The sequence below is a fragment of the Oncorhynchus mykiss genome, chromosome 1 (genome assembly GCF_013265735.2).
Source record: "Oncorhynchus mykiss isolate Arlee chromosome 1, USDA_OmykA_1.1, whole genome shotgun sequence".
NCBI classification, from domain to species: domain Eukaryota; kingdom Metazoa; phylum Chordata; class Actinopteri; order Salmoniformes; family Salmonidae; genus Oncorhynchus; species Oncorhynchus mykiss.
In genome coordinates, this window is record NC_048565.1 from 15,397,604 (window position 1) to 15,529,237 (window position 131,634).

The following is a 131,634-nucleotide window of genomic DNA, read 5'->3' on the forward strand; positions in this document are numbered from 1 at the left end:
AAAGACGGAATCCGCAGTAGGGAAACAGCGTCACTGGCCACCCCTCCGATGTTGTTTTTGTTTTGTTGACGAAGCAGAGCTGAGGAGCGTCGCAAAATGCGCACATTTTTTTTGTTGCTGCGTCGGGAATGATGTTCAAGGGAGAAAAAAAGTGCTCATTGTATACAGTAACTTCTTTGTAATGTCACAAACGGACGTGGCAGTTTCACTATCTGTGATAGCATGCCTTGATGATAGTAGCTGTTTGTTTCATTTTCATTCAATCACAGGATTGCAATAAAGACCGTGCCTGTTTTCGGTGGAGCTTAGAAGAGACCACATAAAACAAACCCCAATCCCAGATATAATACTCATTGATCCTAGTAAAGATTGATGCCTCTGGCAGCAGTTAGGGAGAGTGTGGTTTTCCATGGATCTAGCTCACCTGCTATGAGAGAGATCCAGACCCGCTGGGGGGCTGATGCTGCGGCTGCAGGCTGGCTCCAGTCACAGTGCTCCTGGGTCCTCCAGGAAGCAACGTCTGACATGCCTTCATTGGGGTGCAGCAAAACGGGAGGTTTGAGGGCCACCCGGGACCTTCAGCGACAACTCTGTGGATCACTGTGCCGCTCCAACCCCAGAATATAAACAAGTCGATGTTTACCAAACGATAGAAAGAGGGGCTTTGTGAGTGCTGTACCCCTGAGCATGCCAGAGGAACACAAAGCTAGCAAGGTGGGATCAGGTAACCACCTCAGGTTACTGCAATGTGATCGGCCCTCACATGGGGCTCCTGTTCCTGTTACACAGCAGGCAAGGTGGGAATTTCAATCTTCCTTGAGTTCCCTCTCCGATTGATCAACCACTAATGTGCCATTTACTCTATGTAGATAGAAATCCATCTGCCCTATAAATGCTGCTCACTTGTCATCTGATTGCCGTGCTTTGTATTACAGTATTTCACACACACCATTCATTGAGGAGTTGTTTGTATTTGATGTTGAGGCAACTTAATACTCTCCATGTCTGACATCATGGAAAAGAAGGACAAGCAAACCTGTACCTGTAAAGCAGTGGACGGCTCATAAGAATGGCTAGAACGGAGCAAATGGAATGGCATCAAACCATGTGTTTGATACCATTCCACTGATTCCGGTCCAGTCATTACCCCAAGCCCGTCCTCTCCAATTAAAGTGACACCAACCTCTGTGCTGTGAAGAGATGGCTTACCTGCACTGTGCAACAAGGAAAGCAATTTCAGACAAGAGAATGTTTGGATGTGCATAGTTTCCTCTCATCAGTTTATTCTAAAGAACCACCAGACAATAGGAGTATTAGATCAAGAGAGTTGTCTTGACAGGGTGTTTTGCGAATTTAAAACAGTGGCGTGATGCAATTTCCCCAACCTCTCAGTGTTGGGTAGTTGAAATAGCACTGGTTTTGAAACATAGGCTTTTATGGCTCTGCCAACTCTGAGTAAATCTTTTCACTTCAGAAGTGTGTTGACAATAATCCCTTATGCAACCATTGTAAGGGCAGTTCAGAAAGGTTAAGCAATGGTTGACGAGGAACAACATAAGTGTGTATATTTGACAAATACAGGTTACAGTATATTGTTTACACTGTACATTTTCAGGCCTGTTCCTACACTATGAACCTGATAAGATTACTATAGTTTGTTTCTCTTGCTTTATTTGCAGTAAAAATGCTTCAACGGCCCTAAAGTAATGTGGTGTTGACATACTGTATCTATCAGCACCGCCACGGTTTGTGAACTCAGAGATAACTGATTGTAGGCCTGCTGTACTGTAGCAAACAAATCTTTCTCATTATCATACTTTCAAGTCCGACATCAGCTCCCTAAATGGTCTTTAAGGTTTGGAACCTTTTATTGCATCTGAGAACAGACAAACAGGATGGGTGGAGAAAAACGATGAAAAGATGGAAGGAAACAGGCCAAGATGATAACTGATAAGATTACACAATATCCCCTGCCGTGAGTACATAACCAGGACCTGGGGTGTCCCTGAAATAGACAAAGCAGACTAAAGTTTAATATAGTGGTGCTATTATGGGTGTAGTACTTTGGGATTATTTTTTTATTGAGAATGTAGTTTTATGTATGTACTGTAAAATTGGTATACAATTCAGTGACTGAGCTACCAATAAAAACTATTTTGTTTCAATCTAAAACAATAGCTTAAAATTAGGAAGTTTGTGACTATCAGCAACACACGTAGATTGCGGTTGTGAATAACTGGAGATTGAGAAAAAGCTCAATGTTCACAACAACCTCACCAATGAGATGTCCACACATTTGGTGGTGAGTGAAGAGAATTGAATTAGGCCACAAAAATAGCTAAGCAACAAGCCTTGCAGTCAACCCTCAAGCCCTCACACATTAACCACTTTCATAACCACTCAACAAGCAAAGCTAAAACATACCATAGTTGACCTTCTCATTACTTGCGAGAGCTTGTCGAAAAAGTTGTTAAGTAGTTGCAGACGGGAGGAAAAAAAGTCAGCTTTGCTGAGAGAAGTTGCATAAGGTTTTTCACAGGTCTACACTTCACTCCTGAAGACTTAGTTGTCACATGCACAATGAAATGCTCAAGGTGTCTGACTGCATGCTTTCCAGTCAGACAACCCTGCAGCTATTTCTGCTAATGATCTGGAATAAGAACACCAAGCACCTCAACAGTTGCAATGGCAATAAGCAAAGGTTCTTGCTGGTGAATCATTAGTTGGCAAGTATAACATGACCATGCTATCAAGCTGGGTCAGCTAGATAGCTAATAACTATCAGACAAGCAACTCCATGCTATGGCTATGTACTCTTCAGCACATTAAGATTCCTGGAACGAGTCATTCACTGGAATTAAATAGTCTCCTGTACTAAAACAGTTTGAATCACTACCATGATATGTAAAGACATGGATTTAGTTTTTTAATGCAATGAAGGGGTTATGAGTGATGACAGACATCCAGCTACGCATTTCTGGGGGTGAGAAGATATCTGAATCAATCCATGATATGTCACAAATCCTTTACTCAAGATCATCTTCTGTTCAGAGAAGGCAAAAATAAGGTATTTTATTCATATTTTCTCAAATCAATGTGGAAAACAAATCTCCACATTGTCTTTTAAACATTATCTGACTAATACAGTAGTCAACACAACTCTGCAGTCTAATCTGCATTACCTGAGTGACAAACAATGCACCAAAAAAAATTCTAATAAGTGAAACAATTGACATAAAGGAAAACTCCACCCAAAAACAATATATTGGTATTTGTTTCATTAGTCCATTGTTGTCATAACCCCTAAATGTTTTGCTTTTCAGCAATCACTTTTTCAAGACATATCTTTCAAAATACAGAAATCCTCCCCGTATGAAGCAAAATGGAACTAGAATGATCAACTAGGGACAGAGAACATGAACAATGGGTTTTTTTTTGCCATAAAAGCCTGTATGCACTGAGACTGCTGAAACGTACACCCCTTCTACACAGAAATCTAATGTTTTTATTATAACAGTGTAAGGCATTAATACCCTGAGTTATACAAGCTACGAGGGTAATGACAGTTAATGCAATAGGGGGAAAGGACAACGATGACCAACTGTCATGTGGCTGTGCGTTTGTAAACCAATAATTCATTTGCTTGAATATCGTGCCACGAGGGCCATGATAAATTGTAATATAAATAGAAGCAGCATCCGACCGTTAGGTGACATCACAGTAGTGTCTCCAGTGCCTCTTCTATCCACGGCTGCAGGTGGAGACAACATAAAAGGGGCGGTTAGACACATGGGTGTGGCTAGAAATGGGGGTTGGTGACACCCACTCCTTGGCACTCGATGATGTAGGTGTCATTGCTGGCATTCTCGTCATCTGCCTTGGTCACTGTAAACTTGGCCTGAGAATAAGGAAAGAATTTGATATAAAAAAGTTGACTTTATAAAACCATGCACTGAGTGCTCATTTTCCCATCAATTGAGTCTTTGGAAATCAATTAAAATGTGTTTTGGACCCACCTGGGTGAGCTGTTCTGCCACATGGATTGCAGTCTTTGTGTGTAGGGTGACTGGGCCAGTGCGGATTCTGGAGATGCCGTTTGCTAAGGCCATGAAAAGGATGAGCTGCCAGAGAGTGAAAGAAGAAGAGGTCAGCAGCTGATTCCAAATAGAGTAGGTTCAAGTGGCTGCTGTGAGATGGACAGTGAGGCAAGGAGAGGTATGGTGTCCAGCACCCATTCTTAACTTGAATTTGGAAGTATACGTTAATTACAATGATTCTAGTTTACTTACAGGAGGACACCCAAGCTTGCTTTGTGAAATACCCCTGTGTGTGCGTGGTTCATTGCTAACCTGGTCCTGCAGAAACTCGTCCACACAGCCGTTGTGCCTTATATTCCTGAGCAGCATCTCTGCAGCCTCAAAGCCCACTTTGTCTGGGTACACACCTGAGACATTGGGGGACCAGCGTTAGACAGCCAATCTGCTCAGCACGTGTTATATTTTTTGCCCCAATTATTTTATCTGGGCCCATATTTGTAGCGTCTAAGAGCAGAAGTGCTGATCTAGGATCAGGCCTCCCTAGAATAATCCAATCATATTATGATCTAAAAAGCAAAACTGACTCCAAATCAACAGATATTTTACTCTTAGAAGATTTGAGAATACTGGCCCAGAGGTTATCGGTGTGCGAGGGTGTGCCAGAGAGTCACAGGGGAGGTACAAACCAGGTCATTGGATAGAGCTGGGTTGGATATTTAAATTATTCAGATACATACACTTCCTAACTCTGCCCCCAATAGAACAAACTTTTGTTCATGTAACGGTCACAACATTAAAAAAACAACCTACAGATGCATATGATAGCAATTGAAAAATGTTAGCCAACAACATTTTCCTTTTTCTCAATATTTCCCTATTCTCTGCTGTTGACCGCTTACCTTGTATGGCTTTAGCAATGCTTATGTTGAAGCACAACTTTACTCACCATCCAAGCTTATATACAGTTTCTCATCATAACATTGTCAAGCATGTCTTTCTTTGTAGAACGTTGCCCACTAGTGGTACATATTGGTCTGTACACTTCACTTCAAAGACCAAACAAGCATAAGAACAATGGATTTCTCACCTTTCTTGCCAAGAGCTGACCCTGCAAATATACAGCCTGTGGAAGACTCTGCGATGATTCTGGGGAGAATAGAGACCCCATATCAAAAATGTGGTAGAGGTGGATAGCATTTAAGATGACAGACAACCCATGGCAGTTCTGTTGAAAGTAACCTTCTCTATTGTCTATCCACCAAACTAGGGACACAAAACATTATGCAAGCCATCAGTCTACCGTCATGACTTTCCCTCCTGGGTGAGGATCAAAGATAAGCCCTCCCACCCCCTCCTCTCTCTCGCCCACCATGAACATACTATTCTCCTCCTTAAATTGTATCATTTATTTACATATTAGGGTACCTGAGGATTGATTAGAAACATTGTTTGACTTGTTTGGACAACGTTTATTGGTAACTTTTGGGATTCATTTGTATGCATTTTGAACAAGGGAAACCGGTGGATTACTGAATCAAGTGCACCAACTAAACTGACTTTTTTGGGATATAAAGGACTTTATCGAACAAAACAAACAGTTGTTATGTAGCGGAGACCCTTGGGATTGCAAACAGAGGATGATCTTCAAAGGTAAGGGATCTATTTCCGACTTTTGTGACACCTCTGCTTGTTTGGAAAATGTTTGTAATGCTTTTTTACACGGGGCGCTGTCCTCAGATAATCGCATGATATGCTTTCACTGTAAAGCCTTTTTGAAATCTGAAAGCGCCTGGATTAACAAGAGGTTAAGCTTTTAAACGATGTAAGACACTTGTATTTTCATGAATGGTGAATTTTACATTTTGAATTTCTCGCTCTGCAATTTCACCGGATGTTGGCTAGCGTCCCACTGATCCGCAAGAATTAAGGACGGTAAAACTAAATAACTATCTCTGAAAGTGTACGCATTCACAGGGTCAGGTTTACATCTAAATGTTGTACAACAGATGATTAAATATGAAACAATTTGTGAGAAGATGAAATGTGATTTTAACCTTCTAAATTAGATAATTTTTTATATAAAAACCTTTTGCCAAGTCAGTAACCACGCCCTTCAAGGTGAGTGCATAAAAGGATTCCTAATGAAATTTACAGTAGACCAGCAACACATTAAAATGGTTGCAATTTAAATATACACCAGTACATTGCCGCGTAGCTACTGGCGTTTTAACTTCTTGACGCTACCCATCCCTGTAGCGGGATAATTGTCATCAACAACCGCTGAATTGCATAGCGCCACATTCAAATAATATTACTAAAAATATTTATATTCATGATATCACAAGTGCAATATTGCAAAACACAGTTAGTTACCTGTCGTTTCAGATTTAGAAAATATGCTTTACAAGCGAAAGCAATCCAAGCGTTTGTGTAAGTTTATCGATTGCTCGACTAAACATTATGTACACTTAGCATCAAGTAGCTTGGTCACGAAAATCAGAAAAGCAATAAAATTGATCGTTTACCTTTGACGATCTTAGAATGTTTTCACTCACGAGACTCCCAGTTACACAATAAATGTTCCTTTTGTTCCATAAAGATTATTTTATATCCAAAATACCGTTTAGAAATCCACAGGAAAGAGCGGTCACAACAACGCAGACAAATTCCAAATAGTATCCGTAATGTCCACAGAAACATGTCAAACATTTTTATAATCAATCCTCAGGTTGTTTTAAAAATATATAATCGATAATATATCAACTGCAACTGTCTTTATCAGTAGGAGGGAGAGGCAATGGCTGCCCAATCTCTGTTGCGCGAGCAAAACTCATGCGAACACCTGACGCGATGTTATCTTTCTCGCTCATTTATCAAAATAAAAGCCTGAAACTATGTCTAACGACTTGACACCTTGAGGAAGCGATAGGAAAGGAATCTGGTTGATATCCCTTTAAATGGAGCTTAGGCAGGCTATGGAACATGGAGCTTTCAAAATAGAAGCCACTTCCTGGTTTGATTTTCCTCAGGTTGCCCCTGCAATATCAGTTCTGTTATACTCAGACAATATTTTGTGTTTTCTATCCTAATCTGTCAATTATATGCATATTCTAGCATATGGGCCTGAGAAATAGGCCGTTTACATTGGGAACATTATTTTTCCAAACATAAAAATAGTGCCCCCTAGCTTCAAGATGTTAAACTACTAGCCCAGTATACGTGCAGCGCGAGCTGAATACATGACAAATGGTCTAAAACTACACGACCCACTACAAGACCCTCCAATCTAACGAACACTTCCAAAACAAAGAAAGACGACAACAAATACAAAGGACACTGTGACCTCTGGTGGACAAACCAGAGACTTCTGTTGAATGACTCCCAATAGATGGACCGGGCGATTTCAACAGAGAAAGACATACAAGCGTAAATATATATACACATTGCAATTATTTTCGAATGAGCGGTCGTTCATGTGCAAAGTATTCATATTCCCATGAGCATAGCTTCACACGTATGTATAATAAATTAATATGCCCCTCCCTTTTCATTGTGTACCAAGCTGTCATATCAGGTTAGTCCACTAGGGACTTTTCATTGCATTATGCTAGTATTCAACATATAATCTATCGTGTGTGTGTTTATGTAATTCTGTGTGATTATTTAGTTACACAAATTGTCTTAATTATTTACTATCACTGAAACATTTAGACTAGGGTTCATGCAGATTTGAAGTCAACGACATTCAGAAAGACTGATATGAGGTAATAATAATACTAATAATTAATGGATGACTAATTTTACAATATATTCTGATATTCTTTAGTTAATTCGGGAAACGGTAACTCATGAAACAAACTTCGTGGTGCCCCAAGATTGCTAATGAGTTAATTGTTACATGATTAATTTAATCACGTAATAATTAAACAGTTAACTGATTTGATAAAATAACCATCACGATAGTCACATCACTACCTATGAAGCATGTTCAGATGACACCCAATGTCCTCCACTAGTGCAACTGTTTTGACAAAGATCTTCACAGAAAACATTACCATTGATTGTGATTGATCCAGGTTTACTGAGGTCATACAGGTATAGACAACTTTTAACAGTGTTTACAGGTTTATCTGGTGTCCCTCTAATTCTCCCATCGCTCTCCCCTCCCGGAGGACCATCTGGACTGATGACTCCTGGGTGTCCCTAGTCCACCTGGTTGTGCCTCTGATCCAGTTTCTGTGGCGATGGAAAACCTGACCTGTTCCCCAGAGGTGCTACTTTGTCCCGGACCTGTGGTTAGACCCTCCCTCTCCCTACCCCATCTGCTGTCTCGACCTCAAAGCCAACAGACATTTACTCCTGAGGTACTGAACTGTTGCACCCTCTACAACCACTGATTATTATTTGACCCTGCTGGTCATCTATGAACGTTTAAACTTCTTGAAGAACGATCTGGCCTTAATGGCCATGAACTCTTATAACCTCCACCCGGCACAGACAAAAGAAGACCCCTCAGAGCCTGGTTCCTCTCTAGGTTTCTTCCTAGGTTCCTGCCTTTCTAAGAAGTTTTTCCTAGCTACCATGCTTCTACATCTGCATTGCTTGCGGTTTGGAGTTGAGGCTAGATTTCTGTGTAAGCACATTGTGACATCTGCCAATGTAAAAAGGGCTTTATAAATACATTTGAGTGATAATGCAATGGTTAATGTCATGTAAATACGCTCACATGATGCCGTTGCCGCTTCCACAGGCCATGTCCTTCTCCTGCAGTGTTTGAATGTTGATGTAAAGGTCCTTTATCTCTCGCCTGATAACTCTTGTTGCAGTCGTGGCCATGTCCTTGGCAAGCTGGAGGAAAAGGAGTATTTGAGCTCACTCAAATCTGATCTCAGAAACTACTTCATTTTATCATGTGCATTTAAGTCCAGAGGGGTAGCAGACGGACAGGAAACTGCTCCATCACATGCATTTCACCTGTCCAGAAAGGTCTAATCCGTTGTTTGTAAGTACACAAGTGGAATAAGGACCAAACCGCAAAATTTCAATTTTACTTTGTCACATGCGCCGTATACAACAAGTGTAGACTTCACCGTGAAAAGATTATACAAGGAGTACCGGTACCGAGTAAATGTGCTGGGGTACAAGGTAGTTGAGGTAATATGTACATGTAGGTAGGGCTAAAAGTAATCACTACAGTACTACATTTAATACACGCTCCGGTATTTTGGTGACTACCTCCCTATTTGGGCTGGATGTGTCAATGTGTAGCTCATACATGAAGATTTTTTATTTAACCCTTATATTCCCAAGTACGTTGACGGAGAACACATTCTCATTTACAGCAACAACCTCGGAAATAGTTACAGGGGAGAGGGGTGAATGAGCCAATTGTAAGCATAATGTCTTACCTCAATTAGCCACGAAATCACTAGTTTGAAAGAAACGTTCTCTTGAAGCCGCGCCATTTCCCCTAAATTTCCACCCCATGTGGGCCAGCCCCGTAGGAATTTGAGTTCTACGCAAAGAGCTTCAGCCCCTCGCATTTGAGTGACAGCTACCAAAAGGTCTGCCCAGCGTTAACCAATAAGGTTGCAGGGCAGGGCCAACAGATCAGTGGACACAGCAGAGAGAGAGCAATGACTTGTGCACATGACATAGTACACAGAATCTCTTTCATACATAGCCACAGATTGTGTATTTTTTGTTTGTTTCTTTGCATTGTTTGGAACTTATATTTTTTACTTATTTTGTGCATAATGTTGCTGCAACCGTCTCTTATGACCAAAAAAAACTTCTGGACATCAGAACTGCGATTACTCAACACGAACTGGCAGGATCCTTTTTTCCCTTTAACGAGTCTGACAGGAATGACATACTGCTTTCCCGGGAACAGGCCCAGATCCCCGTCATTTGCATGAAGAGAAGGTGGAGAAAAACAGGCTGGAGGGCAGGCTGCATTCTGAGAATTCGTAGGCCAACGAATAAACCCCCACTGCCTTCCATTCGGCTAGCAAACGTGCAATCTTTGGAAAGTAAAATCGATGACCTACACGGAAGACCAACGGGACATTCAAAACTGTAAAATCTTATGCTTCACAGAGTTGTGGCTGAATGACAACATTATAAGCGTATAAGTTATACGCTGTACTGGCAGGATAGAACAGCGGCGTCTGTTAAGACAAGGGGAGGCGGACTATGTATTTTTGTAAACAAGAGCTGGTGCACGATATCTAAGGAAGTCTCAAGATTTTGCTCGCCTGAGTATCTCTTGATAAGCTGTAGACAACACTATCTACCAAGAGTTTCTGTATTTTTCATAGCTGTCTACATACCACCACAGACTGATGCTGGCACTAAGACCGCACTCAATGAGCTGCATTCCATCATAAGCAAACATGGAAAACACTCCCCCAGAGGCGGCGCCACTCTTGGCTGTGGACTTTAATACAGGGAAACTTAAAATCACCCTCCATTTGGCAAATCTGACCATAATTATATCCTCCTGAAACCTGCATACAAGCAAAAATTAAAGCAGGAAGCACCAGTGACTAGATTACCACATCAGTCATTGGCTTCATCAATAAGAGCATCAATGACGTCGTCCCCACAGTGACCGTACGTACATACCCCAACCAGAAGCCATGGATTACAGGCAACATCCTCACTGAACTAAAGAGTAGAACTGCCGCTTTCAAGGAGTGGGACTCTAACCCGGAATCTTATAAGAAATCCCGCTATGGCCTCCGACAAACCATCAAACAGGCAAAGCGCCAATACAGGACTAAGATCGAATCGTACTACACCGGCTCTGATGCTCGTCGGATGTGGCAGGGCTTGCAAACCATTACAGATGATAAAGGGAAGCACAGCCGAGAGCTGCCCAGTGACACAAGCCTACCAGATGAGCTAAACTACTTCTATGCGCGCTTCGAAGCAAATAACACTGAAAGATGCATGAGGGCACCAGCTGTTCCGGAAGACTGTGTGATTACGCTCTCTGCAGCCAATGTAAGTAGGACCTTTAAAACAGGTTAACATTCACATGGCCGCAGGTCCAGACGGATAACCAGGACGTGTACTGCGAGCCTGCGCTGACCAACTGACAAGTGTCTTCACTGACATTTTCAACTTCTCCCTGTCTGAGTCTAATACCAACATGTTTTAAGCAGACCACCATAGTCGCTGTGCCCAAGAACACTAAGGTAACCTGCCTAAATGACGACCAACACAAAGCACTCACATCATTTGCATACTGCGCTGACAGATCCACAGATGATGCAATCTATTGCACTCCACACTGCCCATTCCCACCTGGACAAAAGTAACACCTATGTAAGAATGCTATTCATTGACTACAGCTCAGCGTTCAACACCATAGTGCCCTCCATCAAAGCTCATCAATAAGCTAAGAACCTGGGACTAAACACCTCCCTCTGCAACTGGATCAGGAACTTCCTGATGGGCTTCCCCCAGGTAGTAAGGGTAGGTAACAACACATCCGCCACGCTGATCCTCAACACAGGGGCCCCTCAGGGGTGCGTGCTCAGTCCCCTCCTGTACTCCCTGTTCACTCATGACTGCATGGCCAGGCACGACTCCAATCGTTAAGTTCGCCGATGTCAGAGACCTGGCCATGTGGTGCCAGAACGACATCCTCTCCCTCACCATGATCAAGACAAAAGGAGAGGATTGTGGATTACAGGGAAAAAAGGACTGAGCATGCCCCCATTCTCATCGAAGGGGCTGTAGTGGAAAAGGTTGAGAGCTTCCAAGTTCCTTGGTGTCCACATCAACAATCTAACAAGGTCCAAGCACACCAAGACAGTCGTGAAGAGGGCATGACAAAACCTATTCCCCCTCAGGAGACTGAACAGATTTGGCATGAGTCCTCAAAAGGTTCTACAGCTGCACCATCAAGAGCATCTGGACTGGTTGCATCACTGCCTGCCTGGTATGGCAACTGCTCAGCCGCCGACTGCAAGGCACTAGAGGGTAGTGCGTACGGCCCAGTACATCACTGGGGCCAAGCTTCCTGCCATCCAGGACCTATATACCAGGCAGTGTCAGAGGAAGGCCCTAAAAAAATTGTCAAAGACTCCAGCCACCCTAGTCATAGACTTTCTCTCTGCTACCGCACGGCAAGCGGTACCGGAGCACCAAGTCTAGGCTTCCAAACAGCTTCTACCCCCCAAGCCATAAGACTCCTGAACAGCTAATCACATGCCTACCCAGACTTATTGCATTACCCCCCCCCCCTTACACCACTGCTACTCTCTGTTATTGAAGTGACTATGCATAGATAATAACTCAACCTACATGTACATCTTACCTCAATTACCTCGACTATCCGGTGCCCCCGCACATCGACTCTGTACCGGTACCCCCCTGTATAGTCTCGCCATTGTTATTTTACTGTTGCTCTTTAATTACTTGTTACTTTTATTTCTTATTCTTATTATTGGTTAGGGGCTCATAAGTAAGCATTTCACTGTAAGCTCTACACCTGTTATATTCTGGCGCATGTGACTAATACAATTTTATTTGAAGTCTACGGCCCGTTTACTTTTTACACATCTTGTTGCATTACAAAGTGGGATTAAAAGGGATTTTCATATTAAAAAATGTGTTAACGATCCACACATTGTAATCTGTAATGTCAAAGTGGAAGATTTTGTAAAACATTTAACGATTAATGAAAAAAATATATATACTTTGATTAGATATGTATTCACCCCCTTGAGTCAATACATGTTGAAAAAAAAACTTTGGCAGCGACTACAGATGGGAGTCTTCTTGGGTAAGTCTCATAAGAGCTTTGCACACCTGTATTGTGGAATGAGTTTGACACCTTGATAAGCTAATTTCCTGACAATGCCTCCAGACTTCTGTCTTCGATTAATTTCTTTCCAACTCTCTCTTTTCCCTTGACCGCAACATTTCCCAATCCCCTCCAACTCACAAGGCAGGCAATATGCTTGAACTCATCTTTACTAGAGGCTGTTCACCTACTAATCTCACTACAACCGCCCTCCGGGTCTCTGATCACTACTTTGCTTCCTTTTCGGTCTCCCTTTCCTCAAACCCTAGCTACTCAGCCCCTACCCAGACGGTCATGCACCGTCGCAATTGTCGCTCTCCCACTCCCTCTATCCTATCATCTCTCCCTTCTATTAAATCCTTCTTCGGGCCTCCCGGGTGGCACTGTGGTCTAAGGCACTATCTCAGTGCTAGCTGTGTCACCAGAGATTCTGGTGATTCTGGAGGTCCATGGAGCGACGCACAATTGGCCCAGCGTCGTCCGGGTTTGGTAGGGTTTGGCCGGCAGGGATATCTTTGTCTCATCGCGCACTAGCGGCTCCTGTGGCGGGCCGGGTGCAGTGCACACTGACCAGGTCACCAGGTGTACGGTGTTTCCTCGACACATTGGTGCGGCTGGCTTCCGGGTTGGATGTGCATTGTGTCAAGAAGCAGTGCGGCTAGGTTGGGATGTGTTTCAAGAGGACGCATGGCTCTCGACGGGAGTTGCAGCGATGAGACAAGACTAACTACTATCAATTGGTTCCCACGAAATTGGGGAGGGAAAAAAAGGGGTAAAAAAATATATATTAAATCCTGTCTCCTGATTCTGCCTCGTCGACCCTACTCTCCCCTCCCTTTCCACATCCTATGACTCGCACTGTCCCTTATCCTTCTGGCCGGCTCAGCCCCCCCACTACGTGGCTGAGTGACTCATTGCGAGCTTACAGAACAGGGTTGCGGGCAGCTGAGTGAAAATGGAGGGAAACTAAACTTCCGCAGGACCTATCATACTTTCACTCCCTCCTCTGAGGGAAAGGGTGATACCTTGTCAGTTGTACAATTGAATGCCTTCAACTGAAATGTGTCTTACGCATTTAACCCAAACCCTCAGAATCAGAGAGGTGCGGGGGGCTGCCTTAATCGACATTCACGTCTTCGGCGCCCTAGGAACAGCGGGTTAACTGTATTGCTCAGGGGCCGAACGACAGATTTTTACCTCCTCTTCTGTATCTGCCAATAAAGCCACTTTCTATCACTATAAATCTCAAGCTTCTGCCTCTAACCCTAGTTAACTCTTTTCAACCTTCTCCTCGCTCCTTAATTCTCCACCCCCTCCCCGGACAACTTTGTCAGCCACTTTGAAAAGAAGGTTGAAGACATCCGCTAGTCATTCACTCAGCCTATTGATTCAACTGGTCCACTCACACAGAACTTCCCTACACCGTGAAACTAGGGAGGTCTGACTGCCCAACAACCTGCCCGCTTGAACCCCTCCCCTCCTCCAGAACATCTCTGGAGACCTTCTCCCTGTCCTCACTTCCCTCGTCAATTAATCCCTGACCTTGACCTCAAAACGTCTGGAGACGCTCCCCTCCTCAAAAATACAACACTTAAATCTTTCCAAAACACTTTGTTTGATCAACTCCGATAACCAGTCAGACTTCAAGACTGGTCACTCAACCAAGACTGCTCTTCTGTGTCACAGAGGCTCTCCACACTGCCAAAGCTTACTTTCTCTCTCCTCTGTTCTCATCCTCTAATCTAGCCACTGCCTTTGACACCGTGAACCATCAGATCCTTTTTTTAACACCTTTATTTAACTAGGCAAGTCAGTTAAGAACAAATTCTTATTTTCAATGACGGACTACGGTTAACTGCCTTGTTCAGGGGCAGAACAACAGAGTTTTACCTTGTCAGCTCGGGGATTCGATCTTGCAACCTTCTGGTTGCAAGATCATCCCACTTTGCTGCAATCTCCACTGGCATCCAGTCGAAGCTCGCATCCACTACAAGACCATGGGGCTTGCATACAGAGCAGCACGAGGACCTGCCCTTCCCTACCTTCAGGTTATGCTCAAACCCTACACCCCAACTCCGTACAGCCACCTCTGGTCTCTTGGCCCAACCACCCCTACAGGAGGGCAGCTTCCGCTCAGCCTGGTCCAAGCTCTTCTCCTGACACCCCAATGGTAGAAGAAGCTTCCCCCTGAAGCTAGGAAAGCAGAGTCCCTGCACATCTTCCAAAAGCACCTGGAACCCTACTTCTTCAAGGACTATCTTAAATAACCCCTCTCCTTTTTACGTGTGCCTTTTTAAAAATGTATTTCTGTCCTTGAGCTGTTCTTGTCTAATGATGTTCTGTATAATGTCATTCTGTATTGTTTCATGTTTTGTGTGGACCCCAGGAAGAGTAGCTGCTGCTTTTGCAACAGCTAATGGGGATCCTAATAAATACCAAATACCTTGTTTTTAATAATACAATAACTTTCCTGAACCAGCACTTCACAAAAGTCTTGCCATAGATTTTCAAGCAGATTTAAGTCAAAACTGTAACTTGGCCACTCAGGAACATTGTCTTTTTGGTAAGCAACTCCAGTGTACATTTGGCTTTATGTTGTAGGTTATTGTCCCACTGAAAGATTAATTCCTTTCCCAATGTCTGGTGTAAAGCAGACTGAAGCAGGTTATCTTTGATTGTGCCTGTGCTTAGCTCAGGATTTTCCAAACTCTGTCCTCTGGACCCCAAAAGGTGCACGTTTTGGTTTTTGCCCAAGCACTACACAGCTGATTCAAACAATCAACTAATCATCAAGCTTTGATCACTTAAATCAGCTGTGCAGTGTTGGGGCAAAAACCAAAATGTGTACCCGTTTGGGTCCTGAGGACTGAGTGTGGGAAACACTGGCTTAGCTCAATCCTGTTTGATGCAGTCACCACCATGCTTGAAAATAAAGGAGGTAGTTACTCAGTGATGTATTGGATTTGCCCCCAAACATAAGGCTTTGCATTTAGGCCAAAAATAATAATTCCTTTGCCGTGTTTTTTTCTTCCTCGGTTGTTTTCGCCCATCATAGCCATTGAACTCTGCAGCAGTTTTAAAATCCCTAATGGCCTCATGGTGAGTCCATATAACTTGCGATTTGTTAAGCCAGTTAGCCTAACAAAAAAAATTGTAATTTGTAAAATGAGTAGAATTCTCTTTTCACTTTGACATTATGGAGTATTTTGTGTAGATCAATTACAAAAAAAAATACAATTAAATCTTCTTAAATCCCACTTTGTAACGCAACAAGACGTGAAAAAAAAGTTCAAGCTGGTGTGGAGTTTCTATAGGCACTGTATAACAGTAACTTAAAGTAAAATGCATAGGCAACTCTAACCCAAAGCCATTGCTTGGTATGGTACCTTATAGGGTAAAACCCCAGCAACAAAGGACCTTCCATAGATCTTGGAGATGGTTCCTCGTTCGGTCATGTTGACAGGGCTCAGCTCGCTCACTGGGCTAACCTTAGCCACCACCTCACCTCCGCCTTTGGGGTAGTAGCCCCTATTCAAGACAAGAACATGCACGCATGGTTATATTTTGGGGACCAGGCAGTATTTTTTACACCAACACTAATCTAACAGGGAGGACGATACTAACCTCATTCTCAAGTCACAGTTGAAATGTACACCAAACTTCTCCACAATGGGCTTGAATACCTGGGGGGGGGGGGGGGGGAAATGTAAAACTGACTTTAGGAGTACATATAACGGTAACACAAAGAAACTAACTTAAAAATAAGTAGATGGCAAATAAGAGGATGTTTAGTGACAGTCATAAACCAAGCAGTCCATATTTGTGCCTGTCTATAGACAAGGTATTTAAGAATTTGTGAGAACTAAAATTCATGATTTCCCATGAACACAACCCACATTACGGCAGGGTAGCCTAGTGGTTAGAGCGTTGGACTAGTAACCGAAAGGTTGCAAGATCAAATCCCCGAGCTGATGAGGTAAAAATCTGTCGTTCTGCCCCTGAACAAGGCAGTTAACCCACTGTTCTAGGCCGTCATTGAAAATAAGAATTTGTTCTTAACTGGCTTGTCTAGTTAAATAAAGGTCAAATAAATGTTAAAAATTACAGCCACTGGTACCTCTCCCAACACAGGTTAAGGTTAGCCATACCTTGATGGTGTAGTCAATCTGCGGGGCCATATCCGCGTTGGTGCCCCCCTTCAGACAGAGCTCAGAGGGGCCATCAGCGTATAGGGCACAGGGTAGAGAGACCTGCAGCAGCAGCCCCACACTCCTGGAACAAAGCAAGATAGAAGTATGAGATAGATTGACTAGGTTTCCCCTTTACCTTCCCTGTTGTACAACTAAATGCATTCTCTGAATCAGAGAGCTGCCTTAAAAATCGACATCATAGGTGCCCAGGGAGGGGGTTAACTGGTAAAAATCTGGGGGGGTTAACAAGGTAAAAATCTGTCATTCCGCCCCTGAACGAGGCTGTTCACCCACTGTTCCTTCATTGTAAATAAGAATGTGTTCTTAACTGACTTGCCTAGTTAAATAAATTATTGTCTGAGATTAGGAACCAAAAACTGTCTGTCCCATACTCCCATTGAATGTGTGCCGTCAGGAATAACGGTGGTGCAGCCTAACATGATTTACCCTGCCGTTTGTGGGTCTGCGGTGTGATTCCCAGCTTTTATTTTCCCAGGGGTGAGTGTGACTTCTGTAGATCCCACAGAGCCTCCCTCAAGATTTCCACAACAAATGTCCCTCACCAACTCCAACCCCGACAGATGCTGTGGTCTAGTAGTGAAAAGGGGAAGGGGGGCAAGGGGTTAACAATGAAAGGGAAAAAAACGTAGCCATTTCAATTGAATAATGACAATATGTAGGCTATGATATCATCTGCACTGAATGACACAAGGAAATGAGGGAAAAGTTTTCTAGTTCAGTTGTTGATAGAAATAAGTCAATGTGCCATGTGCTTGCACATTACCAACAAAGGATCACATGAAAAATATAGCTATGAGGGTGGGCATCTGCCATTAAATATGAAACAAAAGATAAGATATAGACCATGGGCTGTAAAACAGTTAATTGTCAGATTAAAGTTGACGCTCTATCTGCTTGGAAAATAAAGGTCCTTTAAACCAACTTTGCTTTGTTTTCTGATTGACTAAACTTCTGTCTGGAGACGCCGGCGATTGCCCCAGGGCTATAGACTGCAACTCGAATGAAGCTTTCTTATATTAGTAGGATGACATGTGGCTTTTGTTGTCGTCTAGCCAGCTACATACTCTACAAATTCATGACATGGATTTAGGAAATGAATACCTTAATCCTGGTGTACCTCTACCTGCGCGAATTTTGTTTATTCTGATGGAAGCGCCGTTGATGCAACTCAGTGCGGCAGATACTCTCAAAATTTGCCCGCCCTGAAAGAGGACAAAACATAATATACATAGTAAAAAACATCATGTTGATAAAATATGTAGTATAAAGTGTATTTTAATCGTCTGAAATACTCACACCCTCCATTATACTTCCGTCCATTTCCACCATTGCTGCGGCCATTTTTGAAACAAGAAGAAAAATATTTATGTTTTTCAATGACTTCTCCACTATAAGAAATGTATGATGTCTGTCCCTAAAGATATGAAAACACGCAAATGCGGATGCTCTGCTCTCAAGTAGCTTTTTACAGCGTTTGATGTAACAGACACTCCGCCGGCGTCTGGGGTAGCTACTCCAATTGTGAACTTCCCCCAACCGTCACTGCGCAGTGCGGTAGTTATCAATGAAAGCAATTTCTTATTACTTGGGAGAGAAAAAAGGAAAATCCCACAACGATACGAAAAAACGGGTTATATTTGAACTGCGATGTTCACGTGTTATTCACATTTTTCCATGAAATGTTGCTCAGCATTAAGGCTGCTACTCTTGATCGTGTTGACTGTTAGCACATGCGCAATTGTGATCAGCAAGCAATCAATTGACTCCTGTTCAAAGTTGGAAAAGTAGTGGGAAAGGCCTAGAAAAAATACTAAAAATCATAACAATTAATTAATGCATAGGCATTAAAGGGATGGTTTACCAAAATTGCATTGGTGTCCTTACCTTAGATATTTAGCATTTTCGTGCTTCATGACCAATGAATTGTGAATTGTGTAATTCAACCGCCCTTTAATACGCATTACAGTGTGTGTGTGTGTGTGTGTGTGTGAAAGAGAGCGAGAGAGCATTTAAGTCATGGCATTGCAACGAGCAACACCGCAGATAATGAGATGAGCGAGATGCAAGACATTGCTCTCACACGGTCACACACAGTATCTGCGCAAGCGCGCATGTTCGCTTCACACTGTTACAGCTTAAAAGCCACGGGACTGAAACAGCGGAGAAGTTGAGCCTCGGGCTTGTTGAAGGAAATTAACCTAAAATGCTGTTTACTTTCTGCATCTACGTCATATTGCTGAGTCTACCTTAATAAACACTGCCACATAGGTACAGTATGTTCCTATTATTATTGGCATTTTGACTAGTAGCAAGTAGAATATTTGTCTTGGGGTCAGAGGAGCCAGGTTTTTGCCCCATTCAGCACACCAAAAATAATACTGGATGCACTTGCACCCAATAAACATATCCATACGTTAGCACAGATATTCTATTAGGAAGATTTTCCTATGCAGTCAAGGCTCTGTCTCCTCCTATGATCAGGTTGGATACTCTTATTGGATAAGCAACAAAACACAAAGTGAGATGCATCAAAACACAAAGTTCAACAGTGGTTGCAGACCTTGTCTTTGGATAGGCATCCCATTGTTTGATTGGTTCCCAGTTTTAAAATGTATATCACATTCATAACCCATACAAAACCCATTCATAACCCATACATAACCCATTCATAACCCATACATAACACATTCATAGCTCATATTTCACCCATTCAAAACCCATACATAATGCATTCATAACCCATACATAACATATTAATAACCTATAATAACCTGACGCATTCATAACATACATAGCCCACTCATAACCCATACATAACCCATTCATAACCCATACATAACCCATTCATAACCCATACATAACCCATTCATAACCCATACATAACCCATACATAACCCATACATAACCCATACATAACCCATATATAACCCATTCATAACCCATACATAACACATTCATAGCTCATATTTCACCCATTCAAAACCCATACATAATGCATTCATAACCCATACATAACATATTAATAACCTATAATAACCTGACGCATTCATAACATACATATCCCACTCATAACCCATACATAACCCATTCATAACCCATACATAACCCATTCATAACCCATACATAACCCATTCATAACCCATACATAACCCATACATAACCCATTCATAACCCATTCATAACCCATACATAACCCATACATAACCCATACATAACCCATACATAACCCATTCATAACCCATGCAAAACACATTGATTAGCAGCACTTGATCATTTTGCATGTTCAAATCTGCAGTATAACAAACAAACTACACTGTGTGATATACCGGAAATATCAACTTGTGGTTGTTATTGACAATGAATGTGTTGTTAATGTAAAAGGGTTGGTTATGTTTCCACTTGACACAGCAGAAATATATTTATATTAATTGATTGAATTTAAATATCAATAAGGTTTTATGCCGTTGGTTACGTTTGCAGATAGGGGAAGATTGCGAACATAAATTCTTCTTAGTCTGACATTGACATGCAAGCGGTAGGTCACGTTCTGAAATTCTATATTCTATTTTCATATTTACAATATGTACGAGTTCACTATGTAAATGTCCTAATGTATATACACTGAACGAAAATATAAATGCAAGATGTAGTGTTAGTCCCATGTTTCATAAACTGAAATTAAAGAGCCCACAAATGTTCCATATGCACAAAATTGTATTTATTTATTTTTATTTCACCTTTATTTAACCAGGTAGGCTAGTTGAGAACAAGCTCTCATTTACAACTGTGACCTGGCTAAGATAAAGCAAAGCAGTTTGACACATACAACAACACAGAGTTACACATGGAATAAACAAACATACAGTCAATAATACAGTATATATTTCTTTAAATAAAATAAATAAATAAATATATTTTTTAAGTCTATATACAAAATGCTAATTTCTCTCAAATGTTGTGCAAAAATTTGTTTACATCCCTGTTAATCAGCATTTCTTCTTCTTTCACAAGATAATCCATCCACCTGACAGGTGTGGCATATCAAGAAGCTGATGAAACAGCATGATCGTTACACAGGTGCTGGGGACAATGAAAGACCCCTCTAATATGTGCAGTTTTCTGACATAACACAATGCTACAGATGTCTCAAGTTTTGAGCAAGCATGCAATTGGCATGCTGACTGCAGGAATGTCCACCAGAATCATAAAACACGGGACGAGATGTTAAAACTGTCCATTGTGCCAATAGATGGTATGCACTCACATGAGATTTGCCGTGATGTTGACAGAGTGGCATGGGATGTTTATTTCTTAGACTGGGTTAAGATGTCAATTTTGGGACACATCCTCAGTAGTGTGCCTTCGAATCAGTGGGTGTTTCGGCCTTTAATCACTAAACACCCTCATCAAAGGTGGCCAGCTAAAGGGGGATCAAGCCTTAGCTAAAGTCCCATGCACAATTAAGATTTCCCACGGGACTATGCAAGGCAGGGGCGTCCTCTTCCCTGAGCCAGCCCTACAGCTGACCGCATACCTCATATGCCCTCCTCAAGTTGGAGGGATCTGAATTGGGTTCTCAGGTGGGGGTGGGGGGTCAGGGAAGAGCCCAGCAAGGGTCCTTCCGTTTGATCCAGATCCACTGGCTGCCTCTTTCAGCTGCTTGAGAAACTGCTCTGACGGTCTGCCGCAGAGCCTGTCCATGGATTCCAAGTTCTTTCAGCAACCTTATGGTGGAATAAGCCACGAATCCTCTGCATCCCACTTCAACTGGCCAGACTTTTGTATTCCAGCCACGCTGAGTTGCGTCTGCTGCCAACTCTGTGTAACGCAGTTTCTTACGCTCGTAGGCCTCTTCAACAGAGTTTTCCCACGGGACTGTGAGCACTATGATGTACACAGCCTTTCGTGAAGGGGACCAGAGTACCATGTCTGGCCTAAGGTTGGTAGAAGCAATCTCAGGTGGAAAAATGAGTTGCTGGCCAATATCGACAAGCATCTTCCAGTGCTGGGCCATGGCTAGGTGTCCAGTTTCTGGCTTCGTAGGAGGTGCTTGGGTCTTTTCTGTCCCTCCCGGATGAATGTTGTTGTTTTGATGGGATTGCTTGTTTTTGGAGGTAATGAATTGGTTGCACTCCTCTTGGTCTCAAGTGCTGCAGAAAAGCTCTTGAGGACCTGATTATGCCTCCAGGTGTAGCGGCCTTGTGAGAGGCTGGTCTTGCAACCTGTCATTATATGCCTGAGAGTCGCTGGAGCTGGGCAGAGGGGGCAGGTCGGGTCCTCGCCATACCATTGATGTAGGTTTTTCGGTGATGGAAGCGCATCATAAACAGCTCTTAGGATGAAGCTGATGTTGCTTGCCTCCATTTGCCAAAGCTCACTCCAGTTGATCTTTCTCCTCTTCAGGCCTTCCCACCGCATCCATTGCCCTTGTTTAGCAAGAGAGACAGCCATTGCACTTCTTGCAGTCTCCTCCTGTCTGCGCACCTCCTCGACATCCAGCTTCCTGCGTTCAGATGTTGTTGCCTTATGGAACGTTGGTTTGCTTGCTGCCTGGCCAAAGCCTCCTCTTCCATGCTGGATATTCCCCACAATGTCTTGGTGTCTCAGGGCTGATGTTGCTTGCTGCACAGCCTTGGATGATGTCCATTTCCGTCCAGTTTGTAGGGGAGGTGCAGCCTTGCTAATGGTCTGATCTTTGGAGTCCTTCAATGTCATCTGAAGTCTTACTTTAGAGCACTTGTCCTCCTCCGTTAGACTTGTAAGAGGTAGTTCAAGGACCCCTTTGCCATAGAGGCCGATGTTACTCAGGCATCGTGGGACACCCAGCCATTTCTTCACGTATGAGGTAATAGTTAGCTCCATCTTCTCCACTGTTGTTATTGGGACCTCATAGACGGCGAGTAGCCACATTACCCGGGGGAGAAGTCCAAACTGTAGGCACCAAAGCTTGAGCTTCCCAGGCAGTAGGGTCTTGTTGATGTTCTCAAGACCGTCAGCGATGTCCTGCCTTACTTGCTGCACTTGATCTTTATCACGGAGACTTTCGTTGTACCATCTACCCAGGCTCTTGACGGGTTGCTCAGACACCGATGGTATCGGGTCATCTCCAATGCAGAACCTCACATCTTCAAGCTGTCCCTTAACTATGGAGATGCTTCGAGATTTGCTTAGCCTGATTTTCATCCAGGCCCACTTGATGTTATCCTGCAGTTTTGCAAGTAGCCCCCTGGTGCATGCTGCAGTGGTGGTCAGTGTAGTCATGTCATCCATGTATGCTCGGATAGGTGGGAGACTTCAGATGACATTGAAGGACTCCAAAGACCAGACCATTAGCAAGGCTGCACCTCCCCTACAAACTGATCATGAGGAAGGTGAGGGATCAGCCCAGAACTACACGGCAGGACCTGGTCAATGACCTGAAGAGAGCTGGGACCACAGTCTCAAAGAAAACCATTAGTAACACACTACGCCGTCATGGATTAAAATTCTGCAGAGCAGGCAAGGTCCCCCTGCTCAAGCCAGCGCATGTCCAGGCCCGTCTGATGTTTGCCAATGACCATCTGGATGACCCAGAGGAGGAATGGGAGAAGGTCATGTGGTCTGATGAGACAAAAATATAGCTTTTTGGTCTAAAGTCCACTCGCCGTGTTTGGAGGAAGAAGAAAGATGAGTACAACCCCAAGAACACCATCCCAACCGTGAAGCATGGAGGTGGAAACATCATTCTTTGGGGATGCTTTTCTGCAAAGGGGACCGAACGACTGCACCGTATTGAGGGGAGGATGGATGGGGCCATGTATCGCGAGATCTTGGCCAACATCCTCCTTCCCTCAGTAAGAGCATTGAAGATGGGTCGTGGCTGGGTCTTCCAGCATGACAACAACCCAAAACACACAGCCAGGGCAACTAAGGAGTGGCTCTGTAAGAAGCATCTCAAGGTCCTGGAGTGGCCTAGCCAGTCTCCAGACCTGAACCCAATAGAAAATCTTTGGAGGGAGCTGAAAGTCCGTATTGCCCAGCGACAACCCCGAAACCTGAAGGATCTGGAGAAGGTCTGTATGGAGGAGTGGGCCAAAATCCCTGCTGCAGTGTGTGCACACCTGGTCAAGAACTACAGAAAACGTATGATCTCTGTAATTGCAAACAAAGGTTTCTGTACCAAATATTAAGTTCTGCTTTTCTGATGTATCAAATACTTATGTAATGCAATAAAATGCTAATTAATTACTTAAAAATCATACAATGTGATTTTCTGGATTTTTGTTTTAGATTCCGTCTCTCACAGTTGAAGTGTACCTATGATAAAAATTACAGACCTCTACATGCTTTGTAAGTAGGAAAACCTGCAAAATCGGCAGTGCATCAAATACTTGTTCTCCCCACTGTATATTCACAGTACCAGTCAAAAGTTTGGACACAACTACTATTTATTTGAACTATTTTCTACATTGTAGAATAATAGTGAAGACATCAAAACTACAAAATAACACATATGGAATCAAGTAGTAACCAAAAAGTATTAAACAAATCAAAATACATTTTATATTTTATATTCTTGCCTTGATGACAGCTTTGCACCCTCTTGGCATTCTCTCAACCACGAAGGGTCAATGATCCACACACAATACTCTGTAATGTCTTAAAGTGGAATAAAAAGTATACTATATACTATTATACTTGATTAGATAAGTATTCAACCCCCTGAGTCAATACATGTTAGAATCACCATTGGCAGAAAATTACAACTGTGAGTGTTTTTGGGTAAGCCTCTCTTGGGTAAGAGCTTTGCATACCTGGATTGTACAATATTAGGCCGTTATTCTTTTAAAAGTTCTTCAAGCGCTGTCAAGTTGGTTGTTGATCATTGCTAGATAGCCATTTTCATGCCATCGATTTCAAGCAGATTTAAGTCAAAACTGTAACTAGGCCACTCAGGAACATTCAATGTCATTTTGGTAAGCAACCCCAGTGTATATTTGGCATTTTAGGTTCTGCTGAATGGTGAATTTGTCTCCCAGTTTCTGTTGGAAAGCAGACTAAACCAGTTTTTCTTCAAGGATTTTTCCTGGGATTGCTATTATGTTTGCTTTATCCTAAATAACTCCCTTGTCCTTGCCAATGACAAGCATACCCATAACATGATTCAGCCACCACCATGCTTGAAAATATGAAGACTGGTACTCAGTGATGTGTTGTGTTGGATTAGCCCCAAACATAAATTAATTTATTTGCCACATTTTTTGCAGTATTATTTCAGTGCCTTATTGCAAACAAAATGCATGTTTTGGAATATTTTTATACTCTGCGAGCTTCTTTCTTTTTACTCTGTCATTTAGTTTTGTGGAGTAACTACGATGTTGTTGATCCATCCTTTTCTCATATCATAGCCATTAATCTGTTACTGTTTTAAAATCCCCATGGGCTTCTTGGTTAAATCCCTGAGTGGTTTCCTTCCTCTCTGGCAATTGAGTTAGAAAGGACGCCTGCATCTTTGTAGTGACTGGGTGTATTGATACACCATCCAAAGCGTAATTGATAACTTCACTATGCTCAAAGGGATATTGAGTGTCTGCTTCTTTTCTTTTCACCCATCTCACAATAGGTGCCCTTTGCGATGCATTGGAAAACCTCCCTGGTCTTTGTGGTTGAATCTGTGCTTGAAATTCACTTCTTGACTGAGGGACCTTACAGATAAATGTATGTGTGTGGTACAGAGGTGGGGTATTCATTCAAAAATCATGTTAACCACTATCATTGCACACAGAGTGATTCCATGCAACTTATAATGTGACTTGTTAAGCACATTTTTTTTTTAAATGTAGGCTTGCTATAACAAAGAGGTTGAATTCTTATTAATTCAAGACATTTCAGATTTTCATTTTTTTTATTAATTTTTACAAAATTCTAAAAACAAAATTCCACATTGACAGTAAACGGTATTGTGCATATATCAGTGACACAAAATCTCAATTGAATCCATTTTAAATTCAGGTGTAACACAAAATGTGGAAAAAGTCAAGGGGTGTGAATACTTTCTGAAGGCACTGCATTTCCATGCCAAAAGACACAACACGAATCTACAGCCATCAACATACTGTCCTGCAAATCTAATTTGCTTCCTCTATCTATTGTCAGGTACTGACATTGATTGTATTTTGTACTATTTTTGTCATTGTTTTGATGTTTGATTACAAAAAGCCTAGTCTGATACCGACTGACAAGCAATGAATCACAAATCTACAACCATTAACATACTGTTGTCCTGCACATCTAATGTGCTTCTTGTGTCTATTGTCAGAATAAACACCAATAAACCTCGATTGCTGACTGGACAGCCCTTTCTTTAAAAATAAAAAAAAAGGGGTAAGTTGCCTTACTCAAAGGCACATCAACAGATTTTTCACCTAGTCGGTTTACCTAATCACATCAGGGACTCAAACCAGCAAACTTCAATTACTGGACCATCATGTAACACAGACACAAGGCAAATATTTTTATATAACTAAGCCAAGAGTGTGAGATGGAACGAGATGGATTTGGGCCGATATTCGGCACATTTTCTCGTCGATTAAACATTTTTATTTCAAAATCGTTTTCTTATCCCAAAACTAAAATCTGTTATGAACAGAGTGGACTAAGTTTTTTGTAGACTTTACCGTTTGCAAAACGTTTAAAAATCGCGTTGTTTAGAAGGAGTGCAAAGGCGAATGTAGTTTCTGCACAGGCACACTTCACATAATATGTGTTCCCTAACGGAAATTTGCAGAAATATGTTGGAACGCGGCAATAGGATCTCGCTAGCTTGTGCTTGAATCTGCCCACCTCATTGCTTTATCTGCCCACTATGACTCTTTATTCCCATTGAAAACAATAGGCTGTGGTCTATCTTGGTTTAGTTGTAAAACTCTTTGGCTGTAGCATCCGTTTAGAACTTTTTCTCACTCCCAACTATGGTAGTGAGAGGCAGTCCGGTCACGGGTTACTTAGCCCAGTAAATACATTTATGTTCCTTAAACTAGAATTTGTTAAAATCACAGTGCACTTAGTTTTATAGATTTGACGAGCAATTCACGAGGGAGGCGTTCCCCTATTGAAATATGCAAATATATGCAAATATATGCGACAACGCGCCAATGGGATCTCGCTAGCTCGTGCTTGGCTTTTCCCACCTCCATGCTTGTTCTGCCCGCTATGATTAATATGCTCCCACTGTAAACGACACATATGAACTATTTTGGGTTAGTTAAAAATATATTTGGTTGTACTGCGTATGCGTTATGGATAATGAATGTATTATCAACATCCCCTCAAATAAAGTGTTAAGGAACTTTCTTAGTGAATCAAACAGCCAAGGTAAATGGAACATCAATTTAGTTATTTTGACTGGACTAGCAGTCCAGAATATACTAGTGGACCACTAGTCCAGTCAAAACTAACTTGTTTTCTATTTAGGAGTGGACAATCCCTTCACGCTGCCCTATTTGTGACTGATCTCCGATTGGCCATTGAAAGGGGTGGGCATTGTTCGTCAGATCCGAACGAAACAAAGATGGCGGCATTTACTAGAGGCTCATTCACATTTATGAGACGCTTGGTATGTTTGTTTGAGTTTTTCCAAATGTTAATCCCCACCTGAAAGCTTTGCATAAGCAGATGATGATGCACAAGTATCATACGTTTAGAAAACCTGCCACTATACCTCAATCTAGAGACTTTACCCATGCAGCTGCTAGCAAACAAGCTACCTAGCTGAATGGCTAAACGTTAGTTAACTAGTCTACACTACGGTGGGATTGAAATGAAATGTTTCGACATAGCATTTTTTGTCAATACAAAGCAATCTGCTCGCTACTACTAGCCAAAATATGTAGCTAGCCAACAAATTGACTCAAACTTTTGACGTTGTGTGTGATGACAGAATTGAACATGAATGCCAATGGTTACAATGTCTTTTTCAACAAGTTTCCAGTTAACGTTAGCTAAAGTAACTTTGATAAACAATTTAGCCATGAATGGCTACAACACTTTGGGATTGACGATTTAACTTTGTTGGATGTTAGATTGGTTAGATGATAAATAACTAGATGCAAAGCAAGTTAACTTTTGATAGCTACCCAACAGTCATGCTATATAATAACTAAAGATGCTGTGTATAGAAGTAGCGAGCAGTGCCCAACCCCATCAAATGAATGGTAATGACATGGATCTCTTTATTGTCAATGTTTATCATCCCAGATTTTGGAACACCGGCACAAGCGTTGCTGCTCCAGGGTCCAAACTGGCCGACCAGACTACACCCTCCATCCCCACTCTGTCTTCATCCCTCAGCTGTGCAGCACTAGGTTTTTTCGCACAAGTTATGGTGAGTAGGCTTCTGCACTAACAGTATATTCCAACTGAGGCGTGCTCTTTTTGCAGGGCCCGGTGCTGGGGGGTGGGTTTGCTTTTTTTTAGACCATTCCCTTGGTCCTTAAATTAAATCTCCAACCACCCGGGCATTGTACCATTCAAAGCGAACTAGCCCAATAAGGAAGAACGCTGTTGACAGTGTACACACAGGCTGTAAACAATCAATCTTACAGGTTCAAATTATGTAAAAAATATTTTATTTTAAATAATTCAGTTTTATTACAACATATGTCATAGACATAAGGCTATGTGGAAGTTATAGGCTAAAGAATTCATGTTGTTTAATGATCACTTGTTCTTTTTACAGTCACACCAGGACCAATTCTGCCATTCAAACTTTCAGATATTGGTGAGGGCATCATGGAGGTGACGGTGAAGGAATGGTATGTTTTCGAAATATGGTACACCGATGTGAGCACCACTTTTTTATGAATTAGGTTTTTATAAGAGTTGCCACTAGAAGGCACACAAGTTCAATTATTACAGGGCTTTGCTGCTCCAAGATTTGCTGCTCCAAGATACATATTTTGTTAGGGTTCAATGTCTCTTTCTCTTCCCATAGGTATGTAAAGGAGGGAGACAAGGTGTCTCAGTTTGACAGCATCTGTGAGGTACAGAGTGACAAGGCATCTGTTACCATCACAAGTCGCTATGACGGTGTCATTAAAAAGCTCTACTATGAGGTGGATGCTACAGCCTTAGTGGGCACAGCACTGGTGGATATCGAGACAGAGTCCGGTCCGGGTAGGTAGGGCACCAACACTAGAGTAATGGGAATCTCCCAACTTCTTATCTATGAAGTCGCTGACAGTGAACATTTTCAGAACAGTTGGAACTGGAAACCTTGAAGCCATTTCCTTTACCTTTTTATATTACCGTTCATCATAAAAATACAAATGTAGAAACACAACAGAATATCTGGAAGTCCGAAAACAACATTGACTCCCATTGGTTGATGGTGACTTTGTGGTCGATCTTTCAGAGGTGGCCCATGAGGAGGATGTTGTGGAGACCCCGGCAATGTCACACGATGAGCACACACACCAGGAAATCAAGGGACACAAGACCCAGGCCACCCCTGCAGTCCGTCGTTTAGCTATGGAGAACAATGTGAGTTATTAAAACATACACACACTGTCAACACAAAGTATAGCAGCTCACTGCCCCTTTAACCAGTGGTACCAATGCTCATCCTAGAGAGCTAATGGGTGTGCAGGATTTTGTTGATGTCCACTAGGGCTGGGAATTGCCAGGGACCATATGATGTTATCACGATACCGAGGTGCTGATATGTATTGCAATATGATGTTCCAAACATATTGCTCACTATATGTTCTACTACAGAGAGACAAGAGAGCATGAGAAAATGAGTTTTGATCAGTCAGGAAAATAAGTGCTGAAAACATGGTGTCTCACTGTTTAAAAAGAAGATCGACCACAAGTTATAGGTAGGAAAATACCGCAGTTTTGGCGCAGGTGCAGCCGACTAGCGCTATCTACAGCTATCTACAGTAAAAATATATATAAAACAAATAAATAACATTGTGATATGTAATTGTATCGACCCCCACCACACTAATGTCCACCTGTCTGTCCTTTTACCTCATTGTCACTCCCCATTATTCCTTTACCTCATGTTCACCTGTCTGTCTCGTTACTCCTTTTCAGATAAAGCTGAGTGAAGTGGTCGGAACGGGGAGAGACGGACGGATCCTCAAAGAGGACATCCTCAACTTCCTGGCCAAACAGACAGGGGCCATCTTACCCCTGACCCCATTCCACGAGATTCAGCCTCCACTTCCCACAGCATCCGCCCCCTCTTCGGGTGTCAAGCCCAAGGCGAAGTTCCCACCAAGTGTTCCGCTCCCTGCAATCTCCAGGCCTGTCTTCTCGGGCACGGACAGCACTGAGCCCCTGAAAGGTAGAGGCAGTTTTACAGAGATGGTTAATGCTTCCAATAAATGTATTTGCTTTCTGGGATACATCTCTGATTCAGATAATAATCATTATGGGTGATCCCTTTTCCCATTGTATTCCTTGGAACTACCAGGTTTCCACAAAGCGATGGTAAAGACCATGACTGCCGCCTTGAAAATTCCCCACTTTGGGTACTGTGATGAGGTGAACCTGACCAGGCTGGTACAGCTGCGCAAGGAGCTGAAGGGCCTGTCAGAGGCTCGTGGTGTCAAGCTCAGCTACATGCCCTTCTTCATCAAGGTGAACTTTGACTCCTGACATAATATAATGATGTTGTGAGGTGACATTTGGGTGTCCAGCTGCCCCTGAACAAGGCAGTTAACCCACTGTTCCTAGGCCATCATTGAAAATAAGAATTTGTTCTTAACGGACTTGCCTAGTTAAATAAAATGTTAAAAATGACATGATGCATCCCACTGCACCATGAGACTTATTGCAGTGAGGTTGCTCTCCAGTCATAACAGAAGCCATTTAATTTGTCATAATAATAATAATAATAATAATAATATGTCATTTGGCATGGGTGGTCATAAATTGACATGAGCTTATAACACTAATTTCAATGTCATAACAATCATGCCAAATAAAGTGTTATAGTGTGGTGGCAAGGTGGCACTATATCACTTTATTTGGTATTTATGGCTTCTGTTATGACTGGAGAGCAACCTCACTGCAACAGGTGTCATAAGTCTCATGATGCAGTGGGACGCATCATGCCATTTTTAAAAGTTTATTTAACTAGGCAATCCATTAAGAACAAATTCTTATTTTCAATGACGTCCTAGGAACAGTGGGTTAACTGTCTTGTTCAGGGGCAGAACGACAGATTTTTACCTTGTCAGCTCAGGGATTTGATCTTGCAACCTTCCGGTTACTAGTCCAACGCTCTAACCACGACTACCTGCCGCCCCATACCATACCAAAAGGACTATGTTGGAGGATTTGGAAAAATAGTAGTCTGTTTGCTGTGATGGTGATAAATATCTTGTCTGTTTGAGCAGGCTGCTTCTCTGGGCCTACTCCGTTTCCCCATCCTCAACGCCTCGGTGGATGAGGCTGTTCAGAACATCACCTACAAGGTAAGGTTGCCGGAAGGTCCCCCAGCTCTAGATATTGCAGTGTTATTATAGATAATGATGCATCAAAATATTCAAATAAATGGTATATTTGTGCTTGATCACGGCGAGCACAATTCTGGACGGTAGAAATAGAAGGAATCATTAACATGAAGAGTGTTTAAACTTCTCAGACCCCCCCCCCCGTCGAAAAGATTGAGAACCCAAACTGGGTCAGCTTCTTTTTCGTCTCCTCCACCAGGTGTCCCACAACATTGGCCTGGCCATGGACACGAGCCGGGGTCTGCTGGTACCCAATGTGAAGAATGTGCAGATGCTGAGTGTGTTTGAGATTGCCGTGGAGCTCAACCGCATGCAGACTCTGGGCGCCACGGGCCAGCTGGGCACGGCCGACCTCACAGGAGGCACCTTCACCCTCTCCAACATCGGCTCGGTGAGAGGGGGTGGGGTTTGGGAGCCTTGGGAGAAACTAATGCTAAAGCTGGGAGGATGCGCTTGATAAGTAATACTGATAAATCAAACTGGTTGGGCTTTGTGGTATTCATCTAGCAATGCTTACTTGAATAGTAATTGACTGCTAGCTACTGCATTATTTGTTTCCTATGCTTGCATGGGTCGCTTGTTCAGTATTTACATGTCATGTATCTGTGTATTCCCTTGAATCAGATTGGAGGCACGTATGCAAAGCCAGTGATTTTGCCTCCTGAGGTGGCGATTGGCGCTCTGGGAAAGATCCAGGTTTGTGAATCCTAAATGACTTTATCAGCTACAGTTGAAGTCGGAAGTTTACATACACCTTAGCCAAATACATTTAAACTCGGTGGTCCACAATTCCTAACATTTAATCCCAGTAAAAATTCCCTGTTTTAGGTCAGTTAGGATCACCACTTTATTTTAAGAATGTGTAATGTCAGAATAATAGCAGAGCGAATGATTTATTTCAGCTTTTATTTCTTTAATCACATTCCCAGTGGCTCAGAAGTTTACATACTCAATTAGTATTTGGTAGCATTGCCTTTTAATTGTTTAACTTGGATCAAATGTTCCGGGTAGCCTTCCACAAACTTCCCAAAATAAGTTGGGTGAATGTTGGCCCATTCCTCCTGACAGAGCTGGTGTAACTGAGTCAGGTTTGTCGGCCTCCTTGCTCGCACACGCTTTTTCAGTTCTGCCCACAATTCTTCTATGGGATTGAGGCTTTGTGATGACCACTCCAATACCTTGACTTTGTTGTCCTTAAGCCATTTTGCCACAACTTTGGAAGTATGCTTGGGGTCATTGTCCATTTGGAAGACCCATTTGCGACCAAGCTTCAACTTCCTGACTGATGTCTTGAGATGTTGCTTCAATACAGCCACATAATTTTCCCTCATGATGCAATCTATTTTGTGAAGTGCACCAGTCCCTCCTGCAGCAAAGCACCCCCACAACATGATGCTGCCACCCCCGTACTTCACGGTTGGGATGGTGTTCTTCTGCTTGCAAGCCTCCCCTTTTTTCCTCCAAACATAACAATGGTCATTATGGCCAAACAGTTCTATTTTTGTTTCATCAGACCAGAAGACATTTCTTCAAAAAGTACGATCTTTGTCCCCATGTGCAGTTGCAAACTGTAATCTGGCTTTTTTATGGTGGTTTTGGAGCTGTGGCTTCTTCCTTGCTGAGCGGCCTTTCAGGTTATGTCGATATAGGACTTGTTTTACCGTGGCTATAGATACTTTTGTACCTGTCTCCTCCAGATCTTCACAGGGTCCTTTGCTGTTGTTCTGGGATTGATTTGCACTTTTCGCATGAAAGTACTTTCATCTCTAGGAGACAGAATGCGTCTCCTTCCTGAGCGGTATGACGGCTGTGTGGTCCCATGGTGTTTATACTTGCATACTATTGTTTGTACAGATGAAATTGCTCCCAAGGATGAACCAGACTTGTGGAGGTCTACAACTTTTTCTTGGCTGAGGTCTTGGCTGATTTCTTTTGATTTTTACTATGATGTCAAGCAAAGAGGCACTGAGTTTGAAGATGTACCTGTGGATGTATTTCAAGGCCTACCTTCAAATGACTCAAATTATGTCAATTAGCCGATCAGAAGCTTCTAAAGCCATGACATTTTCTGGAATTTTGCAAGCTGTTTAAAGACACAGTCAACTTAGTGTTTGTAAACTTCTGACCCACTGGCATTGTGATACATTGAATTATAAGGGAAATAATCTGTTAACAATTGTTGGAAAAATGACTTGTCATGCACAAAGTAGATGTCCTAACCGACTTACCAAAACTATAGTTTAACAAGAAATTTGTGGAGTGGTTGAAAAACGAGTTTTAATGACTCCAACCTAAGAGTATGTAAACTTCGAACTTCAACTCTATGTTGTCCATGATGGCTATGGTGAGAAGCACAGGGGTACGGAACTCGGCTGATAATGGGAGCTGAGTGTTGGTTCTTAGCTCAGTGGGTATGTGTCTGGCTGACTGGGAGGTGCAGACACGATACAGACGCCTGACTGAGCCTCATGACTCTCTTTGTACTTGTTACATTATATTTATTTGGTGGTTATGTATGTCTTGATTGCTTTATGAATAATAGTCTCCTGACATGTTCATGCCCCTTTCAGGTCCTGCCGAGGTTTAACTCAAGGGACGAGGTGGTGAAAGCTCACATCATGAATGTCAGCTGGTCGGCAGACCACCGGATCATCGACGGGGCCACAATGGCGCGGTTCTCGAACCTGTGGAGGGACTACCTGGAGAACCCAGCATCAATGGTCCTGGACCTAAAATGAGCCTGCGGCACCCTGGACGGCCTCCTCTGGATGGAGCTCTGCGACGCAAAACCAGTCACCATGATTATGTGAAAATGGTCTACTGTACTCTGACTCTCTGGGTAGTCACATTGACTGGGTGTTACTGGTCCCCATACTGCTCCCGCCTCCTTGGCCTTCCAAAACCTTTCTTTCTCAGAATATGAATGGCTGCACATGCCACAGACACTACAAGTTACCTACTACTCAACATTGTGAAACTAATATCTAGTTGCAGGCTGTTTTATCTTTGTGTGTGGCCTTAGTTTTATTTCTCTCTTCCGGTTGCCTTACTGACATAGGATGGTTAGGAACAGTAGCGCTTTTTGCTGAAGAGCTGAATTTTGGAAAACAAACCTGCTCTATTTCTGAAATACTGTATGGCTCTGTAAAAAAAGGCCCTGCACCTTTAAGGGTATTGGTGCCGAAACCAGGGAATAACCTTAAAGGTGCAAGGCCTTTTTAATTTTTTTTTATGGCCCCACACATTCCCACAGCAACACTAGAAAGCTCTTTTCAAGAGAATGTGTGATTTAGTGATTCCCCTTGAAAAGCATCATTGCACAACATGCACTTGTGAGTGTACACATCTGCTATGAGTGGACATAAGGCTCCTACAATAGCTCCACAATTGTTAGTTTGATCAATTTATCTGTTACAGTTGCTGCTTTTCTAGAAAAGCAGTATCTGCTTTTATTGCTGTCAGATAATGTATTGCTTTAAAAAGAAAGTATAAAGTTATGGTTGGAAGTGAACACCCAGTGTTGTGCATTATATGTTCCCCAAGACTCGTGAAGCTCATTATTTTGGCAAAATAAAGCCTTTCATTTATCTATATCACGTGTCAATCTCATTCCACGAAGGGCAGACGGTCTGCGGGTTCTCTTAATCAATCTACAGCTATGTATGTCAGCTCAATTTGGAAATGACCTTAGTTTCTGTAACGTTTCATCAATACAGATTGAACAGAGCCCTAGGTTTTCATTGAAAGGAAAAAAACAGCAGACACTAGGACAGGGATCAACTATACTGAACAAAAATATAAATGTAACAATTTCAAAGATTTTACTGAGTTACCGTACATAAGGAAATCTGTCAATTTCAATAAATGCTTTATTGCATGTTTTTAGAGTATTTTTTGTCCAACAATAATGAAATAATTTTTTTTTGGGGGGGGTGGTGCAAATTTGGTCCGAACCTTGCACTAGGCCCTCCATGGAATGAGTTTGACTGCCCTTATCTATAGGAACTGAAAAGTTGTCACCAAACCTGAAAGTAAAGCATGGAGAGAAGTACAGGTTGAACATTTCCAGTATTTATTTATGGCTATTAAAAGGTCTATAGATCACATAGGCCTACAGTCTATTTAAAATGTAACCATCTTTCCATTGACCATAGCTCAATCTTTTAGTCTGTCTTTCGGATTTTGAAACAAATAGAGCTGATCCTAAATTACTCTTATTTCACTCCCTGTTAAACAGAGGACAAACATGTTGCATGGACATTGAAGGTTTTCCACCACAAACTATTTCACTCTATTCTTTCTACCGTCTCCTGAAGGTATGTGTTGTCAGGGGAGACAGAGGTCCATGTGCCAAGTTTAGCATGTGACCACCAACACTATTTTCAGTGTTCTACCCCTGACTAAAATTAGACCTCCTCTAGGGTCACGTTTCATCACCACTGACAGACATGGGACGAGGTCTATTGCTACTCTGTTACAAGATTTTCAAAGCAAAGAAGTTATTATTCCATCAACACAATGGAATACACTGAAGAGATTTGTGAGGAATTTATTACAAGAGTTTTCTTGAAGCAAATTTGTCCAATCTAGAAAGTACTATTTTACCATTTCTTACAGGACTACTACAGCTGTGCTCCAATCGGTTTTGAACTTGCACATTGTGATAGTGCTTCCTTGAACTTTACAGTCTATTTGGTGTGACAGATGTATTTAATCATTTTTGTCAATTATGTGAAAGAGTAATCTCCTCTTGATATGGAAGATGAATGAAGATCCAAATAAAAAACAGGCTACATAATCTTATGTTATCAATCATCATTATGAGTGAGTTTCCTTCTGCAGTGAAGAAATCTGAGCAGAGAATTTCCTGCATCTGTCCTTGTCTAGCTCTGTCCAGCTAATTAAGGGAAGCAGTGATCAACCAGACTCCAGTCCTGTTTTGAGTTGACTGTTTTGGGAGCTGTTTGAACAGTTGGTGTAGGGTCACCATGACCGGGGTGGCAGTGTGCAGTGGCTCCGTCAGCTCTATCAAGTCCCTTTGGGAGACTAGAATTAAGAAAACGAAACAAGATCTGCAGAAGCAACAAGAACAAAGGGCCGGTGTAGGTAGGTGAGTGATATTTATCCTTCATCATTTTATTGAATATTTAATACCCATGGGTAAGCCAATAGGCTTAATTGAAAGTGAATGAGACCAAACCCACTGAGATAACTTGGACCTGTCTATGACGTATTGCTCTACATCTATACCAAAGGGTGAGACATAACTGGGAAGATCGGATTATATTGGCCAAGCTGAAAGAGAAGGTGGTGACAGAGGAAGGACGTGTCATTTTAAGGATAGAGAAAGAAGAATGGAAGGTACCTTCCGTCATCTTAACTCTATGCCGTATGATTGTGTAAAAACACTTGCTGTTCTATTTTGATGACAAACTCTACTTTTGGTGAAAATTGACAAGCATAGCACCAGATAATCTTTTTTTATGTTGAATACTCTTCTTTGACAGACTTTGCCTCGAGCCTTGGTTCACTTTCCTCAACTCATGGAGTGGCAGCTTCACAGGGTTGGACTACAGACAATCCCCCGCTTCGTTTCCAGCTTTGAGAATCTGCTTGTTCTTGATCTGTCCCGAAATGCCATCACAGAGATCCCAAAAGAAATTGGTCAGTAAACCAGTTACATGTAACATCCCCTCAATGAATGTATCACAGGCGCTGCCCACTGGGCACACACTGGTTGAATCAACGTAGTGTCCACATAATTTCATTGAAAGTATGTTGAACCAACATGGAATAGACATTGAATTGACATCTGTGTCCAGTGCGTGATGACTAGTGCTTCATGTCAGAACACATTACCTACTGTGTAGCTTTCTCTCTCTAGGTAAACTGACCAGGCTAAGGGAGCTGCTGGTGAGCTACAATAGAGTGCAAAGTGTTCCAGAAGAACTGGGCTGTTGTGAGAACCTGGAGAAACTGGAGCTGGCAATGAACAGGGACCTTGACGAGCTGCCTTCAGAGGTACCCAACATGGCATGATTGTTGGTTTAACGTTAAAGGGAAACGAAACCCTTTTTCAACTTCATATTCATTCTCTCCAGCACCACCCCACCATCAACATATGTGAAAAGTGTGCTTTTTTATGTTTTGTAATAAAAAGGATATAGGAATTTAAGTATTTCCAATGACATCATCGGTGTGCATCGTGTGATTTTGACCAGTTGTGAGTAGGCATTGCCTACTAATTTGTTGATGTCATTGGAAACGCTTATCCTTTTCAATTTTTTTACTACAAAATATAGAAATGTGCCATTTTCACATATGTTGATGTTGGGGTGGTGCTGGAGATGATGAATATGAAGTAGTGTTTTTTTAAAAAAATCTATATTTTTAAAAATAAATATTCCTTTATTGGAACCTTCTAGGTACATGATGATTCATGTGCTTGTCCCTCACTGTGCTAATTTCCTGTTCTGTTGTAATCAGATTAGCAACCTGAAGAAGCTTTGCCACTTGGATCTCTCCATGAACCAGTTCACAGAGATCCCAGAGAGTGTGGTGAGTCTGCCTGCCCTGGAATGGTTGGATATGGGTGGAAATCGGCTGCAGAGCTTACCACATGACATCCACAGGTAGGCTTACACACATATACCATAACCATACTTCCAAGCACAGCATATCGATAGAAATACACTAGAGAAATAAACTACATACATATGTGCTTGCTCTGTCCAGAATGGAGAACCTGCATACTATGTGGCTGCAGAGGAACGAACTAGAGTTCCTGCCTGACAACATATGTTACATGCGAAGCCTGGACACGCTGGTGCTTAGCAACAATAAGCTACATGACATTCCCTCAATGATGGAGGACATGAACAACCTCAGGTGAGTGCCATGTCTAGGGGTGGGAGCTATTGGTTGTTTTGGGGATGAGTGGACTGTAGACAAACAAATGTATTGGCCCAGATCGGCAACAATTAACCTAATAAAAGCGGGTAAACAAATATGTAAGCCAGGAGTCATTAATTGTATTTACAAAAGCTTTATATTCATATTAAAACTAGCAAAAGATTTCCATCAATGTATTTTATATCAAAACAAATTAATCTTCATTCATCATGTTCGCTATACTTGCAGGTTTGTGAATTTCAGAGACAACCCTCTAACATATGAAGTGGAGCTGCCTGCTGCCCCAAAGAAATCTGAGGATGAGGAAGAGGATGACAGAGAGATGTTTGGCCGAGATTTCATGCGCGTCTACTGCCAGGAGGCACGGAAAAGAGTTAACGCCATGCTAAATATGCATCGTGTAAATCGTATGTACCAACAAATATGTACTTGAACTGTATGGTGATCTGTTGACTAATAGCAGGGTAAGCTGACATATTATTGAAAAGTTTATTCCAGTTTAATCCACGCAGAAAAACAAAGTAGGCAAACAAGCTAACGGTACCACTCCGAGTCCCAAGAGGTGAGAAAAGTCCTCAACTCATCCACCTAACGTTACGTTCTGTATGGTGCCATCTAGTGCAGTTTGACTCACTAGCTAGCTTCCAAGACACGTTGTCATTTGCTGACTACTATGAATATTTATGAGGGATATTACTAATTGTTCCTGGAACAAATCGTGCCAAAAGGTATTTGCATTTTTGTAGACCCCCGGAATTGCTCTTTAATGATACTGTCCTTTTGAAATGTCTGTTTCAGCACCTGAGTCAAACTACACCTCAGAACTAAATGTGACCCTTGAAGCTGTGGCAGAATCTGCACCGTTACTGTGACCTACTGTAGCAGTCATTCATGTTGGCCTCTGTCGGTTCCTGCCTTGTCTGTTGGTGACTGCCTGGTCTTGTCAAGCATGTCCTTCTGAGCATTTCTTTCTCTTTTTGGGAAATCTAACTTGTCCAACATTGGGGTCAAATCCACTTAATTTCCTGGACATTTTAAAAATAAATTTACAAAAATTAAATGACTAAACTTTAAATGGAATTGACTCCAACCATAGTCTTGTCTGCTATGTTGAGCTTTTTGCCTTGTTAACAGTCTGTTTTCTTCTGTTGCCAGTGTAATGTTTTCTGTAACTGCAAACAGGTTTCTTGCTTTCTTGGGCTTAAGAAAAAAAGAGGGAAAGTATCTATATAAATAGCACTGCTCAAAATAGAGAGTTGTGCTGCCCGTGCACCGCGCAGGTTGCACTGTCAATGGAATTTCTTTTCACCGCGAGGCGGGAAGTGCAGTCAGCAACACGTTTTCTAGAGAAACATCTGAGCTGGTGTAGTAGAGTAGGCGGGAGTCAAATCCCTTCTGCTGCAGGAAGTGAACCCTGCCCTGGTCAATCAGCAGCTTGCACAGGCGTCCTATGTGTTCACGGTCCTCAGCATTCAACACTCTAATAGTACAGAAGAAGAAAAAAGATGAAGCAATTAAGGTTTATGTTGGACACAATGTGACGACAGGTCTTCAGTCTATGTTACAATGACTATGCAACATGGGTGAAATGTATGTCTCTACAGCTCAATGGCAATACTCACCCTTCCAAGCTGTCTAGTTCAGCCTCTTCTGTCGCCTCGTGCTCCTCTTCCTCAAATGTTTGGTCAGTTTGACCTTGTGGTGGAGAGGTCTGTGTTGCTTGTCTCGAGCCACAGGTCGCCCAACTTGACATGCGCAGGAAGGCAGCGAACTCAGAGGCACCTAGTCCTTTCTCCTTGAAGAACTCCTTGCCTACATAATGCCTCCAGTCACAGCGGTGGTGGCAGCACAAGGCGATGGCCACCCCACCCACCCTCAGCTCCTGGCCGGCAGCTGTCTCCCCTGCCACCCTGGGAATGGGCTGAAGCTCCGGTCCTGTAGACTCTCCAGGCTGCTGCTGGAGCTTTGAGCGCTTGCTGGGTGGCTGATCTTTGATCCCATGGGGCGCAGTCTCTGAGCTGCCCAGTAGGCATTGAAGAGCAAGGTCTATTCAGTGCGGTGGAGGTTAGTGAGCAAGGAGTGACTCAAAGACGCATTAATCAATAACTATTCTTTTTGGAACCACTTCTATGTTGCCTTTCAAAATTCAACACCATTCAAGATTCCAGTACAAGATTTCTCCCCCCTGGTGAGACCTAGTACTCAGAGATATAGTGCCTGGTCTTACCTGTTGCTGCGCCACACAAGTGTTTGCCCACTCCAACCACTGGAAGTCCCTTTTCTTGGAGGAGAGGAACTTTACCTAAAAGGCAAATAACAGGAAAAGGTTTCAGAGAAGCTCAACTCAACATGCCTGCTAATGCTTTGTTCAATTCTTAAATCAACTATGTACTTGGCTGTACAAATCCTTCTAATCTTCATAATATATAAGTGTGCTTCTCAGGCAATTTGTCAGTGCCAACTTGTGTTTGAAGGGTGATCTCATCAGGTACATTTTTAGAGGGTGTGGGATCTCTTTCACTGTGTTGAAAAGTTTAATCCACTTCACCTCCAGAAAACACTAACAGGGTAGGGTGCCTGTATGTGATGACGTATTTTACATGATAACTGATTGACTGTTTTATGTGAATAAATATTATTAAAATTAAAATGTGGCTTTTAAATTTAGTTACTTACGCAAATCAAGGTGCTGAATATCCACTTGTAGTCTTTCAAATTTGGTATCAGAATTCTGGTGTTTGCCATCTACCTGAATGAGAATGAATTGGGGGACAATTACCTAACAGTGAAGATGTGTGCACAGCCAAATAAATCACTTTATGTATAAAAACGGGTTGAAAGATAAAACATAGCTTAACAGGTGGTGTTATACTTTAAAACGAGCGCTGGATCTTTCCACAAGCAGGAAATGGATGTCGTCATAGGCTTTCAGAGCGACATGGATCCAGTGGGAAAGCTTGCCTTTCCCTGCACCAAACTCAACAAAACACCTGTTAGGTCCAAGCAGGTGCAAATCCTCCATGTTTCCTAAAAGGGACGCCTTTTAAAACAGGCAAATCATACATTATCTTTCAATATAAATTAATGTATATAAATAAATGCAAATCATGTGAGATTAAATTAAAGTACCTGTTGCTTCAGGTGTTTGAATGCAGAGTCCCCATTCCTTGGATCATTCAAAGCTTCATGGAGAGCAGGGTGAGATTGTATATTTTCTTCATGTTTGCATTTGAACCCTGCAGAAACATTGGGGGCTCATACATTAAGCACCACATTGGATTAATCATGTTCAGCATGTCAGTGAATGCTGTAGGTATTGCTTACCTTTGACGGCAGTCTTCAGTTTTTTTATGAGCAGGTTCAACTCTGCTTTGCTGCGATCTGATAAAGGTACCTAAATAAAAGTGAATCATGTAAGTATGGCCTTAATCATGGTGTCTCTCTATTGTAGGTAATGTCAGTATCTTTCTAAGGTTCTGCTCATAATACATACACCCAGTTTCTCATATATAATGTCACTTTAGTGACTCAATGCTGAAATCAGCTAAGCTTCCAACACTAGCCAAATGTTAAATGGCCTTTCATGTCAATGTATATGCGTCTGATATTACCTCATCTTTGGGGGTGTCCTCAACAATCGCTGGTCCAGCATTAATATCTTGCACATAGAACAGCTACATTTGCATAGGAGAAAGAAAGATTAATCAATTTAGGCTAATAGAAGGGACATTTAGGCCAATGTATTTGAGATACCTGGGTATGTATTCTCATAATTACACTGAACAAATGGGGAATACAGATATGCATCTGTTGGTCACAGATACCTTAAAAAAAAAAGTAGGGTTATGGATCAGAAAACCAGTCAGTATCTAGTGTGACCACCTCATGCAGCTTAACATATCTTCTTTGTATAGAGTTGATCAGGCTGTTGATTGTGGCCTGTGGAATGTTGTCCCACTCCTCTTCAATTGCTGCGTGAAGTTGCTGGATATGGGAGGGAACTGGAACGCGCTGCTGTACACGTTGACCCAGAGCATCCCAAACATGCTCAATCGGTGACATGTCTGGTAAGTATGCAGGCCATGGAAGAACGGCCATTTTCATCTTCCATGAAAATGTGTACTTTTCCTTGCGACATGGGGCAGTGCATTTTCATGCTGAAACATGAGGTGATGGCGGCTGATGAATGGCACGACAATGGCCCTCAGGATCTCGTCACGGTATCTGAGCATTCAAATTGCCATCAATAAAATGCAATTGTGTTCGTTGTCCGTAGCTTACGCCTGCCCATACCATAACCTCACCACCAACATGGGGCACTCTGTTCACAACACTGACATCAGCAAACAGCTCGCTCACACGACGCCATCTGCCCGGTACAGTTGAAACTGGGATTCATCCATGAACAGCACACTTCTCGAGTGTACCAGTGGCCATCGAAGGTGAGCATTTGCCCACTAAAAGCACAAATTGTGCAGAAATTCATCTCAGAAAATCCTGCAAGTGAAGAAGCCGGATGTTGGAGGTCTAGGGCTGGCGTGGTTACGGTTGTGAGGCAGGTTGGCCTCACAACTGACAAATTCTCTAAAACAACGTCGGAGGCGGCTTATGGTAGGGAAATAAACATGAAATTCTCTGGCAACAGCTCTGGTGGACATTCCTGCAGTCAGCATGCAAATTACACCCTACCTCAAAACTTGAGACATCTGTGGCATTGTGTTGTGTGACAAAACGACATGTTTTAGTGGTCTTTTGTCCCCAGCACAAGGTGCACCTGTGTAATGATTATGCTGTTTAATCAGCTACTTGATATGCCACACCTGTCAGGTTGATGAATTATCTTGGCAAAGGAGAAATGCTCACTAATGGATTTGTGCACAAAATCTGAGAGAAATAAGCTTTTTGTGAGTTGGAAAAATTTCTGGGATCTTTTATTTCAGCTCATGAAACATGGGACCAACACTTTACATGTTGCGTTTATATTTTTGTTCAGTGTATATTCAACTTACGGGTTTGGGTTTCTCTCTGGAGTTGCACTTCTTCAGATGTTTTGCTAAAAGATCTTCGAATACAGTACTACAAAGACAGATGAAATCATAGATTTAGAGGTTCTCCTGAAATGGTACAATTTACCTTTTTAAAATTTGGGATTTTGTCTCTCCCAAGTGCCAACTTACTGTTTTGGATCCAGAGGACATGGTATTCTTTTTTTCTCACAGTCCTTTTCCTAAACACAGCACAAGAGGAGAAGTTGCAATATGAAACGTATATCACTCCTACTAGCTAGGTTTTCATCCAATTGGCGACAGATTTTCATGTGTATATTCTAAAATCTGCATAAAAACATATGAGCTAGGTTTCCATCAAATGTACAAACGTGCAGAGAAAAGGCTCTGCGTGATGACGTAATGCACATAAAAATACCTTTTGCAGTTAAATTCCATGTACCGAATATCAAATACAAGTTAAATGGGTTTTCATCGCATTTTCAACTCTACTGATGGTTTTCTCACAAAAATGTTTGTTATAAAAATTGGTTATAGCCAAAAGAATGCAGATACAGTATTGAGTGGTTGGCTAGAGCGCATCTATAGCCTATATCATGAGATTATTATGGACAAAAGAGCAAGAATATTTGTATTTGTCAAACGGCAGCCTAGTATCAATGATCATGTCACCTGAATAAAACCCTGCATATTTAATAGAAAGGAGAATCAAGCTCATCACCTTGCACTTTCACTACCCTGTGAAGGTCATCATAATTGATTTAATCTGTATCCTAATAAACAGCATGCTTTCCAGACGAGTTGTAGGAGGACCACAAGTCATCACGTGACTCCAAGTGTACTTTGATATGTTATTATATCCATATTTGCGAATAAAAGCATTTCCACCAACATTTCTCGCATAATTCATTTTACAGACACAAAAAGATACCTTGTCTAGTATATTTTGTTTTGTAGACATTTGGAAAGTTCAAATTTCTTTCCCATTTCCATCAGGCCGGTCATAAAAAAAAGGTACTATACTCGCATTAAAAAAGGGTAGTGAGGTCTGCACAACGCATCACCTGGGGGGCAAACTACCTGCCCTCCAGGACACCTACACCACCCGATGTCACAGGAAGGTCATAAAGATCATCAAGGACAACAACCACCCGAGCCACTGCCTGTTCACCCCGCTATCATCCAGAAGGCGAGGTCAGTACAGGTGCATCAAAGCTGGGACCGAGAGACTGAAAAACAGCTTCTATCTCAAGGCTGACTCAACTCCAGCCACTTTAATAATGGGAATTGATGGAAATTGATGTAAAATATATATCACTAGCCACTTTAAACAATGCTACTTAATATAATGTTTACATACCCTACATTTTTCATCTCATATGTATATACTGTACGCTATCATCTACTGCATCTTTATGTAATACATGTATCACTAGCCACTTTAAACTATGCCACTTTGTTTACATACCCTATATTGCTCATCTCATATGTATATACTGTACTCGATACCATCTACTGCATCTTGCCTATGCCGTTCTGTACCATCACTCATTCATATATCTTTATGTACATATTCTTTATCCCTTTACACTTGTGTGTATAAGGTAGTAGTTTTAGAATGGTTAGGTTAGATTACTCGTTGGTTATTACTGCATTGTCGGAACTAGAAGCACAAGCATTTCGCTACACTCGCATTAACATCTGCTAACCATGTGTATGTGACAAATAACATTTATTTGATTTTTTAAAATGATGTCAATTAGCCTATCAGAAGCTTCTAATGCCATGACATCTTTTTCTGGAATTTTCCAAGCTGTTTAAAGGCAGTCAACTTGCTGTATGTAAACTTCTGACCCACTGGAATTGTGACACAGTAAAATAATTTGTCTGTAAACAATTGTTACTTGTGTCATGCACAAAGTAGATATCCTAACCGACTTGCAAAAACTATAGTTAACAAGAAATTTGTGGAGTGTTTGAAAAACAAGTTTTAATGACTCCAACCTAAGAGTATGTAATCTTCCGACTTCAACTGTAACTATATAGCTAGGTGTCATCTAAATGAACCCTAATTTATAAGACAGTTCTTATTTGATTAATGGTGGTTGGACCAATCTATGTGGAGCTAGCCACAATAGGAATTAGCCACAGTAGTGGACTTTGCAGTTAGCCTTCAAAATAAAATATGTAATTGACAGTGATACTAATGAATACAAATTGTAGAAATTGTAGAAGTATGCCATAATTGAATAGATCTGTACAGCACTTTGAGATATCAGCTGATGTACGAAGGGCTATATAAATACATTTGATTTGATCATGCAAAACGAGGTTGGAATGTTATATAAAGTCAAAAGACAACAATTTGTTAATTTGACAAATCTGTTGAAATCATACTGGATATATTATACTTTAGAATTGCATCGGGGGCATAGTTATTTCACTGTACAGCCTTAGCTATGGATTATGGATCAATGACATGGGGTATCAGTCTACTCAGTGACACCCAGAGAACATTAGTGTCGTAGCACTTATTGCGGGACTGAAACAACTGTGAATTGAGCCACATTTATTGTCAACCTATGTGCATTGAACAGTATTCCAGAGGAAAAATAATACTGCGTGGATGTTTTGGAGTCTGATAACTCTGAGGAGGACTTTGGGAAAAAATATATTGGGTATTGAGTAGACTGATACCCCATTTCATTGATGCCCAATCCTTAGGTAAAGCTGTACAGTGAAATATGAATGTCAATACACAATTGGCTGACTGGGGAGGTGATTTCACAGTCACAGTTCTGTGATAAGAGCTACAATGCTAATATTTGCGTAAACTCTTCCCAGTCGTCTTCTATGGGCATCACTTTCAAAGGGTTACTTTTACTTTGAAGGCAAATCACAAATTCCACTATTGTGCCTAATCCTTATAACATGGTCCAGTCGACCCTCACTAGCCAGATGAAGCTAGCTGGCTGCTTATAACGTTAGCTTTGGGCAACAGGGTTCGTGGCTTGTTTGCAGACTTTTTTGTACAGCTTTGACAGTACCACTGATAGTAGTGGTGGAGCTTGGCTTGCATGTGCAAATTGAGAAAACACAACATTCTATAATAGAACTGTGTTATTTGACGAGTGTCAAATTAAAAGCTTATTTAACACAAAGTGTTATTTGACGTGTGTCTTTGACACGCCAAGACCCAAATGGTGTTCCATAGTATGTCGTGAAGCTCATAGCAGTGACGCTATTGCACATGTAATACAACATTTTACGTGGCGTCATTACGTCATGGTACGTTATATAGGTATGCACGTCAGCGTTATACTAGACATCGGGCGGATACCGACGTTGGCATTTTTAGCTAATATCGGCTGATTCTGATATCGTGCATCCCTAATTTGAACCGATTACTTTAAAATCATACACAGACAATGTTATAAAGATAATTTTGTCGCTAATACCAGCCTGCAGTACCTTGGTCAGCATTCAACTTGAGTTACTCTATGAGAGGTGGCAGCACTGAGCTAGCCTGCAACATCACTTCCTAGAGGAGGGATCATCAACTAGGTTCAGGCGAGGGCCGTTTTTTTTCCATGACTCGATGGTCGGGCCGGAACATAACTACACTGCTCAAAAAAATAAAGGGAACACTTAAACAACACAATGTAACTCCAAGTCAATTACACTTCTGTGAAATCAAACTGTCCACTTAGGAAGCAACACTGATTGACAATAAATTTCACATGCTGTTGTGCAAATGGAATAGACAACAGGTGGAAATTATAGGCAATTAGCAAGACACCCCCAATAACGGAGTGGTTCTGCAGGTGATAACCACAGACCACTTCTCAGTTCCTATGCTTCCTGGCTGATGTTTTGGTCACTTTTGAATGCTGGCAGTGATTTCACTCTAGTGGTAGCATGAGACGGAGTCTACAACCCACACAAGTGGCTCAGGTAGTGCAGCTCATCCAGGATGGCACATCAATGCGAGCTGTCGCAAGAAGGTTTGCTGTGTCTGTCAGCGTAGTGTCCAGAGCATGGAGGCGCTACCAGGAGACAGGCCAGTACATCAGGAGATGTGGAGGAGGCCGTAGGAGGGCAACAACCCAGCAGCAGGACCGCTACCTCCGCCTTTGTGCAAGGAGGATCAGGAGGAGCACTGCCAGAGCCCTGCAAAATGACCTCCAGCAGGCCACAAATGTGCATGTGTCTGCTCAAACGGTCAGAAACAGACTCCATGAGGGTGGTATGAGGGCCCGACGTCCACAGGTGGGGGTTGTACTTACAGCCCAACACCGTGCAGGACGTTTGGCATTTGCCAGAGAACACAAAAATTGGCAAATTCGCCACTGGCACCTTGTGCTCTTCACAGATGAAAGCAGGTTCACACTGAGCACATGTGACAGACGTGACAGTCTGGAGACGCCGTGGAGAACATTCTGCTGCCTGCAACATCCTCCAGCATGACCGGTTTGGCGGTGGATCAGTCATGGTGTGGGGTGGCATTTCATTGGGGGGCCGCACAGCCCTCCATGTGCTCGCCAGAGGTAGCCTGACTGCCATTAGGTACCGAGATGAGATCCTCAGACCCCTTGTGAGACCATATTCTGGTGCGGTTGGCCCTGGGTTCCTCCTAATGCAAGACAATGCTAGACCTCATGTGATTGGAGTGTGTCAGCAGTTCCTGCAAGAGGAAGGCACTGATGCTATGGACTGGCCCGCCCGTTCCCCAGACCTGAATCTAAATGAGAACATCTGGGACATCATGTCTCGCTCCATCCACCAACAGACTGTCCAGGAGTTGGCGGATGCTGTAGTCCAGGTCAGGGAGGAGATCCCTCAGGAGACCATCCGCCACCTCATCAGGAGCATGCCCAGGCATGGCATACAGGCACGTGGAGGCTACACACACTACTGAGCCTCATTTTGACTTGTTTTAAGGACATTACATCAAAGTTGGATCAGCCTGTAGTGTGGTTTTCCACTTTAATTTCAAATCCAGACCTCCATGGGTTGATAAATTTGATTTCTATTGATAATTTTTGTGTGATTTTGTTGTCAGCACATTCAATTATGTAAAGAAAAAAGTATTTCATAAGAATATTTCATTCATTCAGATCTAGGATGTGTTATTTTAGTGTTCCCTTTATTTTTTTGAGCAGTGTACAAATAATTTGTAAATTGCAATTTACAAAGATCATATAGATCATTTCAAAACTTGCTTACATTTGTATACAAACACGTTTCTCTGTGTGTGTGAATACTTGGGAATATATTTCCTAAATGAAAATCACTTGAAGCTGATTTCCTGGTGTTTTTAGTCTTTTATGCTTAGAAAAGTTGTGGGGACAAATAAAAACCACCTGCATGCCAAATTCGGACTGCGGAACACCAGTTGAGGAAACTTGTCCTAGAGTAACTCAAACTGTACATGCAACGTTTCCAAAAACTCCTCCATGTAGTAAGATGGTGACATGCTGAAATTACTTCCTGATAATCAAATGTGCCACTGAGCATTCTCATTGGAAACAATGGGGTGATGGCTTCATCCATGTTTTTTTACAGTCTAGTTCACGTTCTAGTCGGAACTAGGAAACTCGGGAGTTCAGACTTGCTAATTGGTTGTAGTTATCCACGTGCTGTATCTAACATTTGAGGTCCCTAGTTCCGACTGGCACATGAACGCGGCATTTGATTCATCCATATTTTGTTAGTCTATGGCCGAATCTATGTAGTCGGAGATTAATTCCACTTAGCCTGGTCTCTGCATCACTCCGTTGGTGGAGTTAATTTGAAACTTCATTCACCATGGAGTGGAGTTTAGTCAGCCATCTTCAGTTGCCATAACAGTAACCTACACCAATCCCCCACGGTCAGGGGGTAGTTTATGGGGCCAGCCGTGGGCTGGGAATATTTTGACAGTTGTGTCAAACAGTGTGGTGGTGTCCTGCTCTACTTACCGCATTAGCATGTTCCCCACAATATGCTTTTCCACTTCCAACTATCATTTTGCAGTATCGTTTTTTCTTTTCCACGTAAAAAGCACACCTTCCAGGCAGAGGTGCAGACACGCCGTCCGCGGTGGGGAGCTCCATGTTTACAACTTCCGTATAGTTACCACGTCATCCAACTACAGTACCATAGAATGGGGACGCGTTCCAGGTGGTCTACATTTCACGAAGCTGCAACTCAGTGACTGAGTATGTTTTACACATTTATACCCAGTAGTAGCTATAGAGGGTAGTTAATGTGGTGTTGTTGTAGTTTGACTGTAAGAACGATCAACAAGTGAAGCAGCACATTGTGCTATTCCACCACTCGTCTGCAATTTAGACGATCTGGAACGCGCACATTATTTCTCGACGTTACTTCCGTCGCCTCTTTCTCAAGTGGATGTTTCCCCAACGGTTATTCGCGGGAGAGAAGCGCCAAACTCGAAATTGAAGAGACTATTCTTTTTTTTAACCAAGGCCATACAAATCTAACCTTGGAATTTGCAATTTAGACACTACATTTTTGGGAGTATGAAACAATCATGACAGAAACACTTTTCAACAAGCGATTGCAAGTGCACGTCAAATGCAAAGATTGCGAAGAAAGGTAAGTTCGATTGATTGCTAACGTTACCGTTAACTAGCTAGCATAATTAACGTTATCTAGCTACTGTAACTAGCTAGATATCAAGCAATATCGATACTTGCGGCCTAACTAGATAGCTCATCAATTTGATATAGTCGTGTCTGGGCATCAGCTAGCTACAGACTATCCAGCAACCTGTGCTACGCGTTACATTGCTAGCTAGCTAAGTTGGCATGTTCAGTAACGTTAAATGTCATATTCGCCAGATGGCGCTTGATAATAACAAATATATCAATGGAGTTGTATGTTACGACTAAAAATACATTGATTGAATCTTTCTGGCTAACTTTACATTACAGGAGAGGAAATATCAGAGTCGGCATTGAGCTTCAATTAACAACTAATCCAGTCCACAAAAGGGTAAGTGGTGTTTACAACCTTGGTTGGTGTTTTGCAAGACTGGATTATTTTCCCATCATCACCCTCCCTCCTTTTATATAGTGTGAATGAGCAGTGTTTCAGAAACCAGTGCATTGATCTCGAAATGCATTGCTTACTACTGTGGGCATGCATAAATACCCAACATAAAGATAGACTCATCAATACAACATACCACGGCGGGGTAACTTCCGCTGAACAGATATCAATCAACAACACCAAAAGTTTCCTGTCACTCACTTCATGGTACAACACCATGGAGAAGCACCAGTCCTAATTAGCAATGCAGCATTACAGCTACATAACTGTTAGTGGGTGTTTTTAATGGAAGTGAAAGTTGCAAAAGGGTGGCTCTCTGGGAGGCATGCATGGGTTAGATTATTCATGGTCCTTAATGGTTTTCAAGGGCTGACCTACAAACATTAGCGACTGGATTCTGCTTAATGATTGACGTTAGTTGACGATGCACTTCCCCTGTTCAAGGGATTCCCTATCACGTCTGCTTTTTTCCCAAATGTCAGTCCTTCCCTCAAGGTAGTAGTTAGTGACAAAGCCACTGTAACTAACACAACTTTGCATTCTAGGATCTGCTGGTGAGACTGACAGATGACACTGACCCTTATTTTCTGTACAACCTTGCCATATCAGAAGAGGATTTTCAAAGGTATCTTACAATTCAATCATTGTGCCCACTATAATGAGCATACACTAATCCTACGTCTTCTGTCATCAGTTTGAAAGTTCAACAGGGCCTGTTGGTAGACTTTGCATCCTTTCCTCAGAAGTTTATAGACCTGCTAAACCAGTGTATCTCGGAGCAAGACAAAGAGAATCCAAGGTGAGAAGACTCTCAGCTCGTTGAATGTCTCCACTAACTGTGAGATCATGGACATGTGACGTCTCTTTGCTCTCCTTTCCCTAGATTTCTGCTCCAGTTGTCATCGCCATCATCCCCAGTATTAGACCACAGCCCTGCCAACCTCAATGTTGTGGAGACCAATGCATTCAAGCACCTCACTCACCTGTCTCTGAAGCTGCTACATGGCACTGATGTGGAGATCAAGAAGTACCTGGCAGTTTGTCTCTCCTGTGTGAAGGTAAGTGAATCTCCCGTTACTCCCTCAGAAACACTAGTTTCGGGGACACAGATTTAGCCTAGTCCTGGATAAAATTAAAATAAATAAAAATAAAACATTTTGATGGAGTTTTTCCATTCAGGTTGGTTTTAGTCCTGGAGTAGGATTCATCTGTGTCTGGGAAACCACCCCTAGTTGTCTTTGTGACCTCAGTCTTGGGAATGGTTGATAGCAGACCTATGAAGGACCTTGGGAGATTCCATGAAGCAACACAGACTGCAGTATACTAAAGTCTGGGAAACTTCTTTGTTGTATTTTAAGTTATCCCCCCATTTTGATCTGTCAGGAGGAGAAGCAGCAGTTGGAACAGAGGCTGAAGAAGACAGAAGATGATCTCTCGAGGCAGCTCAGCTACACACAACAGGTAAAGCAGTAGTTGATCTGAATGGATTGATTCATCTAAAAATGTAGGTGGGAGAAGTAACATCTTAAGTGGGTCCCGATTTTTAAAAAGGTCACCTTTCATATAAACGTGTCTTACAGACTCTGTCGGAGAAGAGCAGAGAGCTAGACAAGCTTCGGTCTGAGTGGACCAGCCAAACAAGCGCTCTGTCGAGCCGCCACTCTCAGGACCTCACTGCAGAGCGGGAGAATGCTTTGGAGGTATCAAGTAACTTCTCATATTATAAGTATGATGTTTAGTTAACTGCCTGAAATCATCTAAGTGCTATTCCAGTTATCAGAAGCCATAAAACCTTGAATGTTTTTTTTAATCTATTTTAGATGACTGGGGTCTCAACAGGTTTATAGCAAGCTACCAGTAGCTCGCAGCCCACCTATGAGAAGCTCGCCAAACAATTCTGAAATTACATGCAATTTTCACGTGTTCCACCAAAAAATGTCATGAACAAATCTCACAAGTAGACACCGAAAGCTCCCAGCTACTATCTAATCAACACATTGAAATTATCCCACTATTGGCTTAAAAAGCCAAACCTAACACTATCTGCCAATTCATTTCCAGAAATATTGCCCCCGTTTGTCTATCACTCCATGTGTGGCCAGTTGATGTGATAATGGTCTTGTGGGTTGACAGGAACACTTTCCCAAAAACCTTCTCAATTAAATGTTAACTGCAAAGTAGGTTTATCTGGGAGAATTATATAATGAGTAAGTATATCATTTGTGTCTATTTATTTGCAAACTTTGCTGTGAAATGAGCAGCAGCAGCACAGAACCATCACCAGACCAGAACATTCAATGGCACATTCCTCACTCGCTAGATGCACAATTAAAGGGCTAGATGCACAATTAAAGGGGAATTACACACAAAACAATCTTCCAGACATAAAAGAAAGTGTTCTGTGATTTAAGCATTGACATCAACCCAGAACATCTGTTGTTTCTTTATGAACTATTGTAATTTTGAGAGTGAAAAACAAAATTAATCTAAAACCTGGAAAAATAAATTGAAGAACAGACTTTGGGAAAATTATAAAATAGAATTTGGGAGAGAAAAAGGGGCCCCCTTGGAGTTGTTTATTAATAAACCATTATTTTACTATGTATATTGACAGAAAACATGGTACACTACGTTCTCTTGTACACTAAAGACCTAGGGGAGAGAAGAATGTGCCTATTTGAAAGCTAGAAAAAATTAGAAGCTCACTTCTATTAATGTAGTTCTCATGCTAGATTTTATGATTTCTCTCAAAAATAAGTGGTTTTCTCTTGTGGTGTTTCTCATCTCGCCCTGTGCAGACACAAACCAGGCTGCAGCAACAAAACGAGCAGCTGCGCCGGGAGCTGGAGGGGGCCCACACTAAGAGCACCCAGCAGCTGCAGAGCAGGCTGGCCGAGCTTGAGACCTCCAACAGGGACCTGACTGAGAAGAGATACAAGAGCGAGTCTACCATCCGCGACTTCAAAGCCAAACTAGTGGGACTGGAAGAGGTGAGGGGGGGATGCAAGGGGCCTTCATTTAGTGGGGGAAATTTCATAAAAACTGCCACTTTTGTGAACAGTTTACATTTTTAAGTCTGAAACGCTCCTAGGATATGTATCTGCCGGTTCATATCATGTGTGTTTTTTTGTTTGTTTTACATCCATATTGAATTCCTGAATTAATAGAGAAATTGAAATCTTGCCGGCCGCCATGTTGACCACCAATGTCTAAATAATCTGCTGACAAGTGTGTATGTCAGAACAGGAGTCTCAGCGAGCGAAGCAGCAGGCCCTGTCTCTTCGGAGGGAGAATGGCACCCTGGACACAGAGTGTCACGAGAAGGAGCGTCAGGTGAACCAGCTGCAGACACGCGTGGCAGTCCTGGAGCAGGAGATGAAAGATAAGGAGCAGCTCGTGCTCCGCACCAAGGAAGTGCTAGAAGCCACTCAGCAACAGAAGGTATGTAGTCAGTCCCCTGGGCAAATGGAGAGCATTTACCCCCTCAATACTGTCAGAAAAGCCAGGATCTTTGTTAAAATTAATATTAATGAATTATGTCAAAACTGTGATGTTATGTATTGATATTCTAGTTTTGTCCCTTTAGGGCACCTGTAAACCCCCCCTCTTGCTTACCTACGTTGAAATGCTTGGAATGTTCTTCCTGTGAAACGCATTATAAAATGCCAACGTTAATTTCTGTTTCCATCACATGTCCTGTCCTTATATTAGTTGTATAAGTATACAGTGTGCTATACAACAAAACTGGGGACAAGGAAGAAACGTTCTCATGTTTGTGCTCATCTTCGGCAGAAATTCTGAGTTAAATTCGTTATTTTTTTTGCTGTAGAAAGACGCAAACAAAACGTGGAGCTAGCCAGTCGAGTGATGCTAGCTAGCCTTTGATGTCACGGCAAAGAGAGCCTCGAGGGATAGGAAGAGTTTCGCTGTGGGAGAAAGTGAAGTTAGCTTGAGTTAAAAGAAAGAAAAAAAGGGTCTGGTGTAAGGGACCGTCTGAAAAGTGTGAGAAAGAAAAATAAACCGAAAATAGGAACATTTGATGAATCTATGGAACAATGGAGTTCTTACCCAGAACGTTTTGAGTACTTTGTGTAGGCAAATGGAATTAAAGCAGAAGTCGTTGTGCCAACATTTTTGACTGTTTTGGGAGGAAAAACATTCAATCTACTGCGCAGCCTAGTAACGCCTGAAAAACCTGGTGATAAATCATATGATGAAATTGTGGCTACCTTAAAATGACATTCTCCCAAACCACTGATAATCGCAGAGAGATTCCGGTTTCATAAGAGAAATCAAGATGAGGGGGAATAAATGTCAGTTTGTGGCTGTATTTAAACAGTTATCTGAATGAACACTGTGAATTTGGGAGATCAATGAGTGATACTATACGTGATAGGTTAGTGTGTGGCATGCGCAGCGAGGCAATTCAGAAACGCCTTTTGACTGAGAGTAACTTAACATTGCAGAGAGCAATAGAAGTGAGTACGTCAATGGAAATGGCAAATAAAGACGCACAACAGCTAAGTGCATCGACCAAAGTGCATAAGGTGTCTACGTGGTTAAAAATCAAGGCAGGAGGTGGGAAGCCATGCTATCGCTGTGGGAAACCAGGTCACCAAGCAGAGGAGTGTTGGTGCAAGGACTTAGACTGCAGAAGTTGTGGGAAAAAGGGTCACATCGGCCGTGCATGTAAAAACAAAAGTACTGAACAAAGGAAAAGCGACTTCAGGAAGTACAAAAATAAAGTGCATAAAATGGAGCACACAGTGGATGAACAAAGTGATACCCTGTCTGAAGGGGAAGAATCTTTGCATGTTTTGTCCATTTCAGACAATGGATACGGGTACTGGGTGACACTGCTACTGGATGGAAACGCAGTACAGATGCAAGTGGACACTGGAGCAGCCATATCTTCGCTGTCTGAGGCTGTATACAAGGAGAAACTACATCACCTCACACTATAGCCCACAGAGATGACACTGAAAACATACACCGGTGAGATTGTTCCAGTGAGAGGAAGCGTGATTGTTACAGTGGAGCTCAACAAACAGAAGGTAAAGCTACCACTCTACATTGTGAAAGGCAACCATCCAGCATTGCAGGACGCACATGGCTGGTAAAGATCAAACTAAACTGGCAGGAAATTCACATGGTTGCAAAAGAGGACACAAACCTACAGGGGATATTGAGGAAACACACGGATGTGTTCAAAGGAGAACTTGGCATTATGAAGGACATAACAGTTAAACCAGACAGCAAGCCAAAATGCTTCAAAGCTAGACCTGTCCCATACGCCTTAAAACCAAAAGTTGAAATTGAGCTAAACAGACTAGTCGAGAGTGGAATATTGGATCCAGTGAATGTTAGTGAATGGGCTACACCCGTTGTTCCAGTCATAAAAAAAGATGGCTCACTCAGACTCTGTGGTGATTTCTAAGTCACCATTAACCCAGTCTTGACTGCTGAAAAATATCCACTGCCCCTCATTGACTACCTCTTTTCTGGTTTAGCTGGAGGACAAAAATTCAGTAAGATAGGCCTGACATAAGTCTATCTACAGATGCATGTGGACCAAGAGTCACAAGAACTGTTGATCATAGTGACTCACAAAGGACTGTACAGGTACTGGAGGCTTCCTTTTGGAATCACCTCAGCTCTGGCCTTATTTCATAGAGCTATGGACCAGATACTGAGCGGGCTCACTGGGGTCCAATGTTACCTCGATGATCTACTCATCACCGGCAAAGACGAGCAGGAGCACCTGAGAAACCTGAACGCTACACTACAGAGATTGGAGGAGTACGGTCTGAGGGTCCGGTTGGACGAATGCAAGTTTTTCCGGCCCTCTGAGTACCTAGGCCACGTCATCGACAGTTCGGGGCTCCACAAGGCGCCATCGAAGGAGAAGGCAGTTGCGGAAGCTCCATCCCCACAGAACGTGAGTCAGCTGGGATCATTCTTAGGACTACTGGCATACTACGCAAAGTTTGTGCCAAACCTAGCTAACATGTTAAAGCTACTGCATGAACCTTTGAATTAAACCAAACAGTGGAAGTGGACAGACTGATGTGAGGAGGCCTTCAAGAAAGTGAAAACAGCCTTAGCTCAGTCAGAGGCCCTAACACACTTCAACCCCAACTTGCCATTACAGTTGGCATGTGGTGCATCACCTTATGGCGTTGGTGCGGTTGTCTCACACATCATGCCATCAGGTGAAGAAAGGCCAATTGCTTTCGCATCACGGACCTTAAGTAAAGCCGAGAGCAATTATGCACAGATTGAGTGTGAAACACTCGCCGTTGTGTTTGGAGTTAAGAAATTTCATCAGTTTCTGTTTGGCCGACGATTCCCACTGCTGACGGACCATAGACCCCTCACCTTCATCTTTGGTCCCCACACCGGCATTCTGTCGCTTGCAGCCAGCCGCATGCAGCGATGGGCGTTATTGTTATCTGCTCACCAGTACGATATCAAGTACAGAAGGTCTGAGCAGCACTGCAATGCAGACAGCCTCTCAAGGCTTCCCTTACCTGTCATACACACTAAGCACTCCCAGGCTGAAATCTTCTACTTCAAGGAAGTGACGAACACCCCAGTTACATCTGTCCAAGTGGAAAAAGTTCTCCCACACTGATCCAGTGATGTCTGAGGTTGTGGACATTGTCACTCGTGGAAAAGGAGATGTCGGACAGCCTACAACCTTACCCAGTGAGGAGAAACAAGCTCAGTTCCGTTTGGATGCTTGGTATGGAGTTTAAGTCATACCGCCACCACTGAGAAGGCAGGTGCTTGAAGAACTCCATTCAGGGCACTGTGGCATGGTGCGAATGAAGGAGATGGCACGCAGCTACTTTTGGTGGCCAGGTCTGGACGCAGCTATCAAAGACAAGGTCAAGTCATGTGATGCATGTCAAAAGATGAGGAACATTCCTCAGCTAGCGCCACTACACCCATGGGACTTCCCAGAGGCGCCTTGGCAGCGAGTCCACATAGACTATGCAGGCCCACTGGAGGATTGTAATTTTCTTAGTCGTAGTTGATGCACACAGCAAATGGCCTGAGGTCACAGTGATGAAGAGCACCTCAGCGGAGAGAACCATCGAAGAGCTACGGTCAATCTTCAGTCTCTTCGGCTTGCCGACGCAACTCGTTAGTGATAATGGGCCCCCAACTGGTGTCTGAAGAGTTCATGGAAGCAAATGGAATTCAGCACATCAAGTCAGCGCCGTATCGCCCTGCTACGAACGGCCTCGCTGAAAGGTTTGTCCAAATGATGAAGCAGGCTTTAAAATCATCACGAGAACGGCTCCCTTAATAGGCGTCTAAACACCTTGTTAAAACTTCTTATGGCTAGGGGTTCCGCTAGCGGCACCCCTCGACAACATTCCGCTGAAAAGGCAGAGTGCGAAATTCAAAAATATTTTTTAGAAATATGTAACTTTTACACATTAACAAGTGCAATACACCAAATGAAAACTTCTTGTTAATCTACCCATCGTTTCCGATTTCAAAAAGGCTTTACAGCGAAAGCACAACATGATTGTTAGGTCAGAGCCAAGTCACAAAAACACACACAGCCATTTTTCCAGCCAAAGATAGTTGTCACAAAAAGCAGAAATATCGATAAAATGAATCACTAACCTTTGATGGTCTTCATCAGATGACACTCATATGCCATGCTACACAATACATGTATGGTTTGTTCGATAAAGTGCATATTTATATCCAAAAATCTGTTTACATTGGCGCGTTACGTTCAGTAATGTTTTTCTTCCAAAACATCTGGTTATTTTCCAGAGAGCCACATCAATTTCCAGAAATACTCATAATTAACATTGATAAAAGATACATGTGTTATTCACAGAATTATAGAGATTTCTCCTTAATGCAACTGCTGTGTCAGATTTTGAAAACTTTACGGAAAAAGCACACCATGCAATAATCTAAGTACAGCGCTCAGACGACAAATCAAGCCAAAGAGATATCTGCCATGTTGGAGTCAACAGAAGTCAGAAATAGCATTATAAATATTCACTTACCTTTTGATCTTCATCAGAATGCACTCCCAGGAATCCCAGTTCCACAATAAATGTTTGATGAAGTTCATCATTTATGTCCAAATTCCTCAATGTTGTTAATGCGTTCCGCCCAGTAATCCATCTTCATGAGGCACAAGGTCCAGACAAAGTCCAACAGTTCCGTTAGTCTGTAGAAACATGTCAAACGATGTGTAGAATCAATCTTTAGGATGTTTTTAACATAAATCTTCAATAATGTTCCAACCGGAGAATTCCTTTGTCTGTAGAAAAGCAATGGAACGAGAGCTACCTCTCACATCACCGCGCGTCACAAGCTCGTAGCACTCTGCCAGACCACTGACTCAAAGAGCCCTCTAAAGACGGTTGACATCTAGTGGAAGCCTTAGGAAGTTCAATTTGACGCCATAGACACTGTTTTCAATAGGCCAAGCTTTGAAAAACTACAAACCTCAGATTTCCCACTTCCTGGTTGAATTTTTCTCAGGTTTTCGCCTGCCATATGAGTTGTTATACTCCGACATCATTCAAACAGTTTTAGAAACGTCAGTGTTTTCTATCCAAATCTACTAATAATATGCATATATTAGCAACTGGGACTGAGTAGCAGGCAGTTTACTCTGGGCACGCTTTTCATCCAAATGTGAAAATGCTGCCCCCTATCCCAAACAGGTTACAGAAACACTCCCCACGCTACAACCAGAGTGGCACCCATGATGAAAAGACAGCTTTGCATGCGACTCGACCTCCTGAGACCTCCAAAGAGAAGACAGGTTGTACAGAGAGCACAGGTGGAGAGACGGAGCAAAGCAAAAGACAAAAGCTTCATAGCTGGAGAGAGGGTTCATGCTCAGAACTACTGCAAAGGTCCAAAGTGGATACCAGCCACAGTGGTTGCACAAACAGGGCCTATGTCCTACACAGTTCACACACCAGAAAACATAATCTGGAGTAGACACGTGGATCAACTGTTGCCAGGAACCAACCTCAGAGATGACTCATGTCAAGTGACAAACCAAGATCAGCTACTGGAGACCTACCATGACTACGAGCTATCACCTGAACATCCACTGCAGCAACCTACAAATGTGGAAAGTACTCTAGACTCACCTGAACCAGCCAGAGTGCCTACTCAGGGTACTGTTGCACCCCAGTCTGGGCATACACCATCACCACTCAGACGCAGAGATAATGTGACTGTAGACTCACCTGTACGTCGTCATTACCCTGCAAGAGAAAGATGACCCCCTGACAGGTTGACTATTTAGTTCCGACTAACCTCTGACATTGGGGCAGAATAGACCCCTGGCTTAAGTCTGGGGACTGAGGCAGTCTACCCTCTATCCCTAGTTTAGAAAAGGCTATTCTGAAAAGTTCATTTATTTACATTAAGATGACTTATATTAAAAAGAAAACAAGGCAAAACAGTGAATATTTACTTTTTTCCTTATGAGTCATCAAAGGTAAAGGGGGAGGAATATGTTGTGTATTGATATTCTATTTTTTTCCCTTTAGGGCACTTGTAACCATCCCTTGCTTACCTACGTTGAAATGCTTGGAATGTTCTTCCTGTGAAATGCATTAAACAATGCCGACGTTAATTTCTACTCCCGCCTCATGTCCTGTCCTTATATTAGTTGTATATGTAATACAGTGTGCTATACAACATGTGACATTCTGTGTTTGTGTGTAGAACTCAGTTGAAGGAAATGCCGAAAGCAAACAACTCCAAATGGGAAAACTGGAAGCCACAGTGAAATCCCTATCTGAGGAACTCATAAAGGTGGGTTACTTACATTTCCAGTCATGGCTTTTTGTTATGCATGTCATGGTCTGAAAAAAATGGTCATAGACTCAATCCAGTCAAGTTCAAATCCACAAGTCCTTGTCCACTCATGCACTTATTTGAGTCTAAATATTGATACCAATTTTGTCTTGGGTCTGATCACATCCCCTTTGAGAAAGAACACATTGAGCGTGGGGGTGAAGTACCGTCTTGACACTACCTCGTGTTGACTTCCTAGGCCAATGGCATCATCAAGAAGCTGCAGGGAGAGCTGAGGGGCCTGGTGGGGAAGATCAAGGTGAAGAACACTGTGATGGTGTCTCAGGAGAAGGTGCTTCAGGAGACCCAGGAGAGGCTGCACAAAGCCCAGAGAGACCTGCAGGACACTCAGCAGCAGCTCAAGCATAGAGACGAGGAGGTGTGTGTTTCCATTAGTGTCCACTACCTTAAATGCGAATCTGAGAATAACAAAAATGGTCAGAAATGGCTGCCGAAAGTGTGTGTGTGTGTGTGTGTGCGCGCGCACAAGCGCAAGCCAAGTTCTGAGGAGTAGTGGGCGCTGACATAATTAATGGGTGTCAAGTTTGGATTGATCTTTTTGGTTGTAACTTCCACTGTAGGTGTCGAAATTGAAGGAGCAGTTGGAGGAGACGGTTCAGAAATTAGATGAAAGCAGGGAGGTGCTGAAAACAAACGAGAATGGTATGGAATGTCTTTTAAAGAAATGTTTCTCAAAAAATACATGATTTTGCGCTTAACCTTGGCTGTTATCAAATGACCCACTGTTTGTATTCATTTAGTCTTCCCCCGCAACAATGGATTTGTCTTATCCTTCAGTTATAATGTGGCTGAACAAACAGCTGAATGAGAACCAGTTATCCAGGAAGCCGGAGACCCTTGGAACGTTTGAGACTCCTTCAACTCTCTCAGCCTCAACTGGACAGAGGATGGGCAGTGCATCTCACAACATGGTAAGCACTAAACATGTCATAGTACACGGTAAGATATTGGTTTGATATGTTTTAGTTGCAGTGGGTATCGTGTTTTGTGTTTTTTATTGCAGTTTTAGATACGTGTGTCGATTTTAAAGTTAATTTGAGTTGTGTGCATGCGTCTTAAAGGCAGACTCTGCCATATGACATCATACACAGGCAGGGAAACTTCCTGCTTATAGATGTCAATAAAAATCTAATCTGCTAAGATGATCTGCTGCTGTTGGCATTTGGCAGATTTAAATTGGATTGTTTTCTGTTAGCAGGGATGCGTTACGCAGGCCGCAGGACACACAGTTTTGGAATATTCAGATATATGAATAAACTTGTTTTGTATAACAAGGAATCATGTCAGCTCTATTCATGGTATTTCTATCTGCAAGGTTTGACAATGTTGTGAATGATGACATCATATTGTCAAGTCTACCTTTTACGATTTGACCAGTTACGATTTGACCAGCAAAGTGCACACAATCAGATCAGCTCAAGTCACGTGTGCTTGACTTTGTTTTCAGCTGGACAGCCGAGCGTTTCCCTCCTCGGCCGGACAGGGCTACCCCATCACGTCCACGCTGAACTCCAAACTCCCTCTGTCCAGCCGCTCCGTCTTCTCACTACACAACCAGGGCCCTGGAGCCAAGGCAGGCTCATCTTTTCTCCTTTGTTACGCTGAAATTCTAATGAAACTTTCATGCTATATTTAGAAGTGTGTTGAAATAGGTGTGGTTTTGCAATGACACAGCCTTGAATTTGGGCCACATCATGAATAGCAACCTGGATGATTTACCTAAAGCAGGTATGGATGTAGGTATGGTTAACAATTCCTTACGTCGACTATGATTTAATCTTGGAAGAACCAATAATTCTATGAGGTGTGGGATAAGGCAGCTTGAACTCAATTTTGTTGTATTTCTAACTCATTTCAGCTGTATTTGGGGGTTTGCTTGAATTCAGACTTTTTTGTTGACCTGGACTGAATTGCAGGTCCAGTTTAACCCGATGAGTACCAAGCCTGGCATGTCTCCTGTGGATGTGAGGGATGGGAGCCCCACAGCACAGCATCCCCCTCAGCCCTCCAACAAAGAGAAGTGAGTCCAGCTCTCTGTTACGTTGTGTGCTTTCAGCATCAGAATTAACTTGGAAGTGTTCAGAAATGTTTTCTCTGCTCACTGTTGCATGAAAATAGCTCCGGTTTATGGATGGTCCATCACCATCAGCAAGAGCCCAAGACCATCTACTTTATTCTCTGGGCCTTCCATTCAGACTGCCTTTTTTCCATCTTCATAACGGTCTTATTCTTCTTTCTCTTTTTTGAACTTTTAGTGGTGAGCCTGCTGGGTTGGAGTCCAAGTACTTTGAGAAGCGAGACGACAGCATTCCCCTCCGTGGTCTGTTGTCTGGCATGCACCTCAACAGAGGTAAGACCACTTTGTAGACACTGGGGGTTATTTGTTTGAGTGATGCCAGTTTATGAGGGGAAGTTCACTCTACATGCCTCTTAACTTCTTGGTGACAGGGGAGCAGTATTGAGTAGCTTGGATGAATAAGGTGCCCAGAGTAAACTGCCTGCTACTCTGTCCCAGATGCTAATATATGCATAGTATTAGAAGTATTAGATAGAAAGCACTCGGAGGTTTCTAAAACTGTTTGAATGATGTCTGTGAGTATAACAGAACTCATATGGCAGGCGAAACCCTGAGAAAAATCCAACCAGGAAGTGGGAAATCTGAGGTTTGTAGTTTCATTTAAGTAATTGCCTATCCAATATGCTGTGTCTATGGGGCCAGATTGCACTTCCCAAGGCTTCCAGCAGATGTCAACAGTCTTTAGAAAGTTGTTTGAAGGGTGGAAGGGTGTCGAATAACAGCTGTTTCAATAAGTGGACTAGGCTGAGGCCAATCAGTTGTTTACTACGCGGTCACGCGGGTGTGCCGTTCCTTCTTTTTCCTCTGTAATGAATACGCTATTGTCCGGTTGGAATATTATTGAAGATTTATTATAAAAAGACCCTAAGGATTGATTGTAAACATTTGACATGTTTCTACAAACTGTAATGGAACTCTTTTGACTTTTCGTCTGGATTTTGCACTCGCGCATTGTGCCTTTGGAATAGTGAACTAAATGCGCGAACAAAACGGAGGTATTTGGACATAAATATGGACGTAATCGAACAAAACAAACATTTATTGTGGGAGTCCTGGGTGTGCATTCCGACGAAGATCAGCAAAGGTAAGTGAAGATTTATAATGCTATTTATGACTTTTGTTGACTCCACAATTTGACGGGTAACTGTATGGCTCGCTTCTGTGGCTGAACGCTGTTCTCAGATTATATTGAATATTGTGCTTTTGCCGTAAAGCTTTTTTGAAATCTGACACAGCGGTTGCATTAAGAAGAAGTTTATCTTTAATTCTGTGTAAAACATGTATCTTTCATCAAAGTTTATGATGAGTATTTCTGTTATTTGATGTGGCTCTCTGCAATTTCTCTGGAAATTGGAGGCATTTCTTGGCTCCAATGTAATCTGAGGTTTTTGGATATAAATAGGAACTTGATCTAACAAAACATACATGTATTGTGTAACATTGAGTCCTGGGAGTGTCATCTGATGAAGATTGTCAAAGGTTAGAATGAATCACTATCTATATTTCTGCTTCTTGTGACGCCTATCTTTTGTTGGAAAATGGCTGAATGCTTTCTGTGACTAGTTGCTGACCTAACATAATGATATGTTCTACTTTCGCCGAAAAGCCTTTTTGAAATCGGACACGGTGGTTGGATTAATGAGAAGTATATCTTTAAAATGGTGTAAAATACTTGTATGGTTGAGGAATTTTAATTATGAGATTTCTGTTGTTTTGAATTTGGCTTTGGCACCCTGCAATTTCACTGGCTGTTGGCGAGGTGGGACGCTAGTGTCCCGAACGATCCCAGAGAGGTTATGTCCCTTCCCACTGGGCACACCACATCATTTCAACATGGAAATGTGGGCGATTTTTGGTTGAGACGTTGATCAATGAGATTTCAACCTTTCTGCTATTATATGAAGCACAGTGAAACTTAAAATGGGTGAATAAAGTACATGGTGCAAGAGATCAAAGCTGTTTGAGATTCTGCACAGATTATTACAGCAATCCACAAACCTGCAACCTTTGCATGCTATCTAGAACATGCAAGCTTTCTATGATTTAGATAACAAGACATTTCTAGTTAGGCTACTACATTAGGTTAACCTCAATGTCGCCATGGATGTGTTAATCATTTTAAGGTTGAATAAATACTGCTAGACTTTAGTCTGTAAGTCAGCCTTAACTTTAGGCTATTTACTATATTACAAAAGTAATAATGAATTGTGTTTGGTTGATAACGCAACCAAATATAAACATTTTAATGCTTGGCTAGTTTAATCTGAGCTACTGGTTTAATCCTATTCTTTTAACTTTTTATTTTTTATTTAGTTGGAGATGGGAATCCAACACATTTAAGTTAATATGCTATTTACTGTATTGCAAAAGTGATATTGAACTGTTTGGTTGTCAACGCATCAACGTTTGAAGGATTTGTATCTTTTGACACTGACTTCAAAGTTAAAGAACAGTGCTAAATAAAATCCAACTTTATTTAAAGTTTGATTTAGTCATATTCTTTAACTTTGATTTTTGGTTGAGATGGAGGCGTGAAGCCAACATTTTATTTGTAGACAAACTGGAATTAAAACCAGACTAAGTCAGTGGTCCAGGTGGACCTATCTGGTCCAGGTGGACCTTCAAGCGCAACTTAATATCCAGTTTGTCTACAAATAAATAATTTATATGTTGGATTCACGTCTCCATCACAACCAAAAATCCAAGATAAAGAATAGGACTTAATCTAATCAGACTTAAATAAAGTTTGATTTGATTTATTACTATTCTTTAACTTAGATTTTTGTTTTAAAATCAACCAAAGCTTGAAACCCTAGGCCTATATGCATTGTCTATTCTTTTGGTTGAACCCGGGGGTTGAATTGAAACTAGTGGAGGATGACTTAGTATTTAGGCCTATATAGCATTTACAATTATTGATTTATATATGACTTCTAAAGTATGGTTGCATTTAATTTGCTCTGTTATTAAACCTAACCTTTGGAATGACTTCGATAGGAACAATAAATATATTTAGTTATTAATCATTCTCATGATGGCACATTAGTAGTATGTGACAAAGTGTTGGAGCAAAATTATTTTATTAGTCTAATGCTGTTGTGACTGCAAACTCTTTGTTAGTCACTGGTCATTTCCCACAGCTGTCCAGTAACCTCATCATACACCCAACAAAGGAGTGATTTGTTATTTGTTCCTAATCTCTGTGACACTGAAAGCCATCCAGGTTGAATTCTTCTCCTGTCTGTTTGTTTAGGCTCTAAAGATCATCACTCCCCTATCTTAAGACACACAGGCTGTAAGAACTGGTTAGAACCTGTTTTTGTTTGTTTGAATGCTTTAAGGGAGTATAACTAATTACCCTTATGTATCTCTTTTCTAGGCTTGCCTCCCTCTTTGAGGGATAAGAAGCTTTTTGTGTTGGTGGAGTATATAAAGACGGAGGGACTTGTAAATAGTCAAGATCCTATCCGGGTTCATCCTGATAGGGAGATCATCCTTGCAATTGCTCAAATAAACCTTGTATTGCTGATAGGAGTTCTGCCTGATTCCATGACTCAGAGGTCTAAGGCACTGCATTGTCACTACAGATCCGGGTTCACACAATTGACCCAGCGTCGTCTGGATTAGGGAAGGGTTTGGTTGGCCGGGATATCCTTGTCCCATCGTGCTCTAGCGATTCCTGTGGCGGGCCGGGCGCATGCACGCTGACACGGTCGCCTATTGTACAGTGTACAGTGTTTCCTCCGACACATTGGTGCGGCTGGCTTCCGGGTAAAGCGAGCAGTGTGTCAAGAAGCAGTGTTGCTTGGCAGGGTCGTGTTTCGGAGGACGCATGGCTCTCGACCTTTGCCTCTCCCGAGTCCGTACGGGAGTTGCAGCGATGGGACAAGACTGTAACTACGAATTGGATATCACAAAATTGGAGAGAAAAAGGGTTTTAAAAAATTCCCTTGGATGGGAGACTAAATCAGTAGGAGGGGCTGCCCAGCCTGTACATGTAATACATTTTTTAGATTGTGAAGTTTCCACTTAGTGTACAACACATTAGGAACACCTTCCTAATATTGAGTTGCGCCTGGCACCTACTACCATATCCTGTTCAAAGGCACTTAAATACTTGTCTTGCTCATTCACCCTTTGAATGGCACACATACACAATCCATGTCTTAATTGTCTCAAGGCTTAAAAATCCTTCTTTAACCTGTCTCCTCCCCTTCTGCAGTCGTGGCCAAAAGTTTTGAGAATGACAAATATTAATTTCCATAAAGTTTGCTGCTTTAGTGTCTTTAGATATTTTTGTCAGGTGTTACATTGAAATACTGAAGTATAATTATAAGCATTTCATAAGTGTCAAAGGCTTTTATTGACAATTACACAAAGTTCATGCAAAGAGTCAATATTTGCATTGTTGACCCTTCTTTTTCCAAGACCTCTGCAATCTGCCCTGGCATGCTGTCAATTAACTTCTGGGCCACATCCTGACTGATGGCAGCCCATTCTTGCATAATCAATGCTTGGAGTTTGTCAGAATTTGTGGGGTTTTGTCTGGGGAGTTTCTTGGCCATGGACCCAAAATATTGATGTTTTGTTCCCAGAGCCACTTAGTTATCACTTTTGCCTTATGGCAAGGTGCTCCATCATGCTGGAAAATGCATTGTTCGTCACCAAACTGTTCCTGGATGGTTGGGAGAAGTTGCTCTCGAAGTTGGTACCATTCTTTATTCATGGCCGTGTTCTTTGGCAAAATTCTGAGTGAGCCCACTCCCTTGGCTGAGAAGCAACCCCACACATGAATGGTCTCAGGATGCTTTACTGTTGGCATGACACAGGTCTGATGGTAGCTCTCACTTTGTCTTCTCCGGACAAGCTTTTTTCTGGATGCCCCAAACAATCGGAAAGGGGATTCATCAGAGAAAATGACTTTACCCCAGTCCTCAGCAGTCCAATCCCTGTACCTTTTGCAGAATATCAGTCTGTCCCTGATGTTTTTTCCTGAAGAGAAGTGGCTTCTTTGCTGCCCTTCTTGACACCAGGCCATCCTCCAAAAGTATTTCCCTCACTGTGCGTGCAGATGCACTCACACCTGCCTGCTGCCTTTCCTGAGCAAGCTCTGTATTGGTGGTGCCCCGATCCCACACCTGAATCAACTTTAGGAGACGGTCCTGGCACTTGCTGGACTTTCTTGAGCGCCCTGAAGCCTTCTTCACAACAATTGAACCGCTCTCCTTGAAGTTCTTGATGATCCGATAAATGGTTGATTTAGGTGCAATCTTACTGGCAGCAGTATCCTTGCCTGTGAAGCCCTTTTTGTGCAAAGCAATGATGACGGCATGTGTTTACTTGCAGGTAACCATAGTTGACAGAGGAAGAACAATGTTTCCAAGCACCACCCTCCTTTTGAAGGTTCCAGCTTTGTCCTCGTCAACACTCACACCTGTGTTAACGAGAATCACTGACGTGTCAGCTGGTCCTTTTGTGGCAGGGCTGAAATGCAGTGGAAATGTTTTTGGGGGATTCAGTTCATTTGCATGGCAAAGAGGGACTTTGCAATTAATTGCAATTCATCTGATCACTCTTCATAACATTCTGGAGTATATGCAAATTGCCATCATACAAACTGAGGCAGCAGACTTAGTGAAAATGTATATTTGTGTCATTCTCAAAACTTTTGGCCACGACTACATTGATTTAACTGAATTTATACAAGTGACCATAGTTCTCACCTGGTCAGTCTCATGGAAAGAGCATGTGTTCTTACGGTTTTGTTCACTGTGTATAACGTTGAAGGTCCATTTCAAAGGTACAAATTCAACATATTTTATACAAGGTTTGTCTGTTAAATTGGTTACAATTTTGACTTAATCCTGTGGTTGAAATTTCACTCAACAGTTTGCATTGATTATTATTTTAAAAAATGAATCCAATGTACTTTACAGATTCCATGTCATAATACGTTGACAAATTACATTGAAACCAAATTGATTCAACTAAACCCAGTGGGTTTGTTCTGCTTTTTTACAATCATACACATTAGCTGTGTTCGAATAACCATACTAACATACTGTACACTACATACTATTAGTTAATTTTTGTATACTGTAAACGAACAGTATCCTTTCAGTTGAGCGTACTAGCTCTTTGCCGGTCTACCGGAAGTTGACGCTGTTGCTATGCAACCTCTTGTTACAAATTACTAGTTAGACAGTTTACGATTTCGGGTGTGTTGTTAATTCTATCCTTCAGATGCTCCGCCGAGGAATAGGGTTGATTTGAGCGTTCTGACCTTACAGCGGCAGTCAAGCACCCAAGCTGATGTTGGCTAGCTACTTCCAGACACAAATGAGACCACTGACCATTTTACTCGCCCTAGCAGAGCCGGTTAGGCAGTTTATTATCCAGAAAGTTGGTGACTGTACTTCTGGTAACAATTTAATTACGCTTTTTTGCCGACTTTTACTGACACCGGCCACATTCAATGTGTGTTGGCGCGCTCGTAAATCCATTATTCTGCGCTCTGGTACACTCAGACGAGAGTGCTCTGAAATCGGAGTAAATAGCCAGAGCGAATTTACGAAAGCAGCAGAATGTCCGTTGAACGCACAACGACGATACCATTTAGCTAAGAATGACAGGATTAATCAAGTAAATGAACATTGGGTAGTTAGCTTATACTTAACATACTGTCATACTGTTTGCTGTATTATTAGCCAACTAACGTTAGCTTACATACAGGTGCATACGGTTGTAATGATAAGCTATGTGGTTCGTAAGGACAGCGTAACTAACAAATTGTCAGCCAACATAACATGTAAGGTAACTTATTTGAAAAATCATTACTTTTTACATTGTTTAACATTGTCATAATTAGTTAAAGCAATGAATTTATGGGTGCATATTTTCTGCCATTTTCTTAAAATCTGAACATGTGAAGCCACGCCTATTTCCTGAATTGCAGTATGGGCCCTAAAGTACAGAAATAGTGTCCTCTGCATGTATACTTAATATTTTGGCGAATTTAGTACGACAGACGGGAACTTTTGGCATACTATATCCATATTATGACCAATAAGCATACTATATACTCAATTAACATTACAAATAGTGCAGTTAGTATGAGTATTCGAACACAGCTATTGTCTTGCACATTGTCAGTAACTTTGCTGAATTAAGATTCAGATTTTGTCTGTCATACGACTTCATTTTTCCCCCATTGTCTCTAGATGTTCCAAGGCCACCACCAGCCAAGCCTGGCCTGCACCCTCTGTCGTCCGCTTACTTCCCTGGCTGAGAAGGAATGGAGCCAAGAACTACTGTAATGTCCACTCCACAACACACCACTGAATACCACTGTGACTAAGGAGAGTGAATTGTTTGACCAACCACAGATTCTCACAGTACCTCCGCCTATGTTAATGTTTTTAACCTGTGCTGTGTTTCCAAGTATTTTTTAAAAAGACAACCAATCAATAGTAATTAAGCCACTTGATCGGTTTGCCAAATATTACGTTTGTTGGTTTGTTTAAAAAATAACTTTGTTGTCACGTCTTACTCGTAATTAGCATTGACATAACTAATGCTGTCATCATGTTGCTCTGGGTGTCTTCATAACTTTTAACACTCAATAGTACTCAAATCCTGGTACGAATGATACATTCTACCAATGAGTTTCCCTCAAGAAAAGCTGCCGTCTGTTCTCATGGTGCAACAATTTGATAAAAGATAACCAGAGAAAAGTTAACATGTACATGCTAATCGGAAGTCATCACCAGCGTATTGATGAACAGAGCATGAACCACAGAATGATTGCTACTGAAGTGTTTGCTGTTTAAAAACTGTACATATGGGTGTATGAAATTAATCATTAATGTGTGTGTATATCTGTAGATTAAAGTTTTGTTTTCAGAATCTGTTGTCTAGTCTCTCTCTGATCAACTAGCTACAATGAACAAAAATATAAACGCAACATGTAAAGTGTTGGTTTCATGAGCTTGAAATAAATGATCCCAGAAATTTTCCATACACACAAAAAGCTTATTAATTTTAATTTGTTTACATCCCTGTTAATAAGCATGTTTCCTTTTGATATACCATCCAGCTGACAGCTGTGGCACATCAATAAACTGATTAAACGCCAGTCTCAAAGTCAACAGTGAAGAGGTGACTCCGGGATGCTGGCCTTCTAGGCAGAGTTCCTCTGTCCAGTGTCTGTTCTTTTGCCCATCTTAATCTTTTATTTGTATTGGCCAGTCTGAGATATGTCTTTTTCTTTGCAACTCTGCCTTGAAGACCAGCATCCCAGAGTCGCCTCTTCACTGTTGACGTTGAGACTGCTGTTTTGCGGGTACTATTTAATGAAGCTGCCAGTTGAGGACTTGTGAGGCTTCTGTTTCTCAAACTAGACAATAATGTACTTGTCTTCTTGCTCAGTTGTGCTCCGGGGCTTCCCACTCCTTTCTATTCTGATGATTGTGTGCAAAGTCACAGTCCCCAAGTCCAGAACAGACTATGGGAGGCACACAGTACTACATAGTTCCATGTAGTCATGGCTCTATTCTGCATCAAGTAACTGATGCAAGCAGTAAAAAAACAGCTATAAAAAAGCACCTTATGGAACAGACTGAAACAACACAAACACATGCATGCACATGTGGATTTAGTACTGTAGATAGTGGGGAGAGCAAGTATTTCATACACTGTTGATTTTGCAGGTTTTCCTACTTACAAAGCATGTAGAGGTCTGTAATTTATATCATAGGTACACTTCAACTGTGAGAGACGGAATCCAAAAATCCAGAAAATCACATTGTATGATTTTTAAGTAATTCATTTGCATTTTATTGCATGACATAAGTCATTGATACATCTGAAAAGCAGAACTTAATATTTGGTACAGAAACCTTTGTTTGCAATTACAGAGATCATACATTTCCTGTAGTTCTTGACCAGGTTTGCACACACTGCAGCAGGGATTTTGGCCCACTCCTCCATACAGACCTACTCCAGATCCTTCAGGTTTTGGGGCTGTCGCTGGGCAATACGGGCTTTCAGCTCCCTTCAAATATTTTCTATTGGGTTCAGGTTTGGAGACTGCCCTGGCCACTCCAGGACCTTGAGATGCTTCTTACGGAGCCACTCCTTAGTTGCCCTGGCTGTGTGTTTCGGGTTGTTGTCATGCTGGAAGACCCAGCCACGACCCATCTTCAATGCTCTTACTGAGGGAAGGAGGTTGTTGGCCAAGATCTCGCCATACATGGCCCCATCTATCCTCCCCTCAATACGGTGCAGTCGTCCTGTCCCCTTTGCAGAAAAGCATTCCCAAAGAATGATGCTTCCACCTCCATGCTTCACGGTTGGGATGGTGTTCTTGGGGTTGTACTCATCCTTCTTCCTCCTCCAAACACGGCGAGTGGAGTTTAGACCAAAAAGCTCTATTTTTGTCTCATCAGACCACATGACCTTCTCCCATTCCTCCTCTGGATCATCCAGATGGTCATTGACAAACTTCAGCCGGGCCTGGACATGCGCTGGCTTGAGCAGGGGGACCTTGCGTGCGCTGCAGGATTTTAATCCATGACGGCGTAGTGTGTTACTAATGGTTTTCTTTGAGACTGTGGTCCCAGCTCTCTTCAGGTCATTGACCAGGTTCTGCCGTGTAGTTCTGGGCTGATCCCTCACCTTCCTCATGATCATTGATGCCCCACCAGGTGAGATCTTGCATGGCGCCCCAGACTGAGGGTGATTGACCGTCATCTTGAACTTCCATTTTCGAATAATTGCGTCAACAGTTGTTGCCTTCTCACCAAGCTGCTTGCCTATTGTCCTGTAGCCCATCCCAGCCTTGTGCAGGTCTACAATTTTATCCCTGATGTCCTTACACAGCTGTCTGGTCTTGGCCATTGTGGACAGGTTGGAGTCTGTTTGATTGAGTGTGTGGACAGGTGTCTTTTATACAGGTAACGAGTTCAAAAAGGTGCAGTTAATACAGGTAATGAGTGGAGAACAGGAGGGCTTCTTAAAGAAAAACTAACAGGTCTGTGAGAGCCGGAATTATTACTGGTTGGTAGGTGATCAAATACTCATGCAATAAAATGCAAATGAATTAGTTAAAAATCATACAATGTGATTTTCTGGATTCTGTCTCTCACAGTTGAAGTGTACCTGTGATAAAAATGACAGACCTCTACATGCTTTGTAAGTAGGAAAACCTGCAAAATCAACAGTGTATCAAATACTTGTTCTCCCCACTGTACCTGCTGGAACGCGTGCTACGGGTGTGTGCAGCTATGGTGACCAGCGAGCAGAGAGAAGGGGGGACTTTACCTAGCAGGGTCTTGTAGATGACCTGGAGCCAGTTGGTTTGGCGACGGGTATGAAGCGAGGGCCAGCTAACGAGAGTGTACAGGTTGCAGAGGTGGGTAGTGTATGTGGCTTTGGTGACAAAACGGATGGCACTGTGATAGACTGCATCCAATTTGTTGAGTAGGGTGTTGGAGGCTATTTTGTAAATGACATCGCCAAAGTCGAGGATCGGTAAGATGGTCAGTTTTACGAGTGTATGTTTGGCAGCATGAGTGAAGGATGCTTTGTTGCGAAATAGGAAGCCAATTCTAGATTTAACTTTGGATTGGAGATGTTTTATGTGAGTCTGGAAGGAGAGTTAACAGTCTAACCAGACACCTAGGTATTTGTAGCATCTGCTTCATCTGACCAGTTTTTTATTGACTGAGTCACTGGTGCATCCTGGTTTAGTTTTTGCTTGTAAGCAGGAATCAGGAGGATACAATTGTCAGATTTGCCAAATGGAGGGTGAGGGAAAGCTTTGCAGATGTCTCTGTGTGTGGAGTAAAGGTGGTCTAAAGTTTTTTTTTCTCCTCTAGTTGCAAATTTAACATGCTGGTAGAAATGACGAATTAATGTTTCCCTGCATTAAAATACCCGGCCACTAGGAGCACCACCTCTGGATGACCGGTTTCCTGTTTGCTTATGGCCGCATACACCTCATTGAGTGCGGTCTTAGTGCCAGCATCGGCTTGTGATGATAAATAGACAGCTACAAAGAATATAGATAAACTCTCTTGGTAGATAGTGTGGTCTACAGTTTATCATGAGATACTCTACCTCAGGCGAGCAAAACCTTGAGACGTCCTTAGATATCGTGCACCCGCTGTTGTTTACAAATATACGTAGACCGCCACCCCTTGCCTTTCCAGAGGCTGCTGTTCTATCCTACCGTTAGTGTATAACCCGCCAGCTAATATGTTATTCATGTTGTCGTTCAGCCACGACTCGGTGAAACATAAGATATTACAGTTTTTAATGTCCCGTTGGTAGGATATACGTGCTTGTAGTTCGTTCACTTTATTATCCAGCGATTGTACATTGGCCAATAGTACCGATGGCAAAGGCAGATTAGCCACTCATTGCCGGATCCTTACCAGGGACCCCAATCTCTTTCCGCAATATTTCTTTATTTTTCTCATGTGATTGACGGGGACGAGTGTCTTGTCGGGTGTCTGGAGTAAATCCCTCTTGCCCGACTCATTAAAGAAAAATTATTTATCCAGGTCACGGTGAGCAATTGCTGTTCTGATGTCCAGAATCTCTTTTCAGTCATAAGAGACTGTAGCAGCAACATTATGTACAAAATAAGTTGCAAACAATGTGAGAAAACAAACAAAATAGCACGGTTGGTTAAGAGCCCATAAAACGGCAGCCATCCCCTCCGGCACCATCTTCTATGGCCAATGAGCAACGATATGTTTAATGTGTATTTATTTTCATTATTTATCTTCATATGACAAGGATTGAAAAGGATTTGCCAGTAGATTGTCGACTTGATTCATTACGATGACTGCTTGTCTAGCTTTGCTAGCAAGATTATCAGTCCAATGAGAGCTACGGTACATACAGTGCCTTGCGAAAGTATTCGGCCCCCTTGAACTTTGCGACAGTGCAGGTGCATTTATACGGAGACTTGATTAGACACAGGTGGATTGTATTTATCATCATTAGTCATTTAGGTCAACATTGGATCATTCAGAGATCCTCACTGAACTTCTGGAGAGAGTTTGCTGCACTGAAAGTAAAGGGGCTGAATAATTTTGCACGCCCAATTTTTGATTTGTTATAAAAGTTTGAAATATCCAATAAATGTCGTCCCACTTGTTGTTGATTCTTCACAAAAAAATACAGTTTTATATCTTTATGTTTGAAGCCTGAAATGTGGCAAAAGGTCGCAAAGTTCAAGGGGGCCGAATACTTTCGCAAGGCACTGTATGTGTATTGATGTCATTTTATTTGTGGCCAATGATCTTGTATGGGTACTTCTAATGTAACTCTATGGCAGAACCCAAGAGGCTTGAATTTGAGCTACCCCCCATAGATTTTGTATGACGTAGTGTCCCCATGAGTGACAGAACACTGAGCCAGGCACAACTAGAGAACATGACCAACCCCTACGCTCCGTATTTTCTGCTGGCTGCCCCTCCTGCCCTGAATGACGGGTCGCTACTGGGCCTGCATACTCACCAGACTCACTCACCCTCACCCATTTGGGATGCTCTGGATCGACAGCGTGTTCCAGTTCCCACCAATATACAGTAACTTCACACAGCCATTGAAGAGGAGTGGGACAACATCAATCCTATGCGAAGGAGATGTGTTGTGCTACATGAGGCAAATGGTCACACCATATACTGACTGGTTTTCTGATCCACACCCCTACCTTTTAAGGTATCTGTGACCAACAGATGCATTCAGAAAGTATCCCGACCCCTTCACACATTTTGTTACGTTACAGCCTTATTCAAAAATTGCTTAAATTGTTTTTTCCCCCTCATCAATCGACACACAGTACCCCATAATAACAAAGCTAAAAAAAATAAAAAAACGGAAATATCACATTTACATAAGTATTCAGACCCTTTACTCAGTACTTTGTTTTCTTTGGTATGATGCTACAAGCTTGGCAGCCCTGTATTTGGAGAGTTTCTTCCATTCTTCTCTACAGATCCTCTCAAGCTCTGTCAGGTTGGATGGAGAGCGTCGCTGCACAGCTATTTTCATGTGTCTCCAGAAATCTTAGATCGGTTTCAAGTCTTGGCTCTGGCTGGACCACAAGGACATTCAGAAGCTTGTCCCAAAGCCACTCCTGCGTTGACTTGGCTGTGTGCTTAGGGTCGTTGTCCTGTTGGAAGGTGAACCTTCGCGCCAGTCTGAGGTCCTGAGTGCTCTGGAGCAGGTTTTCATCAAGGAACTCTGTACTTTGATTGGTTAATCTTTCCCTTCAGCCTGACTAGTCTCCCAGTCCCTGCCACTGAAAACATCCCCACAGCATGATGCTGCCACCACCATGCGTCACCGTAGGGATGGTATTGGCCATGTGCGGTGCCTGGTTTCCTCCAGATGTGACGCTTGGAATTCACACCAGAGTGGTTTCATCAGACCAGAGAATCTTGTTTCTCATAATCTGAGAGTCCAAGCAGGCTGTCATGTGCCTTTTACTGATGTGTGGCGGAGATGGTTGTCCTTTTGGAAACCATCGGGTTTTTGGTCACCTCCCTGACCAAGGCCCTTCTCCCCCGACTGCTCAGTTTGGCCAGGAAGAGTCTTGGTGGTTTCAGACTTCTTCCATTTAAGAATGATGGAGGCCACTGTGTTCTTGGGATCTTCAATGCAGCAGAATTTATTTGTTACCCTTTCCCAGATCTGTGCCTCGACACCATCCTGTCTCAAAGCTCTTCGGACAGTTATTTTGACGTCATAGCTTGGTTTAATCTCTGACTCAACTGTGGGACCTTATATAGACAGGTGTGGGCCTTTCCAAATCATGTCCAATCAATTGAATTCACCACAGGTGGACTCCATCTCAAGGATGATCAATGGAAACAGGATGCACCTGAGCTCAATTTCGAGTCTGTTTTCGCTTTGTCATTATGGGGTATTTTGGGTAGATTAGGATTTTTTATTTTTGTTTCCATTTCAGAATAAGGCTCTAGCGTAACAAAATGTAGATAAAGTGAAGGGGTGTGAATACATTCAGAATGCACTGTATCTCTATTCCCAGTCATTTAAAATGCATAGGGACAAATTTATTTAAATTCAATCAATCAAATGTATTTCTAAAGAAAGCCTTCCTTACATCAGCTGATGTCACAAAGTGCTGTACAGAAACCCAGCCTAAAACCCCAAACAGCAAGCAATGCAGGTGTGGAAGCACGGTGGCTAGGAAAAACTCCCTAGAAAGGCCAGAACCTGGGAAGAAACCTAGAGAGGAACCAGGCTATGAGGGTTGGCCAGTCCTCTTCTGGCTGTGCCGGGTGGAGATAATAATAGAACATGGCCAAGATGTTCAAATGTTCATAGATGACCAGCAGGGTCACCACTAGAGGGACATTTTCAACCACCAACTTAACATCCTGAGACAAGGCCGAGTATAGCCCACAAAGATCTCCCCCACGGCACAACCAAAGGGGGAGCGCCAACCCGGACAGGAAGATCACGTCAGTGACACACCCCTCCTAGGGACGGCATGAAAGAGCACCAGTAAGCCAGTGACTCAGCCCCTGTAATAGGGTTAGAGGCAGAGAATCCCAGTGGAGAGAGGGGAACCAGCCAGGCAGAGACGGCAGGGGCAGTTCGTTGCTCAAGTGCCTTTCCGTTCACCTTCACACTCCTTCCCAACACAGTATAACTTGGAAAACAAACATACAAAATTATTAATTTATCTTATAGTGTACAATTAAAGAACATGGGTGGAACCTTAAAATGCATTGACTACCAGATGCATTACCTACAGTATAGACTTGTCATACTGGTTTGGATTTTGCTCAATGATCTGTTCACCTAAAATAGCACAGGTTTCCCAGCCATAAATCCAACATACATCAAAATATTCCACTTTATTGAAATGCATGGTTCTATACTTAATGTATATTTACACGGTCAGTCAACAATTTAATGTTTAAAAGGTTGAAATAAGGCAGCAAAACAATATTACAATACATGGAAAAGAAAACAGCATACAGTATTAAGAAATTGCAATGTTTTACATAACACCAACTCATAAATAACTAGAGCACACAACTAATATTTCACAACTTTCATGATTCAATATGTACTTTCTTTTGGTATTTGGTCAATTAGCAAGTTAAAACAAGAGCGCATTGTTTGTACAAGTGAAATGGTTTATAGAAGGCCACTGGAGATGGATCTATGGATTCCGTAACTATGCAACGTGTTGGCTGACGAGATATTTTAAAAAGGCAAACCCTTGTATGATCATTTCCTGTAACTGTACGATCCATACATGTCAGGGACTTGGCCGTGTACACGTACAAATGAGAATAAAAGACTAAAAATACCAAGCCAATCTGTCACACATTCCATGATTTCAGAGAGAGCGATCGGGGGGCGATTCAAGATCTCATTGTGGTCCCGTCAAAAAGTAACACACTCCCAAAGCCAAGGAAAGGCACCAGTCAGTCTGACGAAGTGGTAGTAGGAATTCATATAGGCAGCAGTTTGATATGAGCTTCAAAATAAAAGGTGCTTTAAAAATTCAGCTGTACCATTCCAAGTCCATTGCGTTTTCACATTCCACGGTTATGTGGATTAAGGCTTTTTATGCTGAGATCTGGGGAAATGCCACCTGAATTTCCAACTCGGCCCCGCAGTGTCATTTTCTCACACGTTCCATAAAGCTGAAGGCCCAATTCTAGAGGACTAACCAGTCTTTGTGATGCGTCCATCTTTCTAGGTTGCTTTTGTTGTACAGAGATGCCCTCTTCTGATTGTGGAACACTGTGTTCAGAAACAGCCCCGTCTTACCAGGTGTACGTCCCTGAGTGAGCTACGCCCCTGTTCAATATCATCAAAACAGTCCAGGGAATATTTTTGTTGTTGTAAAAGTTAAAGGAAAAAAACAAAATCAATAAATATAAGCCATTGCAAATAGTGCCTTTGGATAGAACTTTCTCTCAAAAACATACTCCTATGTATACATATATAGTGGTAACTCTTAATATAGCTTTTAGATTGCTGTCTGTTATACCTATATAAAAGAGATTCTTTCTGAAGAGGGAGGGCATCTGGCCTAAGTAGCCAGTGTTACACGTTTGAGTCCTGCAGTAGGGGCTCTTTGGCCTCCCCGGGCGGCCGCAGGCTGTGAGGGTGTCCGTGGGGCGAGCTGTGCTTCTTCCAGCTGCCGGGCCGGAGGCCTAGGTGAGGTTGCTCTGGTATGAAGAGTGCCACCAGGAGCGCTAGTAGCACTGAGCATGCTCCGAAGAGGAAGGGTGGGCCAGGAATGATGGAACTCTGAGGAGAGGAGGAAATAAAAAAAGGTTCCCATTTTCCATACCTGAAGTGATTAGGAACATTTAACAAATGATGGTTACACAAGTGTATTGATAACTAGTTAACATTAAATAGTGCCCAAAACCCTCTAAGTGTGCATAGTGTCTAAATAATCATAGTAACTTTTAAGACAGGGATAGAACCTTGTTAAACTGTCTGGTCATTTTTGAGGAGGTATCCTGGATGTCAAACCTTCAAAGTCTACGCTAACTAAGTGAAATGTATTATCTGACTGATTCCGGTTGTGTATTGTGAGGACGAGTAGAGGTTTGATTGGGCCTGAAAATTCAAGCCCTGGTTCGGGCTAAAGATCTAAACAAGGCGGAGGAGCAGAAAACGTTGGGGGTGTGGCGCTGGGGGCTAAGATGTGGGAGGAGCTGAAAAGGTTGGTGTTAGGGGTGTGGCGCTAGGGGCTAAGATGTGGGAGGAGCTGAAAAGGTTGGTGTTAGGGGTGTGGCGCTGGGGGCTAAGATGTGGGAGGAGCTGAAAAGGTTGGTGTTAGGGGTGTGGCGCTGGGGGCTAAGATGTGGGAGGAGCTGAAAAGGTTGGTGTTAGGGGTGTGGCGCTGGGAGCTAAGATGTGGGAGGAGCTGAAAAGGTTGGTGTTAGGGGTGTGGCGCTAGGGGCTAAGATGTGGGAGGAGCTGAAAAGGTTGGTGTTAGGGGTGTGGCGCTGGGGGCTAAGATGTGGGAGGAGCTGAAAAGGTTGGTGTTAGGGGTGTGGCGCTGGGGGCTAAGATGTGGGAGGAGCTGAAAAGGTTGGTGTTAGGGGTGTGGCGCTGGGAGCTAAGATGTGGGAGGAGCTGAAAAGGTTGGTGTTAGGGGTGTGGCGCTGGGGGCTAAGATGTGGGAGGAGCTGAAAAGGTTGGTGTTAGGGGTGTGGCACTGGGGGCTAAGATGTGGGAGGAGCTGAAAAGGTTGGTGTTAGGGGTGTGGCACTGGGGGCTAACCTGCGGAAAGAGCTGAACATTTTGGGGAGCTGGGGGCTAACTTGTGAGAGAAGCAGAAAAGGTTGGGGTTGGGGAGCTGGGGGCTAACCTGTGGGAGGAGCTGAAGGTGGGCTTGAGTATGGACCGGAGTGTCCCCGTTGCCATCTGGAGGCGCATCCAGCTCCACGTGGAAGATGTAGAAGATGAAGCCATAGAGCGCAGGGCCCAGGCCGTTACATAGCCCCCGGATCCCTGTCACCATCCCCTGGCCCACTCCTGTGAGATGACAGCCAACAATAATTTATCAATTGGATTGCATTCAACCTTTACTTCACCAGGCAAGTTAAAGGGATAGTTCATAAAAATTACATAATAATTATTTAATTAAATAATTATTTCCATTCCTTGAAGGAAACAAAAATCTTATGTCATTTCGCTGAACACCCCCTTTAATTAACTGAGAACCATTTTTCATTTCCAATTACGACCAGGCAAATAGATGAATCGAAGAACATGCAAAATCAAATAAAAATGTATTTGTCACATGCGCCGAATACAATTTACCGTAAAATGCTTATGTATGAGCCTTTAACCAACAATGAAGAGTTAAAAAGTAAGAAACCATGTGCTAAATAAACTAAAGGAAAAATAGTAATAAAATAACGACAGTATAAAAAGGCTATATACAAAAGGGTACCGGAACAGAGTCACTGTGCAGCGGTATGGATTAGTCGAGGTAATTTAGCTAATATGTTCATGTAGATAGATGCAAAATAAAACTATAACAAAGTACAAACCTTGTTGATCTGGTTCAGCAGTGCGGGAAACCAAAGCACTGATTGCTGGGAAAGTGATGCTTGACATGGCTGCTAGAGCCCCTGCTGCCCACATCATCCTGTAGAGAGATGAGAGAAAACAGATTAAGTCACCTGAAAGAGTATCTCTTCATTGACCTGAATCAGATGAGTCACTTTAAAAAAGCTTACCATGGCTCGGAGCCAAACCCATACCAGGCGAGCTGTAGTATCTGGAACCCAAGGCCGAGCAAGATAGTGTTCTTGTTCCCGATGGAACGCATGAGTAAACTTAATACTACTGTCTGACAAAGAAAATAAAAATAATATAATTGGAAACCATTTATTTGAATGTTAATATTGCATGTAATTAAAGTTCTCATTAATGCCCAAACCAGGTTAACATAACATGGCAGAGATTTGGATTACAGCACCTTCAGACAGTATTCATACCCCTTATTCCACATTTTGTTGTGTTACAGCCGGAATTCAAAATGGATGAAATACCCCATAATGACTAAGTGGAAACAGTTTAGAAATTTTCGCACATTTATTTTGCCGAGTCAATACTCTGTAGAAGCAGCTTTCAGTTATCTTGGGCATGTCGGTATCACCTTTGCTTATATTTATTAATCTGGATTTGGGGATTTTTTCCCCCACTCTTTCTCGCGTATTTTCTCAAGCTCTGTTAAGTTAGATGGGGAGTGGCGGTGAACAGCAATCTTCAAGTCTTTCCACAGATGTTTTTATGGGATTCAAGTTTGGCCTGTGGCTGGGCCACTGCTCGCAGTCTTTCACATGCCTTTTTGCAAACGCTAGGGGTGCGGTCATGTTACTTTTTCTCAGGAGTGGCTTCCGTCTGGCCACTCTTCCATAAAGCCTAGATTGGTAAGGTGCTGTAGAGATTGTTATCCTTCTGGCAGGTTCTCCCATCTTAGCCAAGGAACTATGCAGTTCTGTCAGTGGGTTCCTGGTCACCTCCCTGACCAAGGTCCTTCTTCCAATTGTCTCATTCTTCCTCACTCCTCTCCTCTGTAACTATTCCCCAGGTCATTGTTGTAAATGAGAATGTGTTGTCAGGCAACATACCTGGTAAAATAAGGGTTAAACAAATGTTTTCCTTGGTTGCTCAGCCAGATCTAGGCAGAGTCTGTAGTTCCATATTTTTTATTTTTTTCCCCAATGAAGGAGACAACTGTGCTCTTGGAAAATTTCAACACTGAAGAAATAGTTTTATAACCATCCCCTGATTTACAGTATATCAAAAAGTGAGTACACCCCTCACATTTTTGTAAATATTTGAGTATATCTTTTCATGTGACAACACTGAAGAAATGACACTTTGCTACAATGTAAAGTAGTGAGTGTACAGCTTGTATAACAGTGTAAATTTGCTGTCCCCTCAAAATAACTCAACACACAGTCATTAATGTCTAAACCGCTGGCAACAAAAGTGAGTACACCTCTAAGTGAAAATGTCCAAATTGGGCCCAATTAGCCATTTTCCCTCCCCGGTGTCATGTGACTCATTAGTGTTACAAGGTCTCAGGTGTGAATGGGGAGCAGGTGTGTTAAATTTGGTGTCATCGCTCTCACACTCCCTCATACTGACTGGTCACTGGAAGTTCAAAATGGCACCTCATGGCAAAGAACTCTGAGGATCTGAATTATTATTTTTTGCTCTACATAAAGATGGCCTATGCTACAGAGCTGCAGCACGGTGGCCAAGACCATACAGCGGTTTAACTGGACAGCTTCCACTCAGAACAGGCCTCGCCATGGTCGACCAAAGAAGTTGAGTGCACGTGCTCAGCGTCATATCCAGAGGTTGTCTTTGGGAAATAGACGTATGAGTGCTGCCAGCATTGCTGCAGAGGTTGAAGGTGCCAGTGCTCAGACCATACGCCGTACACTGCATCAAATTGGTCTGCATGGCTGTCAGCCCAGAAGGAAGCCTCTTCTAAAGATGATGCACAAGAAAGCCCGCAAACAGTTTGCTGAAGACAAGCAGACTAAGGACATGGATTACTGGAACCATGTCCTGTGGTCTGATGAGACCAAGATAAACGTATTTGGTTCAGATGGTGTCAAGCGTGTGTGGCGGCAACCAGGTGAGGAGTACAAAGACAAGTGTGTCTTGCCTACAGTCAAGCATGGTGGTGGGAGTGTCATGGTCTGGGGCTGCATGAGTGCTGCCGGCACTGGGGAGCTACAGTTCATTGAGGGAACCATGAATGCCAACATGTACTGTGACATACTGAAGCATACTGAACCTTTCCCTGAACCTTTCCCCTCGCTTCGGAGACTGGGCCGCAGGGCAGTATTCCAACATGATAACGACCCCAAACACAACTCCAAGACGACCACTGCCTTGCTAAAGAAGCTGAGGGTAAAGGTGATGGACTGGCCAAGCATGTCTCCAGACCTAAACCCTATTGAGCATCTGTGGGGCATCCTCAAACGGAAGGTGGAGGAGTGCAAGGTCTCTAACATCCACCAGTTCCGTGATGTCGTCATGGTGGAGTGGAAGAGGACTCCTGTGAAGCTCTGGTGAACTCCATGCCCAAGAGGGTTAAGGCAGTGCTGGAAAATGATGGTGGCCACACAAAATATTGACACTTTGGGCCCAATTTGGACATTTTCACTTCATTTTCACTCACTTTTGTTGCCAGCGGTTTAGACATTAATGGCTGTGTGTTGAGTTATTTTGAGGGGACTGCAAATTTACACTGTTATACAAGCTGTACATTTACTACTTTACATTGTAGCAAAGTGTCATTTCTTCAGTGTTGTCACATGAAAAGAAACTCAAATATTTACAAAAATGTGAGGGGTGTACTCACTTGTGATAGAATTGTGATGAGACATACAATATATCTCAGATCTACAGACAGTTCCTTTGAGTTCATGGTATAGGTTCTGCTCTGACATGCACTGTCAACTGTGGGACCTTATATAGACAGGTGTTTTTCTTTCTAAATCATGTTCAAACAATTGAATTGACAACACGTGGACTCCAATCAAGTTGTAGTGAAATCCCAAGGATGATCAAAGGAAATTGGATGAACCCAAGCTAAATTTGGAGTGTCATAGCAAAGTGGTGGGAATACTTATAAAATAATATTTTATTTCATTTTCAATAAAATTGCACAAACCCCATCACTAAACACATTTTCACTGTCGTTATGGGGCATTGTGTGTAGATGGATGAGAAAAGAATCTATTTAATCCATTTAGAATTCAGGCTGTAACACAAAATGTAGAATAAGTCCAGGGGTATGAGTACTTTCTGAAGGCACTGTACATGTTAATTGAATGACAACTAACCTGTGCAACGATTGAAAGCAGTCCTAGAACAGCTATGAAAGCTGCAACACTTTCAGGTGAAAATCCCATAATCTGTAGAAAAAATAAATTAAACAAAATGCATGATTGTACTGCCAGTGAGACCAAAGTAACTACACCCATCATCAAGCAAAGACAATGATTTAGCTAAGTATACACTACATGTAAACACCCCTGAAGTTAGTGGATTTGGCTATTTCAGCACACAGCCATTCAATCTCCATAGCCAAACATTGGCAGTAGAATGGCCCATACTAAAGAGTTCAGTGACTTTCAAAGTGGCACCGCCATAGGATGCAATCTTTCCAATAAGTCAGTTTGAAATTTCTGCCCTACTAGAGCTGCCCAGTCAATTGTAAGTGCTGTTATTGTCAAGTGGATACGTCTAAGAGCAACAACGGCTCAGCCGCGAAGTGGTAGACAAGCTCACAGAACGGGACCGCCGAGTGCTGAAGCGCGTAAAAATAGTCAGCACAAAAACTATTAGTCGGAAGCTTCCAAGAAATGAGTTTCCATGGCCGAGCAGCCGCACACAAGCTTATAAATCACCATGCGCAATACCAAGCGTCAGCTGGAGTGGTCTAAAGTTCGCCGCCATTGGACTCTGGAGCAGTGGAAACATTCTCTGGAGTGATGAATCACGCTTCACCATCTGCAGTCCGACGGAGAAATCTGCGTTTGGCACGTACCAGGAGAACGCTACCTGCCCCAATGCATAGTGCCAACTGTAAAGTTTGTTGGAGGAGGAATAATGGTCTGGGGCTGTTTTTCATGGTTCGGGCTAGGCCCTGTAGTTCCAGTGAAAGGAAATCTTTACTCTACAGCATACAATAACATTCTAGACAATTCTGTGCATCCAACTTTGGGGAAGGCCCTTTCTTGTTTCAGCATGACAATGCCCCCATGCACAAAGAGAGTTCCATACAGAAATGTTTTGTTGAGATCAGTGTGGAAGAACTTGACTGGCCAAAGCCCTGACCTCAACCCCATCAAACACCTTTGGGATGAATTGGAACGCTGATTGCAAGCCAGGCCTAATTGTCCAACATCAGTGCCCAACCTCACTAATTCTTGTGGCTAAATGGAAGCAAGACCCTGCAGCAATGTTCCAACATCTAGTGGAAAGCCTGTTAGCAAATGGGGGACCATCTCCATATTAATGCCCATGATTTTGGAATGAGATGTTTGACGAGCATGTAGTGTAGCTGCAAGCAGCAAAGAACAGAAATTAACTGTGTAACGGACCATTTGTGAAATTACTTTGCAATGTTCTTCAAATTAACTATAAAACCCCCTTGACAAGTCTGCCAAATATTTTGACTATGAAGGGGACTTGACCTCCGTGACATTGATCATGGCAATAACAACTCAAAAAGTTAAGTTTGTCTTATGTACAGGAGACACCGTCCAATGAAATTCTTACTTGCAGGTTCCTTCTCAACAATAAGAAATAATACAAGATATTAATACGAACAAAGTAAATGGTAGTAGAATAGAATAAACATTTGAGAATAATTTTAATACAGGAAGGGGGTGGACACATCTTACATGCGTCACACACACACACACTGTTTATTTGGGCCATACGTTTGAGAGAATACATTGTAGACAGACCTGTCGTAAGTAGAGAAAGAAGCTGGAGTACTGGCCAGCCTCGGGGAGGTAGGACAGGAACACTGTTATACAGATGAGCAGCACAGTGGAATCCTGGCCCACTTTCCTTAGAGACTGGAGACAGAAAGCAAGGGGTTGATGATAACAATATGATGTACAATGAACACCCATCCACCGCTTCACACGTCTTATGGCAGAAAGGAGGCCTTCTATGAGAACTGGGTCACAACCAGAGAGCAAGTGAGAGGGAGAGATTTCGCTCAGACTAAAAAAATAAATAATCCTTTAGCCTCATTGTTGTAGGTCAATCCAGGGCTCTAGACTAGCTTTTTCCACTAACCTTTGGTCGCACCAATTTTTAAATGACCTGACTAATAATGACTAGCCATCTTAGCATGCCCTTCTGTTCTTGCATTGATTTGGATATAATTACTCAGGGTTCAATGTTCACTTTTTTTCCTCACTGGCAGTTAAATGCATTGGGGTGTATGCTTTCTCTCTATATTCAGCTAGTAATAGGCTACATTTGGTTATTATTAATTATGTATTAAAAGCTGTATGATATCATTTTGCAATGCAAGACATTACTCTATTTGATACAATTGCTTTAGATTAATTGCGTAAATGTTTGTTTCTAAAGCAGGTCTGTAATTATTTATTACATCTCAAAATAGGATGTTGCCCCTTTAAGACCGACTGCTTTTCAAAATAGATATTGATACTGTACGCCTACCGTGGGCTAGCCAAGGCCTTCCCAAGGCCTACCGTGGGCTAGCCAAGGCCTACCGTGGGCTAGCCAAGGCCTACCGTGGGCTAGCCAAGGCCAATGCTAGGTGTCTTTTTGTAGCTTTCTCTTTATAGACTATCAACAATAGCCTGTAGAATATAATTGTTTATTAGTGACTTAAGACAACAGATGGTAGCCTATGATTTAAAAAGTAAGCCATTTCATCTAACATATCCAGAGAATTATGGGAGTAAGGGTAAATGTATTCATACGGAATATTCGGTATGGGGACCTTGATTCGGTCCGCACGATGAATCCGAATAAAATTAATTATAATAATCAAACAACGCCTACAGGCTCTGCACGTTGTAATCAAAATTCGGGAAGTAGTTCTGTACGATTACGAGTGATGGGGTCGATAAACCAGGATTCTCCATCATCGTCTAAATCTCCAGTTTGAAAACATTTTGGCTTCACAGTAGATTACAATGGCGATGGACAGAGAGTTAACAATACTATGTAGCCACTGCTCAACCAGAATAGCCTATGCAGCTCCCAGCACCTCAAATATGTTGACACATTTACACCGACATCACCAAAGTATTCATACCACCGGGAGCAAGGCGGAAACGCAAAAAGTAAATCAAAATAAACTTAATTCCCCTCTGCATTCAAGCAGCTCTTCGCAGCGGATTCTGACAAGGCCAAATAAATTACAATAGCGATAGGCATGTTTAGCCTATAGGCATGGATATGCTCCTCTGTGGTTTAGAATAGGGGATTTCAGCACCTTGTTTACGTCCTAAGTACTAATCCTATTTATTTGCATATCTGATTTCAAAAATAGGGTATTTTTCCTGCAATCGGAACAGACTGGAATCTTATATTTACTTGAATTCAGAAAAAAAATCTGATTCCTGGCCATGTGACTTGTGTCTGAACGGTAAAATCTGATTTATTTAACATATCTTGTTGCTTGGTAGCTACACTGTTGACAGTTTGACAAGAACATGTGGTAGCTAACTACCTTGTAAAATGTTTACAAACACAAACAAATGTGCTAAAATGCTAAACAGCTACCTAGTTGACTGCTGTGGCTAGCCAAAAAGGACTTGTTTTGAAAGTTGGAACATCTTATCCTTTGAGGATTTAAGTGTTTTTACACTATGATTTTGAACATTCAAAGCAACTGAGAAACGTCCATGATAGGAAGGGTTGTCAACTTAGTTTGAAACATAACTTCTGAGTGATAGGAAGCACAAGTACCGCCACCAATCAGCCAACACCACTGCACACACACACCTGTCGTTACTATGACAACTAGCATAGCCGTGTCAGTAAATGACTGCTGTCTGAACACACACAAATCTGATTTGGTCACTTGTAACTTGCTTTTTTGACCATCAGTAGTCCAAAACAGATTTGAGCATTAAGGCTTGCAGTGTGAACAAGGCTTTAGTGACAGCCCATCTCATTGCCCCAGAGTGGGAGAAGTAATGTGCTACAGACAAGCCCCCTTTATGAGTCTCAAGTGTGCATATTTTTCTCTTTGTAAGAAAACCTTATAGCATAGGCCTATACAATGTCCGAGCCATGTTAACATATTGATTTCACACACATATTGCACTTTATTTTAGTGTTGTTGATTAATCATGTTTTCATTTAAGAAAAGGTATTAATCCTGATTGTGCTCTCATCAGGCATTACATGATCATATATGGAATCAGGAATATCAGCACTTTGTATTTTTTATTTAACTACAGTAACGGTTGGCATTTCATTTTCCCGCTGTACCGAAACGTGACCCCAAAACTGCAATACGTACCGAACCGTGGGTTTGGTGAACCATTACACCCCCACTTAATAGTTAACTACCGAAAAACTACATGATGTGTTGAATTGGCTATCTCGTTAGTCTGTCATTTTTTTATGGGCTAGGCCTACCTGCTGTAAATGTCTAACTCTCTCCTCTGGCACACACGCAGCTGATGCAGACACCAAATATTTTCTAAGAATTTCATGACCGTACAAAGACTGTTTGCTGACCAGTAATAGCTATAACTCAGCCAGGAATATCAACAAATGTGCCCACGTGAGTCTCAGTTCCCCCCTATATTCATTTAGCAGTTGCGGACCACTCCAAAAAATCTATACAAATAATTACAATTGTAATCATTTTTCAGGGTAAACTTAAAATGACTAAAACCAGATATAATGTATGTAGAAAAAGATAATGGCACTATATATATTTTTTTTTAAACAAGATATTTGAGAACTAACAACCACCAAAATAAAACATTGACAGTCAGGAAGAATATAAAATTCCAAAAATGTCATTGCATTGATTGTTATGTTTGAGTCGCTCAGCATTCAAACACAGCATAAGCCACGGCAAAATGTGTAGAATTTCAGGAAATTCTCCCTCAGCCCCATGACAAAGTGAGTTGAATTGCATGAAATTTGCTTTAAAACTGCAAAATCCCCCCCCCCCCCCAATTCTTATTTTTGAATTCTAAACTTTCCCCATTATCAGGACTGTGACGCGGTAGAAAGGAAATGTCCATGTTCCTCCTCGGTCTCAGATACCCACCAAAGCCTAATACAAATTCTAGCTACTACCACTGATCAGTGCCAAAGTGAAGCACACATCTTCACAGGTTTGAGAATGTTTCCCAAACAAGCCAATATATTTGTACATTGGTAGGACTGGGCTAACCCTTTACTTCTTGAATCCTCATGTAATTTGCCATAAATATCGATGTCAAGAGAAGGCATCTCATCTGGCCAATCCAAATCATGTTAAACTCTAAAAGCACACTAATGGGGTACATAAACATAACAGTTGGTAATTCATGGGGTAGAGAAACTGACAGAACCTTTAGAAGTGGACCATGTACTCACAGCAAAGGGGTCAGCCTGTTCCCAGGAGATGGGAGCCCCCCAGGATGCTGGCCGCATCTTCTCAGGCAGAGACTCGGGCACGGCCACCAGGATGAAGCAGATGTCCAGCATAGCGATGGCTGAGGCCAGCACCACCACCAGGCCGTCACCATACACACGGCCCAGGTAGGCTCCGATGGCCGGGCTCGTCACCAGGCTAGCAGCAAAGGTGGCCGACACCTAACGGACAAGAGTAGAGGTGGTTTACTGACTAACTCTTCAACTACCACTCTTTAAATAAAATTGGAGTTTCACTTTCTTGAGTTTGTGCAAAATGTCTACTTTGTCAAGTGGGACCAAATTGCAAATAGGTTCTAAAGGATATAACTATTTTAGCCACAAATGGACCACAGATCACTGAATCAAAAAAGGTGAGGTGGTAAACTTGAAAGTTGAAGATTAGAATAAATTGTGTAGGTAATGTCTGATACACACCAGTCCATAGGCCATGCTGCGTTCATGCTCCTGCGTTATGTCAGCCACATAGGCAAAGACCACGGAGAAGGTTACAGCAAACACACCGGACACAGAGATAACTGCAAAATACCACCTGAAACAGAGGCAGGATATGGCACTCAGTTATTATTACACTTGACTCAGTTCCATCTCAACACATCACATTATATTAGCTAATGCATCTTGCAGAAAATATGGAATAGTGCAAAGTAGAACAGTGAAATTCAGCATGAAGTTCAGATCTTCCCAATTGGTTTAACCACAATAGATTCCATAGAACTATGATTCATTTGAATGGTGATCTCAGTAACTATAGACTCTCTCTGGTTGCGTGCCATCGTACCAGGGGCTTATCTTCATCAGTGGAATGGGAGCGCAGGTGAAGAAAACAGTAAGCAGGAGAAAAGACTTCCGACCCCACACATCAGACAGGGCACCAATCAGAGGAGCACTCAGGAAAGACAGCAGGCCCTGAAACACAATAAGAAGACACACCCAATGAATGGAAATAGAATTGAAGTGCAACTAGATGTGCTGTTCAAAATAATAACACCTGTTCAAACACCATACCTTTACCCCTTGGATCAAGCCATTCATTAGAAACGTATGCTTCGGGAATGTCTCATGTAGGACCTGGATAACAAGGGGATAAGGACACATAGTAGAGACTTAATTTTGATTATAAACTGGGTGGTTCGAGCCCTGAATGCCGATTGACTGACAGCCAGCAATAAGCAATAAGGCCCAAGGGGGTGTGGTATATGGCCAACATACCACAGCTAAGGGCTGTTTTTAAGCACAACGCAACACGGAGTGTCTGGATACAGCCCTTACCCGTGGTATATTGGCCATATAACACAAACCCCTGAGGTGCCATACTGCTATTATAAACTGGTTCAAATGTAATTAGAAGAGTAAGAATAAATCTTTTGTCATACTCGTGGTTTACGGTCTCATATACCACGGCTTTCAGCCAACCAGCATTCAGGGCTCGAACCACCCAGTTTATAACAGACCGTATACCACGGGTATGACAAAACATGTATTTTTACTGCACTAATTACATTGGTAACCAGTTTATAATAGCAATAAGGCACCTCAGGGTTTGTGATATATGGCCAATATACTACAGCTAAAGGCTGTGTCAAGGCACTGCGTTGCATCAAGCATTAAAAAACAGCCCTTAGCCGTTGTAAATCGGCCATATACCAATCCCCCAGGGGCCTTATTGTTTAAATAGTTTCATCAGCAGCCAACAAATCACACTGTATGAAATAATAGGTAATAAAGACGACAACCTACCACCAAAGTGGGTGCTGTAAGAAGGCCCCAGGCAAAAAATTCCAAAAAGATGACAATTACAGCATGGTAGACGCTGGGAGCTCCGAAACCTTGTGCCTGGTGAACAGAGTGGAACCATTATGCAAGTATGTCAACAAGCAATACTCAATGATCTTACTTTCAAATAAGATATATTTAAAAGGTAAACTCAGCAATAGGACATCATTATACACAGTGTGGCAACTTCCTGCTTACAGTCATCAACAACAGAATTCATATCTGCCACTATTGACTCTTCTAAAGTAACATTTCCCACATTGGAAGAGCCAGTAGTGGCAGTCTTGACAAATTTGACTTTTGTTAACAGGAATATGATCACCTGTGTATGATTATACACTATGCCCAAAAGTATGTGGACACCCCTTCCAACTAGTGGATTCAGCCGTTTCATCCACACCTCGTTGTCAGGTGTATAAAATTGAGCACATGGCCATGCAATCTCCATAGAGAAACACTGGCAGTAGAATGGACCGTACTTAAGAGCTCAGTGACTTTCGACGTGGCAGTCTAGGGCTGGGCGGTGTACCGTATTTTACGATATACCGGTATTGATGCATGGGCTGGTTTGGGTTTTTACTTTACCTTCTATAATGGAATTTGAATGTTTGATTTGTTAAATGTGATATGCCGTGTTTAATGTACATTTTTATTGTTTATTTCGCTACTTGAGTCATCTCTCTCTGCTCTCTCTCCATGCAGCTTTCCACACAGACCTAGCCCCGCCCTGCCACTCAAGGAGCGCATTTGTTGTTCCTCGACCACAAGACACTTGCGTTCAGTCTGCATGATCAATGCAGCACATGCAACAATGTTCATGACAACAAAGCTGTTTTCAATTTGCTTCTTCATATAAATCCAGTAGCGTTCTATAAATTACACTGTTAGTTTGTTTTGCTCACATCTGCAAGCAGCTAGTTTGTATTTTCTTAGCAAGTTGGGCCTAAATCTTGTTAGCCGCTAATCGCTAGTCAGAGTAGACATGCCTGATAATACCAGTGATGGTGTAGTTCTAAATCAGCATGTTATTTGTGCAACTGTACCTTCTAAATCAAAGAGGAATACAAGAAGCATCAATATGTTAGCTACATGAAGTAGCTAAGAGAAAACAGTCAATGTAGCCAAAGATTATAGGGTCCCCTAGGAAACCATTATCAACACTTTGGTTCCTACCCTATCACAATAACTCCTCCCTGGCATTTTCCTTCATTTTCATGTCAAACAACACTATTCAAAGTGCCCACTATCATATTCTAACTATAGAATTAGAATAATCATTCCATTTCCATGATTCCAACAGTTCACTCAAGTGTTTTGCTCTAAATCATGTCAAATCGCTATTGGAACATTTGGTTCAAAATAAGGTTTAGATTGTTTGCCAATATAGTGCAGCCCTACATGGCAGTGTGGAAATTATCTCAAATGAGTGCAGTAAATGCAGAAATTTATGAAAATGCAAAAAAATATTTGGGGTTGAATTGAACAGTATAAAATTAATCAAAATGGAGAAATACATTCTAAGTGATTTAAATGGGTATGTGTTGCCACCCTGAGGTCATGCACTACTTATAAAGCAAATAAAATAAAAACATAAAAGTGTCAACAACAAAAAATGTATACCGTGATATGGTACCTTGGCCATATCGCCAAGCACTACGTGGCACCGTCATAAGCTGCCACCTTTCCAACAAGTTGGCTCATCAAATTTCTGCCCTGGTCAATGGTAAGTGCTGTTATTGTGAAGTGGAAACGTCTAGGAGCAACAACAGCTCAGCCCCGAAGTGGTAGGCCAGACAAGCTCACAGAACCGTACCGCTGAGTGCAGAGGCGCGTGTTTAAAAAAAATTAAATTGCATGTCCTCGGTTGCAACACCCATTACAGAGTTCCAAACTGCCGCAGGAAGCAACATCAGCACAAGAACTGTTCGTCTGGAACATCATGAAATGGGTTTACATGGCTGAGCAGCTGCACACAAGCCTAAGGTCACCATGTGCAATGCCAAGTGTTGGCTGGAGTGGTGTAAAGCTCACCGCCATTGGACTCTGGAGCAGTGGAAATGCGTTCTCTGGAGTGATGAATCATGCTTCACCATCTGGCAGTTTGAAAGAAGAATCTGGATTTGGCGGATGCCAGGAGAACGCGACCTGCCAGAATGCATAGTGCCTACTGTAAAGTTTGGTGGAGTAGGAATAATAATAGGGCTGTTTTTCATGGTTCTAGCTAGGCCCCGTCGTTCCAGTGAAGGGAAATCAACAGTACAGCATACAATTTACATTCTAGATGATTCTGTACTTCCAACTTTGTGGCAACAGTCTGGGGAAGGCCCTTTCCTGTTTCAGTATGACAATGCCCCTGTGCACAAAGCGAGGTCCATACAGAAATGGTCTACTGGCCTACACAGAGCCCTGACCTCAACCCCATCAAACACCTTTGGAATGCCAACTGTGAGCCTGGCCTAATCGCCCAACATCACTACCCGGCTGCACTAATGCTCGTGGCTGAATGGAAGCAAGTCCCCACAGAAATGTTCCAACATCTAGAGGAAAGCCTTCTCAGAAAAGTGGAGGCTGTTATAGCAGCAAAGGTGAGACCAACTCCATATTAATGCCCATGATTTTGGAATCAGATGTTCGACGAGCAGGTGTCCACATACTTTTGGTCATGTAGTGTAGCTACCATACTGCTGAGTGAGAAGCTATACCTTTACTAGAGGATAGATAGCTAACGTTACACGGAACAAAACAAACAGACAACGTTTGTTAGCACCAGCAGATACGTTGGCTAGCTGACGTAGCTAGCACTGTTGTTTTTGAGAGGACTAGGAAGAGGCATCGGAACTTCCCCCAGGGCGCTGGCAAGCAGAACGAGCTAGCGCGTTACATTTCACATATAATAGACAGACATACCACATGCGGCAAACTAATCTCAATAAATACGATGCCAAATAGTGCGATTTTGGTGTAAACTCACCGTTCCTCCATCCTTGATAATAATTTTTTTCGCCAGCAGGAGACTGCGATTCGCCCGTTTCTTCTTTTTGCTCTGTGTCATATTACCATTCTAGTTATTTGTTTAATAAGAATATATTTGTAAAGAAATTTTATACAAACTATTTAAATCAGATTATGTTGGATAAGAAACGGAATAAATCAAATGTTCGAACTAAAAGGGCTGTTTCGTCCATTCACTCAGCCACCGCCATCTTTGCAAAAACATTGTTACAACGTAATGACGTCTCATCACACGATGTTCTGACGTGCATGTACCCACAATCAAAGATTATGCCGCGTTCAAAACAACTGTGACCTGGGAATTTGAAATTCTCCGACTTCCGACTTGTGCGTTCAAAACAACTGGGAACTTGGATAAAAACGAGCTCCGACTGGGAAAAGTACATTTGAACGGTTATCCAACTCGGAATTTCTCTTTCTTGAGCTCAGAACTGAAGATCACTAACGTCATGAATTGACCTCGTATTTCCGCGTTCAAAACTACTGGAATCTCGGAAAAATATAAGGTCAAATCATGACAAACATTTTCAGTTCATATACATATTATTCATATTTAATTCAGTGATTGAAATTATGACACCATCCTCAGTAGCCTATTCCGGCAGGCTATTGGGAAAGAAGTACTTCTTACCTTGAAATTCATCTTAAACAAGCTGCTTAATCGTTCAGGTTACATTTTGCCTACATCTTTTCTAGGCTACTGTAGACTAGTTGAAATTAGATGTAGACCTATCAAGTGCTATAGGCTTCCTGCCTTTATCTAAGGAAACCATGGCAAAGTCAAATTACAATCATAAACCCAGATTTTAATCTGCAGCCTATGCCTATTAAAATGTAAATCTTGCAAATGGGCCATTTATAACGGTTTGAAGTCTTAGACAGCGGTCTAAGGCACTACATCGCAACGCTAAAGGTGTCACTACAGACCCGGGTTCGAACCCGGGCTGTATCACAGAGGCCGTTATCTGCAGTCCCATAGGGTGTCCCACAATTGGCCTAGCATCGTCCGGGTTAAGAGAGGGTTTGGCCGTCATTGTAAATAAGAATTTGTTCTTAACTGGCTTGCCTAGTTAAAGGTTAAAGGCACATAATGACAACACAATTGCCAGAAAATAGCCTAGCATCCGTTTTTTTAATGTTCTTCCAAATGTTTCTTGCTCAGAGATTGAGATTCTGTCCAACTTTCATCCCTCAAACTTTCCTGTTGGATGTATCTATGGTAATGCACATGCACAAAGGGGATTTATTTACAATTATAAACTGGGTAGTTCGAGCCCTGAATGCTGATTGGCTGAAAGCCATGGTGTATCATACAGTATACCACGGGTTTGACAAAACAATTATTTTTACTGCTCTGATTACGTTGGTAACCAGTTTATAATAGCAATTAGGCCCCTCGGGGGGGTTGTGATATATGGCCAGTATACCACGGTTTAGGGCTGTATCCAGGCATTCCGCGTCACGGCATCCTTAAGAACTGCCCTTAGCCATGGTATATTGGCCATATACCATTCCCCCTTGTGCAAATGATCTGGCGAGCTAAATAAGGGCAAATTATATTTTCTCTTGCAACATTATTCAATTTGATTTTATTAAGTCATGTCATAGCTTGCAATAATTATTATTTTGAGGAAAACTGAACTTTGCTTCTTACACCGAACCCAAACCGGCTGCGCGCGTATGCTATCGTGCATAAATGTATTTTGTCCCCCTACACTAAACGCAATCATGACACGCAGGTTAAAATATCAAAACAAACTCTGAACCAATTACATTAATTTTGGGACAGGTCGAAAAGCATTAAACATGTATGGCAATTTTGCTATTTAGCTTGCACTTGCTAGGTAATTTGTCCTATTTAGCTAGCTTGTTAATTGTATGATTTTTAAGTAATTTATTTGCATTTTATTGCATGACATAAGTATTTGATCACCTACCAACCAGTAAGAATTCCAGCTCTCACAGACCTGTCAGTTTTTCTTTAAGAATCCCTCCTGTTCTCCACTCATTACCTGTATTAACTGCACCTGTTTGAACTCGTTACCTGTATAAAAGACACCTGTCCACACACTCAATCAAACAGACTCCAACCTCTCCACAATGGCCAAGACCAGACAGCTGTGTAAGGACATCAGGGATAAAACTGAAGAGAGCTGGGACCACAGTCTCAAAGAACCATTAGTAACACACTACGCCGTCATGGATTAAAATCCTGCAGTGCACGCAAAGTCCCCCTGCTCAAGCCAGCGCATGTCCAGGCCCGTCTGAAGTTTGCCAATGACCATCTGGATGATCCAGAGGAGGAATGGGAGAAAGTCATATGGTCTGATGAGACAAAAATAGAGCTTTTTGGTCTAAACTCCACTTGCCGTGTTTGGAGGAAGAAAAAGGATGAGTACAACCCCAAGAACACCATCCAACCGTGAAGCATGGAGGTGGAAACATCATTCTTTGGGGATGCTTTTCTGCAAAGGGGACAGGATAACTGCACCGTATATAGGGGAGGATGGATGGGGCCATGTATCGCGAGATCTTGGCCAACAACCTCCTTCCTTCAGTAAGAGCATTGAAGATGGGTCGTTGCTGGGTCTTCCAGCATGACAACGACCCGAAACGCACAGCCAGGGCAACTAAGGAGTGGCTCCGTAAGAAGCATCTCAAGGTCCTGGAGTGCCAGTCTCCAGACCTGAACCCAATAGAAAATCTTTGGAGGGAGCTGAAAGTCCGTATTGCCCAGCGACAGCCCCGAAACCTGAAGGATCTGGAGTAGGTCTGTATGGAGGAGTGGGCCAAAATCCCTGCTGCAGTGTGTGCAAACCTGGTCAAGAACTACAAGAAATGTATGTTCTCTAATTGCAAACAGGTTTCTGTACCAAATATTAAGTTCTGCTTTTCTGATGTATCAAATACTTATGTCATGCAATAAAATGCAAATGAATTACTTAAAAATCATACAATGTGATTTTCTGGATTTTTGTTTTAGATTCCGTCTCTCACAGTTGAAGTGTACCTCTACCTCTACATGCTTTGTAAGTAGGAAAACCTGCAAAATCAGCAGTGTATCAAATACTTATTCTCCCCACTGTATATGGTGATTGGCATCTAAACTTTCATAGTATTACCACGACTACCGGCAAAACAGTTTGTCTTTCAATCACCCACGTGGGTATAACCAATGAGGAGATGGCACGTGGGTATCTGCTTCTATAAAGCAATGAGGAGATGGGAGAGGCAGGACTTTCAGCACAATCTGCGTCAGAAATAACTTATATTTTAGCCCTTGGCATCGCAGACGCTCGTTGGGCTGTGTGAGCAGTGTGGGTGTAATAATTGAATAACATGGATTTCTAAATGTATTTTGTGAGCACGCGACGTGTCCGGTCTGGTCAGCATGTAACATCCTACAAGTTGCTGTGATATTCCTTCTTAATTGGCTCGATAACATTATGGAAAAAGTTTATTGTATAATTATGGCAACTGGATGGCCAGATAGCTACCAACAATGACAAACTGCCATGTGGGGAATCATAAGTGACTTGTTTCAGCTAGTTTAATCTTGTTCTTGATACCATGGCTGCATTCCAAACACTTAAGACACACCAGCTGCGTTTCAAACTCATAAAAGACACACCCTAATATACTTACCCTCACCTTATGCCCTTGGGGGGAATCCCCACAACCATTTTGACGTAGGTCCAAATGATTAGCCAAGCAAGAAAAGTTTGCAACGTAAACCCCACTGCCCTCGTTTTTAATGAATTTTGCTGTTCAATTATGTTCACTTCGGGGCCTAACACCCCATAAAATGTGCGATGATTGTACATCTGCTAAGAAAAAGTCAGCCAAAACTTAACCTCAACATGGAGTCAACATACAAGTGTAAGTAAAAACAAATGTAAATAAGTTAGAAATTGTCCTACTAATGCACAAACACGTCTCGTAAAAGTAATTATGTTTTTGTATGGTTAGCTTTTGGAGAGAAATATTTTCCTTCTTCAGAAGATCCAGCTAGGCAGGCTGACGTTAGTTAGCTAATTAATTTGTGCAACAGTATAGCTTCCTCGCCCCTACCTGGGCTCGAACCAGGGACCCTCTGCACACATAGACAACTGACACCCACGAAGCATGGTGCGGCCCTTGCAGAGCAAGGGAAACAACTACTTCAGGTTTCAGAGCAAGTGATGTCACAGATTGAACCGCTATTAGCGCGCACCACCGCTAATCAGCTAGCCATTTCACATCGGTTACATTTGCTAGCTATCATACAGTAGGCCTATCGGGCAAGGGTGGTCCATTTAAAAATCCTTCCTTCCTCCCTTGCCATTTGCCCTGCAAGTGTATACTCGTCAGATGCCATGAAACGTCATCGGAAGTGTCCACTTAATATGAGGGCTGAGGGGAGTTGGTGGCTGCATTCCAAACACATAAAAGACATACCCTCTCTGTATGATAGCTTGCAAATTAATTAGCTAAATAACGTTTGCCTGCCTAGCTGGAACTTCTGAAGAAGGAAAATGTTTTACTTCTACAATTTCCAAAAGGTAACCAAACAAAAACAACTTTTACGAGACGTGTTTGTGACGTCATGTGCATTAGTAGCACAATTTCTAACTTATTTACATAAATTTTTACTTACAGTTGCATGTTGACTCCATATTGGCGTTGAGGTTTAAAGTTTTTTTTAATACATTTACAATCAATACAAATCAATACAAAAAGTACATGGGGAATATAAGTACATGGAGTATGTATAACAAACATACAAATTACATTTGGGCTAGGGGGTACAATATCACATTACACAAGGACCTTAAGGGATATACACACTTATCATTCTAACAGCTTTAAAAAAAAAAATAGTATTTAAAATAGTTTAATTTATTTTTGCAAGGTAATAAAATGTGGTGTTTTGTTTGTAAATTTACATTTGTGAATATGACATTTGGCAACAGAATAATGAAATTAATTACATAAAATAGTTTCAACTTATTTTATCATAAGTAAAGAATCCAAGCAGCACATCTCTCCATAATAGTGTAAAATCTTCAAAAATGTGTTCAATTATAAATCTACTGATGTCTTGCCACAAATTCCTTACATGAATACAATGCCAAACAATATGCAACACTTTTCTGGTGGTCATTACAAAAGGTACCATTTCAATGTATGTTTAAAAAAAAATAACTTCTTCATGTAGTGGATGGCAGGATAATATTTATGAATAATTTTAAAAGAAACTTCCTTAATTTTGTTAGTAAGTAGGTATGTGTGTGGCAACATCCAACCTTTTTCCCCAACGGACATTATCAATTAAACTCATTCCAATATGGCATGACGTAAGGTACAACATCCTTTTGAAACAAGGCTCGTATAGCTCCTTTGTTGTTGAATGGACTAAAAGAAAAACAAATCTTTCCTACTGAAGAGTCAACAGGGGTAATCGTAGGAATATTCTCAGGGTGAGGTCTTGACCCGTTCCCGAATAATAAAGCAACACCTGAGGGAATGGCATCTAAAACAATTGCAAAATCTTTAGATGTTACAGGAATCTTGTAAAGTGATAAGAATTCCTTATAATTAAGTAAAAGACCCTCTGCATTTACAAGTTGTCTCACCAATAGGATATTATTTCGGAAACAATATTCTAAAAACAAAGAAGTATATTTATACACTGCTCAAAAAAATAAAGGGAACACTTAAACAACACAATGTAACTCCAATCACACTTCTGTGAAATCAAACTGTCCACTTAGGAAGCAACACTGATTGACAATAAATTTCACATGCTGTTGTGCAAATGGAATAGACAACAGGTGGAACTTATAGGCAATTAGCAAGACACCCCCAATAAAGGAGTGGTTCTGCAGGTGGGGACCACAGACCACTTCTCAGTTCCTATGCTTCCTGGCTGATGTTTGGTCACTTTTGAATGCTGGCGGTGCTTTCACTCTAGTGGTAGCATGAGACGGAGTCTACAACCCACACAAGTGGCTCAGGTAGTGCAACTCATCCAGGATGGCACATCAATGCGAGCTGTGGCAAGAAGGTTTGCTGTGTCTGTCAGCGTAGTGTCCAGAGCATGGAGGCGCTACCAGGAGACAGGCCAGTACATCAGGAGACGTGGAGGAGGCCGTAGAAGGGCAACAACCCAGCAGCAGGACCGCTACCTCCGCCTTTGTGCAAGGAGGAGCACTGAAGGAGCCCTGCAAAATGACCTCCAGCAGGCCACAAATGTGCAAGTGTCTGCTCAAACGGTCAGAAACAGACTCCATGACGGTGGTATGAGTGCCCGACGTCCACAGGTGGAGGTTGTGCTTACAGCCCAACACCGTGCAGGACGTTTGGCATTTGCCAGAGAACACCAAGATTGGCAAATTCGCCACTGGCGCCCTGTGCTCTTCACAGATGAAAGCAGGTTCACACTGAGCATGTGACAGACGTGACAGAGTCTGGAGATGCCGTGGAGAACGTTCTTCTGCCTGCATGACCGGTTTGGCGGTGGGTCAGTCATGGTGTGGGGTGGCATTTCTTTGGGGGGCCGCACAGCCCTCCATGTGCTCGCCAGAGGTAGCCTGACTGCCAATAGGTACCGAGATGAGATCCTCAGACCCCTTGTGAGACCATATGCTGGTGCGGTTGGCCCTGGGTTCCTCCTGGGTTCCTCCTAATGCAAGACAATGCTAGACCTCATGTGGCTGGAGTGTGTCAGCAGTTCCTGCAAGAGGAAGGCATTGATGCCATGGACTGGCCCGCCCGTTCCCCAGACCTGAATCCAATTGAGCACATCTGGGACATCATGTCTCGCTTCATCCACCAACGCCACGTTGCACCACAGACTGTCCAGGAGTTGGCGGATGCTTTAGTCCAGGTCTGGGAGGAGATCCCTCAGGAGACCATCCGCCACCTCATCAGGAGCATGCCCAGCCATTGTAGGGAGGTCATACAGGCACGTGGAGGCCACACACACTACTGAGCCTCATTTTGACTTGTTTTAAGGACATTACATCAAAGTTGGATCAGCCTGTAGTGTAGTTTTCCACTTTAATTTTGAGTGTGACTCCAAATCCAGACCTCCATGGATTGATAAATTTGATTTCCATTGATCATTTTTGTGTGATTTTGTTGTCAGCACATTCAACTATGTAAAGAAAAAAGTATTTAATAAGAATATTTCATTCATTCAGATCTAGGATGTGTTATTTTAGTGTTCCCTATATTTTTTTGAGCAGCGTACAATATATCCCGATTATTCCAAATATAATATATGTGTGGAGAAAAATTATGCTTATAAATTAAGGATCATGACAATGCCGATGAAAAAGCAGAGTTTCACTGGAAATGTGTCAATATTATAGTTGCCAACATGAAGTTAAGGCCTCCAAAAGTAGAGAAGACATAAAATTCCACGTAGAATTGGGTCTTCGTGGGAATTTCTTTATCCAGTTGATCTTAAAAGTATTATTTAAGGTAGTAAAGTCCAGAAAATTCATCCCACCATACTCATAAGTGTTCATTACAACAGTTTTCCTAATGTCATGGGTACGGTTTCTCCACAGAAAGTTGAAAGGCATCTGGTCTCTCTCTTTTCTTATTTTACCGTCAAGATATAAAGATAGAACGTCATATGTTATTCTAGAGATACCCTCAGCCTTGGTTATTAGGACTCTTACTTTTAAGGGTAAGTTTCGCTGTAGCAATTTATTTAGCTTCTTCTGTTTATTTTTTGTTTTTATTTTAAATATGAGGGTTAAAATTTAGTAAGCCTTTAGACTTCTGATCCTTAGTAATGGTTATGCCTAAATATGTAAGTTCTTCTTTCACTGTAATACCATAATATGAGGGTGACATACAATCTTTGACAGCCATGAGTTCACATTTATCAATGTTAAGATATAGACCAGATGCTTTGGAAAAGGATTCAATCACATTGATCAATATTGGAATCTGACTAGCGTATTTCAGAAAAAGTATAGTATCGTCAGCCAGCTGGCTTATAATAATTTCTTAACCAGCTATGGAAATACCTTGTACTATTATATAAATAATTTGTAAGAAGTTTGATGATTACTAAAAACAGATATGGTGAGATAGGACAACCTTGCCTAATTCCTCTCTTTAACTCAAATCTAGGTGAGGTGCCATGTTTTAGTTTGATAGAGCTGTTACCATTCGTATAGTGAGTCTTAATAGCCTTACAGAAAAAATCTCCAAAGCCAATTTGCTCAAGGGAGTGGAAGAGGAACTGATGCTCCACTGTGTCAAATGCTTTATAAAAATCGAAAAATAACATTAAGCTATCCTCGGTTATGAGGTCTGAGTAGTCACGTACATTTGAAGTCGGAAGTTTACATACACCTGAGCCAAATACATTAAAACTCATTTTTTCACAATACCTGACATTTAATCCTAGTAAAAATTCCCTGTCTTAGGTCAGTTAGGATCACCAATTTATTTTAAGAATGTGAAATGTCAGAATAATAGTAGAGAGAATGATTTATTTCAGCTTTTATTTCTTTCATCATATTCCTAGAGTGTCAGAAGTTTACATACACTCAATTAGTATTTGGTAGCATTGCCTTTAAATTGTTTAACTTTGGTAAAACGTTTCAGGTAGCCTTCCACAAGCTTCCCACAATATCAGACAGGTATTGTGAACTGGACATTCTAAGAGTCCAGTTTGAATAGTTAATTGAAATACAACAAGTATTTAAGGACAGTGGAAGTTGATAATGCTTCTGTAATATTAACCTCTCTGGGATCGTTCGGGACGCTAGTGTCCCACCGCACCAACAGCCAGTGAAGTAGGGTCTTTTTATAATAAATCTTCAATAATATTCCAACCGGACAATAGCGTATTCATTACAGAGGAAAAAGAAGGAACGGCACACCCGCGTGACCGCGCAGGAAATAAACTGATTGGCCTCAGCCTAGTCCACTTGTTGAAACAGCTCTTATTCGACACCATTCCACAATAGAAGCCTCAAACATATTCTAAAGACTGTTGACATCTGCTGGAAGCCTTGGGAAGTGCAATCTGGCCCCATAGACACAGCATATTGGATAGGCAGTCACTTAAATGAAACTACAAACCTCAGATTTCCCACTTCCTGGTTGGATTTGTCTCAGGGTTTCGCCTGCCATATGAGTTCTGTTATACTCACAGACATCATTCAAACAGTTTTAGAAACCTCCGAGTGCTTTCTATCTAATACTTCTAATACTATGCATATATTAGCATCTGGGACAGAGTAGCAGGCAGTTTACTTTGGGCACCTTATTCATCCAAGCTACTCAATACTTCCCCCCTGTCACCAAGAAGTTAAAACCAATGTGTTTCGGCCTGAAGACTTCATCAGAGTTTAACAGATAGAAAAATGAGAGGCCAGTTTGAATTGTTCAAATTACAGCTCTTCTTACTTCCTCAAAATGTGTAAATGAGCTGAATAACACAAAAAAGCAACATGGTGGAAACGTTTCTTAACAAACTCCACATTGTCAGTGATCATTTTTGAGAACAATATGCTTTTTGTAAATGTTCAAACTGGACTCTTTGATGGGGAAGGTAAAACTGTTTTCATTTTAATAAAGCGTTTTGGGTCGTAGTCATCTTCATCACCTCCAGTCTGTATAATGAAACCTCCCAATGGCCACACACTGGTTGAATGGATAAAAAAAAAAAAAAAGTTATCAGGGTGGAATTACATCTAAAAGATCATGTGTCCATGATAGCCAAATTTCAACATAGACAAACCATAAATAAAATATGTGGACTTTGTTTCTTTAAGACAATGTTATTACTCCAACCTCGTGAATGTGACAAACTGACACGTTTTCAAATGACTGCCTTTGATTTGATTGCCTGCACATGCAGTTTGTAGCGAGACAAGTGATATCCCCAATGAATTATTTCTGCATCTGAGGTTATCCAGCCAACGACGCCATGACATAACCCACAAGTATGATTGGGAATTTCTATTGGAGAAGCAGTTTCTGCCAATCTTCATATTGTCTATAGCTACCCTTTGGTGTCCCATCCAGGGTTTTAAACAAGCCCTGTTTAGCTATGACATTTGTCACTGTGAGAATGACTGCTGAGAGATCTCCACTTAAAAATTAAATAGATTCACTGTTACTATCAAAGTCATTCCAAAGGGTAGGTTTAACAGAGCAAATGAAATGTAACCATACTTTATTAATCATATACTGTATCATCAATGATGCTATTTAGTCACCATCAGCTATTGTTTCAATTCAACCCAGAATTCAACTCAAACTAGAAAATACAATAGGCCTAGGGTTTCAAGCTCGGGTTAATTTCAAATGTGACAATATTGTAGCAAATTCCGGGGGTAGTCCGAACCGAGACTCAAACCCTGTTTCATCAACTGTCAAGCCAACACATTAGCACCAAGAGTTCTGAACCTCTTGACGAGGTCGATAGGTGTTGGGTTATGGTTGCTATATTACCCCCTTCCTTCAGGAGCGCATGTCCCCACGCTTCTCTAAATCAAGTCCCTGACATGTACACTTTCCCATGTTTACTACAGTATGTATTGTATGCTATGTTTACTTGTCAGACTGCACAGTAGCCAAAAAAACAAATGCAGGTGGCTTTTATCTTCAAAGTAATTTAAATGCTTTATTATCCAAATGTAAAAACATATACTGTACAGTACTGTATTTCTTCATCAGCATCTTTATGCTTTTGTTAATAAAATAATGAAAAAAATACTCTTTCAAAATGCTGATGGTTACTTAGTTATGGATCCATAATCAATTACTTGTTCAAATATTCCATGATATTCTTTAGATATGTGTTGACTGAATATAAGCAAGTGATGTCTGCTGAATAATCAAGTTAGGTTTCTCCAGAAATAAATCATTCTAAATACCAAACTGGCTTTATTTACAAATTAGTGAGAATGTCTCACCCTGTGTCCAAGAATGGCCTTTTTCTCACTCACTCTAGGTTAAATGCAAACGAAATCTCCAAAATAGTGTTACTTTGAAACAAAGAGATTATTATTATTATTATTATTAATTCATTTGGAATTATATAAAAGCCCCTTAGGATCTGTGAGAATATCTAACGGAAAATGTCCCTTAGATATGAATTTAGAGTCCTCCAATCCTCTAAATGTAGTTATTGGCGGAGAGTCACGTCATTGAAATGTTTTTTTTTCAATATACTGTGGGACTACCGCAGGCGAAATTAGTCTCAATGGAGTTGAGTAATGTGCTGTTAAAAATGGTGTAGGTCTTATTTACTTAAAGAGCATATAAAAGTTAGAAGCAAAAGCCTACAACTATTTTAGCACCGTTTCGCGCTGCTCTGAGACAAGCATGGGGACTGGTCTTGAGAAATCAATGAGATTTTTACTTTCACTTAATCTCCATTTGGGTATTGGTTAGACAATAATTAGAAAATTAATGTTATGCTCTTAGTGTAACCTTTATTTAACTAGGCAAGTCAGTTAACCTTTTAAGGTATCTGCAGCATTTTCACTTTTGGATAAATAGCGTGCCGAATTTCAACTTCCTGCTACTCATGCCAGGAATATAAGATATGCATATTATTAGTAGATGTGGATAGAAAAGACTCTGAATGTGAGTTTCTAAAACTGTTTGAATCATGTCTGTGAGTATAACAGAACTTACGTAGCAGGCAAAACCCAGAGGACTAACTGTTACTGTTACTTTTTTGCCTCTGACTGCTCCCTCAGTTGTCTTTGCCAAGGGATATTTGATAGGAACCATTTTTCAGTTCCTACCACTTCCATTGGCCTTTCTAGGGAGTTTTTCCTAGCCACCGTGCTTCTACACCTGCATTGCTTGCTGTTTGGGGTTTTAGGCTGGGTTTCTGTACAGCACTTTGAGATATCAGCTGATGTACGAAGGGCTATATAAATACATTTGATTTGATTTGATTTGATGTCACCAGTCTTTGGAATTTGGTTGAGGTTATTCATTTGTGCAACGAAGAAGAAGCACATCCTGGAACAACGTTACACTATTGAGAGTTGCGCAAGACGTAAAAAGGAGCATGGTTTGTTTACTTGCTGTATTGAATACAGATTACCCCGTATACAATTTGATCGATTATTAATGTTTAAAAATACCTAAAGTTGTATTACAAAAGTATTTTGAAATATTTTGGCAAAGTTTATAGGCAACTTTTGAAATGTTTTGTAGTGACATTGTGTTTTTGTAAGCTGTTTTTTCTGGATCAAACGCGCTTTATAAATTGACATTTTGGGGAAATATGTACGGAATTAATTGGAAAAACTGACCAATTATGATGTTTATGGGACATATTGGAGTGCAAACAAAAGAAGCTCGTCAAAGGTAATGCATGTTTTATATTTAATTTCAGTGTTTTGTGTAGCGCCTGCAGGTGTAGCAAAAGCCTACAACTATTTTAGCCCTGTTTCGCGCTGCTCTGAGGCAAGCATGGGGACTGGTCTTGATAAATCAATGAGATTTTTACTTTCACTTAATCTCCATTTGGGTATTGGTTAGACAATAATTAGAAAATTAATGTTATGCTCTTAGTGTAACCTTTATTTAACTAAGCAACTGTACTGTACTGCCAACCGTCACATTGTACAGCGCCATATTTTTCATTCCATCCTGATCATTTTTCTTGGAATAGAAAAAACATAATATTAATCAAATTAATTAAGCAAGTACCAGTCAACAGTTTTGACACACCTACTCATTCCAGGATTTTTCATTATTTTTACTATTTTCTACATTGTAGAATAATAGTGAAGACATCACAACTATGAAGTAACACCGGTCTCCCGCGTGTCCTGCATTCTGTAGTACAGATATGGCCTGCTCTCCCTTATGTAAGGACTTAGCTACTTTCCCATGTTTACTACAGTATGTACTGTAGACTGCACAGTAGCCTAATAAACAAAGAAACACATTTCATTAATAAAATAATGACAAAAAAAATACTGTTTCAAAATGCAGATGTTGATTTAGTTATGGATCCATAACGAATTACTATGGGAATAATATCACTGATTTACAGAAATATTGGAACAAAGTTGTCTAATGAAGGCAAACAATTTAGAATCCTCCAATCCTGTTGCCTACTCCCGACCATCACATTGTACAGCACCATAATTTCCATTCCATCCTAATGGAAACGGAGGGTTTCGTTTTTCTCTGAATAGAAACACCAATATATTAATTCAATTAATTACGCCATATACTATGTTATTGCAAAAAAGGTTTTAAATTCTCTGGTAATGCCAATACGGAATACTATCAAATGCTTCTCAAAGATGCCCTCTGGTGGTCAAACTAGCAATAACTTGCAGTAACAGAAAAAATGGCTGACAATTAAATGACGTGCCACAGAATGTTGCGGCAGCACGCAAGGTGTGCCACAGTATGCCGCAACTTTTAAAGGAGGAACCACTGTACAGACCCCTCCAATGGCCTCACGGGCACCATTTCACTTCTGACACCAATTAAGCTAATTCAGGGGGTAGCCTTGCTCACAGATGAAACTGAAGAAATGCAGAATTTAAATTACTAATTAATTGCAAAACACTCATTTAAAATACACGTAATACATAACATAAATAGAATATTGAACAATTGTAAACATCACAGGACATTCTTCGTGATGGAAATTTAAATATTTTAATGTGATATTAAAAAATATAATTTTGGGGAGAACCATTTAAGAGCTAGAGTTATTATACAATCTGATAGCAGTGGGTAGAGTGGCATTTCGCAGGCGGTTCATACAGGCAGTTATACAGGACAGTTGGTGGCTGTTTCTCAGGAGCCTGGTGGTGCATTTACCTATTTTTGGAGGGAGCAGTTCATTCAGTGGATGGTCAAGAGTGTGCATGTCCTTCACCAGATGCACTGCAGCCTGCTCTCACCTGCTCTACAGTGAGGGGAGCTGTGGTTGGTCTGCTCCACCTCTGGAGATGATCCTCAAGGCCCTCTTCTGCACCCTGTCTAGTTGGGCCTGCTGCTTTTTACTGCATCCAACTACTCAACCGTATTCCAGACAAGGCCTGACCAGTGTAGTATAGACTGTGACCAGATCTTCAGTGGGTGGGCCATTTCTGTCAAGAACATTCAAAGTGCAGGTGTTTTGAGGCCTTCCTCACTGACTGCTCCACATGTGTGTCACCACTGAGTTAAAAGTCTAGATGAAAACCAAGATACTTAGTTGTTGTTACCACTGGTACTTCCTGTCCTCCTAGGATTAGTGGTGCAGGTTGTGGGTGGTCTCTAGAAAATCATATTCGAATTTCCAGACTTTTTCCTATACAGGAGCATGTTGTTGGATGTGGCACAGTCTTCCAGCTGCTTTGCCTCCAAGCCAGTGGAAATGTCCTATTTGATGCTGGTTAATGTTAAGGCTCAGCACAGCCCTACATCGTCTGCATACCCAGTGTCCAGTGTCACTGAAAACATTTTTTGAGTCTGTAGCTGTCAGCCAGGAGTGTGTGGCTTTCACAAGGGCGGTAGTAGTGCTGGACTTTGGGAGGTAGGCATACTGATTAGTGCCCTCAGATAAAACTATTGGCATGAGTTGTTTTTTTATGAACCTCTCCTGGATTTTTCGAAGGCATGATGTTAGGAGATGTGCCTCCAGTCACTCGTTGTACATGGGTTTGACACTTTAGGTATGGGACACACATTGGCAATCCTCCAGGCAGCAGGAACAGTCCCCTGCCAGTAGGAGGTGTAACAATGTGTGTGATGACAGGGGCTAGATCTTCTGCATGCTCTTTTAGTAGCCAGGCTGGAATGCCCACACGCTTTACATGGGCTCAGTCTGGCCAGAGCTTGCTTTATCTGGGGCTTTATCTCAGTCATGGGGCTTGTCCAGTGCCGTTGTTTTCTTATTTCTTATTAGCATGCATACATCAAGTGCAGTTTGAATGCAGGAGTTGAACATCTCCACCTTTGCATCAATGCTCTCCACCTCATATACGGCAGACCAGTTAGTACAGGCCATACATTGTGCCGAGACCTCCTTTCTGTTCTGGGTTACCAGACGTCCTTTTTCTGCTGCACCTGGCTTCTTCCTCCTGATGTTGTGTTTGGGGAGAACAGCAGACATTTGTGATCACTGGATCTGAGAGGAGCAAGTACGATGGGGGTGTTGTAGTGATTCTTCATATTTGCAATGATCAGATCTAGGATGGCGTCCCCTCTGGTCTTGTCTTTGACCACTTGTTTCATGTCTGGATGGGAGTTTGTCAGCATCTTGATAGGCAGGTGATTAAAGTCTCCATACAGACCCATTTGGAGATAGGACATCCTGATCACATCAACAGTGTTTTCTCATTTGCCCATGGTGGATGGTAGAGTACTCCCACGAACAGAGTTGAAACTGAGCTGGGGAGTCGTTTAGGACGGAACTGAAGCCACATACACTCACATTCCTCTTTCTCTAGGTCAGTTCTTCTCTTTGACTGCATACTGTGGTTCACATACATAGCCAGACACCCTCCTCTCATCCCCTCTCGGGACCTGTCATTTCTGAACATCTGATATATGAAAAGAGATTAATCTGGGATATTTTCGTGGGCCCAAGTTTCAGTGACACATCCAATGTCTGCATTTACTAATTGAAGAAGCAGTTCAAATGCATCCACTTTGTTTATCAATGATCTTGAATTACAAACAAGCACATTTGGAGTCTCTGGGGCATTCTGGGACGTATTTGTGACATCACATAATTCAGTTAGAGCTCTGCATTGATGTGAGCGATTGTGTTTTTGATGCATTTTAGGTCTGTTACCTTCTATTGTCAGTATTTTCCTGTGTGCCCTTACTAGCTGTATTCCCTCTCACCCAGCTTCTTGCCGCATTATCCCGAAGCACTGAAGTTTGTCTCGAATATGCAGTGCCAGTCGAGGTGCATGTTTTGTTTGTAAATCCGTAGAAAATTTGAGTTTTCCACAACGTTTGTACAATCAATCCATCGTTGTCAAAGCAATGCTTAATCCGTTTAAAAGCAGGGAGCAGTGCGACATAACAACAAAAAACACAAACAATTATTTCAAACATTGTACATATTTTACTCTTGAGCGGCTGCCTGGAATCACCATGAAAGGAGGCCCGAAACTCTTGACAAGGTGGTTAGGTGTTGGATTAATGTCGCTACAGTGTTCAGTAATTTGTCTTTGCCAAATCCCTCACTTGTACATGCCACTCCGATGGCCTCACGGACGCCATCTCTCTTTTTGACACCAATGTAGTGAATTAGGATGAGATGGAGATGTGTATCACTTTTGAAATACAATAAATAGCCTATTAACTACTCGTGGAGAAGTTAACATATGTTGGATTCACCTCTCCGACTTCAACTCAACCAAAAATCTAAGTTAAAAAATGGGATTAAACATGTTCAAGATAGCATGCCATGGTTGCAGGTCTGTGGAGGTCTTCACAATTGCTATACTAATCTGTGCAGAATCTTGAATGGCACTGATCACTTGCACCATGTACTTTTAATGTAATCTCATCTGCAATCCAGGTCATTTGGTTCTACTATGAGATGAAGCACAGTGACAACACATGAATCTGTTGTATAAATATACAAAATATCTGACATTGTATTCCCATTTGAATTTTTCTGTACCTTTAAAATGGTTAAAAGCGTAACATTGGAAATTCAACTGTCTTTTTGAGTGGGTGAATATAGGTTGTAATCGCATTGATCATCTCAACCAAATATTTCCCAATTATCCCTGTTGTAATTATATTTTATTTTATTTATGTGACCTTTATTTAACTGACAAGCCAGTTAAGAACAAATTCTTATTTATGTGTTGTACCCAGTGGCCTGTGGCTGCCACACAACCCTTGAATCTGCAAACATGCACAACACACTCTCTTGGTCATTTGTTTTTTTACCAAGACTGCAAGACAGTGTCATGTCTGCTTTTCGTTTCAAAACATTGTTGTGCCCTACTGATCATGGCCCTTCATCTGATTACTTGTCCAGTCATTAGTTTATAGATCTGAGGCCTTGTTTGTAAAACTTAAGTAGTTTTCAATACTGTAGTAGTGATAGTTTTGCAATATATTTCAGTCCATGCAACTATTTATAACCATGTGGTCTTTTGAAGAGTGTCACTTCCCGTTTCCGTCAGGACGTTGTGGCTTGACAAACTGACATTGAAGGCAAAATTGGTTGATGATAAGTGTCGCTTTAGCCAAATTTAGTTATTTTGTCACGTTTTTAATGTTAATCAGTTGTTGAAATTACTAGTATTCTCGAACGATGTCATATGACATTACCATCTTCCTGATCTGGGTGAGCTCTGGCTAAATTTGACTAATGAATAGGTCTATATTTTAATGTTTACTACAAAGTAAAATCAAGAAATGAATTTTTTTCTGAATGTGGGGACACAAGTGCTTATATACTCTACAACATTTCTAAATATAAAGATTCATATGATATAATTTGCTGTACCGCTTTAACATGACAGGTGAAGTACAATCCCCTCAATTTGTTTTTGGACATTGAGGCTAAAATTTAAATTTGGCTCTATTCTACAGCATTTTGGACTTGAGATCAAATGTGCCAGATGAGGTGACAGTACAGAATGTCACCTATTATTTGAGTTTTTCTTTTATACATATTTGTTTTACAGTTTAGAAATGAAAGCACTTCATTTATCTAGTCCCCCCCATGTTAGTAAGTCATAAATATTTGGACAAATTCTCTTATAGTCTATAAAAGCAGTCAAAGGTTTAGTATTTGGTCCCATATTCCTTGCACGCAATGACTACATCAAGTTTGAGACTCTAATCTTGGATGCATTTGCAGTTTGTTTTTGTTGTTTTCATGTTATGTTTTGCACAATAGGAACTAAACAGTGAATGGTGACTTGAATCATTTCCTTCTAAGATGTTTCTGAACATTTCAAAATAAATCCTGATGATGCCATGATTAAGAAAAATCATGAATAAATGATAAATAATGATGAGTAAGATGCCTTTCAGAGGCTACAACAAACATTCCAACATCTTATCATTACCAATAACAGGGGAGGTTAGCATTTTAATGGTGAAAATGCTTACCCCAAATTTGAAACTCACTATGTATGCCGGTTAGGCTCAACACTGGTTATAAAGCTAATTAATGTGCTGAACTACCCCCTTCCTTCAAGAGCGTGTCCCCATGCTTCTCTAAATCAAGTTCCTCACATGTACACACCCCGATGGCCTCCAGTGACTGTCAGTTCAACAGTTTTTTTAGGGGGTATGATCCTTGTGCCTCTCTAACCTTTTAATTCACAGTTCATTCGTAATTATCCATAATCATGGTAGCATCCACATAAAAGTACACGTGTTCATAAACATTTTCTATTCTTACTTAGAATAAAATTGACTCCAAAATGGCACAAAACAGTATTCGCCATTCTTTTAGTTCCTATTGGTCAAGGTCACACCAATCAGTTTTATATCAGCCTATCAACAATAGAATTCCCGGGACATTCAGTGTAGGACCCCAGCACGGGCAGGCAAGATGTCAGAAACGTGCTTTCCCTACCATGACGAGCACTCCTACTACTCTTCCTCCTGTGGTCACACACCTTAGCTGTCTGATATTTTACTGTGCGTACTTAAAAATAAGTGCCTTAATATGTTTGTCTTGTTGATTTTGGAGTTTAAGATTGCCTATTGTTGTAATCAACATTTATGTGGGGATTGTTAGCTAGCTCGCTAGCGTTAGAATTTCCATTTCCATTATTTAGCATTCCTGTTAGCGGTAAACCACAGTTCTCACGAGTGCTGCTAGGCTATTTTCTGTGTACACCGCTCATGGTAAATGTGTTCATGTTGTGAAGACGTACTTACAATACTGCATTGTTTACATTAGTTTATTTACCATTTTCTACAAGTTCCATAGCCTGTGTAGGTTGTCATGTGAACACACATTTCCTGCTACAGTGGTACAGCCTGTGCTGTTATATACAAGCCTGTGCTAGCTTGTTAGTCATGTCCTGCATACAGCATCAGTGCTATAGTCTGTTTTACCTCTTTGTTTTCAGAATCACAATCATTGTTAGACACCATTACTGTTAGAGTTGTTTTGTATTTGTGTGTGTGGATCATTTTTGAAACCTCCTGGAATTGAAATAATGCTTCCTCGTGTTCTCGAAGGACACCCTATGGTGGTAGCTACCGGCCAAAAACCGGCGCCTGCGTTGCCCCACCTATTTTTCCTGGTCCTTTCGATGCGGATCCAGTAACTGCTACAGCCCAAGGATGCCAGTTAACAGAGAAGATCCTCCACAAGATGTGGCCCATCTGCACCGACCAGCTCACCTGCCACAATATCTTGATAATTATGGCATGGCTACAAGTCAAGGAACAGACTACCACACACATTCCCTTACCACTCCTACGAGGGAGAGCAGCTAGAGGGTTCTCTTTAGCACTCGAAACATGACATACCGCCTTCAAAATGACCTTCCCCTTCGACAACTCATCACCCAGGCTGACCAGCAGAATAGAGAACAGAGCCTGAGCCTTTTCATCGGGATGCTAATACACCGGGGTTCCCACCTCAAGCTAACATCGACCAGAGATCGCCAAGATCAGGGCCGAACCTCGACCAGAGATCCTGAGGATCAGCATCGAACCTCGACCAGATATCACCGGGATCAGCGTTGACCTGAACGTGGACTGCCAGTGACAACCGGAGCACACACTGTGTTTACACAGCCAGGTGACAAGATTTATGAGCTCATAGAAGCGGTCAGGAAGATGGAAGGTTCCTACAGTCCACCATCTCCGGTCCATGTCTGGTGGGAACAGCCTAGTCCATCCTTTGATGTCCAGCCTGCTGCTGTCCAATGATGCCCTGGGAGCCCCCTCCAGTCTTTACAGTCCATGTCTGCTGCCTGTCACAGTCTTGGGGTTTATGTTAGCCCCTCTGAACTGTGTCCTGCTAGTTCCAGCCTTGGCAGACCCGCCTGACGTCCCCGTGGAGGACCCACCTCACCGAAGTGTTCAGTATCCGGTCATAGGTGACACCTCACCCTCTTTCCTAACTAGGTCCTCAGTCTATAGTCCCAGTAGGTCCAGAGCATCTTAGCCCTCAGTCTCCAGTTGTCTATCTCAGTCGGCCCAGAGCTTTCCGTCCTGATAACCCTAATATCCCCTAGCTCACAGTCTGTAGCCCAATCAGGCCTAGGCTACCTGCCCGGGGAGGCAGGTAGCCTAGTGGTTAGAGCGTTGGGCCTGTAACCGAAAGGTTGCTAGATCGTATCTCTGGTAAAAATCTGTCGTTCTGCCCCTGAACAAGGCAGTTAACCCACTGTTCCTAGGTCATCATTGTAAATAAGAATTTGTTCTTAACTGACTTGCCTAGTTAAATAAAATAAAAAAATCAGGCTCCAAGTGGTCACAATATCTGTATCTGATATATTATTGTGCGTGCATCTAAAAATAGCTAGCTCGCTCGCTCGCTTGTGTTAGAGCTAACATTAGCATTTCCATTCAGAATGAATTAGCATTTAGCATTTAGTATTTAGTGATTAGCCGTTTGTTAGCATTTCTCACTTGTGGTGCTAGGCTAATTTCTGTGTATATCGCTCATGCTAAACTTTTACTACAGTGGGCTAAATCAGGGTCACAGTGTTTCTTGGTAGTCTTAAACAAATCTCCTTCGAAAACAAAAGTGTACACCTCACACACATGGTTTTTGGCTTTAAAAAAAGGTACCTGTTCCATGTCAGATATCAAGTTGAAATATTTGACATTTTGAGTTTGCATCCCAAAATATTACACTTTATGTATATAACAGTAGACTGAAATATAACAACTGTTTGACACCAGAAACATCACATTTAAAAAAAATATGAATATAAAAAATATTAACATTCCACCCATGATGCAACTAAAGGGCGATTTGGCCATTTGACTGCAGGAAAGGTGTACTGACAATATTGCACTCTTTTCATTAGTATATTTACTAAGTTTAGTTTTAGCTCTATTTTCAGAACCGCAATCCTTGTCAGACACAATTAGGGTTGCAAAATTCCATTAACTTTCCAGAAAATTCCCAAGTTTACCAGTTGTAGGATTTTTGTATTTTCTTCTGATTCTGGAAATCTTTCACCCTGGATTTCTGGAAAACCTAGACATTTTGGGAAAGTTATTGGAATTTTGCAACCCTAGACACAATTACTGTCAGTGGTGTTGGGTGTGTGTGTGGATCATTTATTTAACCCCCTGAAACTGAAATACTGGCTCCTTGTGTTCTGGATGGACACCGGGTGGTGGTTGCTATTGACCTAAAACCAGCTCCCATATATTTTAAACTATGCTTTGATTCTACAATCTAGCCTTATTTTTCAGATCCTATTGGGGAAAACATGATCCAAAAAAAACTCAAATGCATCCAAGATTGTAGTGTCACAAGCTTGATGTAGAATATGCAACCAAATACTAAACTTGACTACTTTTAATACACTATGGGCCGGTTTCACAGACGAGGCTTAAGCCTAGTCCCATACTAAAATGCCCGTTTGAGCGGTCTTAACTCAAAAGCAACTTGCACAGACTTATCTTAAAATAGTTGTCGATTTAGCCTGTTCTGGATAAAACAAAGCTGAGTGCAAGAGGGAGGATTAGAGCTACTCTAGGACTAAATTGCAGTTTAAATGAATCCTTCAAAGAGGCAGGTTTAACTTCTGCTTAGTACTGTTTGTGAGGGAGCATGGACTATTTGGAATATCTAAATGAAGACCAACCTGCACTACAGAGGCCAGAGAGACAAGTACTTGTGGATAGGAGTAATCCATTAAACTACTTTGATGAAATAGCTTTGAGACCTCTTTCGTATGTAGAAAGAAAATGCATTGGAGAGATCTTTGCTTGAGATTAGACTTTCCTCTCTGTCTCAAAGAGGAAGGACTTTAGCCAATTCTCTCCAAGTTCTGATCATTTTGAGGTTTTTGGCATCTGGAATCTTTCATCGTGAAACTGTTGATTTGTGTGGTGCCAGTGACGCAACTGTGTAGAATAGTTTAAAGTCTGCTGGGACATTTGTAAACTGTGGAGTCTTTACATCAAGTTTCCTGATGCTGCTGGCCAAGCCAACTATAAATTGCAATTCTATGAATATAGGCACTTCCCAGGAGTGATTGGCTACATAGATGGATGTCACGTTCCCATAAAGTGTCCATCAACTCCTGATGATGAGGAGTACAGGAACTGTAAGAATTGGTTTTCCATCAATGTTCAGGGTGTATGCACACCTAATTTAGAGTTTTCAAACATTGTTGCCCATTGGAAAGATGCAGCTCTTCATTGTGTACCTCGTTTCAGAGAGGACAACATAGTGGACTACTACTTGGTGACAGTGGATATGGTCAGAGTAACTTTTTATTCACGCCATACATAAATCCCACAACCGCTGAGCAGCAAAGATACAACCAAGCTCATATCCACACGAGAGTATGTTTGGAGTATGGATAAGTCGATTCCAGTGTTTACGCAATACACTTGGTTTCAAGTCAAAAAGATGCTGCAAGGTGATCATTGCTACAGCTGTGCTGCACAACTACCTGAAGCAGCATTGCATTCCTCCAATGGAAGATCAGGATCAAGCAGATGTGTCCATGGCTGAGGCAGGCAATGACCAACGAGGACTTGCATACAGTTGCTTTCACATTGCAGCACTTCAACTAGATGAGATGCATTTAAATATGGAATGTATTCATTATGGCTTATTTTTGCTTTGATAATGTTTGTTCTGTACAAAATTAAAATAGTGTGCAGCAAAATTTAAATGAGTGACTAAACCAAGGCTGGTTTAAAATGTGGTTTGTGGTGATCAACAAAACTCTCACTCATGAATATCCAAACAACGAGACATTAATTTTTTACATGTAATATTGTTCACCATGGTTGGTAATCACAATTGTCTCGTTACTGTCTCTCTCTTCCAACTTCATATCGAATTCAACCTGTAGAATTCTCATCTTCATTTCATGTTCTTCCTTCAGATATTTCATTTCATTCTCATGAAATCCTCTGGCTAATCCCAGGTGTTCTCATTTAGGCTTACTTACCTTACTTACCTTACTCCAGGACTCCATAGTCTCCTACTAACTACGCCAAATTTAGGCCACATTCATGAAAGCTACTTAATATCACACTCTGATCAGTTTCACCTGTCCTTGTTATTGTCTCCACCCTCTCCAGGTGTCGCTTGTTATCCCTGTGTTATCTTCCCCTCTGTGCCAGTTTGTCTTGTATGTTCCAAGTCAACAAGTGGGTTTTCTGTGCGCCTGCCTGTTTCGATGTTCTTTTACTAGACCTCCTGGTTTTGACCCTTGCCTGTTTTCTGGACTCTGTACCTGTCTGCCCTGACCTTGAGCCAGTCTGCCACGCTGTACCTCCTGGACTCTGAACTGGTTTTGACCTTTTACCTGTCCACGACCATTCCCTTGCCTTCCCCTTTTGGATACAATAAATATCAGACTCAATCCATCTGCCTCCTGTATCTGGGTCTCACCTTGTGCCTTTATACTTAAATGTACTCGTTTTAACTAGTACACATTAAGGCTTCATCCTGGTTTAGATTATGAAACTGTCACAAAAAGGGAATTTGTCCAAATGCTTAATTAAGCCTTTTTCAAATAGGGGGACTAGATACATAAAGTGCTTCCATCTTTAAACGGGGAACAGATGTGTATGAAAACATGCTCAAATTAAAGCTGGCATTCTGTATTGTCACCTAATATTAAACATTCTAATGTAAAAGGCTGGAATGTAGAGCCAAATAAAACCATTTAACTTCACTGTCCAATAACATATAGAGGGAAGTGTAGATCATGTTTTTCAATATTCCTTTTCCTTCAAACCTCAGGGTTGGGCCCTGGGGAGAATGTCTGAGACTTTACAGTCAGGTAATGGCTTTGACTATCCACTGACTGGAGGGGAAGAAACTGCGGGTGACCTATTTGACTGTTTAGAATATTATATTGCATTATACAGAGTAGTAGCAACATACTGTAGTGGAATTGTTTGCTTTTAAACAGTTCATATTCATTTGATCTCCTCACAGAGGGCTTTGGCCATGAGGATGCTGGCATTGCCTCTCAGGTGAGAATGTGGATCTTAAAACTTAGTGTCAGTTTCATTCCTCTAATTCTAATCATAGGGCTGGTCTAATTTTTCTAATTTGTACAAATATTTTTGGCACAGCCTAAATATCCTGCAAGTCTTCCAGTTCTGGAGTTTCCAAAGCCTTTGGTAGGTCTGGTGAGAAGGAAAAGGGATTGGGTCATTCCTCCCATCAACTTCCCAGAGAACTCAAGAGGCCCTTTCCCCGAGCATATGGTGCAGGTGAGTGATTGTAGATTTATGTTGGCAGAAAACATGGTTGTTTCAGGATTTTGTTCTGGTTTTAACATTGTTAATATTTATACATTCAGTTTAGATCCAACAATGATAAAGAGGTGAAGATCCTGTACAGCATCACTGGTTCTGGAGTAGATCAACCCCCTGTGGGACTGTTCACTGTGGACAAAAACTCTGGGTTTCTCTATGTGACCCAGCCTTTGGACAGAGAGAGAAAAAACCATTATGTGGTAATGTTTGTAAATAAGACAAATATCTGGGAATGTCAGTTTGTTTTGCCTTTTGAATTCTATAACATTGAATGCATGTTATTTTAACATTTTTATATATTTTCCCCTTTAGCTTTTGGCTCGTGCTGTTGCAGTTGGTGCGGGTATAGCAGAAGATCCAATGGAGATTATTGTTAAAGTAATTGATATGAATGACAACAAGCCAGTTTTCACCCAAGATCCTTTTACAGGGATTGTCCCGGAAGCATCCCTACCAGGTGTGTCTCAGTCAACATTGAGTCAAATATACTAAGCTGAGTTTTAGAATAAAAGTACAATATCAATATTCAATATGTTTTATTGTCATCCATGAATATCATTTATGTTGAAATATTTTCTTCTCAGGGTTTGAGGTCATGGAGGTCACAGCCACCGATGCAGATGAGCCTGGCTCAGCCAATTCTGATGTCAGATACACTATTATAAATCAGGAACCTGAGCTGCCGAGTCGCAACATGTTTTTCATCAACCCTGTCACAGGAGGGATCCGGGTCAATGCTGCTGGACTGGACAGAGAGGTTAGTGGCTATACTACTAGCATACCATTTTAATTTACAGTAACCACTACATTTCACAATGTGCTCCATCTGGTGTCATTTTCCAGAATATTCCAAAATATACATTGGAAATCCAAGCTGCTGATATGGAGGGCAATGGTCTGTCATGTTTCGGAAAATCCATAATTACTGTAACGGACAGCAATGACATAGCTCCTCAATTTGAGAAGTCTTCGGTAAGTGTACAATCAGCAAACAGTACCGCTCATTAAACAGTAAAGGTGACTTGAAGAGGGAAATATTTTGATTGAAGGAGCTGACTTGAGGAAAATTTGAACTTGATAAATGGCATACATTCATATATACATGTTCTCTTCATGTATTTTCCTTTCAGAACACGGTGTCTGTCCCAGAGAACAAAGTGAATGCCCTGGTGGTCAAAATGCCAGTGAGTGATGGAGATGAGCCACACTCTTCCAACTGGGCCACCAAGTACAGGATTGTAGATGGAGACCCAGGTAGAATGTTCACTGTAAACACTGGACCTAGTAGACTGGAAGGAATCATTACCACAGCCAAGGTACCTGCTTGATTTCTTGGTTTCTTTGTTCAGATGAGTATGTGAATGGAGCCAAGTTACAGCACATACAGTGCCTTGCGAAAGTATTCAGCCCCCTTGAACTTTGCGACCTTTTTCCACATTTCAGGCTTCAAACATAAAGATATAAAACTGTATTTTTTTGTGAAGAATCAACAACAAGTGGGACACAATCATGAAGTGGAACGACATTTATTGGATATTTCAAACTTTTTTAACAAATCAAAAACTGAAAAATTGGGCGTGCAAAATTATTCAGCCCCCTTAAGTTAATACTTTGTAGCGCCACCTTTTGCTGCGATTACAGCTGTAAGTCGCTTGGGGTATGTCTCTATCAGTTTTGCACATCGAGAGACTGAAATTTTTTCCCATTCCTCCTTGCAAAACAGCTCGAGCTCAGTGAGGTTGGATGGAGAACATTTGTGAACAGCAGTTTTCAGTTCTTTCCACAGATTCTCGATTGGATTCAGGTCTGGACTTTGACTTGGCTATTCTAACACCTGGATATGTTTATTTTTGAACCATTCCATTGTAGATTTTGCTTTATGTTTTGGATCATTGTCTTGTTGGAAGACAAATCTCCGTCCCAGTCTCAGGTCTTTTGCAGACTCCATCAGGTTTTCTTCCAGAATGGTCCTGTATTTGGCTCCATCCATCTTCCCATCAATTTTAACCATCTTCCCTGTCCCTGCTGAAGAAAAGCAGGCCCAAACCATGATGCTGCCACCACCATGTTTGACAGTGGGGATGGTGTGTTCAGGGTGATGAGCTGTGTTGCTTTTACGCCAAACATAACGTTTTGCATTGTTGCCAAAAAGTTCAATTTTTGTTTCATCTGACCAGAGCACCTTCTTCCACATGTTTGGTGTGTCTCCCAGGTGGCTTGTGGCAAACTTTAAACAACACTTTTTATGGATATCTTTAAGAAATGGCTTTCTTCTTGCCACTCTTCCATGAAGGCCAGATTTGTGCAATATACGACTGATTGTTGTCCTATGGACAGAGTCTCCCACCTCAGCTGTAGATCTCTGCAGTTCATCCAGATTGATCATGGGCCTCTTGGCTGCATCTCTGATCAGTCTTCTCCTTGTATGAGCTGAAAGTTTAGAGGGATGGCCAGGTCTTGGTAGATTTGCAGTGGTCTGATACTCCTTCCATTTCAATATTATCGCTTGCACAGTGCTCCTTGGGATGTTTAAAGCTTGGGAAATCTTTTTGTATCCAAATCCGGCTTTAAACTTCTTCACAACAGTATCTCGGACCTGCCTGGTGTGTTCCTTGTTCTTCATTATGCTCTCTGCGCTTTTAACGGACCTCTGAGACTATCACAGTGCAGGTGCATTTATACGGAGACTTGATTACACAAAGGTGGATTGTATTTATCATCATTAGTCATTTAGGTCAACATTGGATCATTCAGAGATCCTCACTGAACTTCTGGAGAGAGTGTGCTGCACTGAAAGTAAAGGGGCTGAATAATTTTTCACGGACAATTTTTCAGTTTTTGATTTGTTAAAAAAGTTTGAAATATCCAATAAATGTCGTTCCACTTCATGATTGTGTCCCACTTGTTGTTGATTCTTCACAAAAAAATACAGTTGTATATCTTTATGTTTGAAGCCTGAAATGTGGCAAAAGGTCGCAAAGTTCAAGGGGGCCGAATACTTTCGCAAGGCACTGTATGTATTTGACTGTGGTCTGAATTTCACTGTAGAACCATACAAATATTTGACAAAATTGTTGATGTTTTTGTCATTGTGTCATGAACCTGGCTGTGTCTCGTTCCCATTTAGCCCCTTGACTTTGAGAAGGACAATCGCTACACCCTGTTGGTGACTGTGGAGAATGAGGTCCCATTTGCCACCCCCCTGCCCACCTCCACCTCCACAGTCCAGGTGAATGTGGAGGATAGGAATGATGCCCCTGTCTTTGACCCAGTGGAAAAGGTTGTTTCTATATCTGAACACCTGCCAGTGGACAGTGATTTGGTTCTGTATACAGCCATTGATCCAGACATCATGGCACATAAACTCATGTGAGTTCATGAAACTTTATTTTATCTGCAATTTATTTAATTCAGTTGAGGTCCTGGTATAAATGTGGAGAATTTTTATTTTTAACTAGGCAAGTCAGTTAAGAACAAATTCTTATTTTCAATGACGGCCTAGGAACAGTGGGTAACAATCTTGTTCAGGGGCAGAACGACAGATTTTGTACCTTGTCAGTGTAGCGTGGTTCATTTTGCGTTGTGTACTTTTAATTAGGACGCTGCCACAACTAGTTACTAGTTGAATTATTTTGATTTGCCCTGCACACGAAGAGACAACACACATTATGTTAACCCTTGGCGAGGTCCTAGCTCTCAGGCACCTTGCTAGCTGAAAGTCAGGCAAAAGAGCGCGCCAAAAGGAAATAACAGGTGCTGCGTGCACACATTCAATGCACAACAGCACACCATACAATACAAGCAAAATGATACAGAACATAATTCAGACAAAGTAAAAGACATACCTGCACACGAAGAGACAACATACATTATGTTAACCCTTGGCGCGGTCCTAGCTCTCAGGCATCCACTCAAACACTGTCCCAAGTACTCACAAGTTACAATAGATACCCTAGTAAGCGAGCTTTGTGAAACTTGTTAACATAAATCTTTATATTATCCACATTGTAACAAATTTATGGTAGCATAACAGTTCATTGTGTAACATTATGACGGTTTTATATTAAACAATTTCGGAGCCAAGGGCAACATACCTTGCTAGCTGAAGGTCAGGCAAAAGAAAACAATAAGGGGGTACGGAAATACAGATAACCCGCGATGGGCCAAACCAAAATATACACAACTTTTACAATCACATGTATGTACAATATTGATATGAAAAAGTGTTTGTACACCAAAGAAAAACATTAGCTATGCAGCTGTAATTAAATAAAAAAATAAACTGAATTAAAATCCCCTCTTGACATGGACTATTTGAATTGGTCCTTGTGTGCAATTTGGTGCATAATCTAGGGGAACAACATCTCACTGCTACATCAGCTCGGGGATTTGATTTTGCAACCTTTTGGTTACTAGTCCAACAATATAACCACTAGGCTACGGTGCTACCCCAGATACATTATGCTGCTAAGTCAATTCAATGATATACATGCCCTTTATGATAAAGTACATTCAGATGCATTAAGATTGCAAGAAGCCTTGTGAATGGTGGTGTTTTAACTCAATGTACTGTATATTCTAGGTATCGCATGGACAGAGATCCTGCTAAATGGCTGGACATCAACAGTGAGACCGGAATGATCAAAACCAAACACTCCCTGGACAGAGAGTCTCCCTTTGCCAAAGATGGCAAATACAGAGTTCTCATTCTCGCCATCGAAGGTGGAATTCTGAATTCAACCAAGGAACAAGGTTCATTTAGTTGACTTCTTAATTTCCCCATTTGATAAAAGTATCTTGTTTTGGGTTATCAGATGAAATCCCTGCAACTGGAACTGGAACCATTCTGATAGAGCTGGAAGATGTAAACGACAATGCTCCGACTATTGATGACACCCCGTTGAAGCTCTGCAACCAAGACCCCCGTCTAGTGCGTTTGGCTGTGACAGACAGAGACGGGCCAGGCTTTGCTGAACCCTTCAGTGTAGAACTTCTGGAAGGGTCCAATATGTATTGCGCTGCCCAAATGGACGAAACAGGTGTGTATTGCTTTTCACATTCACTCTACATTAGTCTGTTCATTTGTATTCAGAATAATATCAACAGACCAAGTATGTTCTTTTGACAACATTCTTCACATTCAAAGTTGAAATGTGTCCAATTTTTCTCCTGTCCCAGGAACTGTGGTTGAATTGACATTCAAGGCCATGAGGGAGCAGAGAAACTTCTACATTAATCTGAGGGTCACTGATGCTGGCGGGCTGAAACAAGACCATGTCATTCACGTCACCATGAATGAGGACAGCTGCATGACCTGGGGGGATTTCTGTGTTAGATCCTGACCTATATGACATTTCCTTAGCATTTTTATAGCTTGCAGAGCTGGATTGCTTGTTTTGGGAAGGTTGTCACTTTTTTTGACAGCAGGGGTATGTCACAAAGCCAGAAATTAGTAGGAAAATTCACAGCTAATTTGCCAGTATTTGTTCCATCAAAGTACTGAACATTTTTCGGAATTACTTATGTCAACGCATGTTTTTTTGTTCACATTTTCTATTTTTTTTTGCTAGTTGTGTGTGCATTTTTACATTTCAAGGCAAATATGGGTTTGTATACATTTCCTCGGGAACTGCTGATATATTTTACCATTGTTGAGAAGGTTGCTTGTTTTTTATTTCCATGGAGAACATGATCTTTGCATGCTTGCAGAGAGCTTTATGCATGTTTCTAATATAAATTGAATAAAGCCTTTTTGGTTCATTCTCACATTTTGTTTCTCTGTCCTTGTACATTGAAACCTGCGTCTCTTTCCTATTGGTTAACTGCCCTCATACAACACACAATCTTGATTTGCATCTTGCCTTTTGATCTAGCCTAGTTTTTCAGAACCATGGAGTGATATTTTTGTCTTATTGTGTATACTGTGCAGGACATCAGTTCCCATCTGTTGGCTGTTCCATAAAGCAGGATCATTAAGCTAACCAGCCAAACATTCAGATATATTTATTGATTTTTAGTTTCATTTAGAAAGCTAAGCTTCAATATGGGTAGATTATACCGAGCAAATGTTCAGTGAGCCCCCTTTTCTACAAGCCTTCTACAAATTAATCTACAAACATTCAGAACATAGCCATGTGTTTACTGGTATTCTCCTCATTCAGACTTCAGCAGCATTTTGCAAGGAGCTCCATTGCTCTGCAGTTAGTAATATGAACACCAATATCAAGTTCAAGATAAGCGAGGATCCTGCTGGTCAGTAAGTCAATGCCACTAAAAGTTGACCCTTTTGTTTTCCCTTGTTTCCAGTTGTTATTTGCACCTGTGCCTCGTTTCCCTTGATTGTATTTAAACCCTTAGTTTTCCTCAGTTCTTTGCTCTTTCTTTGAATGTTAGCACCCAGCCCCAGCGATGCTGTGAACATTTGTTGCTCCAGTTGGACTCTCTTGTGGTACTCTGTTTTTGTTCTCGTTTATTTATTTTTGATTATCTTTTGAGGCTTTTTCCTGCTGTACCTACCACCTTGTGGATTTACCTTTTGACTTGGAGGATTACCTTTTTCTCTTGGAATTACTTTTGACGTTGTGGATTTATATTTTTGCCTGAAAAACTTTCCTTTTTACTTTATTAAAACACCGTCTCAAGTACTCCTGTGTCTGCCTCATCTTCTGGGTTCTGCCGACTATTAGTGGGTCAGTTTGCTAAGTGACTGTTTCTCACACTGGGGACCCGAGTTTGTAACCGGGTCTTGACAGAAACACAGAGCCAAATGATCCCAGAGGCAGCCAGTTCCCAGGACCTTTTTGCCACGCTGTCCCACCATGAGGGGACTGTCCAACTCCACGAAGCGGCCCTGGTTCAGCAAGAGGCCTTAATGGCTAGACATTCTCAACTTCTGTCGGAGATGCTGACTTTCTTAAAGCAGATATCTGATCGACTTCCCCCGGCAACCGCTGCCGCCCCAGTACCTCAGATTCAAGTGCCCGTGGCAGTTAACCCCCCTGGCTGAACCTCAGCTTCTGCCTCCCCAACAGTTCTCAGGTGATCCGAGTGCTTGTAAGGGGTTTTTCAGCCAATGTTCTCTCTCCTTCGAGCTGCAACCCTCGTCGTTTCCCACCGACTTGTCCAAGATCGCATATATCATCACCCTGCTGTCGGAAAAAGCCCTGGCCTGGGCTACTGCTGTGTGGGATGCCCAAAGTCCCTGCTGTGCCAGCTATTCTGTCTTTGCTGAGGAATTCAAGCGAGTGTTTCAAGGTCCTACCAGCGGCCCTGACTCAGCCAAACAGCTCCTGACTCTCCGCCAAGGTCGGCGCAGCGTGACAGACTATGCCATCCAGTTCCGCACGGTGGCAGCAGCGACGAGGCGCTCACAGTGTGCTTTCTGAAGGGTCTTTCTGACACCATCCAAGATGAACTGGCCACTCGGGAACCACCGGACAACCTCGAGTCCCCACCTTTATCCTCACTGGCTCCACCGGAACCTATGCAGATTGGACGCATATCCCAGGCTGAGAGAGACTGCCAGATGAGGGAGCGCTTCTGTCTATATTGCGGCAAATCGGGCCATTTCCGCTCCACGTGTCCCGGGCTCCAGTGAAACGCACTGTCCCGTGCAGGCCTGGGGGGACTGTAACGGGAAACATAACCTCCTCCCATCCCATCCAACTCCCGTCTGCTCATTCCAGTCACCCTTTCCTGGGACATCCACGAGCTTCCCCTTCAAGCCTTGGTAGACTCTGGAGCCGCAGGAAACTTCATGGATGGTATCTGGGCAAAGGAGAATGGCATCCCCTCTGAACCTCTAAGGGACCCCATGAGGGTTACTACGTTGGATGGAAGCCCTCTGGGATCTGGACTTGTCACCCGCGTCACTACCCCCTTGCGACATTCAGTTTCCAAACACCAGGAAGTGATGAACTTTCATCTGATCCCCTGTTCCGAGTTCCCTCTCGTCCTTGGAATTACTTTTGACGTTGTGGATTTATATTTTTGCTTGAAGAACTTTCCTTTTTACTTTATTAAAACACTGTCTCAAGTAATGCTGTGTCTGCCTCATCTTCTGGGCTCTGCCGACTATTAGTGGCTCAGTTTGCTAAGTGACTGTTTCTCACACCGGAGACCCGAGTTCGTAACCGGGTCTTGACAGTGACATCATTGGTGTATACAGAGAAGAGAGTCGGTCCAAGAATTGAACCCTGTGGCACCCCCATAGAGACTGCCAGAGGCCTGGACAACAGGCCCTCTGATTTGACACACTGAACTATCAGAGAAGTAGTTGGTGAACCAGGCAAGGCAATCATTTGAGAGACCAAGGCTATCGAGTCTGCCGATAAGAATGTGGTGATTGACAGAGTCCAAAGCCTTGGGCAGGTCGATGAATACCGCTGCACAGTATTGTTTCTTATTGATGGTGGTTAAGATATAGTTTAGGACCTTGAGCGTGGCTGAGTTGCACCCATGACCAGCTCTGAAACCAGATTGCATAGCAGAGAAAGTGGGGTGGGATTGGAAATGGTCGGTAATCTGTTTGTTGACTTGGCTTTCGAAGACATTAGAAAGGCAAGGTAGGATAGATATAGGTCTATAGCAGTTTGGGTCAAGAGTGTCCCCCCCTTTGAAGAAGGGGATGACCGCAGCTGCTTTCCAATCTTTGGGAATCTCAGACAGCACGAAAGAAAGGTTGAACATGCTAGTAATAGGGGTTGCAACAATTTCGGCAGATCATTTTAGAAAGAAAGGGTCCAGATTGTCTAGCCCGGCTGATTTGTAGTGGTCCATGTTTTGCAGCTCTTTCAGAACATCAGCTGACTGGATTTGGGAGAAGGAGAAATGGGGAAGGCTTGGGCGAGTTGCTGTGGGGGGTGCAGTGCTGTTGACCGGGGTAGGGGTAGCCAGGTGGAAAGCATGGCCTGCCGTTGAAAAATGCTTATTGAAATTCTCAAATATAGTGGATTTATCGGTGGTGACAGAGTTTCCTATCCTCAGTGCAGTGGGCAGCTGGGAGGAGGTGTTCTTATTCTCCATGGACTTTAGTGTCCCAGAACTTTTTTCAGTTTGTGATGCCGGAAGCAAATTTCTGCTTGAAAAAGCTAGCCTTGGCTTTTCTAACTGCCTGTGTATATACAAGCCTGTGCTAGCTTGTTAGTCATGTCATGCATATAGTATCAGTGCTATAGTCTGTTTTGGACTAGGGAACCGCCTAGGGAACCGCCTAGTCCATCTTTTGACATCCAGCCTTCTGCTGTCCTAAGATGATTCCCTCCTCCATCCTTTGACATCCAGCCTGCTGTTGTCCAAAGAAGACCTGGGAGCCCCCTCCAGTCTCTGCGGTCCATGTCTGCTCTCCAGGCCCTGTCAGCCCCGGCCTGGTGGGACCTGCCTGTCCAAGTCTTGGGGTTTATGCTAGCCCCTCTGAACTATGTTGTGCTAGTTGCAGCTTTGGGATACCCTCCTGACGTCGCAGTGGAAGACTCGCCTGACGTCCCCTTTGAGGACCAACCTCACCGAGGTGTTCACTATCCTGTCGTAGGTGACACCTCACCCTCTCTCCTATTAGGTCCTCAGTCTAAAGTCTCTATATTCCCAGTAGGTCCAGAGCATCTTAGCCCTCAGCTCCCTGATCACCTAGTGTCTTCAGTCACCTGCTATGCTAGGTCTCCAGTTGTCTATCCCAGTAGGCCCAGAGCTTTCCGTCCTGATAACCCTAATATCCCCTAGCTCAGTCTGTAGCTCAATCAGGCTCCATGTCACTAGCTCTGTCAGGTCCGATGTGGTCACAATACCTGCGTTGTCTGATATTTTATTGTATGTGCTTCTAAAAGTAAGTGCCTTAAGATGTTTGTCTTGTGGTTTACGGGGCTCAAAATTGCCTATTGTTGTAATCCCCATTTATGTTGAGCGTGTTACCTAACTCGTGCCCCCGCTAATGTTATTGCTAACATTAGCATTTCCATTCAGAATTAATTCGTATTTAGCATGCCTGTTAGTGATTAGCCATTTGTTAGCGTTACTCAATATTTTCTGTGTATATATTGTTCATGCTAACATTTTACTATAGTGGGTTAAATCAGAGTCACATAGTGTTCTTGATAGTCTTAAACAAATATATTTTGTAACAAAAGTATACACCTCACACACATGGTTATGGGCTTTAAAAAAGAAGGGACCTGTATCGTGTCAGATATAGAGTTGAAATGTATTCCATTTTGAGTTTGCATCCCAATATTACACTTTATATATCACAGAAGACTGAAATATAACAAAACCGTTTGACACAGAAACATCGGATTCTCTGCACTTAAGTTTATTAATGAGAAAATAATGAAAAATATTTACATTCCACCCATGAGGCCACTAGAGGGTGATTTCCAAATCAAATCAAATCAAAGTTTATTTTTTACGTGCACCGAATACAACAGGTGTAAACCTTACAGTGAAATGCTTACTTACTGTCATGTTCTGACCTTAGTTCCTTTGTTATGTCTTTGTTTTAGTTTGGTCAGGGCGTGAGTTGGGGTGGGTAGTCTATGTTCTTTTTTCTATGTTTCTATGTCAGAGGCAGGTGTCGTTTGTTGTCTCTGATTGAGAATCATACTTAGGTAGCCTTTTCCCACCTGTGTTTTGTGGGTGATTATTTCCTGTTTAGTGTTTTTTCCATTCACCTTACGGGACTGTTCGTCTGTCGTTTATTGTTTTGTTCAGTTCAGTGTTCAGTTATTTTATTAAAAATATGAACACTTACGACGCTGAGCATTGGTCCTCACCTTCTTCCACCACATACGATCGTTACAGAATCACCCACCAACCAAGGACGAAGCAGCGTGGTATCGGGCAGCAGCGAGTTCTGGACTCCTGGACATGGGAGGAGATTTTGGACAGAGAGGGACCCTGGGCACAGGCTCGGGAATATCGCCGCCCCAGGGAAGAGTTGGAGGCAGCCAAAGCAGAGCAGTAGCATTTAGAGGAGTTGGCACGGCAGCGCAACAGGGATGAGAGGCATCCCCAAAAATGTATTTTTGCTAGTTGTGTACATCAATGAAAATGCATTTTTACAATTCAAGGCAAACGTGAGGTTGAATACATTTCCTAATGCACTGTTGCTATATTTTACCATTGTGAAGGTTGCTTGTTTTTTTATTACCACGGAGAAAATAATTTGCATGCTTGTGGAGAGCTTTGAATGTTTCTAATCAAAGTTGAATAAAGCCTTTTTGGGTCATCTACCTTTTTGTCTGTCTTTGTACAGTAAAACCTGCATCTCGTTCCTTGTGGTTAACTGCCCTCCCATACAACACACAATCTTTATTTGCTTCTTGCTTTTTACTACAGCCTAGCTTTCAGAACCATGGAGTGGAGTTGTTTTTATGTCTACTGTGCAGGAAATCAGTTACCAACCTGTTGGCTGTGCCATAAAGCAGGATCATCAAGTTAAGTTAAGTTACTCAGCTAACCTTTCAAGTATTTTCCTTGATTTTCTGTTTCATTTAGAAAAATGAACTTGAGTATGGGTAAATTCTACCAAGTGAAAGGTTCTTTGTGTAATGTTCCTAAGATCTGTTATTTGTCATGTGAGTTGAGATGGGTGTGTCTTGGCTATAAATGATACTAAGAACCGTTTTGTAAGCACTCTCAGATAATTAATTTATAGACACTGAATTGATCTGAGAGTCACAGGGCTATGGTGAAGCTCATATATAATTAAAGATGGACTTTATGATATAACTCTGACTTGTGTGTGGTTTGCTCTCTCATGATTTGGTAATACAGGAAATTTCCACGACACCCTTCAAAAGGCAAAGCAAAAAATAATTTCCATGCTCATTAAAGGCAAGTCTGCCAGCCTGTCACAGCACACATTTTCCTCTTTGTAGGTTTGAAATGAAAAGTTGTATTTTTATATGTACAGTGCATTTGGAAACTTCAGACCCCTTAACTTTTTTCACAATTTTTTACAGCCTCATTTATCTACACACAATACCCCATAATGCCAAAGCAAAAACAGGTTGTTTTTTAATTTGTAAAAAATATATAAGTATTCAGACCCTTTACTCAGTACTTTGAAGCACTTTTGGTAGCGATTACAGCCTCAAGTCTTCTTGGGTATGACACTACAAGCTTGGCACATCTGTATTTGGGGAGTTTCTCCCATTCTTCTCTACAGATCCTCTCAAGCTCTGTCAGGTTGGATGGGGAGCGTCGCTGCACAGCTATTTTCAGGTCTCTCCAGAGATGTTAGATCGGGTTCAAGTCCGGCCTCTGGCTAGGCCACTCAAGGACATTCAGACTTGTCCCGAAGCCGAGTGGCTGTGTGCTTAGGGTCGTTGTCCTGTTGGAAGGTGAACCTTCGCCCCAGTCTGAGGTCCTGAGTGCTCTGGAGCAGGTTTTCATCAAAGATCTCTCTCTACTTTGCTCTGTTCATCTTTCCCACAATCCTGACTAGCCTCCCAGTCTCTGCAGCTGAAAAACATCACCACAGCATGATGCTTCCACCACCATGCTTCAGCGCAGAGATGGTGCCAAGTTTCCTACAGACGTGCAGCTTGGTATTCAGGCCAAAGAGTTCAATCTTGGTTTCATCAGACCAGAGAATCTTGTTTCTCATAGTCTGAGAGTCCAAGTGGGCTGTTGTGCCTTTTACTGAGGAGTAGCTTCTGTCTGGCCACTCTACCATAAAAGCCTCATTGTTGGAGTACTGCAGAAATGGTTTTCCTTCTGGAAGTTTCTCCCATCTTCACAGAGGAACTCTGGAGCTTGGTCAGAGTGACCATTGGGCTCTTGGTCACCTTCCTGGACAAGGCCCTTCTCCCCCGATTGTTCAGTTTGGCCAGCTCTAGGAAGAGTCTTGGTGGTTCCAAACTTCCATTTAAGAATGATGGAGGCCACTCTGTTCTTGGGGACCTTCAATGTTCCAGAAATATTTTGGTACCCTTGCCGGGATCTGTGCCTCAATACAGTCCTGTCTCGGAGTTCTACGGACAATTCCTTCAACCTCATGGCTTGGTTTCTGCTCTGACATGCACTGTCAACTGTGGGACCTTATATAGACAGGCGTGTGCCTTTCCCAATCATGTCCAATCAATCAAGTTGTAAAAACATCAAGGATGATCAGTGGAAACAAGATTCACCTGAGCTCAATTTCAAATCTCATACGAAAGGGTCTAATACTTATGTAAATAAGGTTTCTGTTGTTTATTTGTAATACATTTGCAAAAATC

The 131,634-nt window shown here is 42.0% G+C and overlaps 7 protein-coding genes and 1 non-coding gene across 12 annotated transcripts; 5 read left to right on the forward strand and 3 right to left on the reverse strand.

Moving 5' to 3' along the window:
* Window positions 1–2,905: 2,905 nt before the first annotated feature.
* LOC110489111 (RNA 3'-terminal phosphate cyclase) lies at window positions 2,906–19,147 on the reverse strand. Of its 2 annotated transcripts, XM_021561803.2 has the most exons (12): window positions 18,951–19,147; window positions 18,363–18,397; window positions 18,168–18,268; window positions 17,493–17,636; window positions 17,004–17,127; window positions 16,480–16,538; window positions 16,242–16,383; window positions 8,764–8,885; window positions 5,125–5,183; window positions 4,350–4,444; window positions 4,017–4,121; window positions 2,906–3,898 (listed from the first exon to the last, which is right to left on the reverse strand). In XM_021561803.2, the coding sequence occupies exons 2-12, from the start codon at window positions 18,393–18,395 to the stop codon at window positions 3,800–3,802; spliced, it is 1,083 nt and encodes a 360-aa protein (XP_021417478.1). In that variant the 5' UTR covers window positions 18,396–18,397; window positions 18,951–19,147; the 3' UTR covers window positions 2,906–3,799. The 2 variants fall into 2 exon arrangements, with proteins under 2 accessions (XP_021417478.1, XP_021417398.1); XM_021561723.2 differs by lacking the exon at window positions 18,951–19,147 and having other exon boundaries at window positions 18,363–18,830.
* An 8,371-nt stretch (window positions 19,148–27,518) lies between these two features.
* On the forward strand, window positions 27,519–35,161 carry LOC110489303 (lipoamide acyltransferase component of branched-chain alpha-keto acid dehydrogenase complex, mitochondrial). 2 transcript variants are annotated; one of them, XM_036950356.1, is made up of 11 exons: window positions 27,519–27,660; window positions 28,302–28,428; window positions 28,783–28,858; window positions 29,038–29,219; window positions 29,458–29,585; window positions 30,144–30,396; window positions 30,526–30,692; window positions 31,454–31,531; window positions 31,746–31,961; window positions 32,195–32,266; window positions 34,141–35,161. In XM_036950356.1, exons 1-11 carry the CDS (start codon window positions 27,616–27,618, stop codon window positions 34,306–34,308), a joined length of 1,512 nt encoding a protein of 503 aa, XP_036806251.1. In that variant the 5' UTR covers window positions 27,519–27,615; the 3' UTR covers window positions 34,309–35,161. The 2 variants fall into 2 exon arrangements, with proteins under 2 accessions (XP_036806251.1, XP_021417727.2); XM_021562052.2 differs by having other exon boundaries at window positions 31,770–31,961.
* LOC118966767 lies at window positions 33,906–34,038 on the forward strand. Its single transcript, XR_005053650.1, has one exon. It is a non-coding gene; the product is annotated as a small nucleolar RNA SNORD94 (small nucleolar RNA).
* Window positions 35,162–35,485: 324 nt separating the features above from the next.
* On the forward strand, window positions 35,486–39,422 carry lrrc39 (leucine rich repeat containing 39). The gene is made up of 8 exons (XM_036950487.1): window positions 35,486–36,680; window positions 36,826–36,931; window positions 37,078–37,234; window positions 37,455–37,591; window positions 38,057–38,202; window positions 38,306–38,458; window positions 38,711–38,889; window positions 39,281–39,422. Exons 1-8 carry the CDS (start codon window positions 36,559–36,561, stop codon window positions 39,352–39,354), a joined length of 1,074 nt encoding a protein of 357 aa, XP_036806382.1. The 5' UTR covers window positions 35,486–36,558; the 3' UTR covers window positions 39,355–39,422.
* On the reverse strand, window positions 38,596–49,683 carry trmt13 (tRNA methyltransferase 13 homolog). Its single transcript, XM_021562135.2, has 11 exons — window positions 49,449–49,683; window positions 43,660–43,709; window positions 43,492–43,558; window positions 42,094–42,156; window positions 41,807–41,876; window positions 41,612–41,718; window positions 41,355–41,522; window positions 41,159–41,231; window positions 40,710–40,784; window positions 40,105–40,528; window positions 38,596–39,962 (listed from the first exon to the last, which is right to left on the reverse strand). The coding sequence occupies exons 1-11, from the start codon at window positions 49,581–49,583 to the stop codon at window positions 39,788–39,790; spliced, it is 1,407 nt and encodes a 468-aa protein (XP_021417810.2). The 5' UTR covers window positions 49,584–49,683; the 3' UTR covers window positions 38,596–39,787.
* A 171-nt stretch (window positions 49,684–49,854) lies between these two features.
* On the forward strand, window positions 49,855–70,408 carry sass6 (SAS-6 centriolar assembly protein). Its single transcript, XM_021561923.2, has 17 exons — window positions 49,855–50,088; window positions 50,427–50,487; window positions 51,090–51,169; window positions 51,239–51,343; window positions 51,428–51,602; window positions 51,928–52,005; window positions 52,125–52,244; window positions 53,343–53,534; window positions 53,791–53,985; window positions 60,274–60,363; window positions 60,605–60,784; window positions 60,987–61,068; window positions 61,204–61,337; window positions 61,874–61,999; window positions 62,343–62,446; window positions 62,682–62,776; window positions 69,724–70,408. The coding sequence occupies exons 1-17, from the start codon at window positions 50,024–50,026 to the stop codon at window positions 69,789–69,791; spliced, it is 1,950 nt and encodes a 649-aa protein (XP_021417598.1). The 5' UTR covers window positions 49,855–50,023; the 3' UTR covers window positions 69,792–70,408.
* A 6,976-nt stretch (window positions 70,409–77,384) lies between these two features.
* Window positions 77,385–94,269, reverse strand: LOC110489545 (hippocampus abundant transcript 1 protein). 2 transcript variants are annotated; one of them, XM_021562298.2, is made up of 12 exons: window positions 93,969–94,267; window positions 90,962–91,057; window positions 90,230–90,292; window positions 90,003–90,130; window positions 89,639–89,753; window positions 89,165–89,383; window positions 85,537–85,650; window positions 83,905–83,976; window positions 80,770–80,882; window positions 80,581–80,678; window positions 79,893–80,059; window positions 77,385–78,817 (listed from the first exon to the last, which is right to left on the reverse strand). In XM_021562298.2, exons 1-12 carry the CDS (start codon window positions 94,047–94,049, stop codon window positions 78,611–78,613), a joined length of 1,473 nt encoding a protein of 490 aa, XP_021417973.1. In that variant the 5' UTR covers window positions 94,050–94,267; the 3' UTR covers window positions 77,385–78,610. The 2 variants fall into 2 exon arrangements, with proteins under 2 accessions (XP_021417973.1, XP_036806490.1); XM_036950595.1 differs by lacking the exon at window positions 85,537–85,650 and having other exon boundaries at window positions 93,969–94,269.
* A 16,889-nt stretch (window positions 94,270–111,158) lies between these two features.
* On the forward strand, window positions 111,159–124,186 carry LOC110489630 (B-cadherin). Of its 2 annotated transcripts, none has more exons than XM_036950655.1 (13): window positions 111,159–111,317; window positions 117,897–117,981; window positions 118,095–118,132; window positions 118,235–118,375; window positions 118,465–118,620; window positions 118,733–118,877; window positions 119,005–119,177; window positions 119,264–119,392; window positions 119,551–119,736; window positions 121,548–121,789; window positions 123,003–123,142; window positions 123,235–123,459; window positions 123,599–124,186. In XM_036950655.1, exons 1-13 carry the CDS (start codon window positions 111,285–111,287, stop codon window positions 123,760–123,762), a joined length of 1,857 nt encoding a protein of 618 aa, XP_036806550.1. In that variant the 5' UTR covers window positions 111,159–111,284; the 3' UTR covers window positions 123,763–124,186. The 2 variants fall into 2 exon arrangements, with proteins under 2 accessions (XP_036806550.1, XP_021418079.2); XM_021562404.2 differs by having other exon boundaries at window positions 117,897–117,936.
* Window positions 124,187–131,634: the final 7,448 nt, after the last annotated feature.

Bases quoted from the DNA above. Each gene is read 5' to 3' on its own strand.
- LOC110489111 (XM_021561723.2), bottom strand. From the start codon at position 18,407: ATGGCCGCAGCAATGGTGGAAATGGACGGAAGTATAATGGAGGGT. The intron at 17,637-18,167 runs GTATTCATTTCC...TTTCACTACTAG, and splicing joins AGAGGTACACCAGGATTAAG to ACCACAGCATCTGTCGGGGT. The intron at 3,899-4,016 runs GTGGGTCCAAAA...CCTTATTCTCAG, and splicing joins TGGCAGAACAGCTCACCCAG to GCCAAGTTTACAGTGACCAA.
- LOC110489303 (XM_036950356.1), top strand. From the start codon at position 27,616: ATGGCGGCATTTACTAGAGGCTCATTCACATTTATGAGACGCTTG. The intron at 27,661-28,301 runs GTATGTTTGTTT...TTATCATCCCAG, and splicing joins TCACATTTATGAGACGCTTG to ATTTTGGAACACCGGCACAA. The intron at 31,532-31,745 runs GTAAGGTTGCCG...AAACTGGGTCAG, and splicing joins TTCAGAACATCACCTACAAG to CTTCTTTTTCGTCTCCTCCA.
- lrrc39 (XM_036950487.1), top strand. From the start codon at position 36,559: ATGACCGGGGTGGCAGTGTGCAGTGGCTCCGTCAGCTCTATCAAGTCC. The intron at 37,235-37,454 runs GTCAGTAAACCA...TTCTCTCTCTAG, and splicing joins AGAGATCCCAAAAGAAATTG to GTAAACTGACCAGGCTAAGG. The intron at 38,203-38,305 runs GTAGGCTTACAC...TGCTCTGTCCAG, and splicing joins TTACCACATGACATCCACAG to AATGGAGAACCTGCATACTA.
- trmt13 (XM_021562135.2), bottom strand. From the start codon at position 49,583: ATGGAGCTCCCCACCGCGGACGGCGTGTCTGCACCTCTGCCTGGAAGG. The intron at 41,877-42,093 runs GTAATATCAGAC...ACTTTTATTTAG, and splicing joins AGGACACCCCCAAAGATGAG to GTACCTTTATCAGATCGCAG. The intron at 41,232-41,354 runs GTATAACACCAC...ATTCTCATTCAG, and splicing joins GATCCAGCGCTCGTTTTAAA to GTAGATGGCAAACACCAGAA.
- sass6 (XM_021561923.2), top strand. From the start codon at position 50,024: ATGACAGAAACACTTTTCAACAAGCGATTGCAAGTGCACGTCAAATGC. The intron at 50,089-50,426 runs GTAAGTTCGATT...TTTACATTACAG, and splicing joins TGCAAAGATTGCGAAGAAAG to GAGAGGAAATATCAGAGTCG. The intron at 62,447-62,681 runs GTGAGTCCAGCT...TTGAACTTTTAG, and splicing joins CAGCCCTCCAACAAAGAGAA to TGGTGAGCCTGCTGGGTTGG.
- LOC110489545 (XM_021562298.2), bottom strand. From the start codon at position 94,049: ATGACACAGAGCAAAAAGAAGAAACGGGCGAATCGCAGTCTCCTGCTG. The intron at 90,293-90,961 runs GTAGGTTGTCGT...CTTGTTATCCAG, and splicing joins TTACAGCACCCACTTTGGTG to GTCCTACATGAGACATTCCC. The intron at 83,977-85,536 runs GTCTGTCTACAA...TTTTTTCTACAG, and splicing joins TCTTTCTCTACTTACGACAG to ATTATGGGATTTTCACCTGA.
- LOC110489630 (XM_036950655.1), top strand. From the start codon at position 111,285: ATGTCATATGACATTACCATCTTCCTGATCTGG. The intron at 121,790-123,002 runs GTGAGTTCATGA...TGTATATTCTAG, and splicing joins ATCATGGCACATAAACTCAT to GTATCGCATGGACAGAGATC. The intron at 123,143-123,234 runs GTGGAATTCTGA...TTGGGTTATCAG, and splicing joins TCTCATTCTCGCCATCGAAG to ATGAAATCCCTGCAACTGGA.